The sequence below is a fragment of the Echiichthys vipera genome (assembly GCF_963691815.1).
Source record: "Echiichthys vipera genome assembly, chromosome: 3".
Lineage (NCBI taxonomy): Eukaryota > Metazoa > Chordata > Actinopteri > Perciformes > Trachinidae > Echiichthys > Echiichthys vipera.
The window spans coordinates 15093966-15208939 of NC_139828.1; the positions used below are offsets into that span (position 1 = coordinate 15093966).

The window sequence follows — 114974 nt, forward strand, 5'->3', positions numbered from 1 at the left end:
ATGTACATTCTACACATGTAGCAGATGCTTTCATTCAGAGCAAATTATATGACATGAACAATATGATGTTGCATCTTTAGAACCTGTGGCCTTTCAGTCACATTGCATTCACTTTTTCAACATACTATATATGTTAATATCATCTATAACATGCATGCCACCTCTAACCTCAAAATGGACACCATGTCAGATCTCTACTGCATGTACATGCTTCTGATCTGCTTTATTTTTTGGATAGCAACCGTGCTTGGCCTTTGCCATCCGCAAGCCTGACTCCCCAATCGGTGTCCCAATAGTGTGACTCCAACACAACACGAGAGGCATTATCACAGAAACGATGAGGGCTCTTCACCAAGCTGCCACTGTGACAGTCTCTCATGAGCCAACAATGGCACTGAGATTAGACAAGAGCCTGACACAGGGACAGAGTTAACTGCTGCTACACTCTGGACTTCTCTGAAGTGATCTCTTCTGAGAAGCTGCATGTGAATGTCACTGTGGATCCTTGTTATGTCACCAACAAAAGGATCTGCTGGGGATAGTAATAGCTGATGTGACGGATCACTCTTTGTTTAGTTTAGATTAGATGCAGCGCAGAAAGCCATACATTCTGATTTAAGTACAGCAGAAAAAAACTTGTTGTACAGTTGTTAAAATTCAGTATGTTGCGACGTATTGCGATACACAATATACACATGAGCACTCCAGCCTATAGTACTTATATTTACAAATAATTTTAAAATGATCTAATCTGGTGTTTAACTCAAAATGGATCATTTCAATTGGACCAGTCAAGCCCAAGCTGTGCCAATCAGCAAGTAAAACCCTGAAACTGTCAACATCTATTTTCCTCATCAGAGAGAGCGAGAGAGAGAGAAGTGGTGGCGAGCCCAGTGAGGCACGCATATTTTAAGTCACTTTGCACTCTTCAAGAGGGCCCTTTTTTCAATAATCCATTATGCATAGCAGCTCTGGCTCTCCCTGGTATTTCTCCTACCTTCTTGACGTCAGTTGCCATTTGTGAGGGTTACCCTGGCAACGGCCAGCCTCCCCGGGAGATGTCTGGTGGATAAGGCGGCCCTGATAAAGCCTTTTAAGGTTCTACTGTTGCTACACCTTTTAATTGCCTTTGATACAGTGGAAGTATTACATGGGGGTCTTCGGGGCGCGTCGCCACATGTGGGCAAAAAATGGGAACGTGCCGATAAAAATAGGTATTGAGAAGCTGCTTCAGATTGACATCCCATTATCTCCACTTGATTTCATCACCCACGTATTGGGCTCATTTTTGAGCAGTCCTGTGAAACTGAATTGGACACTCTTCCATGACACAAAGGAAACATGTGCACGACCCATTTTATCAATGTGACATTGTAGTGATGAGATAATATGTAAAGACTAAAGCCCCTAGCTCGTCGGGATGCCTCTGAACAACATGAGGTTGTAATTATGTGATCATATAAAAAGATCATATATCATCCAAGTTGTTCATGTAAGCCATTAAACCCAAAATCCCATCTGGCATGCAAACTTGTCCATGCGCATTATTGATTAGTAGCCTACATTTGAATTTATTATTGCAACACTGTATCATTGAGGGTATTGTAATTTTGCACCTATGCAAAATATCGGATGGTAAACAGTAGGATGAAGAAAACGGCTGTCTACATAGCAACCTGTTGTTAGTTTTGAGCCTTTTTTTTTTTTACAGCAATGAAGGAAAACTAAAACCCTAAAACCTCCCTCACATTCAAATGAATTCATTCAGCTGCCTGACTGCTACTGTACTTTACAGCACAAGCGATGCTGAATTTGCATCGATGCAAAAATGTCTCATCCGTGGGCAACAATACCGCTGAGATACTGTACACGATACCTGTTCCAGGCTCCAGGAGGCTATTTATAGCCTCACCAACATGTGTGTCTTTCTTTTTTTTTTCAGACACCAGGCTATTGATGTGCTATTTTTACAGTGTCAATTTGCTCCCTCTGCCTTTGGTTGCCAAGCAATGGGGCAAGGGACCTGATTGGCCAAGGATGTCCTTTTGGACACCTTGACTCTAATTCTCAGCTGGCTAATTCAGTATTTTTCACTCACTAGAGGCAGAGAGCAGAGAGTTGAGTCCTTCTTATGTAGTTTGAAAAAAATGTCACTCATAAAGTCAATCTGCAGCCCAAAAGGGGTAAAAAATCGATATTAATGATTTGACCATTTACTGAAACATAGTGTATGACAGCTGAATTATCTCTACCTTTTTTTTAGGAACTTCAGATGTGCAATACAGAGAGTTCGGGCTGACCCAAGATTATGTCACGTTGGGTTCAAAAACCTGGCAAAACTCTGTTTATGTATCACTGTTCACCATGCTATTCCATATCTCTGATATAGGGACAGTTTTGTGGTTATTATTTAGTATGTATCATCCAACTTCTTTAAATTGAACATGAGGATATTCAGCCATACTAGTGAATTAAAGGCTAGTATAGAGAAATTAATGCTATTTCCGTTTTGAGAACAACTGTCCAGAAACACGTGCGTAACACATACTGTACATTGCCTTATGTAATATGTTATTTGAATAATAACCAATTTTCAAGCTCCACTTATGACAAACCAAACACAACATATGTTTCTGCTATCCTATTAATCCTAATCCTCCTAATGTGTTTAGGGGGAAATTGGTCTGACACACCTAAACTACTGCTGGGTGTGTGAATTCAATTAGACTTAATCTGACCCCATGCCACTCTGAAAGGAAACCAAGGGCTGGGCAACTTTCATCTTCCCTCCATTGATTGTGGCTCGTGCAGAGCTATGGAAAAGCCTATCCCACTGCTCCCTTTCATTGGCCCCATTAAAAATGTATCCTGTCCTAATGGAGAGAGATCCTTTTCAATGAGCCCACTGCAGGCCAACCGTGGTGTGCCAGGGTGAGACTTGGCACAGCTGTCTCCTGAGGCTGGCACAAGTTTGGATTGGGTGGGTTTGAAGTACAGTAACTGATTTATCTTCACTTTTCTAGATATGGATAAATAATCGATTCACAATGGCATAATGCTGAAAAAAGCAGAAACATCCTTCTATTTGAAAATCTGGAACCAGAAAATAATTTATTTGATAAATGAATTACTATAACTATTAATCAATCGTATTTCGCAGTCTCATACAGGCTTCTCAACTGACAGTTATCTTTGGATAACTTTATTTAATATTACCACCTCATGATTTTGTTTATATTCCTGCACATTTACTGTAGTTAAGTATTTTGTACTTATGTGCTTTTTTAAATATTAAAAATAAACTGCAACTTTTAAACAATGCTCACAGGTCACAAAGCAAAGTCACAACCAGTAATCGATAATAAACAAAAATACTGTACTCCTCTCATAAGCTACGTACATCTGTATGTATAGCAAATAAATATAATTATATATGCTAAAGCTGCTGCCCCTGCGACCCGACCCCGGATAAGCGGTTAAAGATGAGATGAGATGAGATGTACATGTAGCAAATAAATATTCTTATTTGACATTAATAGAATAGCCATTTATTCTATTTCATTTAGTTTGTATTATTGTATTTTATTTGTATTATTTCATGTCCAGTATTCTTTTTTATTTAGATTTAATTGCATTTATACATGTTACACCTTTGTCTTCACTGAAGTTTTAATGTGCACTATTACCTTTTGGTTTATTTAGGTCTCATGTTGCTCTCTTTACTCGTGTTTATCTGATACATTTTCTTTTTATATAGCATTGTTGAAAGGAGCCTGGGACTCAAGAATTTTATTGCCAACAACTGCTGCTGTAATTGTTGTGTATATGACAAATAAACCATCTTGAATCTCCTCCCCTCCAGATTTAACACTAAAACAGTAGATGCTCTCGGTTTAGCCAGCGTATTGATATATAACCAAATCAATGCACCAGAGTGCATTTTTTAACCATAAGGTGTCTTTTCAAAACTGAAGTGAAGCCCATTTGAATCACTGCCACTACTTCAGGCTTTAAAGGTCTAAATGTTGTTTCCTGTATCCCATTCGGTTCCTTTTTGTTGAGGGGGCTGACGGACGATACCATTTCACCCGTAGGTTACACAACCCATTTCAGACATTTTCCCCAAGCGAAAAAAAGATATACTCTGACATTATTTTGGACTACTCGCTTAAATATAATGCGATTTAATACGGGACTGGTATTTGAAACGTGCTATATTGGTTAGAAAATAAAAATAAAGGTCGGTCTATTCACCACCGCGCAACCCTCAAGCGTAGGCTGTTGCCATGTTCCCACTTTCATGGGTGTGGTGATTAGCTTGCTTGGTGAAAATTTTCAGTCTAATCCGACCAGAGTCCCGCTCCGCTCCTTTCCCTCTTTAAGCCCAGTAAATTGTCTTAAAATTAACACGTCTTGCCTTTTGCGATTTCTATCACAGCAGGGGCCATGGCTGTCGTGTGAAAACGGATCGGTGTGACTCGTATTTGGAGGACAGACAGAGCCACAAAAAGCCTGTTTCAGGTAAGGACGTGTAGTCTTGGCTGAGATATTTTGGAGGCTTTTAGGGTATTTCCTGCTTTGCTCACGGCGGGTTTAGGTTCTTTTATGGTAAGGATGAGATGCAGACATATCCGTGAGCTTGAGCATATTGTCGGGCAGCAGTGTCGCTCTTGTCATAACTATTCGCAGGCTATAATTGCCTCAATGCTGTTTTTTTTTTCTTCCTATAAGCGAAGCTGAAAATTCACTGCGCGGCCTTTCACACGGGCTGTCAAACGGATCTCTCGCTGGGCAGAACCCCTTCACCAGTGGGCACAGATTCATCTGTTCCCTTTTCATACACCAGCTTTCTCGTTTGTGGTTGCACGACACCCCTTCGTAGCTTTTTTTTCTTCTTCTTTTCCATTAAATATACATGCCAGTCCGCCTCCAATCCGAGCCGCAACTGGTAGGGTGACGACGGGGCGAGAGGCTCATGCAATTTGTTGCTTCTTCTTAGAATTATATATTTCCACCCAGTTCACCTCGTAAAGATGTTTAATCCATGGTCATTTCCACCTACTATCTCTGTTGTGTCCCCGTGATTTTAGCTGATGGTTTCCTGTCTGGGCTGTTGACAGTGAGCATGTGATAAATCAGAAAAAGTGGGTTGTTGTTGATATTGATACATGATCAGTATGAAGTTGCAGTTTTTAGTGTGTTATCAATCTGCAGTTTGTTATGGGGTAGTTAGTACACAAATACAGATTTTAGTTGTGTGGCATGGTGCTCTCACTGAATGGCCTATTTTTTGATTTATTTAATTTCATTTTTTTTTATTGAATTTTGCAGACAGGCAAAGAACATCAGCACATCTGCCTTAAAGTGAACAAGAAAAAGAAAAAACCCACCATAAATCCCACTATCCCTCCCAACAGCCCATGCCAGACGTAGTCACAATACCCAGTGATTAAATAACATATAACATAAGTAGATAGTTAAGGTACAATGAAACAAAATGGAGTAAAAACTATAGCGAATAGCAAAAATAATTAAAGTAATTCAAGAAAAAGAGAAAAAAAACAGGCCCTTCTCTCCTTCCAGGTATTAAAAGTGTCCTCAGCATCATCAGGAGTAACAGTAAGACTATTACTAATAAAAGCCAGCAGTGGGTGCCAGGTTTTGTGGGATGCTGTCAAAGATCCCCTCTGTGAAAACCTCAACTTCTCTAACCTTAGACATTGTAAAGAAGAGAGAAACATGTCGTAGAGAAAACATGTTTCCATGTTTCCATTTAAGGAGAATGTTACGTCTGGCGAGCAGGGTGGTAAAGGCCACGGCACGTTGCGTAGTAATGGGCAGGTTTTTAGACAGAGGGAGCCCAAAAAGAGCAGTCAGGGGATTTGGTTCCAAATCTGTGTTCAGAGTCTGTTTGAGGGTTTGAAATATATCGGACCAAAATTCAGCAAGCTTCGGGCAGGTCCAGGACATGTGTGCGCGGTCGGCTGGAGACTGCTTAAATGGCCTAATGAAATTCAAAGGTGGGTAGTGTGGTGATTGACTGGAAATGTTAAATATAAAATTAATTAGTATGATGGGCAAGCAAAAGACCGTAACTGATAATTTAGGATAGTCCAAGTTATGTCATTTTACGGCTTTTAAAACCCGGTAAAGCTGAGCCGATTAATCGATTCATTGATTGACAGAAAATGAATTGATGATAGTTTTTACAGTAGCTTATAGTACAATAGCGAATTATCAAGTTAAAATGCCCCAAACTCTCTGGTTTCAGCGTCTCAAAAGAGAGGATTCATAACTTTTCTCAGTCTATCATTGTGAGTTCAATATTATGGTCAAAACAAGTAGTTTGAAGTCGTCTCTTTAGGTTCTTTGAAATTGTGACAGGAATATTTCACTATTGTTTGTCATCTAATAGACTAAAAAAGTATTCAATTAAATTAAAAAAACAATCAGATGGCAGTACAATATAAATTTAACAATTTATGGACTTTGAATTGGATCGAGATATAATCATATACCACTATAAAATGTTTTTAATTGGAAACAAGCTAAATCAACTACTAAAGTTTTGGACATTATTTGAATACTTTATCTGACTTTGCATACATTTACCAAATTGATATTATGATTTCAAGCATACCAGCCAGCCCTAATGCACTACATCTTCAAGCTTTACATTTTCCTATTTGTACAGCTGTATGTTCCCAAACTTAAAGGTAACTTTTCACTTAAAAGGGTCATGGTTCATTCCAGATTATGGAAGTCACTTAGGGCCCGATCGTAGTTTTGATTAGCACCGATGTGTGACTACATTATGTGTAATTCTGCAGCTGTCTGGTGTAGCCGAGGTGGGGTCAAACCTTTTATCAAAGTACGTCACACATTTATTCCCTGTGTCCCTCTCACTTCTCCTGTACTAATAATATGAATAAGCAAAATGAAACCTATTCTCATAATTCATGACATTAATGATATAATATGAATAACAGCCAGGCCGGTGTATTGTTGGACGTTATTTTCGATACTGGCCTATCACAGACATATTGGTATTGTTGTTTCTGTTGAAAAAAAATGCTGTTGGGCCACACCTTCTGGAGGATTTCAGTGTCCCGCACAAATGGGGAAAATTCCGGTCAAATATCATATTGAGTTTAAAAACAATTGATTGGCAAAGATTGACACCATCAAGACGTGTAGATATTTTGTGTTGAAAAATCAGCTACTGCTTATATTATTTTCAAAATGAAATAAGTCCCATCAAAAGACGTGCATAGACTCTATTTAAAAAATAAACGAATACATTTTACTTCGGTCGATGGGTTTCCGACATCGCTGCAGACCCCCAAAGCATTGACCCTGGTGCACAGTCGCTACAGGAGTCCCGTCTCATACACGGGGTGTTGCTGCCGACCCCTTGATGACTCATTTCATTGAACCTTTTACCATTTTTGCAGCAGTGAAGTGTGCAACTTTTTAGAGGGAATTATTTTCACTGGAGATTTGAATTTGTTGGACTCTACAGGTTAAAAAGAAGGTAATTACAGGATAACAGAAACCCAGATCAGTTTATATATTGTGTCAGTGTACAGTGGAGATCAAAATTAGAGAAAATTAACCATTGTGTCAGAAGAGAAGATCTAAACAATGTTTTCTTAGGATTTAAAAATGAATAGGAAGTGTAGAGGCCATTGCTTTGAATGACTTCAGCACATCTGCGCCCACAGGACATCACTAGTTTCTCACACTGCTCTGGTTTGATCTTGGTCCATTCTTCTTGCAGTCTCTTACACAGGTAGCTTTAAGGGGTTTCTTAGCCATTACTTTGTCACTGAGGATTTTCCAGAGATTCTCTATGGGGGTTAGATCTGGACTCTGGGCTGGCCATTTCATTGTTTCAATAATCTTAGCTTTAAGGAACTGCTTAACCCGTTTCGCAGTGAGACGGGGGGCATTGTCCTGCATGAAAATTGCAGCTGATTGGGAGACAATTGCAGTGAAGGTATTGCATGTTGCCAAAGTAGCTTCACATAAACGTTTGCATTCACCCTAATATGTAGCTGTACAAGAGGCCCAACCCCTGCTGCACAGATCATCCCCCAAACCATGAGACTTCCTCCTCCAAATTTAACATACTTCTTTACAAACTTTGGGTTCAGTCTTTCCCCAGTCCTACGCCCAACATAATGTTTCCCATCAGACACAAATAAATTGAACGTATTCTCATCACTGAAGTTACTGTGGACCAGTTCTCCTCTGTCTACACAACATGCTCCTCAGCAAAGGCAAGTCTAGCCTTTTTAATATTTGGTCGCTGCAGAGTGGGCTTTCAGTCCAAATTGTCTTAAATGACGAGACACTGTGTACAAAGACAGATCTTTGCCCTATTCAACACCGAACGGGTTAAAAACTCCAGCTGCAGTGTTGAACCGATTCCCCATTGAGAGTCGTTATATAATCCTCTCGTGCACTTGCTTTACGTTGAGGACCGGCCTTTTGAGGGACTTAAGTGAATCTGTGTCCTTGTAAAGTTTCAATATTCTTGAAATCACAGACTTGGAACGCCCAACCTCTCTTGCAATGGCTGAGAGGGTCATCCCTTTGGCGTTCATCTGGACAACCTGCTGTCGCAGAGTTTGTCACCTTAGAGCAGCTTATAGTCTTGCAAAATAACCAGGAGAGCTGCAGATAAATATGGTGTGTCCAACAATAAAGTAATTTGTGACCAGGTGCCAGATTTACATCAATAACTGGAAGGTATCTGAAAGTGTTCTCCATTTTTAAAATAAAGGTTTTTGTTGAAGTGCTTTGGTTATTGAAAAAAAACATGCTAGTACAGCAGTGATATAGCCACAGTGGATAATCTATCAAATTTTGAACAATAAAGAATAACACCATTTCAGAATAAATCAAGTAATGTATAATAGAATTTCAGTATCAGCCTTAAAAATCTAATGGCAGTCTGTCCGTGATATAATTTTTTTTACACGTATCTGTTGATGAGAAGGAAGACGTGGCCTCTTACCTTACTGGAATCTCACCAAGTATTTCCGCCATTCTCTGGATGTTTGGAATAGTGAGTGGGCTACTTGAACAAGTTTACACCTGGTGGAGCTGCCCTGCTACATCCAGTTTTCACTTTCACACACTGAGCTTTAATGAGTTTCCTGTCAATCCTGTACAGACACTCATGGCATCTGAAATTGGCTCTCAGAAACTGTGAGGGTGAGATCGGACCATCGGTGTTGGATTATTTTTTATTTGATGTTGAACAAAATTTAAACTTGATCATCTAATGAATACCTGAGCATATTCAGTATAATGCATAAAGTTGATGAGGTACTACTGTTAATATTGGATTGGTTGGAATTCAGCCTTTAGATCGTACATTTCTTACAAATTAAACACATTGTAACATCTCAATTCAATTTTTCAATTCAATTTTATTTATATATATTTTTATTTTTTTTATATATGAGAACCAACTTAAAGATACTTTACCCATTTCAATCCAGGTCTGTGTCATGGCAATGTGGGCATTGTGTTTGGATGAACGGTGTTTTGTGGTTTTGAACATGTCATTGTCAATGTAAGCAGCTGCACAATGCATTCTGGCAGCGCTGTGGCAAGTTTGGAGCAACGGAGCACCTTTTTGACGTTCCTCATTTGCATAAAGTTGAGGTTGATGGTACTTCCTGCATTAAGGGGCATCTACCATGACTCGTCCCCTCAAAATCTTACTCTAACTGTTGTTTATCTAAAATAAAGACGGATTCAGCAACTGCATAGCTTGTTTCTTGCCTAAAATGTTTTCAGAAACAGATTTTGTTGAGCTTTTTTCATAGTATAACTTACAGATACCAAACAAGCCGCCACGTTAGTCTGGTATAATATCCGGATGTCTCTGATCAGGTGGAGCCGCCGTTGTTGTAGGAGGGTTTAGCCTGTGTTCTTTCTCAGAGGCCATTGACGACAAATTGATAACTGCTAATGGCAAGCCCATCAAACTTCCAACGTTAAGAAGCGGGGCAACCCCTCGCATCTGAAAACGCCCATGTGTACACATACCATTAGTCTAAACCAGTGAAATAATCAATTCAACGTAGTACTGACTTGAATATTGCACTGTATTTTAAGGGAGCAAAATATCTGAGTATGCACAGAAAGTGAATACATTTTGTAAATGTTCTGTTCATTGGGACACAAAATTTAAAGACTTACAATTTATAGAATGTCATTTTAATAATGGTAAATATTAAAGTCTTACTGTAAACACTGGTATTAGTGCTCACAACGGACTATCGTTCAATCATTTGATTAGGCTTGGCTGTTCATAATGTTAATTCCTTAACTTCCTGTCTATTTCATGTTGTTGAGCCCCTGTGGCTCTGGGTGCAGCTGCACTGCTGCACCTCCTGCTGCTCTGTTCACCAGTATTTCTTCACGACTGAGGCAGATGTGACTGACTTTACTACTCAATGTGACCCAGAAGGAGCACAAGGTCTCATTGCCAAATTTACGTTAAATACAAAATATGCTGATAAGCGTCATGATTCCAATGTTCTCCAGTTTTGATAAATTTAAACACTTCAGGACTTGAAGTCTTAACAGTCTTACGGTTGTTATGTTTCCTGCTGAACGTGAACTATCCCTGAGTCAGCAGGGACACACACTGAAGCGACAGTGTCCCCTGTAACAAAGTTATTGTGACCAAGCTTCATTATGGGAACTAGAGATTATAGTGACTTGTGCCTGACAATAAACTTACTATGGAGAAGTTAGGGAGATATCTCTGTATGTGTCTTTTTCTCTGGGTGGTTTGAAAATGAAAGTTAATGGTTGCATGTCAATGTGATAAACAAACAGTTTTACAGCCATTGTTAACCTGGGCTAAATCTCAATTATGAAGTTATGCAACAGCATCTAATTATACATTGCCGGCTGAACCAGATGTAAAAATAATTCTTACATACAAGAACTTGGGTCAGCTATTCTCATATATAAAGAGAATGATAACCGACTAATTGTATGATAAATATATTCAGTTGACTGTTAGAGAGAAGGTTAAGAAAACCAGCAACTATTCACATTTTAAAAAGCTGGAAGCTGTGACTTTTGATATTTTCTTCAGAAAATTAGGACTTTTATTATTAATCAGTTACCAGCATAGTTGCAGATTTTCAACTATTTCAACGTATCGATCAATCAACTAATAATTTCTACTGGGCTGTACGATATGGCCAAAATCTTCTATCCCAATAAAAGTAATTTCATATCTTGATCACGATATAGCGTGTTTTCTGGTTATTCAATAAGTATCTCTATCAAATAACCACATTGTAAAGCCTATTGTTAAATACAGATAATTTAATACATAATAATTGAAAAACACTTAAATAGTATTTTCAAAAACTATTGTTTGATTATTATGGATTTTAAGTTTGATGATGATGATGCTGTAATTGCTTTATACTACTAGTTTTTGAATTAAAGACACTATGGGCACACAGGTAACCAAAGCCATCAGCCATGTGTCATGGTCATGTATAGGCTGCTCTGCATTGCTGGAAGACTTTGCCAATGAAAAGTGAAATTGCGTCCCTTTTTTTGCTGTTCTTTTTATCGCTCAGTGGAGTAGACAGTTATTCAAATGCAAACTGGTGATTAAGGGCGTTTATACACGTCCATTTCTGGCTGGCTAGTGACTTGAGATTTATAGAAGACAATTATGTGCATGCACAGCATTATGTGACGCAAACTGTTCATACACTGCTCCAGCATGAGGATGTTTGATTTGGCTGGTTGGTGGTGTCGGACGGGCTATAGCAATTATAGCCTCCCATGGCCAGTCAGTCTCAGAGACCCATCTGGGGTGGTGTCAAGCAGCACTATCTACTGTAGCTGGCAGTCTCATACTAAACAATAGACAGCTCCAACACACAGCTCTGTCTTTGTTGCCCCTGAACCTGTGCCATGCTCTGGGCCTGCGTTGGCCCGGCTGGTTGGCTGCATGACTCCAGTCACACAACTGGAGAAAAGACCCACTTCTCACTGAGTTTTAAGACTATAAATTGTTAAACTTTATCTAGTTCTTTTGACTGTGGTTGATATGTGGTTTGTTACAGCAGTCAGTGGCCTGTTTTGGTTTGTAAATGATTAAATAATTATTATCCATGTGAACAAGAAAATTCATGAGGCACTCCTGCAAATCACTCCCACGGCATGCCTAAAATAAGAGCTGTCAGTTGTATCCAAAATGATGGGCAAGCCTCTCAACATCACGTTTTTCAGCGCCATCTTCCATCAAACCTACATGTTTTTCCACCTCATTGCTTGTGCGCTGAAAACATTGATTGAAAATATTTAGCCGTGTGTAGAAGGTCATATCGGGTGTTTTGGTAGTCCACACGGCGCTCTGTGTGACGTGGCAGATTTCAGAGGGATATCGTATAATGGATCCATAGCAGTCATAGAGCAGCACCACATCACAGGCGAGCTGACGCTGAGAGCCTCTCTTCAGGGGGGTTGCGTCAGCCAGAGACGAGAGTGACGTCACTCCCCGGGCAGCTGAAAGCATTGCATCGTTCACTGCCCCTGATGCCTCGTTACTGTCAAATGCTTCCTTGGCTGAGACCAGATTCCTCGATGAGCAGTCCAAAGCATCCTCTCTCGTGTTTGCAGAGCAAAAGCACAATGGCCAAATTGGAGTGAACCGAGAATCTCAAAGAGTAGCTTTCTACACATTCACGGTATCTTAATAGCCAGTAGTGGTCATCACATCATTGACTTAGTTACTAAATGCTATTTGTAAAATGAGAGGTTTTCTTTTGTGGTGAATCAGTCCCAATGGCTTTTAAACCTCTGCAAAAAGGAAGATAAAGCACAAACAGCAACCTCTTTGCATTAACGTGATTCCTGTTGAGAGGAAGGGCTGAACTTGGTGTAATTGCTAAATTATAGAAAATGGAACTGAAAATTTAATCTCGGAGGGTTAGACTTCTGGACAACAGACTGTAAAACAGCCTGGAAAATGAGCAGAGGGGGTTGGGGGGTGTGGTCCAAACACTTCTGAGGAGTGTCTAAGTGCTTTGTGACCCACATTCAGGCTCCCGAAGGTAAAGGAAGTGGCAACTTGCACATGTGCGCACACACATACGCATGCACATTCAAACAGATCTGACATATCTAACCTAGACACACATTTTAATAAATGCTCACATAATGTACACCCACAGATGAATAGATGCACATATGTTCTCTTTCGCATTTGGGTGTATTGTTGTTATCTCACACACGCACACGTGCACACACACACACACACACACACACACACACACACACACACACGTATGTTCTGGGCTCTTTGGGGTCGGCCGAGCAAATAGCAAAATGCAACAACACAAAAGGCTGATTGAGTCTGGAAAGGTCAGAGCCTGGCTCAGATGACCTTTTGAACCAGACTGGGGGTGTTTGAAGAGCCAGGCCACCCTCCAGGCCCCCACCCTGCCCCACCCTCTGCAGCCCCCTCCTTTGGTCTCAACCCGCACAGGATACCTATGTTTGTCTGATGGAAGTCTTCCCATCTTTCACCCTCCAGCTGCCTGTTGAACTCATAGTATTTCTGTCTCTCTCCGTCTTGCAGGTGTCAGCTGGTAAAGCGTGTGAGAGTGCGCGGGTGAGTGTGTGTGCGTGTGCGTGTGTGTGTGCGTGTGCGTGTGCGTGCGTGTGTGTGTGCTTGTGCGTGTATGCAGGGACGTGTGTTTTCCCAGCCCAGTCAGTATTTGGAGCGGAGTGTGGCCTGAACACATCACAGAGGGACGATGAGTGAGCTGGAACAGTTGCGGCAGGAAGCCGAGCAACTACGCAATCAGATCCGGGTACGGCAACATTAATGTTTGCATATGTTTGTTTATATAAATATATATTTATGTGTGTGTGTTTCATACATTGCATGTGTGCCACTGTCTTTTCACTGCAAGCTGTGACTCATACAGTTTCAGATGGTGACGCACTGGACATATAACTTGTCAATCAACCACCTCCATTCTCGTGCAGAGATTGTGAAAACTGATCAATAAATGTCAGTCTCTGCAGAGTGATTGGTTCTCTGATCACTGAGATTCAGTTTCTTTGATTAGCAATAACTTGACATGACATGTTTAGATACTAAATTAGAACTGATTTTTGCTACTTGAGATTTTCTTTTTGTTTCATTATTTGTGTGTGTTTTTCTTTGCAGTAATCTCATGTGTTACATTAAACTATGCAGTGACACTGGACACTGTCACTGGTCAACATGATTATTGAGTTTTTTTGTTGTGTTGCAGGATGCCAGGAAAGCCTGCAGTGACTCCACTCTGTCACAGGTAAGACATATAGAATATTGTTTTCAGATATTTTACACACAAGGAGGGAGTGTTCAAGACATTAAAAGTTACTTGAAATGACCCAGAATGAAAATTATGAAATAAATCTGTCATCATCAACTTAGATGAGACAATCTCACTTGTGAATACCTTAGGGCGCACTCACACTGTCCATCCGTACCGTGCCCAAGCACGTTTCACGGCTAAAGTCTAGTTCGTTTGACCAGTGTGAGTGCAACCGTACCGCGCCTAGACGCATCGCGATGACGTCAATCAATGCGTGTGACGTGTTACGGCGTGATGAGGTATAGGCAGGCAAAAAGCATTCGCCAAGGCCCAGGTAGTGTGAGTACAAACTGGCCTGGCCCGCGGGGGGAGAGGGAGGGAGGGACAAGTACCCTAAAGCATGGGGCACGGTACGGATGGACGGTGTGAGTGCGCCCTTAGACAGTTGCAACACAAATCTACTGATTACTAGGTCTACTAGGTCAGTGGCTGAATAAAGGTCAAACTAGACATTAGAAATTTCTCAGCCTGTCAGTATTTACAAACATATGTTGTCACTGAATCCATATAAATACTTCACAGAGATTATTCTCCAATATATACGGTAAGCTCCACTATTCCTTGTTATTGTCCATTGCTTAGTGATGTTGGTTTGTTTTTGCTGCCTCAGCTAGAGTCCACTGTCCAGAGGGTGTGTGTGTGTGCTGGTCTCCAGTGACACTGCTGATGCTTCTTCCTGTGTTTTGTTAGATCACAGCTGGTCTGGACTCAGTGGGCCGGATACAGATGCGGACGCGACGCACTCTCAGGGGCCACCTGGCCAAGATCTATGCAATGCACTGGGGGAGCGATTCCAGGTAGTGTAGTTATTCTACAGACAACACAATTATTAGAGCAGGACAAGAAATGTACCTTTTTTTTTACCAATGGGGGTTTTGTTCTCTGGATCTGATTTATGTTTTGTGTGTGTGTGTTTATACTTTAAGATAACATCTAACCCGTCCCCCCATTTCTGGACAGTTTTGGGAGGCCTTTTGCACTCTTAACTTGTTTTAAATGTTTAGCATACTGAATCATTTTTGATGCAGTGGTTGGTGTGGGTTTGTTGCTTTTTTTCTACTTTAGGTTGCTTGCTTGTTTTTTTTACCTTCAAAAGAGACTTTTTTTTTAATAAAACTTCTACTGATGGTTATTAAATGTATGTTATTGTGAGCATTGTTTAGTATGAACTGTATTTTTTCCATCTTCAAAATGGACCTAGTATTTATCATCTGGATGTGCATACGTTTGTAAACCTTTTTGCATCTCTTTTTCTATCCCTGAAAAAATATAACTGCTCGGTAGTTATGAATTATACACAATGCTAATACCAATCACTACAGTTTAGCCCATTTACTTTTCAGATCTTTTTAAAATTGTATGAACTTGTTTGAAAGGTAATTTCCCCCCTGAGCCACTGTTGATTTTTGTTGCTGCTAAGAGACTGTTAAGTTTCTAGACTGCCAGTGACAGCGTGGAGACTGTTAACACTACAGCTATAACTGTCAAGATCTACTGTATGCCAGGAATAGGCAATAAAGTGCCACCAAGGGCTGACAGTCTGCAGGTTTCCATTCCTGGCAAACATGGACACACCTTCAGCCACAGTGCAGGAACTTTACAATAAAAATCTCCATTCTGGCCTTGGCTTCATCTCTGTCTTGGAAAATTGACTTAAATTCTTACATTACTAGTAATTCCTAAGTAAATACCACATACCAAGTTGACAGTTTCCAGGCTATGCAGTGTAGTGTAACTTCAGTTATGGGAGCATATTGGAACCAAATTCCAACTCTCATTGCAAACATACTCTAGTACATTTACCTTAAAATGTAGGGGTTCTCAACTGTTTATATGACTGGTTTTAAACAATGTTCTTAATGTGTTTAATATGTCTATGTCACTGTGTTTCTCTTTGTCCATCTGTCTCCCAAATGCAATGCACTGGGGCAGTGACGGCAGTCCCAGGTGTGGGGCTATGCTACTACCAGTACCACTACTACTATTACTACCACCACTACAATTATTACTATTCTACTAATATGACTAATACCACCATAATTGACTGTCACTACTGCCACCTATGCTACTACTGTACATCTGTCTTAGTACTACCACTGTTTTAGGCCCTCACTTTCAGCACAGTAATGATATTATTTGGGCACAGAGACAGGAAGCCACCACAGTTTATTTAATATTTCCTTAAAGATGCAGTTTGTAAGATCTAAACCCTTTTAAAATACAAAAAATATATTTCCAAATTGGTTGAACTGTGGCTGCTCACATTGAATTGTCATTAAATTTAAAACTTACAAATTGCTTTTTTAACTGTTTGCTGCAACTTTAAGCACTGAGAATTATATTTTCCAAATTGAATGCATGCTGTGCACTGTCTGTATCCATAGGAACTGGAAGATGGTGTAGCCAAAAAGTATCTGTATTCTGTTTTTTAGAAATCATAGATCACACACTTCTGTTTTGTTTAAGCAAATTAGTTTTCTCTTTTTATTTCCCCATTGGTAAACCTACTGGTATTACCTGCAGTTGATGATGCATATGCTCATCAGATATGCGTATTCTGTAATGTGTGTGTGTGTGTGTGTGTGTGTGTGTGTGTGTGTGTGTGTGTGTCAACCTCTGGGTGACCCTGTAGGAGGCAAGTGTTTATTTTGTATACAGCCGCTGACATTTGAGCGTGATGGCTCTCCTCTTGATTGTAGCATAGCACCGTCAAACCACTTCCTGTCCCTGGAGAGACAGAAACACCCAGTCAGGAAGGGAGGCAGGGGTTCCAGCTGTTAATGCATCTGCACCGCCTATAACTCTCACTCTATACTGATGGTTCCTTCTTCATCATCTTCTCTGCATTCCTTTTTTTTGCTTTCCCTTCTTGCTGCCCCACCTTAGCTTCATTCTAGCACTTTCCCAACCCCTCAGGCTTCCACCTCCCACCCGGCAGTAGGGACTTTTACATAACTGGGGTAATGAATATTGCATGGAGTGGGACATTAAAAGTGGCTTCCCTGGATGAGGAGACTTTCACCAGGACGGGGAGGAAGAGGGAAGATGGAGGGAAATGAGGTCTGGGAGAGAAGAGTAGGGAGCTCTCACTGAATGCTTTTTGACAGAGCACATTAGACTTATTCAGACGGTATAGCACAGTATTATGTGATGTGGCTGCTGGCTCTCATTGCTTGTAATGATCCAGGTGCATGAACCTTTTTAGATTGTGTTTTTTTTCCTCCGTGTGTGAGCTGTGTGTCATGATGCTGTTAACTCTTTCCCAGGCTACTGGTTAGTGCTTCGCAAGATGGAAAGCTTATCATCTGGGACAGCTACACGACAAATAAGGTATTGATAATCAATGACAGAATGTGTAATATGTACAAGAACAGGAACAGTATATGTAAAAGTTGCTGCTCCCATCAGACTTCACCGCTTTGTCCAGATGGCAGTACAGGCTGTAATTTATGCACTGGTTCTCTTAAACACATGACTGTTGTTAACATGTTTGGAACTGTGGAAAGCCATCATCTGCATGACAGCTATGTGGTTGCCTGGAGGTGTTTATATATTTATAAAATTAATCTAGCTGGTAAAATCATGAATAGGACCACTGCAGTGTTTTCTATACCATTTGAACCTCTTAACCTAAACTGTATGGAGATACTTTTCATACCAATGTTATGCTATCCGAAGCAGAGAAACAAACCACCCAAGACTGTTTTACGCTTGCCTCTGCACTAAATATTAAGTTCTGTTGTCTTCATCTGTATCAGGATGTAATTAAGTTACCAAATAGGTTATTGACATCTTTTGCAACATTGCCACCCAGACAAATGGAAGAAGGCATCCTTTAATTTCTCTGAAGCACATAGTACGAATTTTGTCAGCTGTATTTTCACACATCATTTTGTATTGGAAAACACTAATTGACCTCGTCCTCAGATGCATGCCATCCCACTGCGTTCTTCCTGGGTGATGACATGCGCCTACGCCCCCTCTGGGAACTATGTGGCCTGCGGAGGCCTGGACAACATCTGCTCCATATACAGCCTGAAGACCCGTGAGGGCAACGTGCGCGTCACCCGAGAGCTACCCGGACACACAGGTAGGCACAGGGCCAGCCAATAATTAATACCAATAAAATGAGCCTATCGCTGGCTGGACTCAAAAGAACCATTAACCATGAGCATATTTCTATACTAAAAAACTTGTGTAATACCTGTGTGACATGTATTACCTTACTGTAGTTTTAGATTTCAGATATTATGTATATGCTGGTTGGTACAGTGAGTCAAACAATGGAAAGTTACACAAGCTGTTGTTGTTTTCCACTGGATTGCATATGTTTTCACAGGCTCATGTTCTTGGCAAGGCACATTTGTTAAAACAGTACATTTCAGCAACAAGGCAAAAGAAAACGCCACAAAAGGACATTTATATACAATTTAAAAACAGTCATTAAAGAGCCAGACGAAGTATATAGATGTAGTATTGAGCGTAACTAGCGCAACTTTTTTTCTCAGCGCTATGTCATTTCATGGCTCTAATTCAGGGGTGCCCAATTCCAGTCCTGGAGGGCCACTGTCCTGCATGTTTTAGGCCTACCCTGCTTTAACACACCTGATTCTTACGATACGATTTTCAAACCTCTGACAAGCTTCAGCTGCTTGATAACGAGCAGATCATTAGAATCAGTTGTGTAAGAGCAGGGAGAAACCTAAAACATGCAGGACAGTGGCCCTCCAGGACTGGAATTAGGCACCCCTGCTCTAATTAATTGTATGTTTATCCGTCCGGTGGCATTTTGGTCCGCACTGTTGATAATGTCTCTTGGAAATCCCAAATGACCTGAGAGGTTCCACACTAATACGCATTTGTGAATTAATCTGGGGATGCCTTGCTAGGAAAATAAATCCCTCCTGGTTAAAACTTACATATGGCAACTTTGTAAAGAAGAATTAGCACAGCAATAAAAAATTCAGTCATAGTCGGCCACCATGTGAGCAGTTCAACAGTAAAGTTGCTCGCCCAGGGCAGAGCTCTCCTTAGCTGATGCAGAAGCTCTGTTCATCTCCAGGTTACCTGTCCTGCTGTCGTTTCTTGGATGACAACCAGATACTGACCAGCTCTGGAGACACAACCTGGTGAGAAATGACCCTCTCTCTGCCCCCCCCTGCACCTTCAAGAATTTAAAGCTCTTTACATGATAGAAACATTCTTGTTTCCATGCTAGACAGTAGACCGAAGATGCTCCACCACATTATAAAGATGTCAAGATTTCCTAATATATATCCTCTTACTCTCACCAATGATCTTTGTGTGGATTTTACAAAAACACCTATTCTGTTATATAGGGGTTAGTATGTCTTGGATAATTTGTGAGTGTTGTCAGTATTGTAATGTTGCAGTTTATGTAAAATCTATTGTCTCGGGACACTCTTTCTAAAAAATACCTTCCTTTTTTGCAGTGCATTGTGGGACATAGAGACAGGCCAGCAGGCCACCACCTTCAGTGGCCACACAGGAGATGTGATGAGTTTGTCTCTAGCACCGGACTTCAAGACCTTTGTGTCAGGAGCTTGTGACGCCACATCCAAGCTGTGGGACATACGTGATGGCATGTGCAGGCAGTCCTTCACCGGCCATGTGTCCGACATCAACGCTGTCACTGTGAGTAATGAAACTTTATACGTTATACCTCATCTTGCATACTGCTGTACTGTTACTGAAATATGAAAGGTATTTTTTCTTTGCAAAGCCCAAGTTTTATGAGAAAGATAAAAGATAAAGATTAAAAAAAAATGTTTAAAAAAAGTTACAATTTTAACTTGTTTCCTTTACAAGTAATAATACACTACTATGTTGTGGAGGTTGGAGGTTTTTATCAGACACTAGCAATATCTTGGAAAAGGTAAATTACAAAGTATAGATGGACTGAAACCCACAAAATCTTTTTTATGTTTGTTTTGCTGGGCAACAATTATTATTTCACTTTTCATTGTGGTAATCTAAATCTGTGGATGCGTGACATTGATATATTTCATTAGTTCATATATTGATCATCATCATCCTACCTCTACTGAAAAGTATTAGTATTACTCATGTCAAAGTGCCCCATTAAAGCGGGTCACCATCTGAGGTGTATGCACTGCATTAGCCCTGGATGGTCTGTAAGGCTCATGGACAAGCAAGAAAACCTCCCCTCAGAGGCCTCAGTCCTGTGCCTCTGTGACGAACAACACTGTTCTGACTTGGGTTTGTTTTTCTGCTGCAGTTTTTCCCCAATGGGAATGCCTTTGGCACGGGCTCAGATGATGCCACCTGCAGGCTGTTTGACCTGCGTGCCGACCAGGAGCTGATGATGTACAGCCACGACAACATCATCTGCGGCATCACCTCTGTGTCTTTCTCCAAGAGCGGCAGACTGCTCCTGGCTGGCTACGATGACTTCAACTGCAACGTCTGGGACACTCTGAAGGGCGAGCGCGCAGGTAAATGACATCTGAAGTCTGGTGACTTTGCCCCCCTCCCCCAATAAGCTGTCCATCTTGTTTTCTTGTCAGGTGAGGGTCAAAAGCTGCAAATCTCACATTTTAGGAACTGGAATTTCTGCCACTTGTGCTTGAATATGTCTGAAATTATAAATCAACTATCAGAATAAAAGTTGCCAGTTATTCGACCTCTGAATGGATTCAATATATCAAGCATAAGTTGCATCCTAGAATAGATATGAAGAGTCGAATGAGTAGCAAGTTGAAATTGAACATAAAGGCCTGTAGTGTGAACGCAGACTGTGTAACTGCTTATATTATAGAGCTGAAGACTTTTCAGTTATCTATGACTACTTAATGATATAATGCTTGAATGTCTCTTAGTGATCAGCATCTTACTAGTTTATTTTCTTTGACCTCCAGGTGTTCTAGCAGGCCACGACAACAGAGTGAGCTGCTTAGGGGTGACGGAAGACGGCATGGCTGTGGCCACCGGCTCCTGGGATAGTTTCCTCCGGATCTGGAACTAAACAAACCTCTTCCCTGTTGTACTCAATCACTGCCCTCCAACCTCCTCCCCCGCAATCCCTCCCCACATACCCCAACTCATCTGCTGGGCTGGACCTGCGAGGTACACACTGTCAGCCGAAATTTTCTCAACTCACCCTCAGTTCTCCTCTGTGCTGGCGACCTACCCCCTTGTGACAAAGTACCAACTCTTTCTACTTTTCCGAGTGACGTTTTTTTTCCCAAAAAACCCAACTATTACACAGAAACAAAAATAAGAAACAAAAATAAGAGCCTTTCCGTAGAGTTGTCCAATCAGACATAAAAAACGACGAGTTATGAAAAACTGAAGGAAAAAAATAGAGGTTTTGCCCTCATACCAATTCTCCACTAGGGGGGCAATAAAGAGCTTCTATTACCGTGACTAACAGCAAACGAGATGAGCGTTGGTGTGTAATATGTAAATGTATATATAAAGACAGTATATATGTATAGCATTATGTGTGTATATATGCATCATATATGCATATATAATGTATATGTATATATTTTTGTAGTTTATTTCCCACCCTTTTTTATGATTTTGGGGGTTTTATGTTTTATTTCAAAATGTACATATTCACATAACTACACAACATAATGCCAGAAACACCTATTTTATCTTGTGTGAATCCCAGATTGAGTGTCGGACAATTTAGACACAGCAACTTATAGTAATTTGACCCAAAAAGTCTCCTTTCATTTTCTAATATTTCTGGTACTTGCTAGTCCAATCATCCAGCAACAAAACAATTTGCAAAAATATAATTTGGCATTAGCAAAAATATAATTTGGCCCAGCTAAACTCACTTTTCTTATTTGTATGTGTGCGTGTGTATTATGGTTGTAGGGAACGGGCATTACTCCTGCATCCTTTAACTACAAATTCATATGAATGATGGCATTTTAATTATTTTTTATTACAACACAACCCCTGACATTCCTCACGTTTTTTCTTTTGGAAGGAAACCGTCAGGCTCCTGTGATAACGATTAGAGAAAGCGCTTCAAAACCAACAAGTGGTGTTTCTACGTTTTTTAGCCTGGATTCAGCTTTAGCTCCAAAGTAGAAACCGTTCAATTTTAAGGCTAAGATAGAAAACTTTATTTAAGTGGAGGCCCTACATTGGCCTCTACTCATATGGATTGTGGTTTCAAATCATCGGATGCGTAATATCTGAGGACCACATCCATTTCATGCAAGCCAACGGGTGTGTGATATGATTGATAACGGTCCAGAGGTTTTGCATCAGTGTCTCCCATGGCCTATAGAATCTACTTCTCCTTAGAAATGAGACGAGCAGCTCAAGTTGCCCGTACAAATGACACTGATGGAGAGAATGGCATTGCAAAGAGAGACGCGTTCTTCACAAGCAGACGCCGTTTTCTACCTATGAGCCTTTAATGGTGCTGAGGCCTGTATGGAAAAACGGTAGAGCGGTCAGTTGTTATGTGCGGATATTAAAGGACCATAAAAGGACAGCAGTGACTCTGTCGGCGTCCTCTGATGATTAGAGAAAAGATGAAGAGTGAGAAAGATGTCTGTCAAAACTTGCCATGTTTTATCTTTATCTTTTTTTTTTTTTCTAAGCAAAGGAATCCTTTTCATCATCAACAGTGTGTGAACTGAGTGACCGCATGGAACTGAAATCATGTTGGCCGCTTCAAAATCACACCAGTGCCGCAGCAAGCCTGTAAAAGAAAAAAAAGAAAAAAGGAAAAAAAAGATTTTTAAAAAAAGGGTTTAACACATTTTTTTTTTCCTCACCAAAAACATGTTATGAACTGTTAAATATTGCTTGTGAAGAAAGTACACTTGGTAGACAGAAATGTACACTTAGTAGAGAGCTAGACATGCACTCACAACAACTGTAGTACAAATGTAAACCATTGAGCACATGTGACTTATTTACCAATAGATGTGCTATCTCTGATTTTGAGTATTTTCTCATCACACATCTTCCATTATTTTGGTTCCTCTAAAGGCTTAATTAAAAGAAAACCACATCATAATATTGTGAGTTGGACCTATCCATCAGCTGTCTCAGGTGCCTATCTCTGAATATAAACATTTAACCCACCTGGGCTGGATAAAGGAGGGTTTGTGCTCCTGTGAGATGTGGCGCTATCGTGTCTCCATTCTGCCTTACGATACCATTCATAATAGAAGGTAATATTAGCATCGACTACAGTAATGTTTTCCTCTTACTATTTGTTTTTACACATTGATCAATAAGAGAGATTGCTAATTATTTTTCGTTTCCGAATAGAAGCACATTCTGATACTAGTGAACACTAAAAAGCATGCTTACTGAAAACCACCGCGACCACATGCAGCTCCATACTGCTTCTTAAAGCAAGTGTTGTACATCACTTTTTATACAATTCTGCTTTCTACTACTACCGTACAGTTTGTAGTATTTATTTAGGTTCAATCAGCTGTCAATGAAACCCCTCTTTGGCATACTGTGATTCTAGTGACCTTTTTCTTTTTGTTTAATGCTTTAGCTGCTTCTACCTGGCGTTGCATTAATGAATCCATTTTGAGAGAACGTTAAAAATAACAGTTATAGTTTTTAGCCTGAGAATATCTTTGAGGTATGTAGGGTGTGATATGTATTGCATATCAGTGTTGAGGTGTGTGGGGAGGGAGGGAAGGGATTGGGGGGAGGGGGGGGGGGGTTTGCTGATGTATGTGGATAACATGTAGATCTAAGTGTTACTTCCTCATTTGTGCCAATGTTATCCACAGACCCTGAGCTGTGAACTGAAAACTAGTCAATGTGACAAAAAAAACATGTTTGCTCACTTTACTCAAGTGCCAGCCTTCTCCATATCCATCAATTAAAGTCACGTCAGTATCTGATTTCATACCCAATCTGTTGTCTGATCAAACCGGGCGGACTTCTTATATCTGAAGATGAGTTTTTGTATCCCGAAGTGTAAAGTTGACAGTGCTTATTAGAGTAAAGTCTCTATCTCACTCAGAGGCCAAGATACGTTCATGTGTCCCCAGATAAACATGACAAAAATGTATTTAAAGGAGTAGTTTGATATTTGGGGGAAATGTTTGCTTTCTGGCAGTTAAGGAAGAAGATCCACATGTCTCTCACATCTGTCCGTTAAATAATACTACAACGAACAGCCTGTCTAGGCTTAGCTCAGCATAAAGACTGGAAACGGGGAAACAGTTAGCCTGGCTCCAGCTAAAGCTTACTAACGAACACTTTACATCTTGTTTGTCGAACAAAAACCAAAGTGTAATCATTCATGCACATTCCAGGTGCAAGGGCATGTCGCCTATTAAGGTTTACTAGAAAAAATATCAAAAATCAAAAATGCACAAAACGTATGAATTAAAGCACTTTGAAGGACCCATGTCTATTTCTAAAGTTTGATTTTTTTTTCCCCGCGCTCAAATTCCCAAACTTTCAAGGATTTCAAGAGCCCATGGCAACCTAGGTGTAACTTTGTTGAATCTTCGCTGGTTGCCTGGCAACCGGTCAGGCACATTCCCGACAGTTAAATGGTGAACTATCATTTTTACGCTTTAGTTTTTAAACATTATAATAAACAAGGTATTGCAGTTAATTAGTGTGCTTCGGGGAGGATGATGGGCAAACATTGTTTCCAGTTTTTATGCTAAGCTAAGCTAGCCAGCAGTGAGGTCATCCCTATGTTCCCAGGGTCCTTATAAAATTTACATAAATAAAGTACTTTTAAAGAAGAGTTATTTCTGGGGCTAAATTATGTTTAATTGGATCGGTGCATAGACTCGCGAACTTGACACTCAATCGAGGGCATTGGGACAACTCTATCCAGAGAAACACATATTGAACATCTTTTCCCTTGGGAAAAACACTGCTGTGAACAAAAACCCTTTTAAAAAGTCTATTTGACAAGTCACGATAAAAGGATACTGAGCTTTGGGAACATAGAGACGCTCCTGCCGGCAGACAGCAGTAGCGTTTGTTGACATTAAAGTGGTAGCTTCCCCAACTCTCCTCCAGAAAGTGAATGAGCATATTTCCCATAATGTCAAACCATTCCAATAAAACCACCCTGTTCTGTCATTACATAATGAGCTGTGAGAAATTGAAGGAAAAACAGAAATACACCATAACCCCTTAACAGCTGGAATAGGGGATTGCATGTAGTACTAATGGTGAGATTCAGCAGCAGGCAACCATTCCTTTGCTCTGTGTGTAATAGCAGTATTAGCAGCTGGAATAGTAACACTCCTACGTGCCTGTGCAGTTCACTCATTAATCAAAAAGGTGCTTGACTTCATTTAATTTCACATTATTGTATTTACCTGAAGTCTCCTCCAGTTTATTCTCTTAACTCTACAACTGAGACGGAGCTGTTGAATCGACTGCTTTGGTGTTATGAAATGTCAATATTTGATGCATTAATACAGTATTGTCTGAAGTACCACAATCTGTGACTTCTTTGGGTCCCTGGAATGGTACGTTTGGCGGTAGTATTTTGGGCGATCAAGGTAAATTGCCATTTGTCACCAACAGTGCCAACGTCTTATTTCAGTGAGCGGATGTGCACAAGTTCAGGCAGTATTTCCACGGCCGCATTTGCCCGAACCCTTCAAATTTAGTATCTGGATATGAGAATTTAAAACTTTCTGATTCAACGACACCTTACCACTCAAATTGTTTGTCACATGATCACCGCCACAGCACCGTCACAAAATAATGCACTGTCCTTTGACTCTACAACCTACTGTTCTGACGTTTTGTTTAGATTTTATTTATTGTTTTAAGCCAGTAAAGACCAGGGACTTGGTGCCATGATGATTCTCTTACAGTGCTATTGTGTGAAATTATAATCACTTGTTATGGAATAATTTTTATAGTCTTTTTCACACCAGACCTTTTTTTTGTATTTGTACAGTGGCTTGGTGATACTGATATGTTGCCATGAGTTATTGTAACCAATAAAAAGCTTCTAACCAAGAATACAAATCCTGACTGATATCCTTTACTAGAAATTTAGACTGCATACAAACAAAGAACTGCTGTTTCCTCAAATAAAGGTTGGGTCTTGAATAATGGCCTGGGGTTTGTTCAATGCAAATGAATAAAGCCTGGTCTCAAAAAAAGGCGGGGGGGAAAAACAAGCATGAATAAACTCCCAGTGGCTGTCATATTATGGACATGCCATCTAAGCATAATATATATATTTCCATCGCTGTAATTTAATAAATTAAAAAATAAAATCATATTATCAACACTGTTATTCTGAAGTGTTTTAAATTTAAAACTTACATGAAGAGTTTGAATAATAAAGTAACTTGAACAGTAATTTTAACAGGTTAAAATGAAGCTTTTTACTGAAATACAACCAATTTTACTTTTGAAAAGCTTTAAATAAAGGCCTTGGTCACTATTTGAGGAAATACGGGTGTATACAGTGTTTGCACTTTCATATAAATAACTTTAAGTTTAATTTGGGAACAAAAAAGAACCGTTGGACACCCATTTCCAGCAATGCAAAACCCCTGAAACAAGGACCAAAGAAGACAAAAACAAAGTTTAAAATTTAAACTATAAACTTACTTACATATGTTGCTTCTTGGCAGGTAGTCAGCTCTGGACAAGTTACTATTTTTAAATAGTCAATTAACATGGACTCACTTTAGGCAAAGTTTCATTGTCTGAAATGTTTAGAAAGGGACATTTGTTGTTTTTAAGCCAAAAGCTGAACTGTATTTAAATGTTTATCTACAAATATTCCATTTTATTAATGATTTTAATGAGTGGAACAAGTGTAAAATGTAAAAGAAAAGTTAATAAAATGGAAACAAAGGCGATAATCACTGCTAGCTGATATTGAATTTCAGCAGCGTTAACTGTCTTTGCCTGTAGGTGGCGACACACACGATTATATTTGCAGGGCGGTAAGTGATGCAGGCTAGCAGATTTATATCCTGACAAAAAACACAAAGTTTGCCTCGACGAACAGTTGCTACAAGTTCATGGACCTAGGTGCTTTTCATCTGAAACATTTCGGTCATGAGACTAAATCATATTATAGGTTATTGTGCAAGTTATAAATAGAGACTCAAACGTACGTAATATTCTGGACGTTTAACATTATTTAATTATACTGGATTAAGTGTATATTTGATGTCTAACAAACATGAGTGTTGAAATATTTTAAACGGTGCAACGTTAACATCTTATTCTTCACTGCCACCAAATGTACACAATAGGAAATCACTCCCAGGATGTGAATCGCACAAATCACACACATGCATGTCAAGCTCGTAAAAGATTTCTCAACTGCAGCAGGTAAATAAATGCACAAAGAGACAGTTTTTGATTGTGGCAGATTTAATACAATCGGGCAATTCTGGAGGTATTTCAACACGCATTCGAGAAAAAAAAAAAGAAGACAACTTTACAAAGTGCAGACTGATGTAATTGTCTAGTCTAATGGGTATAAATAAAGTAGGATATTATAAAATATATGAGGATTTCCAAAGCCTTTGATCTTTACAGTATGGATAGTTAGAAAATAGAACATGAACAAACAGTGTGCTAAAGACATGCTTTCCCTTTCTACTCGAATGGTTTCCCTCAGTGAATTAACTTTAACTAGGTCCTTATAATTCAGAGAAAAATGTTCTTTTATTAAATATATTTATTTTTTCGTTGCTAACATACAGCAGATTCTGTTCTTGAACAGATACATGTACCAATCGTACACTCAAACTTCATTTGCTCCACAAAAGTTAGTCAAAAAAAGGCATATTCACAGTTAGAAGCACGTTAGTGTCAAAGTGTAGCACCAGACCGAAAGCCTCCACGCCAACCGAGATTCTATCTCGTTGCACATCACAAGTCTGCGTTTGTTTGTTTTACAGGCAGTTTTGCTTTACAGCTTGTTCACTGCAGTTTCTCAAGCACCTGAAACACCTGGCTGGCTGAGGAGGAGAGGAAAATACTGTTGTGTCTGGGCCTTCACTCTGCTCTACCGCCCTTTCATTATCAATTCATTTTTTTTTCTCTTAATTAATCGATCGGTCTACAAAATATATTAAAAAAAGAGTTGCCATGGAGTTACCAAAAACTGTCGTCAATCTACTAGTTGGTGTGACAAAAAAATAAAACTTTTATTTTATTTTACAAATGACACAAAATAAAACAAATTTCCACACTTCAGAAGGCGAAGTTTGGTATTCTTGCCTGATAAATGACTAACTTTTTATTTATTATCAAAATATCTTGAGATCTATTGTCGACTAATCGATTTCTTTCCAGCACTACTGTCCTCACGCAAATTGTTGTAGCTTAGGTGATGACGACCGGGCGGCGCCTGGCTGATGGGCCTTTCAGATCAAACACGACAGCTGCAGCGCTGAGCCCTGAAACCCATCATTTCCAATAGCTTGCACTGTGCCACGATGGTTAGACATTGGTGCACTGCGTTTAATCCGAAAGGCCCATAAGGAATGATTGGCTCAACAAGAACCAAACTGTGGAGTGATGAAGAAGAGCAGCTCACAGCTGAGGCTGCAGGTACTGGCTTGTGAATGCCTCCAATTGCCTCTCCAGCTCTGTCGCTTTATGTCTGCAGAGGAAACAAAACACATGTCCGATTTGGACGAACTTCATCCAAACTACTTATTTACAGTAAAGCTTGTAATTGAATGCATTTCCAATTGTTCATTTCCAGAGCTGTTCAGTAACATCTGAATGTTGTCAATAGTGCAGTCATATGTATATCATGACCAGGGGTGGGTAAAAATATCAATTCATCTATGCATTGCTATATAATATTTCCCAATTCAATATCGATTCAGAAAATCCTGAAATCAATATTATCAATTGCAACAAAGCCATAGTCGAGTGGGGGCGCTGTGGGCAACTCCGTGGTGTGATTCGCATTGTACGGAGGCCCCACCCGACCAACAAACATTTATTGAGGCCGAAGCTAATAACAGCAGCTGGGTGAGCTGTGGGGTTCATGTGTCGTGGGGGTACCCCTTAATGTCCTGGTGCCGTTCATGGACTGAACCATAACACAGCCTCTTTTCGAATCCTAACCAAGTGGTTTTCATATCTAACCCTAACCGTCATCTTTTGGAGTAAAAATGTATGTTTGTTATATTTTGTTAACCGTTATCACTCTCTAGTAGTATTGCTAATATCATCTTGGATAATTATTTTCCCCCAGACTAGACCTCCCATAATTCCCAGACAGTCACCCCTCGCACTCCCACCGTCACGTTGCCCCCCCCCCCAATGAGAGAAGGAGCTGGACTGACCGCAGGGTCTTGGAGTGGCTCTGGACGGTCTCCAGCTGATCTATCTTGGCTGTCAGTTGGCGGATTTCAGCCTCAAGCTCTTTCTGCGTCTGGTCCACCTGCTGACAGAGCCGAGCAAAGGTCGCCGCCATCTCCCTGGCAACACAGAGGGCACACCATTCAGTGCTTATTTATTTAGCCCTGCTACAGGCTGGGTGGGGCACAGAGGAGTGTGGGGCAGGTGTGCGTGTGCTTGTGTGTGTGTGGGGGGGGGGGGGACATTATGGGGAGTCAGGCTTTGTCAGTAGGTTAAATGACTCTGAAGAAACGAGGAATGGTACAGAGAAATGAGCACTTGATATGAGCATACACATTGTTACAGTAATGTTCTGCATGTTTAGGGATTAATACACCCTTTAATACACTGGACATCATCACAAATTGCTTAACATTATCTGTTTCGGGATGGATTTCACATTTTCCGATTAAAGCCTAGCTGTAAACTATTCGAAACATTATGATGTAGTGCATGAGCCTAATACAGTGATGAAAATGGCTTATAATCTCTGTGCACAACAATACAGACTAAAATAAAAATAAAAAAATTTTTATTTTTATTTTTTTATTTATTTATTTATTTATTTATTTATTTATTTATTTATTTATTTATTTATTTATTTTTTTTATTTTTTTTTTAAAATTGGACCACAGTTACCATCCTACTTTGTAGTTGTCACACAATGCATATCGAGTACTTGTGATATTGATAAATTATACTGTATCAGGACTTACTGCTGGACCTGGTGGCTACAGTTTGCACTAGTAAAGCTGACGATGAGCTGTAATTTCTCGGTCGCATAGTCCACAAACTGGCGTTTCAGAGCACGCTCCTTTGCCCTCGTGGTCCAGGTGAGTCTCTCGTATAGATAGACCAAACCGTACAGTGAGCCCGACAGGGCGATCAGCCTCCAGCCAACTGTTCTCCACACCTTAGGAAATAAACAAATACACAGAAGGTGGGTTAGCTCCCTCACAGTTAGACAGGATTGTTTTTAAGGCCATGTATACATTTGTACAGTATGTAAAAGGAGGGTTTCTTTGCATTCAAATTTTTATACCTGATATTTACAAGTTATTTATTTTGTCAACTTAACCTACATCACACGGTTTCCTGCAACATAAAGTTGGCTGGAATTACGAGGTTAGGATGGTAAAATCTGAATAGATGGATACATCTAAATGAGAGAAGAATAGATTAAACACATTTAAATTTAGCATTTACCAAATAGAAACAACCTTAACTGTGTAACTGTTACGTACAGTAATCCTTGGAATACGTTTGGAAATAACATACCACTCCTCCGACGATGATAACGCTCATTGATGTGCGGGAGGTGAGGGATGCCACGTTGGTTGCCACGGCTACCATCAAGTCCTCTTGGGTCATGAGGGCATTGTCGTTGTTGGACGGGGCTATCGTGGAGGATGGTCCTGAGGAGGGCGTAAGGGCCAGCGCTGGTCGAGAGGCCTAAGTAATGACAGCAGCATTTTTTCTTTAATATACGTTTTGTGTTTATGTGAACTAGTCCACATCACACCATAATTAAAAATAGTTATTGACATTAAATGTCAAAATATGAAAAAAAGTTGCTTCTACTACATAACCAGCACTCTCCCACAGTGGCAGCCTGTACCTGAAAGTTCTGGTCCACCAGTTTGAGCGCTTTCTGTGCGTTGACCGATCCCAGGTAGCGGTGGACCAACGCTGTCCAGCCCAGCGAAAACTGAAACTCAATGTTCTCCTGGAAGTCACTGCAAAGTGTGTTGCAGTTTAGGTCGTAACTTAGGTCAAACTTCCTGCTGGGGATAAGCATGTTGACTTGGCTCTGGGCCGTAGAAGGAAGCAGAGGGAGCATGCTCTCTGGAGAGTGAGAGAAAACATGAAAATTACAACAGAAATGGACAGGAATAAACTGCTTTTGTGGCTTATCTTGTTTTTCAATATGCACTGACACTCCAGGAGAAATATCTTAAAACTTTGTAACAGACTATTCTTCAAAATGAGTTGTTTTACATTTTGTACCATTATTCATTTTTTTATACATTGTTTTTTGGGGCACAAGGGGGCAGGAAATAACACAAGATGACATAAACAACATGATCATTGTGGACTATAAAGCAAAAAAAAAAAAAAAGAGGGGCCAATTTGATGGAACTACTCTGCTTTTCGCTCTCTCTCCTTGTGGGGGGGGGGGGGGGTATCACACCACAATTTCATAACAGCACCTGAGTCCTTTTCATCAGAGGGCACATTAACACCTTTTCAACATCACTGTCACTGAGCACAGCTTGCATGCACGCCTGACAGTGACGCATTAGTAGCATAATGGGGCATGGGATGATGGCATTCAGCGAGGAGGGTAAATATAGCAGGGCGTTGGGTGTTGCGGAACATAGCCTGAGTGCCCAAAAGGTTTGGACTAAGTTTAGCAACCCTCTTTAAACGAGCGACTGAGTAAAAAAAACAATGGTGGACTGAGAAATATGGGGAGGTTCTGAGGAAATTATGATCTTAAACATATAGCTTTCAGTCTCCATTATTCTTCTGTTGATTTTTGCTTTCTGCTTCATGGATGGTTCAATACAAAATATCATAAATGACCAAGAGAAAAATCTAATCCCTAACTGATGGTGTCTACTAAATTCAGATTGATCATTAAAAAGGTAAATGGAGTGAAGATTATCATAATTATTATTATTATAATTATTTAAGCCAAGCTCTTGGTTTAGTTATACATAAAGGCAACAGTCTGAGGCCAAAGCATGTGCTGAACAGATTAGTTCTTGGTACGGTAAGCTGTGAGACAACTGAGGCATGGACAGTGGATATATGAGATATCATTATTTTGAACACAGTTATGTTTGCAGTTTAATTACCCATCATGTATGTCTGAGAGGACTGGACCGAAGCGTTGATGGCATTGGAGCAGCGGAAGGCCAGATTCTTGCCCATGCCCTCCTCCACGTGAGCCAGCAGCTCCTGCAAACAGCAACAGGAGTCACATGGAAAGCAGTCAATACAGAAATAGAGAGCGACCAGAATACATAGGTCATCACTGCACCTCAGATTATTGCCCGAGAAAGGTGCAATCGCAGAGAAATAATCTGTGCTTCTACTCACAGACTTGTAGATCTTGAGGACATGTGGTGACGGGTGGAAGTCAGTGTGGAACTCATCAACGATTACATGGAGACGGCAGATCTCCTCACCCATGGCGCTGGACACCTGGATGAAACATAACCAGAGTTACAAGTCAGAACTACCAGCAGCACATCAGGGCCCAAGATTGTGCATTAAACAACTGCACATATTGGTCTGTTCCCATAAACATCTACCTGTGTTTGGTTTCTGTCCAGGTATCAATGTGTTTCTAAGTTTAAAAAAAAAAAATAAAAGCTCCGATGAGCTAACAGTATCAGTTAGCTATAAACTTCATCTCCACAACCTAGCAATGTCAGACCAGTCGGATGTAGTTCGGTAGGAAAAAATTGTTCCTATGAAACTGCACACAATATATTACAATATAGTGTGTTCTGTGGTAATTCAATAAATAGTCTATATGAAATAGTCTATATTTAATAGCATGGCACATGGCAAAACAATTCCATTAAAAGATGATAAAATTATCATATTGAATTATCACCCCAGCCCTAATAAATACCACTACAGTTATGAGGATAAATATCTATTTTTGGGGTGAATCAAGAAAAATTATCAAAATGTGCTGATTCCATCTTCTCAGATGGGAACATTTGCTGTTTTATGGCCATCTACGATGATTACTTAACTACATTTGGATTTGGGCTTCTTAAAAACGTCACCATGGCCATTATAACCAAATAGTTAATCAAGAAAAGAATCAATGTATTAAAATTAATCATTGATCAAAACAATTGTTATCTGCAGCCCCTGTTGGTGTAAGCAGAGTGAGGTGAGGGTCAGAGTAATTAAACAGAACATTCAATCGTTCTTCAGCAAACTGTCGTCCGCATTACCTTTGTCTCCACGTCCTCACTGATGGCCTTGATCTTCTTCTTGATATCGTCAATCAGCAAGTTGAGCTGATTCTTGACAAACTCCAGCCGGTCCATCTGATACTCTCTATCCTCCAGTGCCGCCACTCTGAAGCCCCACCCCACAAACAGGAAATAAAGTCACAAATGCAAACTAGCAGCTTAACAATTTCACTGTCAAAAAAGAATCAGGTAAAGATACACTGAGAGCAACACAGTAAGCAATCAGCATCTTTTGATAAATCCACAGATAGTTGTAGTATTTACTTCTTAGTTCATCACTCTTATTAAACAAAATGCCATTAAAATCATGACACACCAACATATTTATTTAGTTTCTAAATTACTTCTATAAGCCCCATTATGGCAGTGACAAAAAGAGACAACATAAAACATCAAGAAAAAGAAATCTCTGCCACTCCACTCCCAATAAAAGAATATGTATGGAGCAATATACTCACCTCTTCTCCGCCGCTTCGATGTTGATGGCGTCCATGATGTTCTTGACTTTTTCTGTGATCAGCTTGGCCCTGATAGTGTGCTGCTCAAACTTTGTTTTCACTGCTGACTGCGAGATACACTCCTACGAGGCCATAACACACAAGTTACCGTGACAGCTAGAGGGGCTGCTGCTGGATAGGGTGCATGAACTTGCACGCTACCCGAGACTAACAGTGGACAAGATAGACACCTGCTACTTCAACTTAGGAGAAGAAACAAAATGGAACCACAGGTGTGAAAATGACAGCAGCAGTATGTGTATCTTGTGTCCCACAGCCCACATATCGTAAAGTCACAGTAATGTGTTGGTGAAGCCACAGCAAAATTATAAAAACATATCAAGTGAAAACAATCAAGAATGTAAGTGAAGACAAATAAAACACAATTACATGAAAAAAATAGGAATATTGTGTCATTTGGGGATATATTATCAACTGTGGTAATTCCCTGTTCAACTTAATCCATTATAGGTCACGCAAAAAAAGGTAGCTTATGTTTAAGCACCATCGTTATTTGTATTTCACTTATAGTTATAATCCTTAAGGTTTTCATGAAACCAAAATCCATCTATTCATTTAATTTATATTCAGTAATCATCCGTCTATAAAGTAGTGTTCATTGTTAGTGGTGGAGTCCGTCATTCATGTGCCTGGTTCAAATTGCCTTCACATCCGAGTGTGATTCACAGGATGCACACTTGTAATCATGTGTGACTTTATTTCATCGATAACAAGTTCACGCTTTACTTTCCCAACGGTGTTTCAGGGCTATATTAAAACTGAACATTTCATGCTGCCCCTGTTTCACATTTAAGGCTTTCAACTAACAAACCTGTGGGGCTTTTATTGTGAAGCAGCCACAGGAAACACTATACATTTGTCACAGACAGGATGCACACCTCTGACTCCTTAGCAATGTAACCAACTTTACTGTGTCCTGCATGAAAGCAATAACTCAACTCTATCCAACAGATAACTATCAGAACCCTCATCTCTATACTTTCTGTCTTAAACATACTCCACTCGGTTTTGCTCCTTCAACGTTGCACATGCTAATTTTGTATATACTTATACGACCTCATACAGTGTCTAATGTATTTAGTATGGTATCCTGTTTACATATTAATAATAGTACGTTAATATATCCATAGGGTATTCTAGTCTAAAATTACATTGTGTATTTATTCTATAGATAATCAAATATTTATTTAGTATGCTTTTTCTTGTATTCTGTATTAAGCGATTTTTATTTATATTATTTGTTGTGTTTATTTGTTGAGATTTTTTTTAATTTGCCACTTTGTGATCAATAAAGTTCTTCACTCCATCCATCTATATACGGCAGTTGCTTTCTGACAAAGTAGCTACTCACGAGTATTTTGGATGTGTAGTATTTAAACCGCACTTTTAGTCTTGTGATAATCTCCTCCCAGTATGGACACAATTAAACCCCTGCTGATTACAATCAAAACATACAAGTACAACAAGATGCAACAAAACACACTGCTAAGACAGACAAAATCAAAGTGGAAAGAAAACAAACGGATGTCCTCGCCTAAGTGAATCTAGACTTCAGCAATGAAGACGCAGGTTGATGGAAAAGGCACAGTGATTGGTCTAGAAGGCTCTGGGGCCGCCATCATTTTTTGCGAACAGGTTTACCTGAACCAGGTGCGAGTAGTGGACTGCTCAGGTTAATTGATACTGTTAGGAGAAGGACTTTGATAAAGCAGCCACTGTATCTGGTCTCAATGAATAATCTTTTTTTTTTTTTTTTTAAATAGTGTCACTTCTCATAAAAGTGATTTACAAAAACTTTCACCGCAGAGGGATACCATCTTTCTTTTGTAATCACAAATGTGCCCAAATTATTGAAAACTTCTCCATTATCTTCAAAACTCTGTTTGTCTGGTTCAGACAGGAAATAGATTTTGCTTTGAGAAGTGGAAGACATGGAGAGGAGAGGAGAGGAGAGGAGAGGAGGAGAGGAGAGGAGAGGAGAGGAGAACAGACAGACAGACAGACAGACAGACAGACACACAGACAGACAGACAGACAGACAGACAGACAGACACACACACACACACACACCTCAAACCTCCTCTCAAAGCATTGGAACTCCTTCAGTCTCTCTTGGAAGCCTTCAGCCAGGGCTCCACCTGTTGGATGAAACGATCATATTGTGTAAAAGGAAAAGTACTTGCTGTTGTTGCACAAAGACAACTGTAGCAGCACAGAGACTTTATCGTACATCAGGAGTGAAATACGCAAGAGTTTATGTTTTTTTATGCTTTTTTAAAGCCTTTATTACAGTAATCACTGTTTTCATCATTGTTTATCATTTGCAACATGAATGGAGTTTAGTGATAACTATTTCCCTAATATTTCATGTATAGATTCAAGATTCAAAACCTTTTTTGCCATTTCAACACGGCTGTTTTTCCATTTGAAAGTACAGTATGTAAACAGCAAATCCTGGTTGTGAATCATATGAAACAAAGACCGGCCTCACCTGTTTCAGGCATGCCCTGTGCGCGTTGCATGCGGGAGTTGAGTACCTCTTTGGCAGACACAAAGAAAATGCGGTTGGGTGCCTGATCGCGGTCAACCACCTTCAGCTCCTCCACCAGGAAGTCCACACAACGGTCTGTGTGCTGCTTCCTCACCTGGAGAAAGAGGTGTCACAATCCTAGGGTGTACTTTTTTTGAAGTTTCATATTAAGAAACATTTTTTTTTAAATCCATCATATGAATATGAGTTTGATTCCCACTTTAAAAATAATCTTGTTGTTTTTGCAAAAATCTATAAAAATGTTTACATTTGCAACAATCAAATGTTATTGATTCTGACATGAGACGGATACAGCAGACAGTTGACTCACATCCTCCATGTACTCGGGTTCGTTTGCTGAGGCGTCCCAGCGGTTATTGAGGATGAAGATGTTGGGCTTTGACAGACGTTCATTCACTTTGTGGAAAAAATGCTTTTCCTACATGGTGGAAGGGTGAAGACAGCTCAAATCAGTGCGAAACAAAATCTACACTTAATAACGCCATTTTCTCTTGCTCCGAAATAATCCAAAACTTTTAACTTTATAGAAAAAATGATTGTTAGTTTCAACACAATAAAAATGACTACTAAGGGAAAGTATCAGATGAAATGGGAGATAGATTCAATAAACAAAAAAATGTGGGTGTATATTTAACTAAAGACCTAGAAACTTTGGATCTTTGAACCCAAAACTAAAAGCAGATCTCTAAGTTTGAGCCCAAGGGTTGAATCAGGTATGGATGGCAGAAAACAAGAATTAAATATAAAACCTTACAACTTAGAATAGAAAATGAAAGAAAATATATTATTATGCATTCCAGTTAAGGCATGGAAAACCCATGTATTACTCTGCACACCAAGACAGCAGCGTTGGTGGGTTACCTGGATACAAATGTTTATGGTTTGCACAGAAACAGCAAGAATTCAAGCTCTCACTGACACATGATGCTGCTACTTGACAATCTAACATTATTTACAAAATGCCTGGGATTTATATCCAGGGAAAAGCCCTAGTGAGGAATGAGTGTTTGCTTTTGCTTTGAGATCTGCTGCCGGGTTAAGGAGCTCTGTGACTGACTGTGTCCAGCTTTACATTGCATGAATGCCTGAGCGGACGGAAACAAGAGTGGGGCCTGTGAGGCTGGATACAAACACAGGCACCCACATTCTCCACTCTGTAATCAGCTCAGCATAGAAAGCAACCACACTGGGCCTTGAGACTGACGTAACTGAAAACTTACTTAGCCATTGTGGAGTGTTAGTTATGACAATTTAAGTGGTCAAATTACTGTACTATCATCACCTTTAGTGGACACTAAAAGAAACATTCAGGGATAATGAGCTATGCACAGAGAAATTGTAAAAAGCTACTTGATATGGCCAAAATCTTCTATATCGATATAGGTCATTTCATAACGTATTACAATACAACAAAACATGTTTTCTGGTAATTCAATAAATAGCCTATATGAAATAACAACATGGTAAAAGCCTATTGTGTGAATTAAATACTTAAAAAAATGCTGAGTATTTTCTCATTTTATTTAAGGCACAATGAGTAGAATTTGTCCTTTGCGGATTGTAAACAACAACATTCAAAGTTAGCCCATCCTCTCCAGCTCAGTTAGGCTAAAGTGCTCACCAGCGGTTGAACACGTTTTTGTTATGGTACACGTATTTACCTCGCTATATTAGCATTTTTTCTGCGCTGTCGGCCATTTGTGTAGCTTCCTTTTGGATGCATTCTGATGCAAGCTACGTTTTTTTTTTATAGGAGGTTGACGCCCCAAAACGTAAGCAAAATAACAAAGTTCAGGCAGAGGGGAGGGTCTCTGCAGATACAGAGAGCGCCACACACTTCTACTGGGTCATAAGTGATGATTAAGAGGAAACCTTTTGGTAGAAGTCTTTCCATTGTATCTTGGGAAAGTCCTACTCATTGTGCCTTTAAGAATTTTAGTGCAACATAAACATAATGTGCAACGTTGTCTAAATGACGTATACATTACCATAACGCACGTTTGGCTGCTGGTTTTTCCGTCATTGCAATAGAAACTATACAGAAAAATATATTCGACATCACTTTTAAGATATATATATATCGTCATATTGCCGTGCCCTACTAAATTTCCGTGCAGCGCAGGATATTGGCCAGTCATGAGCTTCATGAGGCTCAGAGGTATTACCGTGTTCATAAGTGTGGATTCAGAGTTGGCCACCAGCACAAAGACATCAGCATCCAGGCAAAACTTGTCAATCCAGCTGTCCAGTTGCGATGTGACATCTGTCCCTGGGCTAAGGGAGCAAAAGAGAGGTCAAGAGGTCAAATGCATGACATCCACATAATACGTGACGCAATATGTCCATTTGAGCAGGATTTTTGTCTGCTCATAACTGACCATAGTTGTGTAAATTTCACTTTTTAATGTCCTACAAGCTGTCAAATAGATATTTACAAAGTCAGCAGATTTGATTAACAGATCCTGTTACCTGTCTACAAGCACCAGGTCGTCTCGAAGCAGAGCACACTTGGTCTTCGGCCAAAACACACGGACGAGACAGCCGGCGTCCAGACTCTCATCCATGTGGAGTGCATGAGCCAGCTGGTTTACAGTCTGCAGAGGAGATGTAAACAGACTGATGTTGTGGCTGTTAACGTAATAACATAAATTTTCTTTCATGTAAAAGCATTTTGCAGCCATTAGTGTTACCATTCTGTTAACGTTATAAATTGAAAAAAACAAAACAATGAAAAAAACAAAACAATGAAGAAACATTACCCAAAATGATAACATGTTTTCTGCACTTGTAATAACTAGTGTATAACTTTTCTATGTGTGGCTGAGTCCTGGAAAAAAAATCTGAGAACAAGACGGTTTCTTTAATCACTTTTTTATACGATTTGGAGTTTGTACTTTTAGTTTTTATTGAAGTGAAAGAAAGGATTCCATACTACTAAATGTGTGTAGCATTAACCAGTTAAATATTTGACCTTTAAAACAGGAGGATATAATTTGCAGTATCAGTCAATTAGGTAATAATTTAACAGTGAAATGTTATTGCATAGCTTTTATTACACACTACCAGGATTCCTATACCATCAGCTAACATTAAAGTTTGTTTCACTAGAAAACCCACGTTGATGTCTGATAATGCAGACAGTCCCATGTGAAAGCACTGGACAGATTGATGGAAACATAGACAGATTAAAACAGATGACGCTGCTTATTATGTCGGCTTCTTTCGGTTCAGTGAGTTAAAGTTGAAGAGAGAGTGTTTTCACTGATCAGGCTTTCATTTTCAACACCCGACACCGCCGTAAATATCCTGCATACCTGTGACTGCAAACGTGACTGTAAACATGGCTGTAGGTTCAGGTAGCATGTGTTCACTTCACACAAGGTTGTTTAGGGAAATTAGCAAAAACAAAATAAATAAAACAAATGTTCAACATGATTCTTTTCACCAGCAATATTACATCTAGCAGGTAAAAAAAGACAAGTGGACATGCAAAATTGAAAATTGTCCCTGTTATTAGATTTTATTCCTTTATTTTTCAATTAACTTTAGAACTTTTTCTTACGCTTTACATAACTATATTACAAACTTAAAATAGGCACTTCATGAATAAATTTGACTTTGAAAAATAAACGAATGCTCATGAAACCAGTTAATGCTACCTTTGGCAGATCAGTACAAAGATGTGAGTGGGAAAAATTAACATTTAACAGAGGAAATGTGAGGAAGCGCCACATCACTGATGGTCTAATTAATGAACATGGCCAGATTCTGATTTGTGTAAAACTGTGTCTATAATTACTCCAGCAGAACTACAAAGCAGTTCTCAATAGCTGAGAAAAAAATAATGTGTGTATATGAATGTTTAACGAATTTCCCCTCTGGGATGAATAAAGTATAATTGATTGATTGATAAGACTAATAAAAACCTCACCAAATCTATCAAAACCCTTAAAATAACATTTACCTTGATGCTCTTCTCCTCATCCGAGCCCTCCGTCTTAAGGTAGGCCCTGTCATCATCAGTGCCCTCTACACTAAGAAAGCAGTTAGTGGTGTGGCCAATCCCGCTGGGCAGCACGCGGTCCCTCAGCATGGCGTTGACCACTGTGCTTTTACCATTACTGGTCCTAAAAACAATCAAAACAACAAAATGAACATTAATTACTACACTAATTTACTTTAAATGTTAATGCAACACAAATATGTAGCTACTTATGGGTCAGACTGATCAGATAATCTGGTTACACACGCAAAAGCAGGTGTTTTTAAGGTAAGTAGGTTCAAGAAACGGCAACTTATTGCTGAAATGGGCGGTGGAACTTTCTCTGACACTCCCTCCTTATTGTGTTTTGAATGGCGTTCCTTTGCAAGGATACTAGTCAAATTGAAAGAGCATAAAAGTGAAAGCAGAACTCTGAGTGCACTGAGAGTTGGAATGATCACAGCAATGCGGTATTGATGTTGTGATGTTAATTAGTGATCTTTGGAAGTTTTCTGTTTTTCTTTTTTTTAGTCTTGTCATGACTTGTTTTATCTTGTCTGTATGTTCTGTGTTTTTTTCATTCAGTTATTGTTTGTTTTAACCCACAGTCTTTGTTTACCCTTTATAAAATGTGAAAAAACAAGCAAACAAAAAAGAAAAACCTGAATAATGTGGTGAAGGATTAGTTTAAGACATTATTCTTTCCCATAAAATTCCGTTCAGTTCAGTTTATTAATACCCGTAGGTAGATTTGTTGTGCAGTAGCAGGAGAGGGTGTCTCACAAACATTAATGACGGGCCATACAGAAGATGAGTTAACACACAGCACGACACTGACATGGTTACTTCCAATGTTCACTGAGCAGGATTAAAAGCCGATAAGATACGACGAAGAGATGACACAAGGCACGATAAATAGGTTGAAAAAACATTTTCAAAAAATAGAAATAAATGGATAAATAAAAAGGTGTGTGTTTAGATGTTTTTACCTGCCAAAAAAGGCCACTTTCATGTGTCTGCGTGCCAGCACCTCCTTAATGATAGCAAGTTTGTCAGCGTACGCCTGAATCTCCAACTTCTGATCCTCACTCGCAATGTTCTTCAAAGCTTTATTCCCGCAGGTTTCTGTCCAATAAACACAGACACACACCACCTACTTCAGGAGCCTTTCAGACAGAGAGCTGACGGACAGATGATGTATCTAACAGAAAATGATTTTGCAGTTATTAAGTCTAATGGTGAACAGATAAGCAAAGCCCTCTTACCTTCTACAAACTCTGAAGTCTCTTTCACATAGTTCAGTAGTTGTTCAAACACATCGCTTATCTTCTTCTTTGCAACAACAAAGTGCTTCAGAGGGGAGAACTCCCCCCGAGCTGAATCTGAGCGTGTGAGTGGAGGAGCTGCAGCCATAGTGTTCAATCTAAACAACACAGAGGAAGAGAGAGAGAGAGAGAGAGAGAGAGAGAGAGAGAGAGAGAGAGAGAGAGAGAGAGAGAGAGAGAGAGAGAGAGAGAGAGAGAGAGAGAGAGAGAGGGTCAAAAGGGTCAAACACATCAGTGCACATGAAGAATGATAATTAAACATGACGGTAATTATATCACACTGTTTCGATCAAGCTGCACAGGTTATGTTTGTGATAGGATCGCAGCTGTGACACTTCTTCCTTAGGTAACTGTTATTAGCCAAGTTATCCAACTGTAAGTGAAGGCATCATAGAAGTTAGCAGCACTGACATCGTGATACACATGGCACGTGAGAATAACATACAATGACGAGCCTTATATACGTTTGGCTTTTTAAAAAACTAATTATTAGACTTTTGACTACTTATTAGTTATTAATATTTAAAAATTCTAGGTTTAAACGAGTGAAAGTGTGCTAACAGATTAAGCTAACTGTTAGCTAACGTTACAAGCGACAACGAGGCAACGGTAAGCTGGTGGTATTATTTCCTTACCCCGGTCCTAACAGAGTCAGTGTCCTCTTCTCATAACACAAACAGTATTGATCCGCGGCGGCAGCACAGAGAAAGCTATCCCCGCTGAAAGATTACTTGCTCCCAGCCTGGCTAACCTTCTGTTTGTATCCTGTAATGGCACCGGTGTCAAGCGAGACGCGACAAGAGGAACGAACTTCAAAATAAAAGCCCCATTTAGCCGCGTTCTGTGGAGGACTGAACATGTCTCAGTAAATCAATCAATCAATGCATAAATAAGTGTATATATAAATAAATAAATACAGGTATAAATAAATAAATGCATAGATGAATACATTTTTAATAAATGCTGAAATAAATGGATAAACAAGTAAATGCATGAACGAATGAATAAATAAATACAGAAATAAATAAACTAATTGATAAATACATGCTGAAAAAAGACATAAATGAACTAAAAAATGTATATATTAATAAATAAATACAATAATAAATAAATGCTTTATATTTATTTCTACAGTTTCGTTCAACTACATTCATGTATTTTCTTTGTCCATGTGTTAATGAGGTTCACGCATTTATTTATTTATTCATTTTTTCAGCATTTATTTATTTATGTTTCATCTACTTATTTATTCATGTATTTATTTATTTATTGAGACTTAAGTCATGTTTAGTCCTCCAAAAGTAACTGCGTCCTGCCACAAGTATTTAAATGTTTTTTTAAATGTTTTTCTCAAGATTCTTCATATTGAACCTTTAAGTCTCAATAAATACATAAATGCATACATAAGTGTATACAGTAAATAAATGAATGCATAAATAACTGTATAAATAAATAAATATAGGAATATATAAAAAATAAATGTTTAAATAAATACAGAGCTAAATGAATAAATAAATGCTGAAATAAATAAATGAATGCATGAATAAATGTATAAATACATTAATAAATAAATGCATTAACAAATGTTTACATTAATACATAAATAAAATAATTAATAAATAAATGCTTTAGATTTATTTCTACATTTTCGTTCACCTACATTTATTTTTTTCTGTGTCCATGAGTAAATGAGTTAGGAGGTCCCATTTATTTGTGCATTTATTCATGAATTTATCTATTAATTCATGTATTATGTAGTCCTTCATAAGTTACTGCATCGTGCCACAAGTATTTCAATCTTTTTTTTTTTATTAATTGATTTTCAAATTTACATTAACTTCAAGAAACAACAGGATTCACGAACCAAAAAACATTTATTTTTATATATTCATAATTTAATACTTAAAGAATTTGCCCTTTGTCAACTGGTTCAAAAAAATCAGATCTTAATACATATTTTGAGAAGATATCACATTTAAACTACTTTATAAAAAAAATAACCAAAACAAGTATTTGAACGTGGTTGAATAACATTTTAGTTAAGTTCCTGAACTCAACTAAAATTGGCCCTAATCCTCTTCTGTATTAAAAAGCTGTGTTTGTTAAACTCAAGTGATCCAAGCCTATGTAATCGACTTTACAGGTATCTATTATGAGATTTTAGTTTGACTTGGAAGTGTCATCATTACAGTGTAGTCAGATTTGACTGGCTATGCAGCAATTAGCCCGCTGATTATTAAGAAAAAGCTAAATGCAACCTATTTAAATCCATTTTGGTTGGTATATAATTGCACAAAAAGGGAAAAAACATTTAAAAAAAATAAACAAATAAAGAGGCAATTCCTCCCAATCATGTACAGTTGGAAAAAAATGTGCAGGCTGAAGCTACAGCTTAAATTTAAAATTCAAAATCTATTTGTCAATAGTAAGCACGCATTTTTACACTGTTCCTACGAAGATGATCATACTTATACTTAAATAGATATTCATTGTTATAAATGATTACACATGATCTGTTCCATAAATCAACCCCTTTGAGTTATTGTAATTTCTTTTTACACGAATCTTCCATTTAGCTTATTTTTATCTTATTTTGAAATTAGAAGCATGTAACTTCCTGCTCGGTTCTGTGCTCACCATGGCTCAGCTTGACGCATCTTCCAACTGCACTGTCCGACTGGGAGGCGGAGACAAGTGATGGAAAGGTTGTCCGTCAGCAGCCAATCAACGAGCAAAGAATGCATCCAACCCCTGAGACCTCCTTCATTGCAGCTGAGACGCGAGTACAAGTACACCAAGGGTCATTGATCATACACATGACAGGTTAACGGCATGAAAAGCCTGCATATAGTGCCAGAAATTATAGTAAGTGTGTAAAAAATGCCGTGAGAAATGTACTCTTATTCAAGATCAAGATCAAGCTCCAGATGGTTTATTTGTCATATGCACAACAATGCAATTCTTGAGTCTCAGGCTCCTTCAACAATTCAATATATATATATATATATATAAAAAAATGTACAAGATAAACACAAGTAAAGAAGGATAAGACCAAAATAAACCCAAAAGTAGTGCAAAGACAGTGCAGATTAAAATGTAAGTGAAGAGAAAGGTGTAACATGAATATAAAGTAAAATGTAGAATACATTAAATGTAAACCACATAGAATACTGGACATAAAATTATAAACATGTAATAATAATAATAATAATAAAATAATGGTAACTGCAAATTAAATGTGAAATCATTTATAAAAGGTTAAGCACTCTCCGTTAAAATCATTTAGGGTTAAACAGTTCCTCAAGCTGGATTTGATTTTTCAGGCAAGTATCAACAGGATATCACCAAACTGACACTATTGTCCATCTGTCCATCCTTTATTTATAAGCATTTATTACCCGCAGGCTTGCAGGGGACTGGAGTCTAGCCCAGCTCACACTGGGGCTGAGAGGTGGTGTACAAAATAAGTGATTGTGCAAGCCATCTTTTTATGAAAAAACAAAACTTTTTCCCAGGCTCCCAGGCAGAGATTTTCTCATGCAGAAGATAATGACATTGACATGTTAATTTTGAAGAACCTGTAGGCACATTATAAGTTAGAAGAAGGAGCATGAGAACATGTACATGGGCTGCTACTAATGTCACATCGCCAAGCAGTCGTGAAATCAGTCAAACGTGTTTCCTTTGCAAGGCCACCATAACTCTTATTCAAAAGAGCAGTTGCTTGTGAATGGGACAAAGGCAGGACGGAAACGCCTGTGTGTGTGTGTGTGTGTGCGTGTGTGCATGTGTGTGTGTGACCTTAGCAACTGTGGCAAACTGTCACCAGTCAGAGCTGCGGACACTGAAACACCTGCACCAGGAGCTCCAGCGTGGTTTGGCTTTGGTATATTTGACAACCTTTCATCATCTGAGAAACGTGGAATCGATCTCTTTCTATTTTTCTTTTCCTGCTGGGTTTTTTCATGGTGATGTGCGGATTTATGATGGAGAATTAAAATGGTGAGGAAGAAAAAGCTGCTGGTGTTTGAGTAAGTATTTCTCATGTATGCATTTTGCTCTGTGTTGACTGTTTGAACCTCTGGCATGAATCCTAATGCTATAACGTTACAACAAGCCACTTTAAAAGTATCCGTGGTACTTTAATCATATATTTTGTATTAACTTTCTACAAAACGTGGATGTTTTTAGAAAATACAACTAAATATTTACATTATCTCCATATAGGGTTACAGTTAATATGTATTAATGTTAGAGTTCTGGTTTGGTGAAATGATATGAGGCTCTCTTTCTTTCTCAGTGTGGCTCCAGCTTTATACATTAATGATGGGATGGATGTACTAATTTCCCCCCTGGGCAGATATAGATTTCATCCAATCCATGTATAATTTTGATCCAAACTAATCTAAAATTAGTATCTCAGGTGATCCAAGGCAATACTTTTTTAAAAACATCTATTAGAGAATTTAAAAGCAACATAAATTGGAATTTTTATGAGTGAAATCACCTGGGCTCGCTATTTTTCTGTCAGCTTCTCCATTGTGTTAATGCTATTGTGGCAGCACAGGTGACACAAGAGCCCATGTGTGTATTGTTTGTGTGTGAGCTGGTGTGTATTGTCTCCGTGTGTATGTATGGGTGCCTTTTACATTGTACCTTCCTATCTAGCATTCTCTTTCTCCAGGAAGTTAGTTGTTATGCCGTTTGACTCTTGTTTTAACACAAACTCAGTCGGAAAATTAAAAGAAAACACATATGTAATTTCTACGTATTCAGATTCACATTTAGAGATCTGTTTATGGGTTAAAATTGTGCTGTTTGTTTTTCCTATCTGTGTTTTCTTTTTTTTCTTTTTAGGATTTGTGGAAGCATGATGTGGGATGGATAAACAACAACACAACTCTACTGTAAGTAGACTGAAATGCTGTTAGAATAACCTGGAATATAACAATGTGTGTGTGTGTGTGTTTTATGATGGCTGCTGACCTCCTACTGTGAGTCATTTCAAATGTCTATTTATAGCTAGCTATAGTTTCACGTAATTGTAACATGTATAATTTAGACACATAATCCAGAAACTGTTGGGCTTACACGCACGCAAAAAAAGATTTCAAGGCCTGTCATACTGCATCAGATGTTTCTTGATGACAATATGAAATATTTTTAAATTTTTTAAAGAGTGTAACTTTTAATATTTGCAAAATGTCTGTTATTTTATGAGTACTTTCAATAACATACACATAAAGACCACTGCAAGATGGAAAGCAATTACTATGTGAAATAGTCACTGTGCATCTGTTTATATTGTGTCTGTCTTCCACTCTGTGTGCAGATGGCCTCTAATGACCCTGACCTTCCTGACCCCTGTGGTGACCCCCAGCCTGGTGACCTCATTGAGATCTTCAGACCAGCCTATCAGCACTGGGCTCTCTACCTGGGAGATGGTTACATCATCAACTTAACACCCGTTGGTCAGTAGGAAATGAGAAAAGTATAACTGGCTGAGCCAAGTTTAACAAAAAAGGAAAAAGAGTGGCATCTCAGACAACCTTGATTGATTTTCATTCATTTTAATGTAATGATGTTAAAGCGATATTATTTAGAGAAAAAAATGAGGTGTTTTGAATTCCTTACTTTGAGTGGAAAGAAATATTTAGCATTACCGTATTGTACCTTATTGAAAAGATCTCTACTTCTTCCAAAACTGTGGTTTAGTTTAAAACCCCTCAAAACTTGGGTATTACTCTCTAACATGAAATAGTTGTTACTATATACAACCAAAATGGAAGATTAGAAGCATCCTTACTTGTAATGTAATTGTTTTATAGTCAAAAACTCAACATCAGCCTAACAACTGTCTCACGCTAAATGTTACTGATTCTGGAAATTCAGCTTTGTGTAGGGCTTGTGGCTGGTTTTAGACATATATTAGGATCGTATGATGTGATCTAACAGCAATCCCAGGTCCAAGATCCTACAAATTTACTTATGCATGCTGTTATCACACTGAGGCTCTCCTCTCCCTCTCCAGATGAAAACCAGGCTGCCGCCATGTCCAGTGTGAAGTCTGTCTTCAGCCGGAAAGCAGTGGTGCGTATGCAGCTGCTGAAGGAGGTGGTGGGAAGCGACTCCTACCGTGTCAACAACAAGTACGACCACAACCACACACCCCTGCCCGTCTCTGAAATCATTCAGAGAGCGCAAGTCCTCATTGGCCAGGAGGTGTCTTACGACCTGCTGGGGAGCAACTGCGAACACTTTGTTACCCTTCTGCGCTACGGGGAGGGGGTGTCCGAGCAGGTCTCTCACTGTTTATTTTGTTTCTGTCTCATGTGCCATCAGGGCAAAATACTTAGTTTTCACTCAGCGTACCACAGTGAGTGATAACGTGTCACCACTGTAATTTCTTTTTACTGGTGAAGTGCTTTTTCTTTACCCAGAACAAAACAGAACATTTAAAAGACAAATTCTATAAAGTAAACCTTACCCTAAAATAAATATAACATTTATTTTAAAACGGCCTGTGTTACTTTCTGGACTCCAGCTGTTTCTATGTGTACATTTCAGTTCTGTCACTGTGTGGTTGCCAGTTTGTGTAAGGTAAAGGGACACTATTTTACTTTTTCTTTTAGCTACAGTGGGCTCTATCTATGGTAGTTATACCCATGGGTTTGGCAAAAGTATATAAAGGGTAACTCATCTAGATACAATCCCTGGGCCTGTCTTTACTGGCTGGATTGAGGTCGAATCGAGATGGTTAACCTAGATTTTGAATTTACTGTACTTTCCATCTTCACAGCTCATAGCAGCTGTGATAAAGTTTAAGTCTCCAATGGCTTCGTGACCGTTCTTTGGGTGGAAAAAAAATGATCAAAACACTTTTTATGAACCACTCAAAAATTCTTTGCTCTTCATTCCTATGTTCAGTATGTTACAAACACTTAGGACAGTTTTTGTTCTCTAATATATTTAAGATCACCGTAATGCTCAGTCACCTCCTCTTGTCCTCCTTGTCTCCTCAGGCTACGCGGGCCATTGGGGCCATCAGTTTGGTGACGGCAGCAGCCAGTGCCTTCTCCGTCCTGGGACTGATCAACACACGATCCAGAAACAGGCCTTTCTAACAGCTGTGTTCTTCACTGAAGGGTGTTGTGTCCCAACTTTCATGCGGCTGTGATCAGAATAAATAAAATAATTATTAAAAATTAAAATGACTGTGTTACTTGTTCAGAAACAGGCTGCATTTGCTATAAGGTTTCAACTGTTGTTTGTCAAATATGAATAATCTTAAAGTTCGGTTTTTAAGATTGGTTTTGGAATATCTGTCTCTGAGATTCATGCTGCCACTAAAAAAGGTCTGAATTCATTTAAATGAAAGTAGCCTGAATGGAAACTGTTAACATCCAGGTCTATAGTTGGTACTGTAGGTAGTTTCTTCTTTTGTGGCAAAAGTTAGATGGGTGGCACTTATTCTGTCAGACTACAATCTCAAGCTGCCACAAAATGCATACCTTCAATGCAACCAATGAAAACATGTCCTTATTCTCTACTTTGATGATATTCAGTACAGGTGATAAACATCATGGGTTCAATCCCAGCTTTGGCATTTTAATTCATGTCAGCCCTTCACCGCCTTTCTTTAAACTCCCCTTGCAATCACTGCCGAGAAAAGTAGAAATCTTAAAAACAAATACGAAGTTACTTAGTTAATCTTCCGTCTAGAATCTACACATGAAGCCCTGAAACCAAGAATATTATTTTTCCAGTATTTCAGATAATGCATTAGGGGGATACACATTGTGTCTGACTGCTGTCTCAACCTGTCATGAATTGAATCCCCTCTCTGAACAAACTTTTCCTTACCGCCAAGTGTCAGATTTTCTGAATACTTCAGATTATGCCAAATAACTGGTGAATATGTGATAGTTTTCTATGCGCCTTACCACCGAGAGTTTTACTGTGTGAATTAAGTGGAAAGCTTGTCAAAATCAAATTACACAAATCATTAAACTACTTAGTAACACCCCTACATTAAACACACTAAGTGACTTCTTAACACTGGAGGAAGCTACAGTTTAAAATGTTTCAGACATCTACACTATGTTGTGTTTTTTTTTGTAACGAAGACCTTTTGGGATGCTTTGCATTATTGGATGACTTATAATGATCAAACTATTCTGGTTTTGACATAAGAAAATATAAAATGTATTCTCCAACTGTTGGACAAAAAAGCATAATTTGGGAGCAAGAATGTCATTATTTACGCGAAATACTTCATACACAAATGTCGTTTCCTAAAAACGGTTCCTATTTTCGCTGCATTTATAAATGTGATGATACTATATGACAAAATATGTAAAATGTTATCTGTATGAATATCGATGCACCTTATTTCCTGACTGACCACTTGTATTTTGACTGATTTTTATTTTGTTTTGGATTTGGAGCCGAATTGAACATTACTTTTTATTCCATTGTTATATCCTGTCTGGGTCTGGTGTCCTTCTGACTATGTAATGTATTGTGCTGTGTGTCTTGTTTTTGTATTTCATCTATTTATTTGCTATCTCTTCTATTTGTATCTTTTCTATGTATGTATTTATGTATGCTCTTTAATGTGCACTGCCCCTGTCCAATAAAGCATTATCATTATCATCCTCATTATTATTCATTTTTATTCATATATTTATTATTATTGATGTATTATTGATTTTTCTTCCTATATATATTACATATATATTTCTCATTGTATCTGTTATTGATGAAAAATAGAAATAAAAATAAAAAGATGGCTCCTTGAGCGTCACTTCGCCGTACAGACAGCAGGTGGCGGCATCGTCTCTCAAACAACAGGGTGAACAAATCCGAAGAAGAAGAAATACGTGCAGTGTGACGTAGAACGTGTGCGCCGAGAACAGCCACACGTGTTGTTTTCATGGACGTTTAACTACTGCAAGTGAGATACTTCTGTTAGTTAGTAAAGTGTAAAAACCCACAGCGACAAACATGGGGAAGAAACTCAAAGTCGGAAAAACCAGAAAGGATAAATTCTACCACCTGGCGAAGGAAACAGGTAGAGTAGCACTGCTAGAAAAGAAAACAAGCCTGAGTCTGTAAGCACGTAGATAAGCATTGATATTAGCATTAGCAGGATGGATAGCTCACTCGCTGTCGCTAAATTCGGGTGTGCTGGAAGAGTTTCATCTTTGTGATAACCTCGTGTTTTGGTCTTTTCAGGTTATCGCTCTCGTTCTTCCTTCAAGCTCATCCAGCTCAACCGTAAATTCCAGTTTCTACAGAAAGCCAGAGCTCTGGTGGACCTGTGTGCTGCTCCCGGTGGATGGTGAGCTGCCTGTCATCACCCGATCAGATGCTGATGATCTGACGAGCAACATGTTGAGGGTTTTTAAGCCGGTGTTTTGCCGTATTACGCACCCCTGCCGTGAAATGCACCCACTCCCATTACGGGTGATATTCTGGATCAGAAGGCTGTTGTTTCGACCTATAGGAGTAGCTTATAGCTTATATACAGTAACCCAATTAAAAGCACACACTTTTGAACCTATGAATTGCAAGAAAAGCTGGGATTATATTTAGGAAACGCTGAGTCAAATGCATTCAACTTGCTCAAAAATTCCATTTAATTCATTTTGTAATTATGGCTGCAGTATATTTCCACAGAACATTCAAAATGGTGTTGTTTTGTGTTCGCTATTATCCGAGTTTGTGATTTTAAACTCTTTAAAATAGTTTGAAGACTGTAAGTAACCAATGTCCTGACCGTTGTGGGTTAACTGTATATAAACTACTCCTATAGGTCAAAACAACAGCCTTCTGATTCAGAATATCACCTACAATGTGAGGGGGTGCATTTCACGGCAGGGGTGCTGAATGTGCACAACACCGTGATACCCAACCTGTAGAGACTCGGAGGGTCAAGAAAACAACTATTGTGGGGTTTCTGGTTCTTTCAAACACCTCAAACATGTGGACATTTCAGAAAATCTGTGTTCAACGTATTTTTTCTATTTAACACAAACTGTTGATAAATCATACAACTTCAGAATTAATTTAGGGTTGTTGATTCTGGAAAGTAATTCGACAACAACACATTTTGTTCTTTGGACAGCAAAAGAGCCCTCCATTTATGCTACTGGCCTGGGGGAAAATATTATGAGGAACCTAGAAAAGAGGAGGGGTAGATGATAGTATACTTAATCCTGCGCAAAAATGCATAAATTTGTCTTTGGTTTGCATGTGCTAAAACTGCAATAAAACTCCTTGTTAAATTAATTGATGTAAAAACACAATACACAATAGAGGCTTTATTAAAAGGAGCACCGTGTGCTCAATGGTGAGGACTGACTTATGGTTATAAATGAAAACAAAGATTTTCTCACTGAAGTTTGATGAAGGATGCAATGGGAAAAAAAATCCTGGAGTAATATGACGAGTGTTGAGGTCACAAACGGGTTTTTTTTTTTTTTTAAATGGAGACAGATCAGCGAAATGTATGTTGTGGAATAAAGGTGGTACAGAGAATACACTTATGACTCGAAATCTTCTTGCAGGTTGCAGGTGGCATCCAAGTTCATGCCTGTATCCAGTCTCATTATTGGTGAGTGTCTCCAATATGATTATCTGATAATGCATTTTTTTAAATGATTCTGCTTAAGCTTTTAAAGTCAGTTGTTTTGATAAGTATCATTGGTTGTTTTAGGGAAAAAAACAACTTTGCAATCCAATTTTCATTTCTGAGATACAATGTTTTTAAAAAGGGTCTCCTCCCAACAGGTGTTGACCTGGTGCCCATCAAGCCCATCCCCAACGTGGTGGCGCTGCAAGAAGACATCACATCTGACAAATGCAAACAGGTGGGGCACCTGTCTGTAATGTTGCATACACTAACAAACACAGAATGACCACTTTAATAGCCCTGCAAAAAATACTCCACTGGAGATGCAGATGGTTTTGTAATGGCATTAACCACTCGCACTGTTTACCAAGCATCAGATTTCTCTGAAATCACAAACATGGGGTTGTTAAGTGAGATCCTTTCTGTCCCACATACAGGCTTTACGTAAGGAGCTGCAGACTTGGAAGGTCGACGTTGTGTTAAATGACGGAGCCCCGAATGTGGGAGCCAATTGGCAACATGATGCCTTCTCACAAGGTATGTTTATTTATAAGTGCCATGTGTCTGGAAAAATTAATACACATGAAACCACATATTTGTGTTTAGTTTGTAGTTTATGTCACTAACTGTCTTTTTGTCCCAGTCGCATCGCTGAGTAGCTTGCAATAACTTAGTTTGTTGGAGTGGATCAAATTTAAATTTAGTGTCCCAAAATCTCACTTTGTTCCCTGCCTGACCTCCAGCTCATCTGACCCTCATGGCCCTGAAGTTGGCCTGTGACTTTCTGACCAAGGGTGGCACTTTCGTCACCAAGGTCTTCCGCTCCAAAGACTACCAGCCACTGCTCTGGATCTTCCAGCAGTTCTTCAAGAAGGTGCAGGCCACCAAGCCACAGGCGTCTAGGAACGAGTCCGCTGAGATCTTTGTCGTCTGTCAGGGTCAGTGGCAGCTACCCATTACAGTCTGATGATAAGATAAACTTATTTCTCAAACGTTTCCGCTGATTACATGTTAACCAAATTTGTCTTTTCCTTACCAGGTTTTCTTGCCCCAGACAAAATCGACAGTAAGTTCTTTGACCCCAAACATGCGTTCAAAGAGGTGGAGATCCAGGCCAAAACTGTGAGGGATCTGGTTGCTGTCAAGAAGCCAAAGGTATGTACACTGTATGAGATGACTGAATACTAGATCATTGTTTAACAGATAATTTCAAGTGAACTGTTCAGTCACAATAAGAACTCTAAACTCAACAACCTTGTGATTTCCTGAAAAGTTGTTTTTTGTTTTCTTATTGGAGTAAACAGCCCACATTTAACTTTTGCATTTATTACTGACCAAGTGGCTGCCCTTTTGTTTCAGGCTGAGGGATACGATGATGGTGATCTGACACTTTACCACAGCTTCACAGCGACGGCCTTTCTGAAAGCTGACAATGCCATTGACTTCCTGAACAAAGCCAGTGCGGTGAGATCTCTGTACTACTTTAACCTCACACTTTTCGGAGATTTGGGCAAGTATTTTTCCGGCAATTGGATGGCAAGCGCTTCTGTTGTGGAAACTGTTCAGAAACACCCTTATTGTCAAAAACCACATGGCCTCCGGTCTCTCTCCGGTTTGTGGTTGTAAAGGTTGATGAGGCTAGGATAATCTTAGAGGTCACAACAACTAATTTTATACAGTGAGGTTTCAAGAAATGGTCTCACTACGATGACATGACTCCTGTCGAGACTGACATCATCACACATGAAGAGAGTTGGGCTAATTGAATCCTCAAGACTCTCAGCTTTCCAGTCAGACCAAATTTATGCAAATCAAACACTGTTTAGGGACCTCAATATGCAGAAATATCCTAAGTGCATGAGGAATACTGCATGTTTTTATCCCCCCAACTGTCTGGGATTATCATAAAGTAGGCATGTCTGTAAAGGGGAGACTCGTGTTACCCATAGAACCCATTTTCATTTAGATATTTTGAGGGGAGAGGTGAGTTTTTCCTTTACAAGCCTCCTTTTGGACCACTACTTATCCCCTTTTCCAACAAACTAAGCCTGCTACAGCGACAATATACAAGATCACTAAGGGGTTAACTTGTCAAAGAAGGACGCTGAAGGTCCACACATGTCGAATATAACTTTCAGCTGTAGGGGAAGGGTTTAAAATAATCATCCTGGAGTTGATTCTTTTGACATCGCAGTCCACATTACAGTGTATGTAATGTGAAGACAGTGTGAGAAGAGAGTGGAAAAACAGCTGTCCCTGTATTTCCATTCTCACTCCTCCTTCTTCTCTCAGATCACCTTTGACAACACAGACCTGCAGGCTCACCCAGCCACCAGTGATGAGGTAAAGGAGTGCTGTCGTGACATCAAAGTATTGGGACGCAAAGAGCTCCGGTGAGTCTTTTTCCGTCACTGCTGTGGTTAGTGTGTTACTAAATAGCTCTTGGTTTATTTGTATTGCCTATCAAATGCGTCGGTATGTGTGGGAAATACTGAAAACTAAAATGTAAAAACCCTGTAGAGGTTCACAGTTTTTCAGTGCTGTTGTGTTGTTCTTTCCTTCGCCCTCACACCTGCAGCCTGCTGCTGAATTGGAGGTCCAAGCTGAGGAGATTCCTGGCCAAAAAACTAAAGGGGGAGGCCAAACAGCTTGACCCAGAGATCAAGTAAAGACTTTACAGCACATTTAAAATAATCCATTGAAATATTCTCGTGTCTTTACCAGAATGTGTCATAGCAGATTTTTTTTTTAAATGGGTCTTTGCTTTTTTTTCAGGTTAAGCTCTGATGAAGAAAAGGGTGATTCAGATGAAGAACCAGATGAGAAGAAAAAGGTGGAGGAGGGGGAGGACGAGGACGAGGAGGAAGAAATGGTGAAGAAATTGGCTGAACTGAAAGCTGAGGAGGTGGCTGAGCTCAGACGGTACGACACAAAGTTGTTCCTGATTACTATTTTCCTTCTGCTCAGGATTAAAAAAAATTCTTGCAGTACTAAGTTGCAACCGACCTTACAGACGGGTTTGTGAAGTAGTTGTTATACTGATTGAACCAGCAGCATTTTGATAGTCTTATAATCACCTTGTTTACTTCTTGCCCTTGATGTGGTTTTTGTATTTAACTGTCATGCTCCATCAGGAAGAAGAAGAAGCTGCTGAAGGAACGGAGGAAGCAGAGGGAGAGGGTGGAGCTGAAGATGGACCTGCCTGGTGTCTCCATCGCAGATACAAGTGACTGTTCCATGTTCTCCCTCAGCACCATCAAGAAGCAAACGGTGAAGAACACACACACACACGCACACTTAGGCTTGGTTCGCAAAATATTCTGTTTGGCGCTTCTTTAAGTTGCAGCTTTGGTGCAGGCATTGTCAGCTCATCTCTAATGTCTCCTGCCAAAAAGTCTACTGACCCACTGGATTTATTTTATGGGGATGGGGGAGTCAAAGAAATAAAGCTTCAGTCCCTGTTACTTATTGTCCGAAATGCTAATTTGATGTTCCTTCGGTATTCGCGTCTCTCCATCAGGCGCTGGCTGATATAACCAAGGGGGACATGCAGTTAGCAGACACCCTGGTAGACGAAGACGACGATGTCCACCTGTCTGACGAAGAGGATGACGAGGCGGATAAAATGTCCCTGGCCTCTGATCTTGACGATGACGACCTAGAAGAGGTGGAGCAGAGGCAGAAAGAGATGGAGAAGAAAGTGCCAAAGAAGAAGTAAGCAAATTAAATACAGCATGAAACAAGTCAGTCCACGATTTGAAATTCGGTTCCTTCCATGTTTTGGAAATAATGTCTAACTTCCACAGAAAAATAGACCAGGGTCATACACTCAGTATTTAAATTTTTCTTTTCAGTCTTTGCTCATGTGTGTCTTGGTTTTCCAGGGTAACGTTCACAGAAGAAGAGGAGGAGGAGGATGAAGGACAGGGGAGTGGCTTGCTGGTGGAACTGGAGGGAAAGGATGAGAAGAAAGAACGAGAGACCGACCTGTGGTTCAGCAAGGTTTGTCCACTTATGCTCCCGTAATATAATGTATATGTTTATGTTGACAGTTGCACAAACTGGTATTGTATAATGATTTGTCACCTGCTTCTACATTCACATCATTTCACCTGCCAATGAGTTGATTTCTGTCTGACCTTTGAAGCTCCCATCCTTTTGCTCTGTAGGGCATCTTCTCTGAGATTGACATGGAAGGAGATGCAGAAAGTGAGCTCCAACAGACAGAGTGGCTTCAGAACAAACAAATGGGTAAAAGTCTAATTTTTCATTTTAAAACCGGTTAGAGAACCGCTATAAAATTTCATCTTTAAAAGTACAGTAGCTTTCCTAAATCTGGGACTGACAAAACAATGACAAATTTTGATCGTTTATAGAGAAAGGCAAAAAGAGGAAAGCTGAAGAAGTGGAGGATGTGGAGGAGGAGAAGACTGCTCTGCAAGAAGAGGAAAAGACGGGACCTCCAAAGGAAGCTGGCGAGGAGAGTGACAGTGACTCGGACGACAGTAGCGATGATGAGAGGTAAAACCTCATTCACTGTGGCTGTCTTTGTTGTTTTCAGTTCAAAATATATTATGGATCAAATCTGATTTAATGACAGTAAGAAATCAATCAATATTTTTCTGCTTGTTGCAGTGAGATTGCCAAGATGAAGCACGGCACTAAAGGGGCTGGTGGGATGTCAGGAGAAGCCAAGGACGATGACGTCCAGGTTGTTCCAGTAGAAAGCACCAGTAAGTCTAAGAATATATTTCTATTTCAGGGGGAGAGATTCGATTTCCCCTAACCAATAACAAGAGATTTCCGGTCAGAGCCGACTAACTTCCAGTTAGCCCTATGCTTACTTGCTAACAATCCAACAATTAATTCATGCAGCACACTGATACAGACCAGAAAAACACTGCTGTGCCTCAGCAGTTACTGACTGAAACACGGGATTTAACCACAGGCTGGAGCAGTTGACTAACGAGTTACAAGACACCCTGGAACAGTTGTGACACACACAAAACAATTTATCCACCGTTTTACAGCCGCAACAGTAGCAACCATAGACTGTATGGTAGCAAAGGAGTAGCTACAGCTGAGCCTATGAAGTAAGCACAAGTTTGACTTGGTTATACCTGGCCAGTGAGTGCTGTCTTTTTCAACACACAGCTTGACAATGGCGTTAGTCAAGCCCGTGGTTATCATCAGCCCCGTGCGTTGCTCATTGGCTTGATTGTCTTTTCAGTTGAGAAACTACAGTTTCTTTTTTAAAAGTCAGACAAATCAGTCAAGTTTGTGGAGTGGGCTGAACGATAAGCGGGTGTGGCAGACAGTGCTGTGGAGACAGCTCTGGCTATGGGAGACTGGGACCCAGGCAATAATGATTCTCCATTCATATGCAAGTCCCTTTTTATATCTGAGTTTGGAAACTATTGAACGTATAACACAAAAAGAAATGAGGCATCTGTAATGCATTTCTAATAGTGAAACACTTGTCAACTCAAAATTCTAATTATAATAATTAATTGCATGACCAAAATTAGATAAAGACTTTATGCAGCAAGTAAAAGTGCTTGACCTTCATGTTTTGTGTAACTTTGTGGATGTGTCTGGGCTCTGTGCTCTTCAGGTAAGAAAGCCAGGATCCTGGATGCAGAGGGCCTAGCCCTGGGCTCTCAGATTGCGACGTCTAAGAAGATAGCCAGGGACCTGATGGATGGCTCTTTCCACAGGTGTGTGTTTTAGTGTGTGGTGTTTTAATGTGTGCCCACTTTGTAACCAGTGAAAAGGCTCAAAACACTGACAGTAATTTAAAGTATAAGGCTGATGCTATGAAGATGCCTGTACAGCAAGCTGATTGTATGCGCCCACAGGTTTGCTAGCTCCGAGGAGCAGTGGGAGGTACCGGAGTGGTTCCTGGATGATGAACGGAAACACCGTAAGAGGCCTGTGCCTGTCACCAAGGAGATGGTGGAGGAATACAAACAAAAATGGAAGGAGATCGATGCCAGACCCATCAAACGAGTTGCAGAGGCCAAGGCCAGGAAGAAGAGGAGGGTAAGATCAGGGATGAGTACAATCGTGCAACATGCTGATGAAAAAAAGTTGAAGACTAGGCTAAAAAAAATTATCAGACACAAAACTAGATCATGATTGAAATCCTCACGGCTGCCAGTTACGTTCAGACAAACACAGCAAAACTGTTTAGTTTACATAACTTCAGCCAACGTGTTTCTGTGGATTTTAATTTATGTCCACTGTGATGTTTCCAGATGCTGAAGAAGATGGAGCAGGCCAAGAAGAAAGCAGAGGCGGTTGTCAACACAGTGGACATCTCTGAGAGGGAGAAGAATGCTCAGCTAAAGAGGTATGGCTTCCATCCTGTAAGGTTGGACCTGTACTTGCATCAGTAACGTAATTTCAATAATTTTGTCATGTCTTTTTTCCATTCTGTCAGTATCTACAAGAAAGCAGGCCTGGGGAAGGAGAAGAGAGAAGTGACATATGTTGTGAGCAAAAAGGGAGCTGGCAAGAAGGTGAGGCGGCCCGCTGGAATCAAGGGAGCCTTCAAAGTGGTGGACGGTCGCATGAAGAAAGACATGCGGGGGATGCAGAGGAAAGAACAACGCGCTAAAGGGGGCAAAGGAAAAGGCGGCAAAGGAAGAGGAGGACCGGCAAAGGGGGGCAAAGGAGGGATGAAGGGTGGTAAAGGGCGAAAAGGCAGATAATTTGAACCTGTAGCGTTCTCAGTCCTGCCTCAAACTATTAAACAGTTCCTGCTCTAAGGTTGCAGGAGAGCATTTACGGAGCTTTGTGAGCTCAGGTGCCTGCCACAGTTTAGGCTCCTGGTTCACGTACAGAGGCCAAAATGCGTGCCCTCTTAATTATTTTTAGCAACTTTTGCTAAGGTGCCTGAAACCCCTTGAGAGCTGTTCTGTGGGTATTTAAATGCCGGTGTTCTGTGCATGTCTTTCTGAAGATGTACATTATTTGTCTTGAACTCTTTGAACAGAGTGGTTTCACTTAACAGCTGAACTGTAAATGGCAGAAGATTAAGGTAAACATAAGTGTGTTCTCCAGAAATGTTACTATTAATGTAAATATTATATACACATTTTTGCAATAAAAGTTTTGTTCAGTCTTTCATGTGTTTCCTGTGATTAAAATGTAAATTTTGTGAAATAATTTCTGTTAATCTGCCCGGATCATGTGTCTTATACTAAAAGATATACTAATAGTTTTACAGTTAGCTCACCTTATGTTTATTTTGGATGCATCCTTTTCACATACTGTTGCTCACAGTTTAACCTATGATGGTCATTTTGCGCCATCAGTTCACTGTAATGTGGTATGAACAACAGTGGTGGCATGTAACTAAGTATTTAATTAATTGATTCAACAATGAAAAAATCGAGGGGTCCTGAGGACTCTGTGCCCTGTAATGTCTACATATCCGACTTCCTGTCCAGGAGAGCACAACTGTCTGAACCAGGGGTCAGGGAGACAAAATATTTCTCAGTTAGATCAATGTTAAACTTCTCCAGCAGTAAAATACAATATACTGTACACATTAATGCATCAGTAATATTAATCCCAATACACCATTTATAGTAAGACACTGATGGAACATTTCCACGCACTACTTGGGTCGCTTTCCACTAGGCGACTACTTTTCATACATTTACTACATTTTACTGATAATGCACTTGCACTAAAATAACGATTTAAATGCAGGGTTTTTATAATGGAGTATTTTCACACTGTGGTTAGTAGCCTATTTTTTATTTATTTATTTTTTAACTTAAGTAAAGGATCTGAACGCTCGTCATCACAGGTTATGGCTCACCTTGGATCCTCGGTAATTATTTTTTCTCCTTTTTAAAAAAAAAAAAATAGCCAAACTTAAAACATTAGATCATCTTTTTCTCTAGCATTGTTTTTTTGTGATTTAGAAGATAATTGCACTTCCAAAATAAATCACAACAGTGTATTCTTCCAGAGTAAAACAAATAAAGAGTTTCATTTAGCAAAATTTAGTTTAAGTCTTTCATCACTTAAATGAAATAACATGATTTATTAGGGGAGACCATAGACCGTATAATGTAAATAATGGTATACTGTACTGTATGTAACTGTATAATAATATAATCATTTATAGTCTATGATGCACATCGGCCTTTTGTGAAAACTACTTTTCCCGTCAGTCTTTGCGGCGTACGTACCTTGCGTCAGAGGTTTGTGACGTAAAGACCGTAAAGCGGCTCTGTTGTTGTTGGTAGCTTGTCATTCAATGCTGAGCTATTTTTGTGTTGTTAAAGAGCCTATTACTGTAACTTCCACGTGTCAAAGTGTCTTCAAAGGCAAGTTTGAGTCGGTGGGTGTAAAATTAACAAAGGTAGCTACCGTTAGCCTGTTCAGTTATTTACTCAACTTTGCTAGAATTGCAGTTAGCTAGCCACCTGCACTCGTGTTTTGCTTTCACTCTCATTGCCTCAACGCTGGACGGTTTATTGGTGGAGAGTATCCTCCTTCCTCTGCCAGCATGCTCCTCGTTGTCCTGCTAACATGCAGCCTGTCTCTGGCTGCCACCGGGCAGGAGGAGGACGACGACTGGATAGACCCTTATGATATGCTCAACTACGATGCGAGCACCAAAACGATGAGGAAGCCAGCAGAGGTTGGGCGATGTTAAATGTCTACACTGACTGAACCGCCTTTTGCTAACTTTGTCCTTGCACTGAATGTTCTTAAGTTATGTTGATATCTATCTTGCAGCCAGCAAACTATGACAATGTGCCAACCAAGAGAAGGGAGTATACTCAGGACCACAACCAGGTGGAGCAGATGGCTTGTAGCAAACAAGTAGTGGATCTAAAGAGACAGGTTTGAGTTCATCATATTTACCACCATAAGTATTATTATTCATAATTTTATCACCTTACTTGCCATTGTTTTTACTATGTGTATATCTCTGGCAAATTAACTACCATAACTTGTTACTCATATTCACCTTACTAAATACATTATTACAGTTAATGTTAATTTTGTGGTTGCTTGCATCCCTGGGTCTGTCTGAATCTCTCTTCTTCTCTCTGTCTCTATCTATCTATCTATCTATTTATCTATCTCTTTCCTCCAAAAGGCAAAGGATTTTTGACTGCTGTGGTGCAAGAAGTTTGTTTCTCATGCTGTAACTCAAGTGTTTAATGTGATGACAGAAACTGGAAAAATTGATCTTTAGTTAGTCATATCAATAATTTACAGTAATATATTGAGATCCTGCAGGCACTGTTCTTCATCCTTCAACTGTCCTCTTGAAAACAAGCACCTGGCGTGCAGGTTGTCCTTAGCAAGACCCTGAATCTCCATATGAGAATGAGAAAACCTACCTCCATTGAATCAGACAGGCATAACAAATATTGTGCTTTACTTTCATTCAGGTTGAAGAACTAAAGAAGAAAATAACAGTCATCTCACAGCAGCCTACATGCAATCCAGTGTTCAAACGATTCCTGACCAGACTCCGGAAGGAAATACAACGAGTCGGTTTGGTACGGGGTCATTTTACACGTGTTACGCTGTTTTAACAGGCTTTGAATACATCGTTGCTAATCTTTAGTGCATTTTACTGAACCTTTCTAACAGTCATCATGTGGCTTACATTTGACAAAGACTACCTGTCCTCTTTTGTTCCCAGCCCAGTGACTCTAAAGACGTCCTTTATGATGCCACGATTAGACTGTCAACACAAGCTATGACAGAGATCCAGACACTTCTGGATGGTGAAGACAGCTGGAGAACAGGGGCTCTGGACAATGCCATCAGTCAGATACTGGTGGATCTCAGACCTCATGACTATGAGGCCTGGAAGTGGCGTTTTGAAGACACCTTTGGCGTGGAGCTTGACACTCTATTAAAAGTAAGCTCATTCATTAATCTTAATTCTTTGTTTGAGAGTCTTTAAGATACTTTAGTCATGTGCTACCAGAAATAGAAACTTCATAGTCAGAGCTTTAAAATCAGAGTGTAGTCTGAAGTCTTTTTTGTGTCTCCAGATTTACATTAGCCAAGTGCTCATGCAAGAGTAGTGTTCGATTGCCTGTTTTATCTGAGCAGCCTGTCCATATAATGAATGTCAGAAAATGAATTACTGGCTCGTAAGTAGATCAAAGGTAAGAGGTCTTAAATACATTTTTACTAGTAAGGGGCCAACAAATCTGTGCTCTTATCTGTAGTGTACGGCATGTCCAGAGACAATGTTGTTTTCTATGTAAGTGTGTAACTGTTTTTTTTTTAACTTGGAAAACATAATGTAGCTTAAACAACAACACTTATTATCCAACTGTCTAAGGTGTCTAACGTCTGTACAAGTTTTAAAAATGCTTTTGGTGTATATTTTGTGTTACAAGTGGTTTTCTTCTTGTTCAACCAGTCAAGTCGTACTCTGTTCTGTCTGTTTGTGTTGCAGGTGGGGCTGGGGGTTCTGGTCATAGTGGCCATCATATGCACTCAGCTGTGGTCAACGGTGTCCTGGTTCGTTCAGTTCAGAAGACTGTTTGCTTCCTGCTTTTTCATCAGTATTATATGGAACTGGCTCTATCTATACAAGGTAAAGTTCCCTTGCTCTTGTTTAGCTGCCATTCAGGGCTTTTTTTTTTTGACAGTTATGTTTGTAATGCCAATTTACTTTTTTCAGATCGCCTTTGCTGAGCACCAAAGCAACCTAGCGAAGATGAATGATGTCTATGAAAAATGCACTGGAATGAAGAAAATTGACTGGAGTGATAGCTTGAAAGGTGAGCCAATAAATCTGTTTAATATCCAGTCTGATTCAGATATTTGCGTTCTCAAATGCACCTCCTCCGGGTATGTCTAGATAATTTCAGGGTTGCAGTGTCTGGAAGAAGCTTTAGCTTTGTCTTTGATTGTTTTCTGCAGAGTTTTTTAGAAGCACCTTGACTCTTCAAGGCGACCCTTGTAAGAAATACTATGAAGCCATGCTGGTTAACCCCATACTGCTGGTACCTCCAACCAAGGTAGGTCATTATGATGGCATAAGCGTTGGCAGCGCATGTACAGGCTATATTATACTGCGTAATAATGAAATAATTATAATTAAGCTTTTGTTTCCAGACACTAATCACGACATAAACATGCTGAAATGTTGCATTGCTGTTTTATTTTCCAGTTTTTAGGCATTTATTGAGGAAATAGAATAATGCATTGCAATGTCATATAATGTGTTCCCATCGTCAAGAGACATCCTAAACTTTACTATTTTAAAATTGGTATCAGAACATTTGAATATTTGCACATTAGTCTGGTATTTTTGATCTTATTATATATATTTCTTAAAAAAAAAATCTAATATGTTGTCTGTGTAATATTTGTTGTTTGTATATCTGAGTTTTGTAGCAAAAATAATTTCCCCCTGGGGTTATTAAAGTATTTCTGATCTGATTCTGATATTTTGTATGGGTGAGGAAATGGCACATAGTTACATTCTAAAAATCTCTGTTAAGGCGATCGCAGTTACCATCACAACCTTCATCACAGAGCCACTGAAACACGTTGGACAGGGGATCAGTGAGTTTCTCGTAGCCCTCCTCAAAGATCTACCAATTACCCTGCAGATCCCAGTTCTCTTCACGATCGTGCTCGCCATTGTGGTAAGGACCCTTGATAAATAACGTTGACGCTCAAATAAATACAATCAGATCATTTTTCTGTATGCTTGTGTATTTAATTAACTCTTGTACAGGTATGCATGTATGGAGGTGTGCAGGCTGCCTTCCAGTATGGTATCACTGCACCTTTTCGCCGCCCTGGAAGGGATCCACCTCCTGCACGGCTGGAGCAACCGCAGCCTCGCCTCCAGGAGATTGAGGACGGTAACCAATTAGCAGGAGGGGACGCACCACAACATGCCCCTAGACATGCCGATGATGGCAGATTACACAGGAACCAGGTTCATCGGAGGCGGCCCAACAGACCCAGGGAAGAGCCAGCCAAGGTGGTTGTGGAGACACTACACACTGCAGAGTCTCGCTACAATGAAGATGAGACCGATGCTGAACTACACGAGGTGGAGCAGAATCTCTCAGCTGAGTCAGATTTAGAAAACCTGCAGGAGACAACAGAGGAGCTAGAAGTAGAGAGTGCTCACAGTGTTGCTGCTAACAAAACCCAAACAAAAACTAAACTCACTGAATCAGATTCATCTCCATCAAAGAATAAAACTCTCAAAGTGAATGAAAGTCTTTCTCAAGATAAACTCAGCGGAGACAGTGCAGCACCTCCATCTCAGCCAGCAGGAAGGCAGCATTCACAAAGGGATGTTCAGGTGAGTTCTTTTTTTTTTAATAAAACAAAAAATCTCACTAATGCCGAACTTCAGACACATATTAATGCTTCTTAACTGTGATTTAACCTTTTTAAGCTCACTGTTTCATTATGTTTTAATGCTTCAGCTTTGCACTAATGGGATGGTGAATATTCACATGCGACATACTGTAAATTGGTAAATAAGTATTTCATAACTAGATCATATTTAAATGACATTTTTGTGTTTTTAGTTTTGTGTTTAGATGGTAGCTGTTGAGTTGTCTTGTGCATGTGAACGTTTTTAACACAATCTCTCCACGGGTTCCTGGCTCAAGTTTAGCCAGTTACCCATGGATGGACCTTACGTTAAGCTTTATATGCACATTTATTTGCTTCAGTTTGAGTCATCTTTAATAACACAAATTATAAACGTGGTGGGTTTTAACTGCAATGCGTGCTCATGAAATGAATCTAATTCAAAATTTATTTAGCAAGTTTAAGCTTCCAAATTGTTTCTTTCTGTAACAAGAAATATTTTTTGTCGATAGTTGTGGCATTTATGAATAACTGATGCATAGATCTATCTTGTAATTTAGCAACAAAGAGGTTAGATTCCACTGCGTAAAGTAAATTTTGTTCATAACACAACCCTTCTCTATCTAAAATGTAATAAATGTCAGTTTAGACAGTTTAGATGTTTAGTTTTAGTTTAGTAGACTCAGTAACTATAATATATTATGATATTAATTTTCTCAGTTGACATATGGTGGATGTTTTATCTCTAAATATGAATATATTATACTTTGGTTTAAGAATGTTTTATTTCTTGCAACATTTATTATTATTATGATTTATTATAGCATCTAAGCATGTTTGTAATATATTTATGATATAAACCCCCTCACTGCAGGACCTTCATAACTCAGCAGAAGACAGGACCTCCTCCGCCCCACTGCCACCCATTGAAACTGTTGGAGTCCCTGTTCAGGAGACATCTCCAACATCAGAGGAGTAGGCAGCTTCTACATCGGTCAAAGCTGGTAGATTAATGTCATCAGTGTTTGGTGCTTTTTGCTGGACTTTTCGCTGGAGACGGTGATGTCAAGGAGAGTTAATGTCCCCCACTGTCGGATTCACAGTCTGCGTTTAAGTTTGCATGTACCACATGTTTAATAACCCAATGAAGGAACCAGCCCAATGTTGCCAACTAACTTTATTTTCTGCTGTTCCGTTGCTCAACGTGCCTTTTCCTGTGCAGAGTCAACAAAACTGTTGAGTGAATCTGCTCATTATTTCACGATGATCTCAGCATTATTTACTCAGTTTGAAAAAGTGAAAAATCTTCAACATAAAGCACAGCATCCAGACTAAAACAGGTATCAGGGAAACGGCATCATTTACTGGAGCTGGTGTTTCAGTGTGTCTCAGCAATCAGGATCTTACAAACTAGGTTTTTCCTAGTTTCACAGGAATGATAACAAAACACTTTTTAACCATTACAATAAACAAATAATGTGCTTCAGTTTTAAAGTTGAATTATAAATTTCGACTTTGTATTTGAAAGGGATACAAATCATTTCTTGATGTCTTTTTAAATTTTTTGTTTTTACAATAAGCCATTTGTAAGAGTATAAAGTGCATATGGAGAGCTTGAATGCTGATGCTGAAGTCATTTTGATGAGCAGCAGCGCTACTTCCTGTAATTTTCTATTGGACGAGGTGAACTGCTTGTACAAAGCATGGCAGGATTGCTGACAGCATGGTCAGGCGCAGTGGGAAAAGTGAGTGAATTTCATAAATTCATGAACCGTAACAGAAAGCTGTTAACCTGCGCACTACCAAACAGCAGACTGACACAGAGACTAACTGGTGAACACAGTGAAGCATTTAGCAAAGAAGATATTTCCCTCAGGTGTTGTTGGCTATGAAATCAGATGTCATTTCGAACATGATTAAAAAACAACAAGACAGAGTTGAGAGGAGAGAATATTGGACTTACATTGATCAGGGGTACAGAAACACAGCATGTTGCTTCGTGTCTGCTGAATGTTTAAAGAGGGAACTGTTTGCTAAAACGTTACAGTACAATAACTTTATATAGTGGTCATATCTATGCTGTACGATTTATTTTCAGTGACCCCGATTCATAGCCAAACTACTGTGTGACCTTTAGAGGTAAATTATGTCACATATTGGGTATTTTATTCTCACACGGTCGCATTAATGGATAATTATCACTGGGAAATAAAGTTTTTTTTTTACAATGAATTTGTTGGTTTGTCCAATGTGCAGCTGAAAATCAAACAACCATACTAACCATCCTGCAGCTGACATGCATTTGGATTCATGCAGAATCCCCATCAGGACACCCTTATGAACACCAGGCTGACACATCACAGACACAATGCTTTAAAAGAGGTTTGATGCCTAATAACACTGTACGTTTAACCGCTAAAACTCAAAAAACTGTATTAAACCTTAGTGTGCCTGTTTAATTTGGCACTACATTTCACAGCCACATGTTTCAACAAAGGTAGTAGAGTCAACACAGAGTTTTGTCTATGACGCGGCTGGAAACTGCATGAGAATGGGTTAAGGAATGAATATGGAAAGATAACTTTTTGGGTATTAATCAGTTTGAAGGTTTTAAATGAGAATTAAAAATGAATGTGGTGTTTTTTTCTCGTGGTTTTGAGCTTCCTACTTAATGGTCGGAGAGCTTGAAAAGTTCTATTATTAGATATTGGAACTAGATTGTTGTTGATAAAATGCTCCACACATTCTACCAGGGCAAAATGACACCTTAATGTCAAATGTTGTGAGGTCGCAGGCTGCATTTCTATTAAAGAAAATGAAGATGTTGAGATATCAACCCACATATTTCCTTAAGAACATTGTGGTCCCAAACAGATGTTAGTCAAACCCCATCTAGGGAGTGTTTCTGTTTGGATTGGCTTATGTCAGTGATGTAACTTAACATTGCGGACAGGGCTGTAGCTGTCACTGAGGACACTGAGGTCATGTCCTTGGTATTTCTCTAGAGTTCGCATTTGCACGCCATAATTGAAAACACTTGGTGGATATATAACACATCCATTCCAGCGTGTTTCACACTCGATATATCTAAACATGACTACTTTTAGATCAATAAAAAGGAAATGTGTTTCCCCACCACAATGTTATTCCTAAAAAAAAATATTGTTGGTGTGGGGCATTCTCGCGTAATCTTAACATTAATCTCTGTTTTTGTGCAATTGAGGGAAATCAATCAAACTGTTGTTAGTTTGTCGATTTTAAGAGTGGCTCTATTTAAAAAATAATTTAGTAGGGATAAAGCATCTTAAAGGATACATTATGCTCATTTTCAGTTTCATAAATGTATCTTTTTTATAGAATCTGTTTTAATGTTAAACAAAAAAAACATTACCTGTATTCACCCTCTTTCCAAAAACGCTCTGTTTTGGCATGTTTCTTTAAGCCCCCCATATGAAAAGCCCAGTCTACTCTGATTGGCATGTGAGAAAAATAGGTATAGAAGAATGTTATGATCACACAGCAGAGATGCCAGAATAATTAAGAAATATACAGTCACGTATTTACCACGGAAAAAGTGGTGTAATCCAGTAGCACCTTTGCAAAGGTAGTGGATGGAGATACGGAGACACAGGAAGGGGAGCGGCTCATTGAATCCCAAATACCAAAAACCGACATGAAATTTGCACACCTATACCCCCTCATGTGGTCATTTCCACTGGGGAGCTCGTGGAATATTTTGATACACGAGTTTCCAAATAGAAATAACCTTTGACCTTTTCAACATGGTGGCACGCAACACAAGAGTCATGAATAGTAAGCACTGCACATTCAGCTGGGATCGGCTCCAGGCCCCCGCGACCCCGACAGGGACAAGCGGTTGAAGATGAATGAATGAATGAAGTCACGCTATAAAACGTTTTCTGCTGCTGTTAGCGGATGGTTTTTGTAGTCTATACAATGTTGTGGTATAGACAGATTCAATATCATGTGTTAACACTTAGAGTAATTAAAAAAACAAAACATTATTGTGTGGTTTACCTACACAGAGCAGATGCTAGCACTCAGGTCAGGATCTGTGGGTCCGCCATGTTTAATTTCACTATGACAACAAAAGCACTTGAACAGGACGCACTGCTTATTTCCAGTTCACAAATGGGGAGGACCATCGCTTCCGTAGCACTTGAAGGCAGCAAAAAAACTGACTGGTTGTCTTATTTTATAGTTTGTGGATTTGAAGGCACTCCAGATACCTAAATGTATGTGCACAAGTACTGGAAAATAAAGAGTTTTTCAATGATATCTCGCCTTTCACTTTATTATTTCTCTGACCATGGGTCCATTTCGATCCTCTCAGTGACACCTGTGTGCTCCCCGGACCTTATGTTGGAAACCTTTGCGCCGCCTGAAACTCATTTCCTGATTGGCCGACTGGAAGGTGCGTGTTGTCACAGAAATACAAGCTGAAGAGACTTTTCTGTGCTGTAAGTGTGTGTCTGACAGCCGTCTGACAACTACATCTACTGGATTAACGTGTGTGTCCACGTGGATAAGCAATCATGGAGTTATTGGTTCGGTATCTGGACAGGAGTAATTCAATTAGGTAAGTTATTTCTTTCTAATCACCTGCGTTCAAGACTAACTCAAGGGCATGTTTCGACATTAAAAAACTTGCTCCAATGTTTGCTATAGTTTTAAATGTTTCTGAAATGTAAAGTGAAGGCTGAACTGCCTGTTTACATAACCTTACCTTAAAACAACAGCAGCAGACATTTCATTAATTACTCCTGACAGGACCAGACAGGTATTCAAAACAAACACATTCAACTGCAAATAACTGTAAAATGTGTAATTTAACAAAAACTTCTATCACTTGTAAAAACATAAATAAAAAAGGAGTAGCCTAGCAGGAGATTTGTACTGTGAGGGAGAGCTTGTGGGCACAAACTGTGAGGGAAAATATTGAAAGTGCACTCCCTGAGCTAACCTTGGACTTAAACCCAGGCAGCACCATGAATGCAGGCAGTGTGCTTGGTACACCGAGTCCTTCCTGTGAGAGATGACCAGTATTGCTCAAGTAAATTATCATGAAATAACTGCTTTCACTTCTGTTTTTTCACCCTCAGTGCTGTAGCCTAACCTGGCCTCTTCCCACTATTTTTTTTCTTCCATTTTGCCTCCCAGCTGTTCATATTCATGTTGTTGTAACTTTCAGCTCCGTCTCGACTCAAGACATTATCAAAGAGGAGAACCTGAGAGATGACCTGAAGTATTACTTCATGAGCCCGTGTGAGAAGTACCGGGCCCGAAGACAAATACCCTGGAAACTTGTGGTGCAAATTCTGAAAATCGTCATGATCACCACCCAAGTATGTACAGCACAGTGGGATTAATGTAGATTAGCAAAAAAGATCCACCCGGAAAACACTTCCTGGAGCTGTAATCTGCCCAAGGAATGTAGTCTACTGTGGTATGAGTGTTTATATTTGTGTGGACACATTTTGACACACAGGGTCCCAGATAATCTGAGTGCATCTGTTTCTTTTCAAATGGAAGATGATGAAATATGTGAACCCACCCATACGTCTGAACCTTGCTCTTCTTGCTGCTGGCTGCTTGTAAAGATGACAATGAAGCGTTTTGTAGATGAGTTCTCGTGTTGTAATAGAACATTATTTTGTTATTTAAGCAGTGGACAAAAGGGATCAAAAACTAACTAATCTTTTATATAAAGGTCCCATATTGTATAAAGTTAGATTTAGAAGCAGGTGGAGGTGCTTTATACATACTGTGAAAGTATCAAAACATTCAATCCACAGAGAAATGCACACAGCCTGTATTCAGAAACTGTCTTTTTCAGTTTGTGATGTCAAAACTATACTTTATGTAGGTAGAGAGTGCTGCTACAGTGCCACTTCTGTCACTCCCCAGTTGCAATGACAATGCAGAGAGGCAGAAAACCAAGGAGGCTAAAAAGAGAAGCAGCAGCATTATATTGCATCATATCATTGGTGAATAACACATGCACAGTTTAAGCTGGTCTGCCAAAAGCAGTTTCTCATAGACCCCCGTGTTTAATAGGCCGTTTTCACAGCATAATTACAAAAAAGTCTGTATGTTTAGGTCATATCTCCATGACAACACTGAGGGGGTGAATTTTTTTGTACCTGGCTAGTTTATTTTATTGGAGGTTAAAGTTTGTGAATAATTAGGGGTGCAGCCTCTTAAGTGACAGCAAGCCGCTGGCCCTCACTTCTCCTCGGAGGTATACGTCAGCCAGATGGACGTATGTCCCCCATACCCCCCCCCCCCCCCAACGTCGCATCAATGCCCTTTTTGAAAGCTTGATATATCCCCTTTTTAAGAAGTAAAATTACAACTAAAAAGTTACTAGCTCGAAAGTCTATGTAAAATTTAAAATGCTGAGGAGTCCAAATCTAATTTAAGTGGAAAACATAACGCAGTCCATTATGATTTCATGCATTACTTAAGTAAAAACTATCATTAAAAATATTTCCAGCTTAAAACAATTATTTCAAAAAATCTTAGTGAATTGGCTTTTGAAAAAAAGCGTGTCGTGTCGTTTCCTCCGCAGCTCATCCTGTTTGGTCTCAACAACCAGCTGGTGGTGTCCTATAAGGAGGAGAACATGATGGCCCTAAAAAACCTGTTCCTGAAGGACTACAGTGGGGTGGATGAGGACGACTACAGTATTGCTGTCTACACCCAACAAAGTGTCTATGACAGTCTGTTTTATGTCCTGGATCAGGCAAGTTCAACCCCCTAACCTTACACACCTACACTGTGCTTCTAGCACATGAAAAGAAAAGTATAACGTAGCGTTCATGTCATGGGGGATGGATGAAATGGATCAGAATAGAGAAATACTTTATTGATCCCAAGCTGGGAAATTGCAGTTTAACAGAAGCATTACACACAGACACATCAAAACAGTAATATAGAAATACAATATAAAAAAATACATAACAAATGTATCAAAAGCGGTCTAGTTGTAGTGCAAATGTAAACATGTAATAGCATAAGGTCAAAAACATATAAGGTGCTTGAGATTATATTGTTCTGAACAGTTTGACTGTTACTGTACTGTGGTCCGCTGTCTGCCCACTGTGTGATGGAGAGGGTGCTGATCATTGTCTATGATAGCTAAAAGGTTTGTTCAGCGTTCTCCTCTCCACCACGGACTCAAGAGACTCCAGCCTGAGAGCAAGTACAGAGCCAGCCTGTTGGTCTGTTGGTGAAGAGATGGGAAAGATCTGCGTGTGAAAAGTTCTGTGCATTGACATTATAGGGTACTTGAATTTGAGTTTAATTACCTTGAACGACCGGGATGAGGAGTCTGTGTTCATGATGTTGACATGAACACTATTTAACTTTATTAACTCTGACATGACTTGAAGGCAGCCTTACTCAAAAGGGTTAGGTTGAACTAATATGTGGTAGGTTTGAGTGTGCATTGTGCTTGAATTTTCCCTTTTCTGAGGTTGTTGGGGGTAGTTTTATATTTTGCTACTGTTAATAATAAAGAAATGAAAACATAGCTTTTTCAAAAATGAAAAAATAATTGGCCGAAGAAGTGATTCAGCTAACAAGGGCAGTTTTATTTTTATTATTTTTAGCGCATCTACGTCCCCTTATTGTATCATTGTACATTTTTAATTAACCGACTTAATCCAAACAGCTTCAAAAGATTAAATGTGATTTAAACTATTTAACGTTACCTGTTAATCTGGAAAAACAGGCTGCTAGGTTTTTTATGAGTTATCTAATATTGGAGCAGGCTTTGTGTTTGTGTTTGACACAGCACTTTTCACTCCAGGACAGTCTGTTTTACCTGAGGCTTCTGATATTTATAGTACAGCCAGTTGGGCCGGCTCTCGGTGGGTCCCATCGCTTACGGTGAAGACGAGGACGGCAAACTGCTGCCTCTCATCATCTGTAAAGAATACTACAAGAGAGGCAGCGTTGAGCCCTCAGACGAGGCCTATGATATAGACGCGCACCTGGAGACCGGTAAGAGGGGAAATTAAAACGACTGTTTATTTAAATACACCCTTATCATTGTTCTGTTCTTAATATTTCACCCCTATAATTCAGATTCTGTTGCAAACCTATTATGTCCCAGTACATGACGAATTACAAACGTGATCACCTGTATGCAAAAGTGGCAGGAAGACAGAAGTACCAGACATTTTACGGAAGTAAAAGTAGCATTAATCACCTTTGTCTTAACTCACTCTTTGACAGATAGGAACTTAAAAGACAATTAATCATCTTGGAGTAAATGGAGTACTTCTGGAGTACTCCAATCTTTAAATAAAAATGCAAAAGTATTAGCATCAAAATTTACTTATAGCACCAATGTAATCATACTTATTATGCAGAATAATTTATATATATTATGTTATTGAATCATTATTATTATTGTTAATGCATCCATGTGCTAAAAAGGTTGGTGCTCATTTTTTATTATATGCTGCTGGGTAGTTTGTGATCTGAATTCATTAATAAAGATTTATTTAGAATTTGTTGATTTATATTTTATAATAATAATCTGAATCTGCAATGTCAATTTAAAAATTGTGTTAGTGTTACTTGTTGTTTTTTGCCAATAAATAGGTTTTCTTTAACTTTCAAATATCAATATCAGTAGAACCTGAATTACTTAGTTATGAGAAGATAGAAGATCTCAATGATGGTGTTTTTCTCTGTTCATATCCTCTCTGTCAGTTTGTATGCCACATGATCCAAAGACTGCAAACCAATGGAAAACCCAGAATTCATCCTTTTTTGATCTGGACTTTTACAGGTATACAGTCCCATCAATGTTCTGTATGTGACTGCTGCAACTGTAACAACTTCCTCTCATTAAAATCCTCCACTTTGCTCTCAGGCTGGTTGACATTAAATTAACCTTCCAGCTGAAAGGAATCAACCTACAGACGGTGCGTTCACGGGAGTTACCTGACTGCTACTCCTTCTACGTTACGGTATGGTGCAGCCATTTTTTCCCCCCTGCTTATAAAATGAAGTGCACATAACCACAGAACCTCATTGCCAACACAGCATAACAACTACTTCTCTCCTTGCTTCGCTAATCTACTTTCTTTTGGTCTTGTCCACTAGATAACATTTGACAACCAGTGTCACAGTGGAAAGGTGAAAATATTCCTGGACATAGACGCTCAGAGCTGCGCGTGTCAAGACTGGAAGATATCTGGGACAGGTAAGGTGTAGTTATCTCACCTAATGGAGAGGTAAAAAAATAATACAAATAATAAAAATAAACCTAAAAAGTATTATTGTAATAAAGTTTAAAGGTTCAAAGGAAGAACCTACATGAGGAAAGGTGCATTTATGTTATATCAATTGATATTATATTTACTTTATTTAATCAGGAAGTCACATTGAGATCTCATTTCCAAGTGAGACCTGAGCACAGAGGAAGACAAAATGAATAAAATAATAGTAATGACAGAAGTATAAGTAAAGTAATAAAATAGCAAAGATTTAAATATACTTTCAGCATGACAAATTGCAAATATTGTAAATGCTCTCTGAAATATCCTTAAAAAAAAATAAAGGTACAAGCTTATTGTTTAAAATGTATATTAATATAGACAATAATATCACAAATTAGTTTATTTACATCACAGCCAATGTAAAATGAATCTCAAAAATCTCTTTCCGCCTGTCGTCCCTGGGCAGGTGAAAGGACAAATTAAAATATGGAGCATAACCATCTACACTACAAAGGCGATATGTTCGATGATCTATTATTGATACTTTAGAATTGCTTATTCACCAAAATCCACATCTTGTGGAAACATAAACAACCAAAATATGAATTCCATATATATATAAATTCCTTTTACTGTTGACTGTTAGTGAGGCGTTGTCCTGTAAACTGTCAGGCTAGCTATCAGTAATGAGTGTGGCAGTTATGTAAAAGATAAACCCTCACACACACACACACACACACACACTTTGTTTCTGTTTCAGCTCAGAAGAACACACACTATCTGCTGGTGTTTGACGGCTTTGTCATCCTCGTTTGCCTCACATCGGCTGTGCTGTGCACCCGCTCCATCGTACTGGCTGTCAGGTTACTCCAGGTCAGCTGTCCAGTCTCACACTGTACAATTTATCAATATAACACATTATCATAAAGGGACATTTTTATTTTTTCTCTTTCTTTCAGTTTTTCTGTTTCTAGTCTTTGGTCTATATTACTTTATTTAGTTTCTGGTTGTTCACTTTCCTCTTCACATTGAGCACAAATCATTCAAATTAAAATAAAACAATATCTTTAGATACCATTGTCATCAACTGGTCTGATCATACTATGTTGTAGATTATTAAAATGTTTCTAAAAGAAACTGAACTTGCACTTGTGTATTTTCAGAGATTCTCCAGATTCTTCCACGAGAACTACAATCGTAAAGTGTGTGAGGATGATCAGAAGGAGTTTCTGAACGGCTGGTATCTGCTGGTCATCGTCAGTGACCTCTTGGCTATAATCGGATCCATACTGAAGATGGAAATACAAGCAAAGGTAAACTGAATCATTTACTCCTGTCTTACTGTATAGGGCCCAAAAACTGACTTGGACTACGTTATATTTCAAATAAACATAAATGAGGAGTAAAAAATCCTTAGTTGAAATGTAAACATCTGAGAGTGTTTTTATACGTTCACATAAAGGTAAAGGTGCGTCAAAGAAGTTTATGTTATGAATTTATTTCTCCTTACACTGTAAAAATGAAGACATAGCTAGGGTAATTAGATCAGGCAAGAAAAGTAAACCTTTTAAGCAGTCATGGCAATAGTAATTTCAGCCCAGAGGCATCGGCTTCGATTTTACATCCTGTGATTTATGAAGCTATTGAGAAATAAAATTCTGGGAGTGTCTCAGTATCCATTGGACTTTGGGTTCAACATATTCAATGCAGACCCCGTAAAGACATGTTTCTCTGAGTCTGTCCGTCCTTTTTATAGCCTCCATGTTGAGTGTTTACTCCGAGCTTTTCAGCAGAAGTAGAAAACAAACTTTATCCTGATACACCCCCCCCCCCCCCCCCCCCGTCTGACCGAGACTTTTGTTTTTACATGATAGCACTGCTGTTGTTCTGCTGAATTTTTAGATTGCTGTAGAGCATAACTCTTGAAGGTCATTACTCTTACTACATCCGCCTGGGAGTTTCCTGCTTTAACAAGTCTTAAGTGAAAAGGGTCTATAAAGGGTCAAATTTGATCGTCTCCAGTAAAGCCTTTCATTTGTCAGGTCAAACAGGGAAATGAAGAAATAACAGAAACAACTGGATTAAACGTTACGGGAAAAATGAAAAATCATTTATTAAACCACGTGACTGGAGTGGTGCTGTATAAGGATGCAGGGAAAACTAAATGTATCTACAGTTGAGGGAAGTTTAGATTTGATCTTATAATAACCACAAACAACTGCTATGACATCGCAAGTCTGTTTCATACAACCACATCATTATGTGCAGACGGCCAGTTCAGGAGGGCCTATTTTGTTGTGAACATTATTATTAATTCTTAAAAATCTATATAAATGGGAATATATATATATATATATATATATATATATATATACTGTATATATATATATATCTTTTATATTGCCATACACGATGACCTTTTTTATGAAAGCAATTTCTCCCTTTGCGTCTTGGCGACACAACGCCCCTTACGCATGCATACAACGGCCTGTTGTGAGCTGTATTGATTTTAAATTATGAAACTTATAATGTCATCAATAAGGTATTCGCTTTATAACCCTAAATCACGAAAGCAAAGTTGTCACATTATGTCACATAAGTAAGTTAACAATTGATAGGATGTTCCTCCATTGCAGTTCCACATTGTACTTTGAGCCCTAATAAAAATACCGGTAACCCACTCAGTTCATGTCACAGTTTGTACCGCGAATGATGCGCCTGTTTCAGTAAAATCCTTCTTACAGTAGTTTAGCTTTAAATTAACCCAACTTCTCCTATGTCCTGACTCTCTGTTAACCTACTTGCTGCACCAAAGATTCGATATGTTTATGGTCACTCTGGTAATTAAACAAACATGTGAAACGCTTGTGCACATTTTATGGCACAGGTTGTATTGCACTTTGTTTGTTGTTTGTGAGGGTGTAACTTTAAATATTGGCTCATCTTAGGGCTTCACGAAGGCCTGATTTCCCAGTAAGACTAAGAGCCAACTTAATTCTCAGTGCTCTTTGTGATTTTGTTTTCCTCTCCTGTAGAGTCTGACCAGCTATGATGTGTGCAGTATCTTCCTGGGAACGTCTACATTACTGGTGTGGGTTGGTGTGATCAGGTACCTGGGATACTTCCAGAAATACAATGTGAGTCTTAAACCTTTTCTCTTATTCTTTGTGGCCTTTCTTTAAAGCCATCTCCACCCCTGATTAAATGTCTTCACACAGTCTTTCACAGGTTTATTAACAATTACTTCATGTCTCAATGCTCCCTGTGTGTCTAGGTGTTAATTTTAACTATGAAAGCAGCCTTACCCAAAGTCCTACGTTTCTGCTGCTGTGCTGGCATGATCTACCTCGGCTACACCTTCTGCGGGTGGATCGTACTGGGGCCGTACCATGAGAAGGTAACTCTCTTAACTGGTCTGAGGAGAGCAGAGGACGGGGAGGACTGAGGTTCAGAGATTAGAGAAGGGAGTTTATGGTGGGGCAGTTGCTGGTGTGTGAATGCCTGCTCTGCACTGGCTGTTATTGTCAGGGTTGTGGGAAATTAGGAGAAGTATCAAGGCTCTTTATTGTGACTCAGCCCCTTTCCTGCAGAACTGCTGAGGCCACAAGAATAAGTAGCATTCAGACTTCCCAAACATGTATGCGTGCACATCTTGAAATTGGCTGAAACCGCATTCTGTGATTGAACACAAGCTTTAAGAAAATCTGTGAAATTACCATGAATACTCACTGGAGTCAGTCTGCATGGAATATGTGTGGTCATTTATACTGGGAAATATGCATTAACAATGACTTATGAAAATGCAACGCAGTTAATAATACAGATGAGCTGTACCAAGTTTATCCTATTTATTGCTATGATCCTTAAAGGTTTTATCCAAATAGTTTCACTTACAGTAGGAGAAAAGTTATCAGACTTTCTCCCACAGTTATTTAGCTTCTGAATGACTGTGTCAACATTACTTATGTCCAGCAAATTGAGGAAACAGCTGAAATTGCTTCCTTGTCCAGAAGTATTTAGTTTTCCGAAGACATTGAATAAACAACCACTAGATGTCAGTATATTCGTTGTCCATGAAACCTCCAGCTTCAATGAGAGCAGCTTTCTGTCCTTTAGACTAAAGTTAGACACCTTAAACTGAGACACACACACACACACACACACACACACACACACACACACACACACACACACACACACACACACACACACACACACACACACACACACACACACACACACACACACACACACACACACACACACACACACACACACACACACACACACACACACACTTTTTAATATGATACAGAGGTGTGTGGTAGTGACAGGGAATAAGAGGGGAGAAAGGTGTGTGTGTGTGTGTGTGTGTGTGTGTGTGTGTGTGTGTGTGTGTGTGTGTGTGTGTGTGTGTGTGTGTGTGTGTGTGTGTGTGTGTGTGTGTGTGTGTGTGTGTGTGTGTGTGTGTGTGTGTGTGTGTGTGTGTGTGTGTGTGTGTGTGTGTGTGTGTGTGTGTGTGTGTGTGTGTGTGTGTGTGTGTGTGTGTGTGTGTGTGTGTGTGTGTGTGTGTGTGTGTGTGTGTGTGTGTGTGTGTGTGTGTGTGTGTGTGTGTGTGTGTGTGTGTGTGTGTGTACGCGCGCGCGCCACAGCTTCGGTTTAGATGGTCATCTTTAACTGGAAGAAAATATGTTTGTGTTTAGCTGTCCTCGCCTGTTAAGATAAATTATTTACGGAAGTCCAAGCAGCAGTGGGCGTCTAAACAAGGCAGTGCTCATACTGTAGGAGAGACAGATGTGAGATAGACTGAGATCACCCACCCCACATCTCACTGTGCGTTTGTCAGGTCAGTTTACGTAAGGATGGATGGACTATAGCCTGAGAATTATCCCATAATGACGCTTTAAATCAATTAAATTTTAATTTGTAAATGACCCTGATTGTACTTTAAATGATGCACAGGATTAGTTGTTAGATGCACTTATGCGTCCATGTCCACCCCTAAAAGAAAAGTTTATATTATGTTTCACATTAATGCCACATTAATTACTGGATGTGAAAGTGACTCAACCTGCTGAGCTGCTATGCGTGCAGTTGATTTTAGCCCTCTGTTTGTCCTAACTTACAGTCAACTGAGTCATGATATTTACATTGCGGTGGCTGGGGGTGTCCCCTGTAGTGAGCCATCAGCCCCTCCAGGATCCTCTGTGTATTTACTGAAGGAATAAACAGAGGATGTTCTAGGACTTGCCATCCCACATGTCTTCAAGTGCTGGAATCCATACTGTTGCAATGGGATGTTGTGTTTAGATACTATCACACCCTGGGGGGACTTTGCCTCTTTGGTTATGTTCTTATCTGGTTTTGGGGCTTTCCCTTTTTGAGCCATCTGTCTCCTCTTTTGTTTTCCCATCTTTACCGTTCCACCTGTGCCAGCAGTCATACTTCTGTCGACATTGTTTCTAACCCTATCTCTGTAAGGGCCAACAGTTTTTTTTGTTTTGTTTGTTTTTTTAAAATGATGGGAAATGTACAGTCACAGTATAGTTTTTAAACTAGTTGTACATGTTGTTTACTTGAACACACTTCTTAGTACTTTTGCATGTCTCATATACTGTATTAGTACTAGGGCCTTTGCTTACTATTAGGTCAGAATTGATTAAATAATTAATCAGCAATTTTGATAATTCGTCAATCAAATTCCCTAGTTCCAGCCTCTCAGTTGTGAGGATTTTCAGCTTTTATTGTCTTATAACTATCTCAAGGTCTTAGAGTGTTTTCAGATTAAGTGGACAAAACGAACACATTTAATAAACCTGACGTAACATAAGGCATTTACAAATTGTGATGAGAATTATTGATTTTGATAATGAAACAAATTGCTGCAGACCTACTGTACCTGTTGTCCCTTAAAATGCAGCTTTGGTTACTTACGACCCCTCGTCACAGTAAACGTAAACGTCATATTTGTGTGCTGGACAATTCAACCAAAGAGTTAAAAAAAAAAATTGAATAGATTTTTTTTAAGTTCCTAAAGATCAAGAAACTCGCATGAAAAATATCCGATTAGAAAAATAACACGTGCAGCAGAAATATCCTCTTCATCATGTCAAAACTCCTCAGATTCATCCTGATTCACGGCCCTTGTGTTAACTGTGTATACTGTGTCACGTTCCTAAAGTCCAGTTGATATCTCCTCTTCTATGTTTCCAGTTTGAGGGCCTGAGTCGTGTAGCGGAGTGCCTGTTCTCCCTGTTGAACGGCGATGACATGTTCACCACCTTCGCGCAGCTGAAGGACAAAAACATTTTGGTGTGGCTGTTCAGCCGAGCCTACCTCTACTCCTTCATCTCCCTGTTCATCTACATGGTCCTGTCTCTCTTCATCGCCCTCATCACCGACGCCTATGAGACCATTAAGGTACTTTTGGTTTTACCGGGGTGAAAGCTGTGGCACTTTATAGGTTCAAATTTGAATCTTTGCACGCCAGTTCAGTAATAGGAACTCTTTGAGAAACATTTCTCAGTGCCCCCCTCAACTGTTTGAGATGTGATCGCTGGGATGAGATATTATGAACATATCAGAGATTATTAAGCAGTAGAAATGTTCCGAAAAAAACAAACCTGCAATTTTGCACTATGCAAGCCAGCATGCTTTTCTGACTATTCTGAACAACAATCCTCTAACATTCTGAACAAAGAAGCAGCAATAATCTCTGCTGTCTAGTATGAAAAGGGTGTGATGTGTTTTAATTGTTTGTATTTCTTTGTGTTTTCATAAACAGAGCTTCCAAAAGGATGGATTCCCGCTGACGGACCTGCAGAAGTTCCTCAGGGAGCAGAAAGATTTTCCCGTTGTAGAGGAGAGCGGTCAGACAGATGTTCAAGTCAGATACTCTGTGTTTTGCTGTTGCCAAAGGTATGATCGTTTTACAGTCATGATCTGATAGTATTTCATCTTTCTTCGCACACTCTGTTGCACACACATTCACACACATTTACAACTATGAGCTGCACTGGACAAATCTGACTTCCCATCACCAAAACACCGGCGAAATCGTTCTGTTATACTTTAACTAAGGGGTATGTAATGATATCTGTAAAAGATGACTTTCTTTTGTTTTAAAATTTTCTTTCCTACACAATCTTTTTTGTGGCAGTACAATGTCTTCTCCTTTGTTTGAGTTGGCACTTTTTAATTAACATGCTCAACTTTGGTTCTTTTCTTTTATGCTGCTGATAGAAAGTTTAAATAAATCCGTCCTTTTCATTATTGGATTTTCTGGGAAAGATGTAGGGCTGTGGCACACCTTTCATTATCTATTAATCTGATGATTATTTTCTATTTTAGTTGATTATTTTGTCTATAAAATATTAGAAAATAGTGAAAAACATCCACTACAGTTCCAAGGTGCCGCGTGCCAAGGTGATATTTTTAATTGTCTTGTTTTGTTCAACCAACGGTTCAAAATCTAAAGATATTCAGGTGACAGTGATATAGACAGAGAAAAGCAACGAATCCTCATAATTTGAGAAGCAAGCATCAAATGTGTGTCATTTTTGTCCCCGAAAAGGGATTTAAACAATTACTCGATTATCAAAATAGTTGCTGCTCAATTTTTTGTCCAATGATTAATCGACCCATTGTTGCAGCTCTAGAAAGATGTATCTGAAGTGGGCTTTAAGAACCAGATGTTGACTTGTTTGATTTCTTTAGAGATTCATCAACAATGTAAAGGAGCAAAACTGAGAAAATTTTAGTAGTTCACTCAAAAAAAGTGGAAACATTTTCATATAAAGTAACATTTCACTCTTGTTGCTACAACAATACATCATACTTGTCTATACGTCCCTGTTTTCTGCTCATTCCTTTTCTATGAACCGATCTCTATCATCAGCAGGCAGCAGACTGGAGTTTCCTCCACGCTGTGGTTTGGCTCAGTCTTACGTGGTCTGAGAGCAATGAAATTAGTGGTGGGAGCTATGCAGACACACCCAGTGATGGGCTGATTACAGAGAAACTGAGGCTGTGCACTGGGAAGAAAACCCCCTCACTCCCCCCTCTTCCACTCGCTCTCACCCCCCAGCCATCGCTCTTTCTTTGCTGTGTTGCCTCCCAAATAAACAGGCCATAGTCAACATTCAGTTAAGACTCAGCCAACTGAAAAGTTGTGTTAAAGTGCGGTGGCTAGTTGGGAGGCGTTATTTGATTTGTGCGCGATGTGTGGTGCAAGTTTAACTCCAGTTGCCTTTTTAAAGCTGAAGAAGTCAAGTTTTTGTCATATTTGCTAAAACTGTCACTTTATCCTAACAGTAGGACATGACAGATAATTTGTAAAAAAAAACCTGCCTTTACCTGTTGCTCCTAATGGCATCTGCTGGATAAAACCCTGCCCGAAGGAAAACAACCCATCAGACCTGAGCAGTCTCTGACACAGTGACAATGATTGCACGTTAACTCCACAACTTGCGTTGCCTGGGTATACCCATGCTGCCTTGTGCACGATTTAATTTCGCCATTGGATTCCATGAATCACATTTTCACCTCTGCGAGGAAATTAATCGCTGAACAGGGAGGGACGGCAAGACGATGACGACGTATCCGACACACAGAAGCTTGTAGTTTGTTTACATCTACGGATCGCATCTTAGAGTTTTTTTCGTTTAAAAACATGTCTGTAGAGTGTCCATATAAAGCGCAACCTTCTTCCCTCATGTTTGTCTTGCACAAATGTCAACAGTTGCTCAACGCCATCGTGTACACGTGAATTTCTGATCCATCGTTGTCTTCCTCACAGAATTTCTGTCGCTCTCATTGCAATCGTAAACCACGTCTCAAATACGCAAAATGAATGTGTGGTTCCCAGTCTAAATCTTTGGTTACCTAAGCCAGGCTATGACTTGCGATCAAGTCGAGCCAAAACCTAATTCACAGCTACTCAGTACACTAAAATTTTAGAAAACACTTTATGCAATAAATATGCAATACGGTAACAGAATCTTGATTCATATTTGATCAGCACTGCCAATTTTCAGTCATTGACACTGAGTTAGAGACTGCTCAGCTCTGAGTGGATGTTTTCCTTCGGGCGTGGTGGAATCTTGCAGATGCCAGAGCTCAACAGTGCGGCCCCATTCATTTTCTATATTAGGATTTTGATTATTAGCCTTAATGTCTTTACCATCAAATGTAGATTTACCATGAGCTATTAGATAGTGAAACGATGATTTATACTCCTGTAGAAGCCACGAGTCGGTATGATATCGACATTGTTTTATTCACAAGCTCGTGGCGAAGTACTACACTACCTACAATCCTAAGCATAACAGCAGCCCGCTGTTACCTTGGAAATGTTGACCGCCCCTGCAATACGCAAACAATTAGTGAGCTGTTATCACTGAACTCTATGGTTGTGTATGTACAGGGTCTTGTTCCTTTTCTTCCGTTTTCCAAATTTGTATTTGCGCCGTAATGTTTTTAAGGTTACGATTCATCTCGTAGCCGGTTGGTGAGGTTCTGTGCTTAAAACTCTTAATGTAAGGTTTTCAATGGAGCAAATTAAAGTCCGACACCGGAGCTGTTCGAAAAGTGGGCGGTCACTGTTGAACTCTATTGGAAGCATTTCTTTTTACAGATTATTTGTTTCTGTAGTGTTGTCAGGATATATTGGTAGTTTCAGCAAATATGACAAGAACTTAATCTCACAAACATTACCTACTTCAGCTTTAAAAAGCACCACAGTATTGTTCACTGGCTCTCTGGTGGGTATTTGTGTTGTTTTTATCACTGTATAACTTATCTGCCTTTCTGGCCATTATTTCCTAATGTGTCTTAATATGGACTGTGTTGCATTTACACAAAGTCATTGCTTCCTCTTTAACTGTCTTTTTCTAGAAAAGTTACAAAGCGTAACTGAAAGCATCACATCGCCAGACTGCGGTGTCTAACTGTGGCTTTTGGTTCTGCATTCCTAAAGATTTGTACTAGTTAGATTTGTGATATAACTTTTAAATACATTGTTAAATTTCCCTGTTTGGATCAGGAAAAGGCTTAGCTGTAAGTAGACACCAGGCTACTTAAAAAACAAGAGTCTGTTGACTGAGTACCGCATTTCCCAGCAAAGCAAGTACTGTAGTCCTTTTTATATATCATTGTGCAGTTTCGTTTTCTGCAATTTCTGCAATTATGTTTGTGAAAATAATTTTAAGTCATGTAATCGGTGGTGGAAAAAAACTGAATATGTTAAAGATGGAAACATTTCCTTACTTACAGAATGTCAGTGTGAATGTTTCCTCTCAGGGCTCTTTCATCATTCTACTTTTACCAGAAATGAACACTATCTGCGGTCTTTACTGCATGCTCCACAATAGTTTTCCATCACCGAGCCATCCGGTTTTCCTGTTCTGGATATCTGAGTGTTAAAGGAAGTCTCAGTTACAGAGCCATTATGTAATAATGTGTAATACGTAATCCAAGACTGAAAATTGAATATGCATCTTCTCCGTGGAGATGAGCGTAAAACTGCCAGTGGCCTTTTTAGAGTTGGCTCTATTTACTCTCGTAAAGTTGCACAGATCACACTCATTTACGTCTGTAATTTCATTTTTACAAGCATCTTTGTCTCTCTGTGCTTACAAAAATTAGATCAGTGTTCTCAGCTAACATGTTAATGGGTGAAATTTCATCCGCATGCAATTAGCCTCTTCCTACTGTTATCTTCTTCTACTGCAGTACGTTGCCGTTTGGAAAGAAAGTTGAGGAGCAAGACTCTCCCTTTGTCTGGATTTATAACTTCAAGTAAAACATCAAGTTTGTTTGTCAGTTAAAATTATGTATTGTATTGTGAAGGAAATTGAACGTTTAATGCACAGCTATGGAAAAGGTTGTTATCCTCCATATATAGCTCTTCTGTCTTGCATGTAACTGCTGCTGTTCATAAATTGTATAATACAGCAGCTTGGCCAAAGAATGAATATTATGTTTGCAAGAGATTTGCTAACCTGTGCATACAGTAGTCGGTGCAGTAGTACAGCGTTGGTTTTGCTCTCCAAGAGAACGATTGGCCACAAGTTCTCTCTGTCTGTGAAATATATTCACATCCTCAAACAGCTGGAGCAGTTTGTGGAACAGAGAGTCTGAGACTTGGTCTGCAAACTCTGCAATAAAATGCGCTGCTTATGGCAGATCGTAAAGATGAAGGAAAAAATGCAAACAGCCAAAGTATTCAAGGCGCGTTGTTTTTTTAAAAAAAGACTTGTTTTCAAAGTGCTTATTTTGGGGGGATTTGTTCTCAGATTCTCAAAACGGGTACACAGCCGTCAGAAATCCAGACCTTTTCCTGCATCTCTCTGCGATGTCTCTTGCTTCATCAGGGCATTGTACTGGACAGTTGTGGTGAAGCAGGAGTTGAGCGGTAACGCATAGCTGTGGATTTACCGGTCCATCTACATTCCAACTCTCACCTTTGGTCATTAGCTTTGGGTAGTGACAGAGATGAGACGGTAAATTTAAGCGGTGGAAATTAGTTTCCTCTGTAGGGGGGGCTGGGCTCAGCTGTAGGATGAAGAGCTAAGACATCCGGAGGGAGCTCGGAGTAGAGCTGCTGTTCCTTCACATTGGCGTATGATCAGGATGCCTCCTGGGTGTCTCTCGTTTAGAGGCTTTCTGGGCATGTCCAACTGGTTAGAGACCCAGAACACGCTCGAGAGATCATATATCTTGTCTGGCAGACCTGGAAAACCTTGCTGGCTTGAGGGACGTCCGGGATACTCTGCTTAGCCCTTCTGCCTCCGCGATCTGTCATTGGATAAGTGGATGAAGACGGATGGATGGTGTTTCGAGAAACCTCGCCAATCTAAACAAGCCGCTGTGGGGTTGAATTTAACTTCCTGTGACCTTTGAGATGTGATGGATGTAACATCTCAAAAGAAACAGGACTTAAATGTTTTAGAATATAGGTTAATGTCACTGAAAAACTGTGAGATATTTGCTGATAGATCAGTTAAGCACCCTTATAATAACCTTAAGTATAGAGCGTGTACTTTTATATGGTGGTGTTGATGAAAGACTGGGTGTCTCATATTACCTTTTGGATCATGTTGTTGCAGAGTTCCTGAAAGTGACGATGTCGTACTGATCAGCTGACAGCCGTTCCACCTCTAGAGGATACAGATCAGGGAGGAGGAGGATGCTGGGAACAGGACTTTACACGTCTGATAAAGACTTTGACATCAAGCCATCCCCTGCGAAATCCAGTAAAGTGTAGAGTTACTGAACCATGAAGGGCAATACGAAACACCAGATAAGTTCCCTTTGTTGAACATGAAACTGAAGCTCGATACAAAGAGCTGGAACTGGAAACACAAACATGTTCATGAGTTCACTGGGCCATTTTAAGGTCCATACATGCATTTAGTTGCCAAATAACTGTGTTCAGTGTTTTCTGCGTTCGACTGTGGCAGCAAACACTGGTGCAATGCACCATTATCCAGTGCTGAATGTAATTTATTTGTGTTGTAGTAAAGATTGCATTAAAGCTATATCATTGTTATTATGTGTCCCATCTTTGCAGCAAGTGTGCACATTCAGCCTTTCTTTCAAAACTTGGAGTAAGACTGCAGATTACAAGTAAGCATTTAAAGCTGTAGACTTACTTACATGGTCAATATTATATCGGCGGTGACAGGAAATTGATGTAAAATGTTAATGACATTACAGTGCAAAGTTTTTTCTTGCTCCAAAGGTTTCTCTAAATACCTTCACAGCTAAGATTGAGTAAGACGGGAAGTTTGAATGACAAAACCAGAACTACACTGAGACAGTTTTATCAGTAAATCTACAGCTACAAGCAAGTGAAGATATTGAGACAAGCTGGAACACAACTTCACACTTTGATTTTTATCTAAAAGCCCAGTACTCGCACTCAAAGGTGTTTCCTTAATTTGTTACAACATGCTGACAAAACGCCAAAGGTAGAGGTGGTTATATAATGACTGTAAATGAGGCAGTACAGTACATCATTAAGAGCCACACCACAGAGTATTTTTCTGATGAGGCAATATTGCCCTCATAGTAGTCCTATTTAATCTCAAACAGCTAGGGGAGGGAGAGGATCGATTCCCTGAAGGCAGTAATCATTAAAAACTTAACAGGTAAACTGACCATCTTAAAGCATCTAGAAACAAAAGTCCTAGATTTAAGTCGTATTTAAAAAATAAAGGTTATGCTGTTATGTTTAGCATACTCACGTGCCTCTTGACCCGGGTAAAAAACTTAACAATTTAGGTCTTTCACCAATGAATAATGTGATTTCAGACAATATTTGTGCATCAAGGGCGGTTCTGCGATTGCATTTTATGGAAGTAGAAATTGGACAGGAAACTGAGTCTGACCTAGAAAATCATTTTTTTCCCCTTAAAGAACTTGTCTGTGTTTGCCACAGGGTGCTACACGTGAGGAATAAGGACTAAACTAAGCATGCACAGAGTGAATGTAGCCTCTTTCTGATTGTAACACTTTCAATCTCTCCAACTATCCCCGGTCTCCCCTACATAATAAGCGGTGGACAAAGTACTCTTTTGGAATAAATCCCTACTCTTAGTTTTTACTTAAGTAAAAGTAGCAATTCCAAACTGTAGAAATACTCTGCTACAAGTCCTGCAATCAAAATGTTACTTAAGTAAAAGTACAAAGGTATTAGCACCAAAATGTACTTAAAGTCAAAAAAGTAAAAGTACAGAATGGTCCATTTCAGAATATTATGTCATTAGATTATAACTGACAGATTAATGTAAATATCTTCTGTTGCAGCTGATAAAGGTGGTGCTAATTCTAATTAATTTATAAACTGCTGTGTTGCTTAATCTGCCATATATGTTATTTTATTTGTTGATAATATGTTGTATTAATAATTATTAATTTGTATTATAATATTAATTTGTGAAGTAACTAGTAAGTATAATATTTGCTCTGAAATGTGGAGTAGTAGCTGATTTTGTTCTGCTTAATTATGCTGCTGTAGGCCTAGTCTGCCGGGGAATTGTACTGTTCCTGATGCTCTGAGCTTCTCTCCTCTGTCTGTATCATTCATGTTTCATCAATGCATCTTACTAATTCAAATTCATCTGCTGATCGTGGTCCTGCATGACTCTTTCTGCCGCTATTATCACTATATACAATCATTAGTTTTATAAATTATAAAATGTGTAGCCATAAAAACACCATCAGTAATATACATCATTGTATCACAGCTGTTGTTACCCCTACTCATCACTGATCATATTATTTACCACCATAATTATTATCATTGTCATATTCTTTCACCTTAGCTGTACTTTCTACTGTATTAACTGCCATAACATACTGCATAAGTCAGATTCACATTACTATAGATATTATTAAAGTTACTGTTACTTGTGTGGTTGCTTGCGTCTCTGGGACTGTATCTGTCTGTCTGTCTTTGTCTCTCTTTGTCCACCTGTCTGTCTTTTCTCTCTTTCTCTCTCCTTTTCTTCCTTCCCAACCGGTCAGGACAGATGTCCGACCTCCATAGGCTGGGTCTGTCTGTCGTTCCTGCTTGTTACAGAGAAGGTTTTCGTTGCCACTGTGCTCAAAGGGGGAATTGTTAGGTCTATAAATCACAGTCATAAAGTGTGGTATGTACCTACTCCTTATCTAAAGTGTCCCGAGATAACTTTTGTTATGACTTGGCACTATAAATAAAATTGAATTGAGTTGAATAAAATGGAATTAGTGAAGTACAAGTACCTCAAAATTGAGGAAATGTACTTTATTTTCACTACACTGTACATTATAAATCAAATGTCGGTAAAATTGTCAATTATTTTTGAGCAAAATAACAGGAGGATTACATTCCTTCAAAAAAACAATAACAACAACAACAGATGAAACAGTTCATTCCCACTTCAGTGCCGGTGTTTTGATGGCACCAGTGAGCTCGCGGGGACTCGTGCGGTCAACCGGAGGAATTCACATGTGAGGCTGGGTGGCACGCACACGCCCTCGACGTCACCGAGCTGAAGCCTCAAAGTAAAGACGCTCAACTTCTCTGCCTGCACTCGCTTCTTCGTCCTCCGTGCTGTCACCTCCCTCCGTCCCCAGCAGCGGGGGAAACATGGTCATTAACTCGGCACGGAATATTTCGCAACTTGTACTCTACTGACTCACCGCGGACACCTTCGCGCAGGTAAACTCACCTGGCTCACTGTTGTTCTTCTTCTCTTTGTTATTATTTGGGGTTTATAGTTGGGTTTCTGTTGGCCGAGAGTGTTTGTTTTGTCTGTTTTACATGGTTTCCTGCCAGAGTTTGTGTTTGTCTTTGTCAGGCTGTGGGACTTGCTCATCCCTCCCTCCCTACCTTTACTTCGACAGGTAGTAAAGCGAATTGCATAACAAAGGCTTCTCAAGCCACGGTGAAGCTCTAGGCTACTTCACCCAGAATTACCAACGGGATATTTGTTTTGCTGCATTTCTGAAGAGTTTACTCAACAAGTGTTTGTAGGCTACAGGTAGCCTATGTAAAAAATGACCGAGCGTGTGGTTAGGACTCTCTTTTGAATGTTGCTATGGACACTATCTTGTTCAACTTCAGTCATAGCCCGTGCCGTGATCTCAAAGTTTTATTCAAAGCAGCTTCTCACGGTAAATGGGTTTCGGCATGTGCACTTACCTTTTTGGAGTCGAGTCATTAAATCTCTAATTGGCCTTGGGAGAATTGGCATCATGTTCTGATCTGTTATATAAAAGATTTCAATTCTGACTTTTGATCTATCTTATCATGACATAATACCTTTTGCTCTTATTTAATAGATTAAAACCTACAACATTGATTTGAAATAGCTATATTTTAGGTTGTTTGGTCTACAAAATGTCAGGAAATTGTGACAAATTATAATATTTATAATCCTAATTTCCCAGACAGCAAGGTGAAGTCTCCAAATGTTGTCTCAAATGTCAAAACAGTTGTCCAAAACCCAAAGATATTTTATGAACCATCACATTAGACAAAGAACAGCAGCAAATCCTCACATTTGAGAAGCAGGTAATGACATTTGGCATTTTTTGCTTGATAAATAACAATCTTTTAATTTTTGCTCTACTTCAATTGATAAATGGTTCCACTAATGTTTTCTCAATCTCTTGCCACAGACGCATCTCTAAAATGGCCCAACAGAACCACAGCTGTCATTACAATGAGTCCATGGACTTCTTCTACCACAACATTGGCGCTGCTGATAAATGGGACAAAACCCAGCTGATCCTGGTACAGGTGGTGGGCTCTCTCTTCTGCTGTTTCATCCTGGTCTCCAATGCCATGGTCGTAGCTGCCGTCATCACCAACAAGAGGTTTCACTACCCTTTTTACTATCTCCTATCCAACCTCGCCGCCTCGGACTTCCTGGCAGGCATAGCGTACGTGTACCTGATGTTTAACACAGGTGAGGTGTCATGGAAACTTACCGTTAAAGGATACTTTATCCGTCAAGGTCTCCTGGACATCAGTCTCTCAGCCTCGCTGGCTAACCTGTTGGTAATAGCTCTGGAGCGCTACATCTCCGTCATGAACTGGAAAGTCCACAGCAACCTGACCAAGAGGAGGGTGACCCTGCTGATTGTACTGGTGTGGGCCATCTCCATCTTCATGGGGGCTGTGCCGAGTCTGGGCTGGAACTGCATCTGCAACCTGAGCGATTGCTCCCAGCTGGCTCCCATCTTCAGCAGGAGCTACCTGATCTTCTGGTCTGTGTCTAACCTGGTGGTGTTTCTAGTGATGGTGGTTATCTACACGAGGATCTACACCTACGTCAAGAGGAAGACGGCGGTGCTCTCGCCACATACCAGCGGCTCCATCAATCGCAAGAGGACGCCCATCAAGCTCATCAAGACGGTCATGGTTGTGCTCGGTAGGTGCTTGTCATGAAAGTGCTGTCTGTGCAGCATCATCAGTACACTGAGTCAGAACCTTTCCCAGACTAGTCGGGTGTAAGTAGTTGTGGTGTATACCTGTGTGTCTTTAGTCAGGGTCACAAAGTCCTGGTGGTTCGATGAGTCACTGCTGAACACACTGGATTGTAATCTGGCTGATATGAAGGAAAACCTTGAGCATTATAACACAAACACTTATGCTTTCAGTAGAGAGTGAGTCTGAAAGCAAAAGAAGTCAGCAGTCCCCCCGTATGTATCTTGTGTTTTTGTCCCTTTGTCAGATTGTTGTTGGGTTTCTGACCTGTGGCTTAAACCCATTACCCACTAATCTGTCATTAAATTATTTGCTTTATAGATCATTCAAAATATATATATATATATTTATTTTAATGGGGCTAATTGGTGCAGCACTACAATGTTATTTTCCCAGTAGGAAACCAAAAAAAAAAAGGCTGAGGTTTCCTTCTCTTCTCATGCAAGATGAGGCGGTCAGATATCCAGGCCTGACTTTTTTATTTTTTTATTTAGGTGTTTCAACAGGATGTATGTTTTGAAACACTCTTCGTATCATATAAAAACCATGCATGAGATATTGTATTGACATTGCACAGTCGCCCTGCAGAATAACAGTCTGTCATTGTTCTTTGTCTCTTTGGGCACTCTTCTTGTTGCCTGGCCAGAAGGCTCAATACAGTTTGTAGCGTAGGAGCTGTCTGCCTTTGTACACTTTATTCCAGACTGCTGTGTAATTATCTCTCCCTGCAAGGACACTGCTCCTGAGCCTGTGTGGCGTACCATCTATACCACACCACACTGGCCTTCAATAAATGTCCCCTCTTCCCCACCCATCCAGAAAAAAAAAGGAAGAAGCAGAATAACCTATACTTGAGGTCTTTGTCAATTGCTTTCAGATGCTTTGCAGAGCTCCCTTGAGCTTGTGGAAGTGTTAGTACACAAGGGTCATTGTTAAAGGAATACTTTACTCAATCAGTTACTCAAGTATAGCCTTGAATTCATGAAGAAAACTTTGCCTCCATGGTGAACAGAAAATCCATAAACAGAGATAAGTCTTGATGCACTGAAGTAACATTTACAAACTCTCACGCAACTCGTGCAGTATAACCCGAGTGTTGTTTATCCAGTCATACGCACAGTACTTCCCAAACACATGCATTGTCCCTAAAACCTTACAACAGTATTTACAACATTTCCAAGCTTGCACAGGCGCACTACTTTTCCGTGCAAGTCCGGACATGTAGTGCCAACAGGAGACTGTATATGTGTCGGTGTAAATATTTAATAACAACACACGTGCTTGGGAAGTACAAAGCTGATTTTGATGTTGAATTGTTCCCTTGCATTCCCTGTTGCGGTTGTTGTAACTTTGGGGTGAACTGTAAAAAAGACCTGTAATAGGTGGCATGAATCACACAGCAACGATATCTGAGAGAGAGGAAGAACATCTTAAAGACATCTGAGACATGCGGCCAGGTCCAGCTCAATGAGCTTTATTATTCAGGGGGGGAAAAAAAACTTTTGTTGCAGAAAGAGTCTGCTCAAGTGTAACTGGTATCTAGATAAACCAGTTTGGTTTGTATTTAACCCACACATGCTTTGTTGAAACAGAAGTAAAACGACTGAGTGCATAAGCGATGGATAGAGTCAGACATATCCACTGACACTTAAGAAGTAAAGAACTAATTCATGTGCAAATTCTCTTCATGGGATTTGTACCTCATGACACCAGTTTGATAAAATATCAATATACCAGTTTATAGCCTACAGCCACATCAACTATGCCAAGCACATTCTGATTCTGTTTTTATTCTTTAAGTGCAACCACCTTCGTCAAATAAATACCAACAGAGAAAAATAACACATGCTTGAAATGTGTGCTAAAACCCTCTGTCTTTTTCTCAGTCATAGATTAAAGGGGAATAAAGTCCACTTTTAAACTTCAATGCATGAAAAACTGCCAATGGAAGACCATTAAATGGGGTCTCACGCAATTTCAATTCAGTTCGCTTTATTCTGAACATGTGGGCCATCAAAGACAAAGAAGGAAAAAACGAGGACGAGGAATGAGTATAAGAATAGAAATTCACTGTAAAAATGTGGTAAACCTTTTGACTTTCGGGCCTTAGAGCAGTGAAAAACTTGAAAACGTTTCTACTTGACCCTTTACGTCTGTGTGCACATGTATTCATACCTGTGTACGTGAGACAAAGAAAGAGAGAGAGATGAATAGAACAGTTCTACAGATGTATTGAGGCACTAGAGATGTGGGTAGTGCAGACAAGTTGCTGCTTGTGTCTTCCAGAAATGTCTTAGTAGCTCTGTTTTTGTGCCCAAACATGTTTGAAATGGAGTGCTTATTGTCTGTTTCATTAGCCCCGTGCGACCTATCGTATCATCTGTCTACCAAACACAGTGTAAATGATTTACCCACAATAATGGCATATTGTACTCCCAACCTGTGTGTGCTTGTTGGAATGCTATTAGGATGGTATTGCTAAAATGCAGTGAATTTTAATGCAGGTAATTGTATACGTTCAATGTTTAAGCTTCATTAATGGAAATACATGAAAACATCAAATACACTCTGATTCTAATTCTGATTAATTTATCTATTTTCTTTTGAATACCTATCTGAACAGTCAGGAGCCTGTTTGTCAACTCAAAGGTGTGGCGCAATCCGTCCGTTAGTCAATCAACAGAAATCTATTCAGCAGTTTTGATTAATTAAATATCTAATCGACATTTGTCAAAGAAAAAAAAGTCAAATTCCCAGGTTCCAGGTTTTCATATGCGATGATTTGCTGTGTTGTAAATTGAGTATCTTCAGGGTTTTTGACTGTTGCGCAGAAAAACAAGATGAGAATTTGAATAGAGACGAATCAAACAATAATCATTAGGTGCAGTCCTAATTAACTCCACCACTAAACAGCAGATAACTGTTCTTAGACTGCTTCAATTTTTCACCAATATAAGAGCGCAGTGTTAAGAGTTAATGACTTTAAGTTTTTAATCTGGATTGCTAATTTATAATAAAGTACTTCACAGACAATTAATAATATATTGCATGAATGCTTTAAAATATGATAAAGATAATATATTAATTATGTGTTAATAAGACGATAGACTATATATGACTATAGCATCATAAACAAGTTTTTTGTTAGATTAAAAGATAAGAAAAGCATTATTATGCACTTATTTACAGTTAACTTTTTGTAGCTACCAGATTTAGAGAAAGAACAATTCCTTGTTAGGGTTAAAATGTATTTAACAGTTCAAAAGGGAGGGGAACTGTTACCAGTTAGACATGCGCTTAATTGTTTTCTTGTGAGAGTTGGATGAGTATTTTAGATGCATCGGCCGATGCAGCTGCTGTGTTTGCAGACAGGCGTGCACAGGCAGCTCGGTGTTGCTGGAGACGCCTTTTTAAAGTTCAGTAAATGTTCCTTTTTTCAAAAAATTGAGACTCGTAACATTTGTTATCATCATTGTGTAATTTTTGTGATGCAAATTGAGGTAGCAAAAGTAGTATTGACTCCAAATATCGGCTCAAGAAAATCGGCAGTTCGTATCGGTCATCGGCTAATGCTGTTGAAAAAACTGTATTGGCATCGCCCCTAAAAAATCCATATCGGTCGATCCCTAATGCCTACCAGCAGCACTAAAGAGTGTTTGATATGTGCACAAAACAAGGTGTTGTGGTTTTATCGAGGGTTTACGTGTCTGACTTTCTTGGCCAGCCACGGTCACTTCTTTGAGTCTCTGGTGACAACAAGAACCCAGAAAGTTCGGTCTTTAAAACTATTATAAAACTATTATAAAAATACCCTTTTTGACCTTTTGAGCAAATGGCCATTGTATTCACACTGACACCTGCACAGAAAAAGGGATACTTGTGTGATGCATTATAAAAACTTACTATGTGTGATTTGCTGTATTTTTTTTTTCCTGAAGGGGCCTTTGTGATCTGCTGGACTCCCGGCCTGGTGGTTCTGCTACTGGACGGCCTCAACTGTAAGAGTTGTAAGGTCATGAAAACAAAACGCTGGCTGCTGCTACTGGCTGTACTCAACTCTGTCATGAACCCCTGTATCTACTCCTACAAGGACGAGGAGATGTGGACAACCTTCAAGAACCTCATGCGTTGCATTGGTAATGGCACGCGGCGGCAGCGGTCGACGAAGGCCAACGCCAGGCCGCTCAGTTCTGCTCAGGATACAGGCAACAGTCAGCCTCCCTCAGAGGAGACAAAAACTGATGATCAGGGCATACTCAAGACCTGAAAATGGAACTTAATAAGAATTAACCAGAACACATGTCTAGCTCTGACTGGACGTACCTATGAAGATAAAGATTGGAGTTGACTTGAAAGAGAAACCACATCGGTTGGTCTCAGGTTGTCGCCGTCCTCCACAGAGTACTTTCTTGAAGAGACACTGCAGGCCAGCTGCTCCAGTGTAGAGCTGATGAAATGGAAATAAAAAGGAGACCATGATGCAATTTTTGGACACAATACACCCATTCATGTGTATTTGGAGATTCCTGTTGTTGTATCTGTCTCCTTTTGTATTCCTCATCACATCCTTGTGTGTTATTTAAACTTGAACAATTCTGCTCTGCAATGGCTGAAGAAAGAATCTAGTATGAAGTACACAGCGGTACATTTCTACTTTTACCTCTAAAAAGCGTAAAAATCATGCAATGGGTGACTTAACTTTCACCCAAATTTACATGTGTGTACATCCTTTAGGTTTACATGCTGTGCGGCTTTTGAGGAAGCAGTGCTGTAATGGGTGATCTGGTTAGGACATTGATCTTGTTAGTAATCAGATACTAAAACTAAACTGTAGGTTTGCTTGCATAAGGGAAAGCTTTAAAGATGATTTCCTGTTTTTAAACACAGCCAGTGAATATATACTGTTGTACTATATGGTATGTATCTACTTGTAAATCTTGCAAAATAACTTAAAGAAGAGAAAGGTAAAGTATTAATTTTCAAATGTATGACAGCCAGCATGCTCAGCATGACCTGCTTGTTTTGGCCAATTTTAAGAAAGAAGCTTACCTAGAAAATCCCACCCTGTGTTCTTTTGTAAAGCAAGTTTGCCTTCTGGGAAAAGATAACAGTAACTCCTTTCTTGTCCCATCTGTTCACCTTTACAAACAGATCAACTCCTTCCTGCAGCACCTCATGGAGGTTCTCACTGTAGCATTTTTACACGTCCACTTCAGCTCACTGAATGGCTGCTGTTGCTCTGACGTAACAGCTGCTCACCTGACAGTGCAAGGGTTGTAAAATGATGTTGCGACACTGGATTCCTGCTGGAGTTTCAGCAATATGAGTGTACCTGCAGGAACCGAAGAGGATATGACTGAATAGATGCCTCACATGTTAAATCATTGACAGGGTTGAAATGACACTTATTCAACCTGATGTACAGTATTTATGCCACAACGCTGTAAAAGACATGACATCATTAAAGCTATTTCATTTTTGTATCATGGTAGTGTACTAATGTCACATAAGAGTGGTGAGTGGAAGGTTTACAGCTCATATGGTGGTGTTTCTTTATTGAAACAAGATCTTTCATGATCATTCCTGCGTAGTGTTACTTTTAAACTGTAAGCCGTTTGAAATCATTTGTCAAATATACTGTGCACAATATATTTGCACAGCACTTGATTTCAATGAAGAGCTTTCAACTATCTTACAATTAACGAATATAGAGCTGGGTATTTTTATGGTGTTGATCAAAATGACCCAAAACCAGGTACTGTTGAAACTTCTCCAGTCATGAGATATCTGCATTTTGTTCCTTTTTGTACCCAGATCTTGGGGAGAAAAAGACTTTGTATGGTTTTGCTTGCAGCCAATCAACGCAAAAGTTCTTACGTGACGTGTGTTTGGCCAGCAGCCACAACTCATACAGTATCCGTATTTAACAGGGTTGGCAGTTCGGTGTTCAGATAAAGTACTCTGTTGGTAACTATATCAATGTACAGGTGCTGGGATTGGTACGGGCATCATTTTTTTTAAATGATACCCATCCCTAACATGCAGTAATTAGTAGAAACCTCTAATATGAACAGTTTGAATATGATTCCCTTAAAGTACCAAGAATGTGCTAAATAATATTTGATTGATCTATAATGATATACATTAATCATTTACTAAAACTTCTGCTAGCAGTGGCTCATGGTAATGTTATCTGTTGGTCCTTCCCTTTGGTCCAGACTGAAATATCTCAACGATCACTGGATGGTTTGCCATGACATTTTGTACAGACATTCATTGAAATATGTCAACATGCACCACATGGATTGGTACAACATTTTGTAGACATTCATGGTTTCCAGACGATGAACCTTAAATGTTATCGACTGACTTTTCCTCTAGAAACGCCATGAGGATGACAGTTTATTGATATGTCTAGACGACTATTGTATGGATATGATACAATTTGTTGCAGACATTCATTTCCCCCTAAATAATTTTGATAATTCCCCCCTCACTTTCTCTCCAGCGCCACCACCAAGTCAAAAATGTTATTCTTTGATTTAAATACCTGTTAAAAGCAAGCCGCCTCAGCTGTACTTTAGAGGTAATTGGCAAATGTTTAGCATGTTGAAGTAAGACGGTGAACAGATGAAGATATCTGCTCAACATCAGCCTTCTAACATTGTCATGTGAGCATGTAAGCAGAGTGGCTGCAGCCTTTTTAAACGTTGCACACACCACCCACTTGGCACCTGAGTTAGTAAAACCAAACCATGAGATTACTTGTAAATCCTGTTTGACTGAGTCTGAGTGTCTCCTGATTTTCATTAAATTAACTGTCACTAACTGATAATGCCTGTTGTAACTTTCGAAAACACTTCAGTGCAGATGACAGCAAAAAGATTATCTGACACTCTAGTTTAGGGCTGCCAAGTTTTTAGAGAGCATATATAGAGGTCGCAGTGTGGACTAGTGCAATATCCAAATTGCAGGGGGCACATTTATATAAGGAAAACTATGTCAAAATACATTTATGAATTAATTATTGTGGTGCTGCGGAGATGACACAGCCTACAAGTCATATTCAAGAGACAAAAAAAAATCTTTGTTTGGTACAGAACCTCTATCATAAATCACACCATTATTTTAATATACTTTTCAATGAAAGTGAGAATATTCATACAAAAACTATCATTGCATCCAAAATTGTGGATGGTAATTTCATTATCAGCCAAAAATAATCACAATTAGATATTTTTCCTCGTTTTTTGCAGCCCTACTCCTTATTCATGACGTGTACTGCAGTCAATAGTTGATGAAGTACCGTTGCTAGAGATTGCTGATGCTCAAGAGCTGCCACTTTAGGATCATTTACTCTGTTCTGGCAAATTAGTGGATGACCTTTAGAAAAACAGAATTGACTCTTAAGTGTATGGAACAAGATCCTCATCTGAATTAGAGTGGAAAGCCGTTGCATCAGTAAAAAGCAAAAACACATGAAAGTATTTTGATCTGAATTTAGTATAGCTTTCTGTAAATTAACAGTAAACCGACACTATTTGAATTTTCTTGTAAATGACACCCATCAAATTCTGGAAAATGATCAAATTTTGTTGGCTTAAGGAAGATTGAAATGTATTTAAATAAAACATGTTCAGTAGTTTATAAACTACCATCCGTGATGTAAATTACAGTATTTATTTTGAAAGGGTGCTGTTTAATACTAGACACTGTATACGTATACTGTATATCCCCTTTAATTTCCTAATTTACTTAATTTACATGTCGACATGCAAATCTATTGTTCCTAACCCTTTGCTCTTTGCAACCACAGAACCACAGGCGTTTATATTCCCACCTCATATTCCAGGTAACCTGCTTTTACACTTGTAATCACAGGTGAAACTCCTTTTATGCTGTAAAATCCCATTAAGCTTTTAATCCCTGAAGCAGCAAAAGGTTCAACACTGTACATATTGCTCATGTAAAACTTCTCAGGATGTAAATGATTCAGTTTATGTGTTTATGAAAGTCTTGTAATTTGTTATAGTACTTGTATGTCCTCAGCAGAGCCCTCTGGAGAACTGTCCCGACTGCTGCGTGCCTCTCTGGTTTTGCATTCCTAAAAACATGAACTGTAAACTTGTGTGGTGTGGCAGGCCTTTTTCTACAGCTGTGCTGTAATTATGCATTCTTGAAAAGCCAATTAAATTTCACAGATGTTCAGAAATGCTGTTTTTTTGGTTTCATCTTAATCTCAGGGCAGACAGATTTGGCAGAGAAGGAAAATGTTCATCTTTACACACAGGGTAAGATAAAAAGATAAAAATAACCGCTGTGCCATGAAGGCGAGGACTCATGAGGCCAAGTTTAAAGTTAAAACATCTACAATTTACATAATTCTCTTGCAAAGGTTTCAGCTCAGTCTCAACTGAACACTATGATACACATAATAATGATGTTACTTGATAAATGGAAGCAAGGAGTTTGTCAGTCTAAAATAATAGACAGTGCACAAATCACTATTTTACAACTTGTCATATTCAAAAATTATAGTGATTTTACCCAAATACGTTCATAATTTGCCGCTCATTCACCCATTTACACGTGTCGTTGTGTCATTCTTTGATCAGATTCAACCATAATTGTGGCTGAAAGCTCTGGAAAAAGCTTGTATATGTTGTTTTTTGTCAAACAACATTTGAGAAAGTTGAGGTGTAGGCGTATTGAATATCAATTCGCAAGAGCTGTGGCCACATACCTACAATCATCCCACTGTCAACAATAGTGGATGTGTCTATTTGCAATAGGCCAATTTCATTTATATGGCACCTTTTAGCCATTTGGCATCAACACAAACACACCTTCACATACACATGCTTGCCAAATTTCAGCCTCCTAGGACAAACACTGTGGCAGCTGTAGTGTTGGGAAATTTTTGTGGCGGACAGAACTAGAGCTGCCGGCCGCAGCCAAAAAGTTACCCAACCAAGAGCTCCCTGATCTGGTAAATGTAACCACACAAGATGATGCTTCCTGTTGATACATCCTCAAGGAAGACAATGAAAGTCTGTTACCATTAAACAACCTACAATCATGTCTACCAAGGATGATTGTTCAAATCAACTGTCACGTTGATACCAGACAGTAATAATGGCGTGCAAAAGACAAATCCTTTGAGATTTCCACGTCTTTTTGTTTATTATAAAGCAGGTCGAGGTGCTTTATAAATACTGTGAAATCTGAAAGGAAATGCACACAGCCTGTATTCAGAAACTGTACCTTTAAACGAGCCATTCTGGACTTCTGTACAGTTTTGATGTCACAGCTATACTATATATAGGTAGAAAGTGCCACTGTGGTGCCGTTATAGTCATTCTCGGGTTGCAATGACGTTGCAGAGACACCAAGAGCGCAGATGCAAAAGACCCGAAAGCGCTGACCAATCAGAGCAGACTGGACAGAGGGTGAATACAAGTATATTCAGACAGAAAAAGAAAGTGTTTTTCGAACATTAAAGCATATAAACATGTCCTAGTAGAAACCAAAAATACAATTATTAACCTGCAAATGAGCATGATATGCCCCCTTTAAACAGTAGAGGTGTGTGGTGAGTTCAGGTGAAGCAGAGAGCTTTTGGTGATTCTGACCTTTAGGACAGTGAAGGTGAGCTGACGCACCTTGTGGATGAGAACGTGATCAAACTGTGATTGGAGAGCCTCTTCTGCTGATTGGACATGATTGGACAATTAGGGTCAAGGGAGACAGTGGGCATCAGGAAGAAAAGGGCACTTAAGCTGTATTGAGGTGACTACACACACACACACACACACACACACACACACACACACACACACACACACACACACACACACACACACACACACACACACATATTTGGTCATTCACTCAGTCAGTCAGTTCAGAGCAGGTCCTGCACAACGGCAAACCTCCTCATGGCTCTGTGGACAGCGGCACCCCTTTACCTGTGTTTCCTGCTGGTAAGTTCTCCCACAGTAGACGATTAATAAATATAACACTACAACAGATTTGACTCCAGAGAGGAAATGTGGACTTACAGCCACAGATGTTTAAGGTTAACCTGTTAATGATGTGAAAAGAGGGCAGGGGTGATGCATTTCCTTGTGACTGTATTTACACAGAGGCAGAAATATAAGCTACTGTGCCATCTGATTGTGTGATATTCACATTTTCATTTATTGCTGAGGTACCCCTCTTGCTTTTGTTGTCTTGTCAGAAACACTTGTTGCTGCGTTCATGTGGCCATGGGCTTGTGACGTTTCTGTGTATTGCTGGGTTACTTGTTAGCTTCTTGTGGGGCTGACTTACTCCATTATAAAAAAATCTGTAATTTATCTTGAATAAAGATAATACTGGGATTCTTATTAACATGTATTCAATGTAGTGTGTTTCCTAGTTATGTTGGCATCACCTGTTATTTGCCTTTTCTTTCCTTTTTTTTTTAAAAAGAAACTATCATTTTGTCTCAAAACTAACAAGCTTTAACAAAGCTGAGTTGTGTATTTAATTCATTAACACATGACAAGCCCTGACTCCTTGATAATACACTTAACATACTTTTCAAATGTGTTTACACGCACCAAAAAATGCCTCTACATAATAAAAGCTTCCTGTCCTTGCCTGCAGGGAGTAAATTGCTGGCATGATCTGGACAACACAGAGTACGACTGTTGGCCGATCAACAGTCCAAATGACTTCAACATGATTAACTGCGGCGGTGAGTTTATAATGCATTTATTTGTCTGTTTGAGTGTTTCATTGCAGTTGAAACAGCTGATCTGTAGTGTCTTTGGGTTATGTACAGTTTGTGTTATTTTAAAATCAGATGATTTTCCTCTTTGGGCTGAAAAGGAGGGAGACATAATTTACAACTTTTGTCCAGAATAAATTACATTGACTATGTAGGTGTGGCTTAACGTAATTATGTACAAATACATTGGCAGTATCCCTTACTGCATGCATAGGTACACTTGTATCTACACACTATGTATGCTCAGCTGCCGAGCATGTGTGTTGTCACAGGTCTGGAAATGGCCTGGGTGCAGCGTCCTCCAGAGAAAGTAACCAATGGGGAAGAGTTCAATGTCTCGTACACGGTGACAGCGTCAGATTCCTTCTACGAGTACGCAGTCAGGAACAAGATTTTCCAGTTCAGGTGAGTGTGTTACATAAACGCCTGGCATCCTAAACCTCTGCCATGCCCTAAATGCACACACACACATGTGCGTTTGTGTGTGTGTGCGTGTGTCTGTATTTCTGTGTATTTTTGTCTTGGAAATAATCAGAAGAAGTAAGTACATTTATTTTCGCACAGTGTCTTACGTAATGCAAAATTGCAATTAATCAGATAATGCAGATAATGGATGATCTATTCCAGACTGATGCATCTGTGTAATTCATTAATACTGCTTTCATTTTCAAGTTTAAGCTCTGAGGAAGGCAGCAGGTTTTTGTTTGAGCTTCCATTGTGAATAGCATCACAGGATTTTATGTTCATTTATGTATTTGTCTTCCCTCCTATGTTCCTTCTAGTAATGCGTCAGAAGCAAAGAGGTTCTGTCATGAACACGAGTGCCCTGTAAACTGGAACAACGCTAATGAAATGAACTGCTGTGTGTATCACGCCAACATCCACTCCTGTCCTCTTGGTCTCATGGTGCGTACCAGAAGTGTTTATTACAACACTGGTTTCATCTTTACCAAACACAATCCACTCTGTCATCATCACACTACAGCAAGCAAACACACACACAAAATCGTAAAATGGGATCCATCTCCTCCATCTGAAACGATCCCTTTCAGCGCTTGTCTCTTTTAGTGACATCCCAACCGTACAGACGTCTTGACAGCTCATTTAAAACTCGTTATTAAAACTTTCTAGTGAAGCAGTGACACATCTACTCAGTGAGTGAGCACACAACTTGTTGAACCCTAATAACAGTTATCAAGAACAGTATCAGCACTTACAAACACATTAAAGAGCCAAAGAAAAAGACCACGTTTTGGAACAGAAACCTCTGGTGTCTTTGCAGAAACAAGGCGGAATATGTGGCCCGTGGATTCCTGACGATGGTAAAATAGTGACTCACACTGTCTCAAAAGCAGGCAAGATGTCCCAGAAATTCTGGACTTCAAAGGTGAGCAAACACAAACAAAACTCTTCAAAAGAATGGGTAAATCTTTAACATGTGTTGATGTTTGCTGAACATTTGTAGTATTTCTTACAGCCCCCATATCCTAATAGTATTGACAATTCATTTCCTTTTTTTTTACACACAAAGACAAAAACCTCTCTTAAAAAAGATGTCTGAAAAAATCTTTTACTATTAAATTTCACAATTTCCCAACTGCCTTTTTTCACTGACAATATGGTCCAGAACCTTCTTTTTGGGTAAAAGAGTCTCTCTAATGACAGATGTTCAACTTACACACAAGCAAAACATAAAAGACATGAGTTTGATCAAAGTGACACATCCTTTGTGGAGCCCGTAGTCTGTTATGTTGATATGTCACGATACGACACTGCAGCAGGTTTTAATTACCTGTCTGTTAGTAACAAATTACAAGAGTATACAAAGCCATACTTTGGATTGTGGCTCATCAAATGCTTTAAAAGTAAAGACAACCATGAATTCCTGTATAATTCAATTCTATTTATGTAGTTAAAATCATGCAGAATATTTAGGTTTAATGTCTTATTCCCACGTTTTAAAAAAACAAAGAAAGAAACATCAGAGCATAGGGGAAAAAGTAAACAGAACTTAAATGCATGTGTAGGTGAGGTAAAAACACAGCTTATCTAAAAACCTCTTGTAGAAGGAGAGAGAAAAAAACATGGCCCTTTGATCATCACCTCTCTCTCCCTTCTTTCCCGTCTTTTTCAGCTGCTCTACCAAATAATAATAATGATAATAATAATAATACAAAAAGACAATAAAACCCCTCACGATTAACATGCATATTCTTTTACATGCCTCATCACATTGTAATCATGATTAGTTGCTAATAAAAAAAACTGTACTATGTTGAACACACTTCTGGATATACAGACATAGTAAATCACACATACGGTTCATCATTTTTTTATGTTTTATATTGATAAAAAGCACCTTCTCTTCTCAAAGGACAAACAATTCCTTATACAAATAACACATACACCTCTCTTAATTTGTAAGACAGAGTACACTAAAGGATGGTTGAATAATTGAAGAATAATATCAATGGTTTAAATAGTTTGCAGAATTTTTTTATGCATGCATTTTATTTTAGCAAGGAATGATCGACAATCATTTTGTTGTTAAATTTTCTTGAATGATGTGTTTTCACATACAGGTGGTGCTGATCCACGTGGGAGTCACCTCAGTCATAGCTCATATCAAAATGGGGCAGATGCACGCAGCCCTGGAGTCCAAAGTGCTTGTTGTCAGCGCTCAAGGTCAGTCTTCTAAGTTTCCATTTGTTGATATGCTGAATCAGTATGTGCTAAAATAATGTCTCAGCCAGGACTTGTTGATATCCGTACAGAATTACCATCTTTATAGGAGTTGAACACGACAGAACTAAATATGTAAGTTGTTTTATTTACCAGACAAAGAGACTTTCCATTTTCTGCTTCTCTATATACTACTATATTCTACTTTGCCACATTTATGTTATAACTTTTCTCATCAGTTACTTTGCAGATTTAGATTAATACAAAATGTAACAAAATAAATTATAATATACTATCATAGGTCAAGATAAGACTTTATCTATCCTTGGGGGTGATTCACAAGCTACCCAGTAGTATATAAACAAGTTTAAATGATCTTTATCAGCTGCAGCATTAACATGATTTACTCGGGAATTAATCAATAATTATTATTAAACACTTCTGAAATTATTAATTGTGCATAATGAGTACTTTTGATTTTGGTACATTTTGAAGCGACTACTGTACTTTTGTATATAGGTTTTTTTTGCAAGACTTTTACTTATAACAGTAACAGATACATTTATAATGCGTTTTTTTCTACTTTTACTCGAGTAAACAATCTCCCACTTCTTCCTCCACTGAATCCACTAAATATAAAATATGTGTTTGTGTTTCAGTGTGTGGGGATGATGTTTGTGAGCTGGAGGAGAACTGTCTGAACTGTCCTGCAGACTGTGGCATCTGCCCGATGCCCATCATTATTAAGGTGGCCATCGGGCTCCCGGTTGCTCTCTTCAGCAGCGGCTTTATCCTAACCATGGTGGTCAGTCTGTGCCGCACACACACGCACACGCACACGCACACATACACACACACGCAGGCACACACACACACACACACACACACACACACACACACACACACACACACAGGATATGTTTTTTAACGCTCTGTTTATCTCTTCCTCCCGGCAGTGGCTCCAGTACCAGAAACAGAGGATGCTTTGGGATGAAAGCTGGATCATCAACTACAAAAACATAGTATTTGGTAACTTGTCTCGTGCTGAAGTTTTTCAAAGATAATATTTACACATACAGACAACTTTGCTTACATCACATTATAAGACTTTTATGTGCTTAATTGGTACTTTTTATTCTAAAGATTTGAAGTAGTTTTTCAAGCCTTTATTATATAGGACAGACAGGGAATTGGGTGAGAGAGAGGGGAGGAGACATGCAGCAAAGGGCCGCAGGTCAGAGTCAAACCCACGGCCGGAGAACCTTCAGCCTCTTTTCGTGGGGCAGCCGGTGGCACAGTGGTTAGAGCAGCTAATTTTACTTTAAAGTGACAAGAATATGATTGATAGATCTGTCATGTTATCTGGTTTATCTGTCACGATTGTGGGTATTGCATTCTCAAATTAAATGTTACTGAGTATCTAACTATCCGGTGTTTGCAGGTAAATTGTGCTGCATGGGCCTCGGCAGCACCATGAGCCTGCAATGTGTCAAGAGTAACTCCACCATCAGTCAAACTACTGTTGTGACCGTGTGTTCCGGAGTCAACACTTCCTTCAAACAGGGCTTCATCCAGCCAGGCATCTAGTGAGAAATTTTATTTTTTTAGTGTAAGCTATATGTTGCATGAATAGGAGACATTCAACCAGCAGAAGTAAAAGGATATTATTTTTGACTGTTTCATTTAGACACACCACCTCACTCTTACTCTTTTGCTGTATGGATCAATAAAATATGGACAATAATATATAGATCAGCACCATAAAGTGTGTAGCAGTGTAAAATTCAAGATTGATACCCAAAGGGAAATGTATATGTTACAGAAGCACAGAGGCTGGCTGAGAGGTCATAACAGATAAAGAACTTTTTAAATGAACAGAGATCAAATATATTGGAGGGATGGCATTAAAAAAAGCTGTATCAATTGCAAACATTACCTTTTAATTACTGTTTGAATTGTGAAAATATTTGTGCAAAAGCCCAGTTGTGCAACCCTGGCAGCCATGATGGGAGAACTGTATAAGATGCATGCGGTTACATACTAACAATTAACGTAAATATGGGTCGTAATAAGCTGCTTGCACAATCAACCAATGTTTTTTTTGGTGAGGACGGTCTTGAATTATAAGTATAATATTCATAATACAGCATATAATGTTTAAGTTCAAATTTATACAATCAACTTCTGTTCTTAAAGTGGTATGACTGGTTCCCATGCATGCCACAAATATAAAAAGATGAATCTATTCCATATTCTGTAATTAGGTAATGAAGTTGACTTGGTTATTTTTACTGTCTTGCAGTGATGGGAGGACGGTGGCAGTGAAGCACATCCAAAATAAACATTTCACGCTCTCTAAAACCATCAGGAAGGAGGTGAAAGAAGTTAGGTGAGAGAAAACCTGCAGGAAAAAAAAAAGTACTGCCTTAATAAAGCCCCCCTGACCCCTTGAGCTTATATAAGTTTTCATATTGGCTAGGCAACTGGACCACCCCAATCTATGCAAGTTCATTGGTGGTTCCATCGAGGTCCCCTACGTTAGCATCATCACAGAGTACTGCCCCAAAGGAAGTCTGTCTGATGTCCTGCTGAATGACGACATCCCCATAAACTGGGGCTTCAGGTGAGAAAATATTAAGGCTGATTAATTGAAAAAGGAATCAGACGATGAATCCATCATCTTAAAAAATCATTATTGCAGTACTATACTTATTTGTATAGAAATCTATAAAAATAATGCATGAGTTATGCTAATCTATTTTAGTTTTTTTTACAGTTCATACTAACACTCTAGGAGCTGAAGATAATGGTTAGGAATCCCTGTTTGCAGTTGATTGGATGATGGATTGTGTGGTGTGTGTGTGTTTTTTTTTATTCCACAGATGTCAACATAACGTGATGAAATGCTAAATGTAAAATTTTAGCTCCATTCTAGACTCAAAATTTTTTACACCACAATTCAAGAATCATAGGAATGAGATCATAATCAGAAATACTTTAATCCCAGGGGGAAATTATTTTTGTTACAAAACCCCTGATATACAAACAACAAATTTCTTCTCGTTTCTTCTCCCGTGCAGACTGTCTTTTGCCACTGACATCGCCCGTGGGATGTCCTACCTCCATCAACACAGGTTGTTTCATGGGAGACTTCACACTAGAAACTGTGTTATTGACGACCGCTGGGTGTGCAAAATCTCTGGTAAAAAAATCCTCGGACACAACCGTAATGTGCAGCTTCAAAGCATTTCAGTCTTTGTCTTATTCTGTTTTCAACAATCAGACATCTGTGATAAGTCCTATATTGTAAAATGTAAAATTTCCATGTTTTTTTAAAATTATAACGCAGGTGCTATATAAATACCCTGAAAGTATCAAAACGCTTGATCCAATGAGAAACACACAGCCAGTTAGGACTTCTGTATGGTTGTGATGTCTTTACTATATATAGGAAAGTGAAGCTACATTGCTGTTACAGCCATTCCTTAGCTGCAATGATGATGCAGAGATGACGAGAGCGCAGATGCGAAAAACCAGGAAACGCTGATCAATCAGAGCAAACTTTTTCGAAGGGGGGCTTAAAGGGAAAGGTGCTAAAACGGAGCATTTCAGACAGAGAGTGAATACAAGTATTCAGACAGACTGTATGAGAAAAACATTAAAGCATGTAAACATGTTCTAGTTGAAACCCAAAATGCAAGTTTGAACCTGAAAATAAACATAATATGGGACCTTTAAATAACACTATGAAACAAAAACATCTGCTTATAGGGATCATTGTATGACTCATCCTACACCAGCAGCAGTGTTATCATCAAGGCAAAGTGAACAACAACAACCTACCTCACCGTGCATCGTATTTTTCTTTATTTGGCCTCAGATTATGGGCTCCCAGCCTACAGAAGGGAGGACTTTGAGGCTGTCAGTAATGGCTTCAAATTTGGGGATGTAAATCGTATATACTGTGCCCCAGAGGTCCTGCTGGGAAACAGCTCCAATATGACACCAGCAGCAGATGTCTACAGGTATGTTTGAGGTCACAGTATTTGCCATTAATTGTAAAGCAGTTCATGAACATTTGATAAAATTAAAGTTCATTTTGGATCGAGCATGCACATTTGATTAGACAGTTAAATCACAGATGTGGAAATTGTGTTATGGTGGACAGGCAATTGTCTTCATATATAGATATATATGAAAAATGTTAGATGTTGACTCTTTTCACTAGAATATACTGTACATGATAATGATATCCTTTCTCTCTCTCCATTTCCCTCCTCCTCTCTTCAGCTACTCCATGATTCTCGTTGAGATTGCAACTCGCTCTGACCTCATTTCAGTGAGTATGGCAGCCTTCTCTGTAGATTACAACCTTCGGCTTCCTTTTGATCTTAGCTTTGTAACCAGCAGTCCTCTCTAACAGGACCAGGCTGAGGGACCAAGGGTTGATATCTTTTGGCGCCCCCCTCTGCCTGAAGTCAAAGCAGGGAAGGCAGATACTGACTGTCCCAGCCAAGGAGACTACTGTGAGGTCTGTCTGGTGTGCAAATGATTGAAATGTTGCTAGAATTGGATATGCAAAAATGTGATATTGGTACTAAAGCTCTTGATGAATGTGCTATTCAATACCTGCAAGCATTTGACCGTTTGAGGTGTTGCTGTCTTCTCTGGAACACTTGAGCAGCTTATTAAGAAATGCTGGAGTCATAACGTCACCATGAGGCCCACGTTTGAGCAGGTGAAGAAGATGCTTGACAAAATGAACCCGCACAAAGTCAGCCCCGTGGACATGATGATGAACCTGGTAATAACACACTGAAATATGGTTAAAAAAATAATAATTAAAAAAAATTGGTGTAAAGCTACATAAGACATTAGTTCAAATCTGCAGTGAATACAAATATATCATATATAATGTGACATTAGAGAAATAAAGACAAATGCTAAGTTGAGTTTCAGACACAAACAGAGTTGGTTTAACTGCAGATGGAGAAGTACAGCAAACATCTGGAGGCCATAGTTGCTGAGAGAACACAGGACCTTCTTCAAGAGAAACAGAAGACGGATCGGCTGTTATACAGTAAGTCAGGATAACAGTGAGGGGTTGCATGGCTCTAATGATTGATCCCCAGCAGAATCATGGTATTGACCAAGTACTGCTTTTAGGAATTTGTCTTGGTGGCGTTGCAGAAATAACAATGATATATTTACAACAAGCACTGGATTTGTAGTTCATTATGTAAAGGGTGATGAACTGTAAACTATAAAATGCATATACCGGGTTATTACAGTTAAGTTAATTTCAGTTAATTATTCATATGAGTTACTTACACTTGAAGTGTAAATCTTGAAGTATTAAAGGATACAGTCAAATGTGCTCACTGCCATCTAGTGGCGCAGAAACAGCACCTTCATCATTCCAAGAGTTTACTGCTTGTATGTAAAGCATCTTTGAGAACTCTGCAAACAATAGTTTAGCTCAATGTTTTTCTTAGAATATTATTTTTAAGTCATGAAATTCCTGTGCAGGTATGTTACCAAAACCTGTGGCTGATGACCTTCGTCAAGGTCGAACATCAGAGGCTCAGAGTTACTCCAATGCCACCGTCTACTTCAGGTTTGCATAAAGCAAGTTCATTAAATAGACCTTTATTTTGTAAAGGGCATTTGTTGGGTTGTAGTTACTCTGGAGTGTGACTTTTGTTTTATTAACACGAATACATTTTCAATGGGATTTTCCCTCAATGTAAATTGTTTGGTTACATAAATGCAGAACTGGAGATGACTGACTCTGTATTATTCCCCTGTGGCAGCGATATTGTTGGCTTTACTCAGCTGTCTGGTGCCAGCACCCCCCACCAGGTTGTGAACTTCCTCAACCAGCTCTACACCGCCTTTGATGACATTATTGATAATTACGACGTCTACAAAGTGGAGACAATAGGGGATGCTTGTAAGTAAGGATGATAAAGTGATTTTGAACTTAAAAGCTGACAAATCACTTTTATAAAACACTAGGAGAGGCTGATCCACAATTGATATAACCGTTTAAAAGGCAAAAACAACAACAAATTTACCATCTTAAGAGCGCCTGAATGTGTTCCTGTCTTGTCTCTTGTCTTGGCTAACTGGATTATCTTCCAGACATGGTGGTCTCTGGGGTCCCTCAAGAAAATGGCATCAATCATGCTGGAGAGATAGCCAGCATGGCTCTTGATTTGGTCAGTGTCTGCCACAGTTTCAAGATCCCTCACAAACCCAACACGCAGCTGAAGATACGTGCCGGCATCCACTCAGGTACTAAAGAGGAAAACTAGAAACGATCTTGGTACTGCATGCATAGACAGTCAAACCAAAAACTAAAAGTAACAGTCGCTCAGCCTTTGCAGTGGGTCCCATGTAGAATGACGTATAATCACACCACCTCGAAGGGGGCATAACAGCTTTGTGTATCCCTTGGTCCAGACTCTTTACCATAGGACCCAGGAAACCTATGCACAAGATCTTAATCCTACTTCCTCCAGACGTCCAGACTCTCCTCACATAAGGCATACCAAGTCTAAAGGACTACTAGCTCTCTTAAAATACCAAACCATGACCATGGACAATAAACAACTTATACATTTCTTCATGTTTAATATCCTTTTCCACTCACTGGGGACATCTCGCCTGTGTTCAGCATCAGTTTATCAATTAGTCCTGTGCTGTCCTTCCCAGAGGTTAATATAACAGATGGCTTTCAGAGTGAAGACACATTCTCAGAGTTACAATACTCAAAGGTTGCAGTACGTGATAGTAAGATGAGATAAGTAAAGATAATTAAACAACCTTTACATACAGTATATGTGAAGTCAAACATTATTGAAATGAAATATAAATGTAAAATGGTAATAATCATTTTAAATTTAAAGGTATATATTTTAAGTCTTCTCAATGCTGAGCTTTCCGCCCTCTAGTGTGACAACATAAATTATATGTATTGTAAGATAGAACAAGTAAGAAATTGAGAGAGATAAGAGCCTTATCATATATCACATCACATATGTAGCCTGAAAACCCTCTTGTATTAACATATCTTTGTTATTTTTCATGTTCACAGTCATTTATTTGACTGCTTCATATATACTGTACATATATGTAAAAATAGAGAAAAAATAAAAAAATAACTCAAAGATTGAAATCCAAATTAATCAGGATTCAGCAATTATTCACCCAACATTTTTTTTTTACAATCACTGCTGTTTTATTGTGCCAGGACCTGTTGTGGCCGGAGTGGTTGGCACCAAAATGCCTCGCTACTGCCTGTTTGGAGACACTGTCAACACAGCATCTCGCATGGAATCAACAAGTGAAGGTAACCAAGGATTAGATACACTGCCTTTGATCCAATTAATGTCTCAACATGGCACAGTTTGTCTCAGTGTGCTCTTCTAATATTGTCTTGCATCGATTCCACAGTGTGTCTGCGGTGTCATTCAATGGCAGTTCATAATTAGCCTTTGGCCTGTGCTGTTGCTGCTGCTGTAGTGCCAAAAAGGATTATCTCTTTGTTTGCTCACTGGCACAGCACAGTGGAGTTACAACATGGAAGTTGCAGTGAAGAAAAATACAAAAGTTGTTGAAATAACAGCATAATTTGCACACAATGATGCACAAAGAAAATAGGAATAAATCTGCCACAATACATTTCAGGTGTGTATTGTTCATATTACTATGCAATATCACATGCTGTGTTTTTGTCCATAGCTCTGAAGATCCAGGTGAGTGGTGCCACAGCTGACCTGCTTCACACACTCAGGGGTTACCTTCTGACATGCAGAGGAACACTCATTGTGAAGGTAACATTATATTCATATATATATATATATATATATAGTATATATACAGTATATATAATGGTGGGAATACAATGTGTAGTGATGGGCCATTTTATTCTGCTCATCTCACTTAATTGAATTGTGTTATATTAACAAGTATTATTATTATTATTATTATTTGTCAAATCCATTTATATCAATCAGGGTAGGCCAAAAAAAATAATTTTTCTCATACTGTTGGTCTGAATATACCTGTATTCACCGTCTTAAATGCTCCGTTTTAGCCCCTGTCTCTTTAAGCCCCCCTCCAGAACAAGCCCAGTATGTTTTGATTGGTTAGCGTTTCCGGGTCTTCCGCATCTATGCACTCATTGTCTCTGACCCTCACTGCAGCCAGTAAATTACTGTAAAGACACTGTAATAGCACTCTGCCTATACATATAGTTGACAACCGTACGTAAGTCTCAACGGCTTGTTTAAAAGCACTGTTTCTGAATACGGGCTGTGTGCATTTCTCTGTAGATTGAGCGTTTTGATCCTTTCACAGTATTTATAGAACCCCTCGACCTGCTTTATAATAAAATAATAAAATAGAATCTCACTTTTTCCTTTTGTAGCACCTTTAAAAAGCTTTGAAAAGGCCAAGGGATTTATGAGGCTGAGATCTGAAAAGATCACAGGAAATTCAAAACCTTCCTCCAAGGCTTTAGAGACTCACTGGGTGTGTCTGCCATTAGCTCTGCTTTTCAGGGAAGTATTTTATCATCCACTTCTACAGGCTTCTGTTCACATTGTAACCTAAGACCTCTTTTTCGGGGATGCCATGTGTGATTAAAGAGGAGGGGTTCAGCTCTCAGTCCCAGCGGACAGGGCGGCTGACACTTGGGATGTCTTGCTAAGAGGTGACCTCAGCTGCTCTCTGCCCCCCCAGCAAACCCTAATGGCTTTATTTAAAAATTCAAAGGGACACATGCTTTGCAATATGACTCTCCTCTCTCTCTCTTGTCCACTCTGTCTCTTATTTATCTACAACAGGGTAAAGGGGAGATGACAACATGGTGGCTTGAAGCAAAGAAAGAGGATTACACAGACCCACTGCTCAGAACATCTGAATTCAGAGGAGTCCCAGTCCCAGTTAGTGACTAGATCTGGGTAGAGCCTAAAATAACAATAAAAAGACAATAACTGTATGGGAACTGGTCAGGCTTTGTGTTGTGCAATTGAATTATCTCCAGTGAGCTACATTGGGTTTACATGTTCAAATACAATGATAGCATGAATTAATAGTTGATCATGGATTTAAATGTCATACACTGCACTGTAAATGTAATAGATGAAACCAGTAAAGTGTTCAGAAGTGTTTGTCATTGTCATGGCTCCACTGATGTGACCAGAAGTGATGATGGCAAGCACTTTGATATCATTTTGTAGAAATTATGACTCAACATTTTTTTTAGTTGTTGGGAAGAATGTAAAAAATATATATGCAGCAAAACATGCCAGAGATGAGGAAACGTTTTTTTTCTTTTTTTAAAAAAATCATCACATAATAATTTTTCTCTCAAATATAGATTTATTTGTACCCTGAGGCACTTTTCTATTTCTGATAAATTAAAAGTAAATGAGATATTCACTGCCTGATAATAAAGAAAAACCCCTCTTAAAATAAATAAATAAAAATTTGCAAAGCACTTAGATAAACTCCATCTGAATCTGTACATTTTAAAACATTTCGATTAAGGTCTGGCATCCAAACACACATTTTGCACAGGAAAGGTGAGATAAATAAACTTCGTAATTTAATTTTTTCTGTATGTTTCTGAAAATTAGGGTCTCAGTATTTCACGATTACTCACTCATGTTGCTTCTTTGGAAATGAAAAATACCAAACCATTGACAATGCTATGAGTTTACATGTCAAGAAGTACTAATTATGTAGTTTGCCTTGTTGATGCAGAACAGATTTGATACAAACAGTTGCCAGCTGAACTTCAATTAGTTCTTAGTATCATACTATTATCTAACTAACAACTATTTTACTTTTTATAAAATAACAATGTGCAGTTCTTTGTTTTGTAAGGTGTTGCTCACTGTCTGTGTCCAATGAGCTATTTCATTGTTCTTATGTTAAGTTATGTATAAATTGCATTAAAATTACTTTAAAGTCGCAATTTTGTTCATTCATATTGTGTATCTATCTAACTAACTTTCACTGCTTTATGTCAATAAATAAATTGAAACATTTAACATTTTTGAAGTCTCGCTCCTTACAGATTTAACTGGTGTCTCTGAATATAGCAAGATGGATAGAGTAGG

At 39.2% G+C, this 114974-nt stretch overlaps 9 protein-coding genes across 9 annotated transcripts; 8 read left to right on the top strand and 1 right to left on the bottom strand.

Annotated features, from left to right (window-relative positions):
• Nucleotides 1-4352: 4352 nt before the first annotated feature.
• Nucleotides 4353-24089, top strand: LOC310966758 (guanine nucleotide-binding protein subunit beta-4). The gene is made up of 10 exons (XM_083940640.1): nucleotides 4353-4521; nucleotides 13640-13874; nucleotides 14325-14363; nucleotides 15120-15226; nucleotides 17696-17759; nucleotides 18357-18519; nucleotides 19492-19558; nucleotides 19883-20084; nucleotides 20689-20905; nucleotides 21329-24089. The coding sequence occupies exons 2-10, from the start codon at nucleotides 13818-13820 to the stop codon at nucleotides 21433-21435; spliced, it is 1023 nt and encodes a 340-aa protein (XP_083796766.1). The 5' UTR covers nucleotides 4353-4521; nucleotides 13640-13817; the 3' UTR covers nucleotides 21436-24089.
• Nucleotides 24090-27788: 3699 nt separating this feature from the next.
• mfn1b (mitofusin 1b) lies at nucleotides 27789-42936 on the bottom strand. The gene is made up of 18 exons (XM_083911194.1): nucleotides 42805-42936; nucleotides 42110-42267; nucleotides 41834-41969; nucleotides 40827-40989; nucleotides 39332-39456; nucleotides 39028-39136; nucleotides 37173-37280; nucleotides 36803-36956; nucleotides 36382-36449; nucleotides 34252-34373; nucleotides 33773-33899; nucleotides 32898-33002; nucleotides 32654-32756; nucleotides 31411-31637; nucleotides 31071-31244; nucleotides 30509-30705; nucleotides 29738-29872; nucleotides 27789-29040 (listed from the first exon to the last, which is right to left on the bottom strand). Exons 2-18 carry the CDS (start codon nucleotides 42255-42257, stop codon nucleotides 28971-28973), a joined length of 2271 nt encoding a protein of 756 aa, XP_083767320.1. The 5' UTR covers nucleotides 42258-42267; nucleotides 42805-42936; the 3' UTR covers nucleotides 27789-28970.
• A 4113-nt stretch (nucleotides 42937-47049) lies between these two features.
• plaat1 (phospholipase A and acyltransferase 1) lies at nucleotides 47050-49293 on the top strand (the record flags this gene model as incomplete). The annotated part of the gene is made up of 4 exons (XM_083940261.1): nucleotides 47050-47076; nucleotides 47502-47640; nucleotides 48201-48469; nucleotides 49192-49293. 4 exons carry the CDS (start codon nucleotides 47050-47052, stop codon nucleotides 49291-49293), a joined length of 537 nt encoding a protein of 178 aa, XP_083796387.1.
• A 1811-nt stretch (nucleotides 49294-51104) lies between these two features.
• On the top strand, nucleotides 51105-59873 carry ftsj3 (FtsJ RNA 2'-O-methyltransferase 3). The gene is made up of 21 exons (XM_083911348.1): nucleotides 51105-51242; nucleotides 51407-51512; nucleotides 52741-52787; nucleotides 52964-53043; nucleotides 53243-53342; nucleotides 53549-53743; nucleotides 53845-53960; nucleotides 54165-54269; nucleotides 55098-55198; nucleotides 55384-55470; nucleotides 55581-55727; nucleotides 55940-56075; nucleotides 56326-56519; nucleotides 56690-56807; nucleotides 56975-57056; nucleotides 57182-57326; nucleotides 57441-57538; nucleotides 58420-58522; nucleotides 58664-58847; nucleotides 59063-59157; nucleotides 59248-59873. The coding sequence occupies exons 1-21, from the start codon at nucleotides 51176-51178 to the stop codon at nucleotides 59516-59518; spliced, it is 2577 nt and encodes an 858-aa protein (XP_083767474.1). The 5' UTR covers nucleotides 51105-51175; the 3' UTR covers nucleotides 59519-59873.
• A 1296-nt stretch (nucleotides 59874-61169) lies between these two features.
• clcc1 (chloride channel CLIC-like 1) lies at nucleotides 61170-67273 on the top strand. Its single transcript, XM_083940180.1, has 10 exons — nucleotides 61170-61467; nucleotides 61566-61673; nucleotides 62231-62341; nucleotides 62488-62709; nucleotides 63259-63399; nucleotides 63487-63586; nucleotides 63729-63826; nucleotides 64313-64459; nucleotides 64552-65133; nucleotides 66025-67273. Exons 1-10 carry the CDS (start codon nucleotides 61333-61335, stop codon nucleotides 66127-66129), a joined length of 1749 nt encoding a protein of 582 aa, XP_083796306.1. The 5' UTR covers nucleotides 61170-61332; the 3' UTR covers nucleotides 66130-67273.
• A 2358-nt stretch (nucleotides 67274-69631) lies between these two features.
• On the top strand, nucleotides 69632-86887 carry mcoln2 (mucolipin TRP cation channel 2). Its single transcript, XM_083940643.1, has 14 exons — nucleotides 69632-69750; nucleotides 70363-70516; nucleotides 71743-71916; nucleotides 73022-73178; nucleotides 73896-73974; nucleotides 74059-74155; nucleotides 74292-74391; nucleotides 75168-75280; nucleotides 75571-75720; nucleotides 77443-77544; nucleotides 77682-77804; nucleotides 80621-80827; nucleotides 81192-81325; nucleotides 86515-86887. Exons 1-14 carry the CDS (start codon nucleotides 69707-69709, stop codon nucleotides 86549-86551), a joined length of 1671 nt encoding a protein of 556 aa, XP_083796769.1. The 5' UTR covers nucleotides 69632-69706; the 3' UTR covers nucleotides 86552-86887.
• Nucleotides 86888-89503: 2616 nt separating this feature from the next.
• On the top strand, nucleotides 89504-96866 carry lpar3 (lysophosphatidic acid receptor 3). The gene is made up of 3 exons (XM_083940642.1): nucleotides 89504-89612; nucleotides 90575-91329; nucleotides 95324-96866. Exons 2-3 carry the CDS (start codon nucleotides 90588-90590, stop codon nucleotides 95650-95652), a joined length of 1071 nt encoding a protein of 356 aa, XP_083796768.1. The 5' UTR covers nucleotides 89504-89612; nucleotides 90575-90587; the 3' UTR covers nucleotides 95653-96866.
• Nucleotides 96867-101323: 4457 nt separating this feature from the next.
• LOC310945031 (uncharacterized protein) lies at nucleotides 101324-105905 on the top strand (the record flags this gene model as incomplete). The annotated part of the gene is made up of 8 exons (XM_083910971.1): nucleotides 101324-101368; nucleotides 102036-102126; nucleotides 102432-102564; nucleotides 102942-103065; nucleotides 103442-103546; nucleotides 104742-104844; nucleotides 105501-105646; nucleotides 105798-105905. 8 exons carry the CDS (start codon nucleotides 101324-101326, stop codon nucleotides 105903-105905), a joined length of 855 nt encoding a protein of 284 aa, XP_083767097.1.
• A 391-nt stretch (nucleotides 105906-106296) lies between these two features.
• Nucleotides 106297-113804, top strand: LOC310945033 (atrial natriuretic peptide receptor 2-like; the record flags this gene model as incomplete). The annotated part of the gene is made up of 15 exons (XM_083910974.1): nucleotides 106297-106427; nucleotides 107144-107230; nucleotides 107321-107464; nucleotides 107922-108043; nucleotides 108722-108866; nucleotides 109132-109180; nucleotides 109265-109372; nucleotides 109526-109645; nucleotides 109828-109921; nucleotides 110371-110458; nucleotides 110655-110794; nucleotides 110986-111138; nucleotides 112097-112195; nucleotides 112588-112679; nucleotides 113694-113804. The coding sequence occupies 15 exons, from the start codon at nucleotides 106297-106299 to the stop codon at nucleotides 113802-113804; spliced, it is 1683 nt and encodes a 560-aa protein (XP_083767100.1).
• Nucleotides 113805-114974: the final 1170 nt, after the last annotated feature.

What these genes read in the sequence shown, in the direction of transcription:
- clcc1 (XM_083940180.1), top strand. Translation starts at nt 61,333, where the DNA reads ATGCTCCTCGTTGTCCTGCTAACATGCAGCCTGTCTCTGGCTGCCACC. An exon ending in CGATGAGGAAGCCAGCAGAG is followed by an intron (nt 61,468 to 61,565) that starts GTTGGGCGATGT and finishes TCTATCTTGCAG; the next exon opens with CCAGCAAACTATGACAATGT. An exon ending in AGCTTGACACTCTATTAAAA is followed by an intron (nt 62,710 to 63,258) that starts GTAAGCTCATTC and finishes TTTGTGTTGCAG; the next exon opens with GTGGGGCTGGGGGTTCTGGT.
- lpar3 (XM_083940642.1), top strand. Translation starts at nt 90,588, where the DNA reads ATGGCCCAACAGAACCACAGCTGTCATTACAATGAGTCCATGGACTTC. An exon ending in GACGGTCATGGTTGTGCTCG is followed by an intron (nt 91,330 to 95,323) that starts GTAGGTGCTTGT and finishes TTTTTCCTGAAG; the next exon opens with GGGCCTTTGTGATCTGCTGG.
- mcoln2 (XM_083940643.1), top strand. Translation starts at nt 69,707, where the DNA reads ATGGAGTTATTGGTTCGGTATCTGGACAGGAGTAATTCAATTAG. An exon ending in TTTGATCTGGACTTTTACAG is followed by an intron (nt 73,975 to 74,058) that starts GTATACAGTCCC and finishes CTTTGCTCTCAG; the next exon opens with GCTGGTTGACATTAAATTAA. An exon ending in CTGGAAGATATCTGGGACAG is followed by an intron (nt 74,392 to 75,167) that starts GTAAGGTGTAGT and finishes TTTCTGTTTCAG; the next exon opens with CTCAGAAGAACACACACTAT.
- mfn1b (XM_083911194.1), bottom strand. Translation starts at nt 42,257, where the DNA reads ATGGCTGCAGCTCCTCCACTCACACGCTCAGATTCAGCTCGGGGGGAG. An exon ending in AAAGTGGCCTTTTTTGGCAG is followed by an intron (nt 40,990 to 41,833) that starts GTAAAAACATCT and finishes GATTGTTTTTAG; the next exon opens with GACCAGTAATGGTAAAAGCA. An exon ending in TGGTGGACCAGAACTTTCAG is followed by an intron (nt 31,245 to 31,410) that starts GTACAGGCTGCC and finishes GTCATTACTTAG; the next exon opens with GCCTCTCGACCAGCGCTGGC.
- ftsj3 (XM_083911348.1), top strand. Translation starts at nt 51,176, where the DNA reads ATGGGGAAGAAACTCAAAGTCGGAAAAACCAGAAAGGATAAATTCTAC. An exon ending in CAGCTTGACCCAGAGATCAA is followed by an intron (nt 55,471 to 55,580) that starts GTAAAGACTTTA and finishes CTTTTTTTTCAG; the next exon opens with GTTAAGCTCTGATGAAGAAA. An exon ending in GACAGTAGCGATGATGAGAG is followed by an intron (nt 57,327 to 57,440) that starts GTAAAACCTCAT and finishes TGCTTGTTGCAG; the next exon opens with TGAGATTGCCAAGATGAAGC.
- LOC310966758 (XM_083940640.1), top strand. Translation starts at nt 13,818, where the DNA reads ATGAGTGAGCTGGAACAGTTGCGGCAGGAAGCCGAGCAACTACGCAAT. An exon ending in AACTACGCAATCAGATCCGG is followed by an intron (nt 13,875 to 14,324) that starts GTACGGCAACAT and finishes GTTGTGTTGCAG; the next exon opens with GATGCCAGGAAAGCCTGCAG. An exon ending in ACAGCTACACGACAAATAAG is followed by an intron (nt 17,760 to 18,356) that starts GTATTGATAATC and finishes CCTCGTCCTCAG; the next exon opens with ATGCATGCCATCCCACTGCG.